Source organism: Gymnoscopelus microlampas, assembly GCF_963454915.1.
Source record: "Gymnoscopelus microlampas genome assembly, chromosome: 7".
NCBI lineage: Eukaryota > Metazoa > Chordata > Actinopteri > Myctophiformes > Myctophidae > Gymnoscopelus > Gymnoscopelus microlampas.
Window position 1 is genome coordinate 6,462,710 of NC_139944.1, and position 144,179 is coordinate 6,606,888.

The window sequence follows — 144,179 nt, forward strand, 5'->3', positions numbered from 1 at the left end:
GGGGGAGGATGATTATTTGGAAATTGTTTGGAAATTAGGAAGTACTCACACTTCTTACTTAACACATTACCTGCTAATCACGGATATGCCCATGATTAAAAAAAAAGAACGTTTTTTGGAATTTTTGTTTTTGTTGAAAAAATCATACTGTGGCGGCCAGATTTAAGGGGTGAACTGCTTAACCCTGCCTAACCCGCCACTGCTTAATGCATATAGGGCAAACACTGATATGTGTAGAACTGTCTTTTTATGTTCTCTTTGACGTGATTATTTAATGTTTGATTCACCCCCCCCCTCTCCCTAGTCCCTACCAACAAAAACGATGTAGCTCACGCAAAAACAAACAGATTTCAACCCACGTCGCTACGTCTGTAAACCATTGATGTGACAACGAAGTTGATTCTGATTCTACCTCCTCCTCCTCCTCAACCCTCAATGATGTCATTATGTTTAACCCATTGATACCTGGAACGCTTCTGTGTCACTTTAGATGTCTTTGGCTATTCAAAAATAGCAGATATACAAGCTCATAGCGCGGCACCGAGTGCCGCGCTATGAGCTTGTAGATCTGCTATTTTGAAAAACCGTGAAAATATTTTTTTAATATTTTTTTCTGAAAAATTGTTAGGATTTAGATTTTTTTTAGACACACCCTCAGGTATTAAAGGGTTAATGAACTTTACACAGCAAAGGGCCCCAGGGCTCCAATGTTTACTGTTGGATTAGCGGTAAGGTGCTTTAAGTCAGTTGGAGGGTTTGAATTGTGTGTTCGTGTGTGTGTGTGTGTGTGTGTGTGGGTTGTGCCTCTCTAGGTGCAGTTGCGGCATTCGTTACCACTCCCCTTGACGTGGCCAAGACCAGGATCATGCTAGCAAAGGTACACACACACACACACACACACACACACACACACACACACACACACACACACACACACACACACACAGACGCACGGAGCACACAAACTAGTCTGCCAGCAAGTGTTAAACAGTGCTGTCAGGTGATGCCTTGCAGACAGTAAGGCAGCATGGCTCCCAGCCTCAACAAAAGCTCAACAACGGGGGAACACACAGGAGAAGGGTGGGCTAAGGTTGCACAGGGACAGTGGTCTTAACACACACACACACACACACACACACACACACACACACACACACACACACACACACACACACACACACACGGACGAGCGTGTACACACATTTATCTTTTGCTTGTGGATTGGGGCGTTATGGACAGTGTCGGGCGGACATGTTTGTGTGCATGGCCAGTGTTAACCCATTCAGACCGGGAACGCATCTGTGTAACCACTTAACCGTTATCTTATACTTTCAAAATGCCATTCAAAAATAGCAGATCTACAAGCTCATAGTGCGAGTGCCACACTATGAGCTTGTAGATCTGCTATTTTTTGAAAAATATTGAACTTTTTTGAATGTATACATTTTTTAAAGCTAATATTAACATTAACTCAAATATTTGCTTCTGGGGGTCCCTGGAACAAAAATATTTTGAGATGGGGGGGGGGGTCCGCAGCCAAATACATATCATTTTGGGGCTCCTTGACATGAAAAGTTTGTGAAGCACTGATATTATCATTAGTGTTTCAGAAAAGGATTGTTAGGATTTAGAGGACATTTGTAGAATCCCCAGAAGCAAAGATTTGAGTTACAAATGTTTGCTCTAAATTGAACATATTTTCAAGATTTTTCAAAATAGCAGATATACAAGCTCGTAGCGCGGCACTCGGTGCCGCGCTACGAGCTTGTAGATCTGCTATTTTTGAACAGCCCAAATGCATCTAAAAAACATGACGCGGACGCGTTCCCGGTCTTAGTGGGTTAAGTGCCGGGGAACCGGGCTGACACTTTCCACCTCAACGCTTCTCGTCACACAGAGGAGAGGTGAACCAGAAGGCCTGGTGTCACCGCTGCACTCTCTCTGTCTGTCTCTCTGCTGGCCTTGCTCTTCGTTTGTCTACTCTGCTTCTCTTTCTCTTTCTTTCTCCCTGCTTCTCTCTCCCACTCTTTCTCTCTCACTCTCTCTCTTTGGGCCATCTCTCAGTCTTTCTTTCTCTCTTTTCTCTGGGCCATCTCTCTGTTTCTCTCTCTTTCTCACGGGGCTATCTCTTGACCTCCTTCGCCGGTCACTTTAACTCCTGTGTGTGTATGTCTTGCCTTCCTTCACTAAGCTTTGTTTGTGTGTGTGTGTGTGTGTGTGTGTGTGTGGTTGGGAGGTAAAGAGTTCAGAGCCACCCCCCCCCTTGCAGCCCCCACCCCACCCGGCCTTGGAGAAAAAACGTGGTGTTCCATTTTCTCATGACTCATAAAAAGAACTGAAATGAGCCCAAAGCAGCTTTTGGACAGGTTTGAGTCTCCGATGGCGGGAGTGGATCTCGGGGCCCATGTGCTGCGCGGTGTGTCACACGCTCACGACCCCCCCCCCCCCCCCCCGACCCCCCTCCTCCCGTGAACATCAGCCGGAAGGAAGAGCAGGTGCTGCTGTTTTTAACATGTTTTATTCGGAATGGCTGGCGAACCCCTTCACGTGAGGCTGAATTGTCTTTTCATTGACAAACTTTCAGGAACGGCTGATGATAACAGTGCAACGTACAGTTTAGGGGTGTAACAGTTAATCAAACTAATCATTTTAATAGAGTATGAAAATTAGCGATAATTGTATGAAATTCGGGATTGGTAATTGGTATTTTTGCACAACACCATTGTGTAAAATACTTTCCTGCCAAAGTCCAGAAAGGTTTTACCATCGAAAGGTTTTACTGTTGAGCTAATTATAGAGCCTGCCTGCTTGCTCAGGGGAGAAATTGAATCGTGACCATCAGGTCAAAATTCGTGTCAGATCCTGTGTCTAGGTGAGACATGACCTTTTGACCCGATCTAAATGTCTCAATAGAAGAGCAGGGCGACTAAACACAACCACCCCAATTGTATAAGTTATATTGTATTAACATACTCTACCATACAGATTGGACAAAATGACATTCGATTTTATTAACCCATTGATACCTGGAATGCATCTGTGTCACTGTAGATGTCTTTGGCTATTCAAAAATAGCAGATATACAAGCTCATAGCGCGGCACCGAGTGCCGCACTATGAGCTTGTAGATCTGCTATTTTTGAAAAATCGTGAAAAATATTTTTTTAGGATTTAGAAAATGTTTAGAATCGGCTTCAGGTCTCAATGGGTTAATAAAAAGATACATAGTGTGCCGCTTTAAGTCGTTAATTTATTTGTGTGTGTATATACACACGCTTCCCGATTATTCAATGAATCCCAAAAGTTAGCGATAGAATAATCGCCAAGAAAATGATGGATATTTGCAGCCCTACTACGGTTCGCACGTTGAGACGGGAGAAGGATGGTTGGGGTGGAGGTGGGTGGGTGGGTGGGAGGTGGGTGCTGGAACTTGTCACATTAGTTTCCTCCAGGAAGGGAGCCGGGGAGGAGAAGGGACTTTTTCTTTTCCGCGGTCGGCAGAATGAAAGAGTGGCGTTGTACAGTAGGCACTGTCTGGCAGGAGCCAGCGCCAAGGACGACTGGCAGTTGGCATGGAGGAGGGGAGGGGAGGGGAGAGGAGGGGAGAGGAGGGGAGGGCCACGACTGGCTCGAATCGGGCGGCTCTCCAAAGCACAGCTGGAGCCGTAAAGAAAAGCCTCCGGGGCAGGGGTCTTGCCACGCCACTCTGCCCACAGCCCTGGCACACGCGCACACACACACACACACACACACACACACACACACACACACACACACACACACAGACACACAGACACAGTGTGTGCGTGTCATACGCGGCTACTGTACAGCATGGGCATCGTTCCTGAGGCGGGGCGCATTAACCCATTGAGACCTGAAGCCGATTCTACATGTCTCCTAAATCTCAACAGCTATATCAGTGGTGCTCAATCTTTTTCATGTCAAGGACCCCCAAAATTATATGTATTTGGCCGCAGACCCCCATCAAAATATTTTGTTCCAGGGACCCCCCAGAAGCAAAGATTTGAGTTACAAATGTTTGCTTTAAAAATATATATATTCAAAGATTTGCACACATTTTCACGATTTTTCAAAAATAGCAGATCTACAAGCTCGTAGCGCGGCACTCGGTGCCGCGCTACGAGCTTGTATATCTGCTATTTTTGAATAGCCCAAAGTGTAAAATAATGATTTTTAGCTCAAATCTAAAAATGAGACAGTTCCAGGTCTTAATGGGTTAAGCAGCAGCACGCCAAAACCGCTGGCGTTAGCGGCGCGCTGCACCGCATTCCCTGCCCGCCCGCCCCGCTTGGGGAACGCTGGACGCAGCGAAACACACCGAGTTCACTGTTGATCTGTATAACCTGCTGCAACAGGCCTCCGGTAGTCAGAGGGGGGCTCTGCAGACCCCCCCCGGTACACACAGGACAGTAAACGGCACTCATTCATTCCTTTAACCTGCCCCCCAAAACCGCCTACACGGTACAGAACACAGAGGAGGGGAAATGGTCTCCAAATGTTTATTTGTTAAGTTGAGTCGTTGCAAAACACCATTGATACTGCCGGACCACACAGTCTCTCAACCACTTACTTACGCCCCGGTATGCTGTACTCAGCCAACATAGCCCATATACAAGCTCACTATGCGACGCGTCAGGAACTTGTAAATCAGCTATTTCTGCTGTTTTGGTGACACTCGTGTCACTATGACTCAGCCATAACCATATAAGGAGTTCCCAATGCAGCTACGCCCAAATATGGAGTGTTTTGTCCAGTGGCATAACAAGCGAACAGCGGGCCCCGACGTGAGCTGGTCCTTTGAAATAAAATGTATTTTGGCACAAAAAAAAAAAAACACTTAACGGTTATCGATTAATTAATCGGTAAGGCCTAACGGTAGGTAAACGGTTAATAAAATGTCTCCATTTGGCCATCCCTATTTGTGAAGTTTACATTTTCAGAATGTGCTTGTACTAACTAAGACTAAGTAAAGTAAACAAAGAAAACTATCTGAAGTTGTTGTTATTGTTATTATTAGTTATTATGCCATGATTTTACCGGTCCGGTACCGGTCCGGCCCTCTGGCCCTCTGGCCCTCCTCCATGTGGCCCCTGAGCTAAAATGAGTTTGACATCCCTGGGCTATACAGTAGTTGCCAGTGGTGTAAAGTAACTAAGTACATTTACTCAAGTACTGTACTTTTGAGGTATTTTCACTTTAGTGGAGTATTTCCAGTTTTCAGATCTTTTACTTCTACTCCACTACATCTCAGAGACAAACATTGTACTTTTACTCCACTACAATTATTTGAAAACTTTAGTTACTAGTTACTTTGTAGCTTTTGTTTATTATTACAAAACACACATTAACCACTTCAGCCCTATGTACATTTTGGCCATTTGAAAATGTGGCCATTTGAAAATGGCCAAAATTTTCGATCTACAAGCTCAAAGCGTCGCGATGCGACGCTTTGAGCTTGTAGATCTGCTATTTTCAAAAGATTCGTAGACCTTTTTACACATTTGAAAACTTGTGAAATGGGACATTCTGCATAATGACTATGTCAGCGATCTCCATGTATGGGAATAATGGGGACGAGAAAAAACGGTAGAGTCGTATCTCACCCACACACGTTTGTTACGGCAGAAAGAAACCAGGGAACAGAGGACGAGTTTTGTTCATCCTCTTGTTCTGCCCGGTTCGGTGCATATCACAATTTACAGCTATTTCCTACGCAAACTGAACTGTAGCAGCGCGCATACACACACACACACACACAAACACACAGCCATATACACGGGAGTGATTTACAGGCCGGACCACAGTTATGCTAACCCTGCACCCCCACCCAGCACTCCCTCCACTATGCCTCAGTCTCCTCTCCTCTCCTCTCCTCTCCTCTCCTCTCCACCTCGCTTAATCCATTGAGACCGGGAACGCAGCTGTGTGTCATTTTAAGATTTCTTTGGGCTATTCAAAAATAGCAGATCTACAAGCTCATAGCGCGGCACCGAGTGCCGCGCTATGAGCTTTTAGATCTGCTATTTTATTTTTAAATCGTGAACGTTTGTGCAAATCTTTTTAAATATATATATACTTTTTCAAAGCGATTGCTTCTGGGGGATTCTACAAAATGTCTTCTAAATCCTAACAGTTTTTCTTTAAACAAATACATGTATCAGCGGTGCTCAAACTTTTTCATGTCAAGGACACCAAAATGATATGTATTTGGCCATGGACCCCCCATCTCAATATATGTTGTTCCAGGGACCCCCAGAAGCAAAGATTTTAGTTAAACATTTATATATATTAAAAGATTTGCACGAATTGCATGATACAAAAAAAACTAAAAAAACACTATGAGCTTGTATATCTGCTGTTTTTGAATAGCCAAAGACATCTTTCCCGGTCTTAATGGGTTAACCCTGAGTCACCCTGCGCTGCTGTTGCTACCACCAGCCCCTGCTCCCTTCAGTGGAAATGAATGCACCCACAGAACAGCCCCAAGAAATCCCCTACTTTTGGTTTTTAGTGTTCGCTAAACCATTTTGTGTAAACAGAAGCACTTGACAGAGACTGAGAGAGAGAGAGAGAGGGAGAGACTGAGAGAGAGAATGAAGTGTGGGGGGCAACAGGTGGAGTGGGGTTGGAGGGGGGGTGTCACCTGCGCAAAAAAACAGCTGTCCCTGAAGTGGAATAGAGGGGAGAGAGAGAGAGAGAAGAATGGATGGATGGATGGAAGGAGAGAGAGGTGGGGGGTTAAGGAAGTGTGTGTGAGGAGGAAGACTAAACAAGGGTGTCTGTCCAGCGTTGGGCCGGAAGCGAGGGAGACGTCCCACATCTGTCATCACGCCTCCACTTCTCCGCGGTCAGCCAGAAACCTCTTATCTCCACATTTGAACTTTGTGTGTTTTTCCGCAAATTAACGCCCTACTTGATCATACTACAGTCTCACACAAAAGCATGAAAAGTAGCAGATCTACAAGCTTGAAACGCGTCGCCTCGCGACGCGTTTCGAGCTTGTAGATCTGCTACTTTTCATGCTTTTGAATTTGAATCGGTAAAAGTAACAGTTTTGGACATATGAGGTTTTTCCGATTTGCTCTCTGTCCCTTTCTCCCCTTCCCTCTCTCTCTCCTTTCTAGGGATGGCCAAATGGAGACATTTTATTAACCAGTTTACCGTTAGGCCTTACCGATTAATTAATCGATAACCGTTAAGGAAAAAAAATATATATATTTTTTTTAAGGGCCAAAATACATTTTATTTTGAAGGGCCAAGTCTACACATTTTGTTTTGTGTCTCCAGCAGAGTTTCTAGTGTCTCTATCTCTCTCTGGAAGAGGTTGCGCATAAACTCTGCAGCCGCACTGAGGCGCTCCAACACAAACAATACCAATACAAAGACGAGGAAGAAGAAGAATAAAGTGGAAGTCACGTGTGGTTGCAGGTGTAGACTTGGCCAAAAAACGATTAAAAAACATTTTGGCCCTTTTTTTTACGATTAATTTTAATCGTTAGTATTAACCGGTTGCCGATTTCTTAACGGTTAACGGTTATCGGTTGGCCATCCATACTCCTTTCTCTCTCTATAGCCACTTTTATACACATATATCCCGGAACAGGGACATACTGCAAAGAAGAGCCGTTATTAATGCGAGCTTTTCTCTTTTTTTTCAAACACAGAACCAAACAAAGCCGCCCCCTTTGTGTCTTTTTTTCATGGCATGCCGGCGTTCCCGGAATCAGAGACGCGACGTGCAATACGACAGTGTCTAGTGTTACGCTATGTTGTTTGACACCTGTTGTTGGCATGGTATAGATTCTATACATTTACAACCTATAGCCTGCGTATTTATTTCACACAATACCGAAGTAAAATGGACCGATGACGTGGAAGGACACGGTCACAGAAGCTTCCGGTAGCCTACGTACTGAAGCCTTTCTCCTTCACAGCGCGACATGAAGGGCGTCTTTCCAAAAATAAGAAGAGCCAGCTGAAGTAGTGACACCCACTAAATAAGAGCATTCTAAAGTTACCAAACTCACTTCATATCCTCATTTCTCTCTCATCCCCTTTTCTCTCGTTCGCTCGATCCTCTCTCTCTCCCTTTCTCACGCGTACGCACACACAACGATAAGACGGCCGACGTTAGACTAAACATTTACGATAGCCTACACATTCATTCAACATGATACGCACTCAAAAGACGTGTACATACTGTTTATTTGGACTATAAGCCTGTTAAATTAGGATAATTGAGTCTGTTCGAGATGGGGTGATCTTTACAGTGGCGGACTCGTGCAAGCGTCTTTGCGCGATCGGAAAAATACGTCGAAGGAGGCCCGGACCGGTGGCGTATAGCGGTCCGGGCACCCGAGGCTAAAATCTAGCCTGACATGCGCGTCTCGGGTTTGAGTCCCGATCCCGACGGAACCCCTGTTCTGTCCTAGCCCTGCCTGCTGTGCATACAGATGTGGATTGGGCTCTGCGACTGCACCCACACCTGGCACAACAGTGGAACAACAGTGTTACACGTGTGTGTCATTTCCAAAAAACAATTCTTCCTGGGAGACGCTCATTTTGCTTCAATCAATGTCGTCCTATGTATGTGCGTTTCTGCAATATTTTACAACCAACGCATGTGTATCGCGTGAATCATTCCCAGTGATGGGTTTTTGCGTTATTCCATGCCTGGAATAACAACATTCCCACCTTGAACAGGCTCTCTCTCCCTCTCTCTCTCACTCAACCTAGGCTGGGACGGCCACGGCTAGCGGCAACATCCCACTGGTGCTGTATGATGTATGGAAGAGCCGAGGACTTACAGGGTGAGTCTTAACGTTTTTATTTGTGTGTGTCCGAGAGAGAGAGAGAGAGACTTTTAACCTATCCAATCCTGGGAACGCATCTGTGTCACTTTAGATTTCTTTGGCTATTCAAAAATAGCAGATCTACAAGCTCGTAGCGCGGCACTTGGTGCCGCGCTATGAGCTTGTAGATCTGCTATTTAAAAAAAAATAATAATCGTGAAAATGTGTGCACATCTTTGAATATACCAATTTTGAACTCAAATCTTTGCTTCTGTGGGGTCCCTGGAACAAAATATTTTGAGATGGGGGTCCGCGGCCAATACATATCATTTTGGGGGGTCCTTGACATGAAAAAGTTTGAGAACCACTGATATTATAGCAGCATAAGTTTAAAAAAGCAAAACTGTTAGGATTTAGAAGACATTTTGTAGAATCTTGAGCTACAAGTGTTCGCTTTATAAAGTATATATGTATTCAAAGATTTGCACACATTTTCACGATTTTTCTCAAAAATAGCAGATCTGCAAGCTCATAGCGCGGCACTCGGTGCCGCGCTATGAGCTTGCAGATCTGCTATTTTTGAATTGCCCAAAGAAATCTAAAAATGACACGGACGCGTTCCCGGTTCGAATGGGCTAACGAGAGCCATCAATTCAGAGAAAAGTCCAGAGGTCACTCAAGCTGTTTAAAAAACTAACAGCTCTTAATACAAACATCTATATATTTTCTCCTTCTGTCTCCCTGCTTTGGAAAAAAAAAAATCCTCTTATTTTACGTGATTTGATGTAACTCGCCCTGATTCCGCGCATAATTGAGTATGATGACAGGGCCGCGACTCCGGGGACGGGGGATTTACGACCGCAGCTGAAAAACGAGCCGTGTAAAAGCTTTCTCTTTGCCTGCTTGGTGTACAGCTGTATTGATTAAGGTATTATACAGGGGGGGGGCAAGTGGAAGGGGTTTTATTTGAGCGTTTTTTTTTTATGTGTTTATGATGCGGGGGGCTAGGAGAAAAAAAGGGCCAAGTCTAATGGGACTAGCCGAGGCGCTGCCAGCGCTCAAACAAACCCGCGCCCCCCCCCCCCACCGTGGTTGAATAATGGGGCCCTTGCTTGTGTACAAGTCACCGTCATTTAGCTAAGATGCTACGCGCTTGATGCTCATAACAGACTAGGGTCTGGGACGGGGGCCAAACGCCAGTGGAACAAGAGAAATGCTCTCTCTGTCTCTCTTGTTCTCTCTCTGTCTTTTCCAACTTGTTCTCTCTCTCTCTCTCTCTCTGTGAACAAAATAAATGGCAGCATTTGTTGTGTAGGCTGCTGGCGCTGGAATCTAATCAAAGAGTAATTAGAATTCTATTTCCGCTTGGGGTTTTTCTGTGCTCAACGGGGGGGCGATTCCCTTAAGTACACATGGCTCGAGGGGGGGGGGGGTCGGGGTGAGGGGGAGGGTCTCGGTAGGGGAGGAGGAATGCATTACGGGGAGAAGATATCGCCGCTTGCATATTTAAAAAGTGAAAACCCGTGATCACCATACATGAGGTATAAAGAGCTATTAAAGCCCCCCAGCTGCAGTGCTAACCCGATGGTAATTTAAAGGGCTAGTCTTTGATGCCCCCCCCCCCCCATATCCCACCACCTCCACACCACCAAGTCCACCTTTGATACCCCCCCCCCCCCCCCCTCCCCTCCCTTCTCTCTTACTGATTATCTCCACGGGTTGGTTACCGTACAGCCAGCTGCAGCGCATAGAGGACAACGAGCGCAATGACCTCTGCTCTGACACATCGCACATACGCCATGGGGCCAGCGGTGGAAAAAAAAGTACTCAAACGTTTCACTTAAGTAAGAGTATCAATGCTGCAATGTGGAAGTACTCTGTTACAGGTAAAAGTCCCAAATTCAAAATTGACTTGAGTGAAAGTACAAAAGGTATTGGCTTCAAAATGTACTTCAAGTACCAAAAGTAAAAGTACTAAAATGTTTGAAAATAGCTGATCTACAAGCTCACAACGCGTCGCGATGCGACGCGTTGTGAGCTTGTAGAGCTGCTATTTTCAAATAGCCTAGTTATAAAATATGGCTAAAGTAGTTAATGTGTGTTTTATAACGTAATAATTTATATCTGCAAAGTAACTAGTAACTCAAGTTTTCAAATAATTGTAGTGGAGTAAAAGTACAATATTTGCCTCTGAGATGTAGTGGAGTAGAAGTAAAAGTATCCCTACAGTACTTGAGTAAATGTACTTTAGTTACTTTACACCACTGCCACATCGCTATACGCCAGGGGCATTCTGAGAGAAAAAGAAGCGAGACGTAGAGAAAGAAGAGGGGATTCGATAAGAGAGGACCCTCCAAAAAAAAAAAGGAGGAAGGAGCTTGTGTGAGAGACAACGGGGGAGAGAAGGGGAAAAGTGTTTTAGCCCTCTCCTCCTGTGTGTGTGTGTGTGTGTGTGTGTGTGTGTGTGTGTGTGTGTGTGTGTGTGTGTGCGCGCCGCAGGGCCAAAGGGCCCTTGTGGTTGTGCCGGTGCATGCCTGCTACAAATTGCTGGGCCTTTAAAGCTGTAATTATGGTAATAGGCCCAATTGCAGTGCAGCGAGGCTCCAAAGTGCTGCCATGTGTGTGTGTTGTGCCGTGCCCCAGAGGACCCTGGGTTATAGGAGAGAGAAGTGTCCCCCCCGCCCCCCAGAGCCACGGTTAACCCTTTAAGACCGGGGAACGCTATCTATCTGCGTGTCATTTTAAGATTTCTTTGGGGCTATTTAAAAATTGCAGATCTACAAGCTCATAGCGCGGCACCGAGTGCCGCGCTATGAGCTTGTAGATCTGAAATATATATATTTTTTAATCCTGACAATGTGTGCAAATCTTTTGAATATATATATATATATACATTTTTAACTCAAATCTTTGCTTCTGGGGGGGGGGGGTGGATGGGTCCCTGGAACAACATATTTTTAGATGGGGGTCCACGGTCAAATACATATAATTCTGGGGGCTCCTGAACCACTGATATTATAGCAACATGCATTTAAAAAAAACAAAAAAACTGTTAGCATTTAGAAGACATTTGTAGAATCCCCCCAGAAGCAAAGATTTGAGTTACAAATGTTCACTTTGAAAAATATATATACATTCAAACAATAAAACAATAAACAGCAGATCTACAAGCTCATAGCGCTGCACTCTATGAGCTCGTAGATCTGCTGTTTTTGAATAGCCAAAATAAATCCAAAAAACGCCACAGATTCTTTCCCGGGGTCTATATGGGTTAACCCCCAACAGGAAAAAACAATGAGCCCGACCAGACCCCAAAGTAACAAAGCAAGACTAACACAGGCACAGTTGTCCCTCCAGACTCTGGGTTTGTTTTTGTATCGTATTTCATTTAGACAGATGCTAGGGGTTGATGTCTACTGCTGTGGTTCTCAATTTTTATCATGTCAAGGACCCACAAATTGATATGTATTTGGCCACGGGACCCCCTCCATCTGAAAATGTTGCCAGGGACCTCCAGAGGCAAAGATTTGCAGTAAAACGTTTTTTTTTTTTCGGATTGTATTGGTTGAAAACGCTCCACACACCGACCCCGTTCGGTGATGAGCAACTCTCTCCTGCTGTGCCCCCGCAGGCTATATTTAACCCATTAAGACCGGGAAAGCATCTATTTTAACCACTTAACCATTATCTTATACTTTGTCTATTCAAAAATAGCAGATCTACAAGCTCGTAGCTCATAGTGCTACGAGCTTGTATATCTGCTATTTTGGAATAGCGCAAAGAAATCTAAAAAAATGACACAAAGATGCGTTCCCGGTCTTAATGGGTTAACTCCATCCGTCTTGTGAGCCGATTGGCCGACGATCGGGGCTGATGACTGATCTGTATGGCCGGGCCAGCCAGTGATGTCACGGTGAATCAGTCCCACCGGGGTGGGGGGGGGGGGGGGGGGGGGGGGGGGTTGTCTGGCTCTCTCTCTCTGTTCCACAGGTGGGCTTGATCTCAGACAGGAAAGTGACAGTCCAGGGGTCGATTTGTTGGACGCACACAAAAGACACACAGATTGTTATTTCATCGTTTTTACGTCCTCGCACTGGGTTTTAACATGGGAAGACCCAGTGCGAGGAACACTGCATTAAAGGGATATTTCACTTTAAAAAAAACTTTGGGTCATTTCATCGTCTACTCAGGCTTTTGTGAGCCCGCCAATCAGTTTTTAAGTTGCTCGATTCAGTATTTAGACATTTGATATTCATTTTATCAGACACGCCCCCTTCCTATACAAACCCATTATAACTTTAAACTCCATGTTAGATTCATCAAAAACACCCGTCCTTGGTTCTGGTGACTCACCCTAAATACTGAATCAAGCAACTTAAAAACGGTCTGGGGGGCTCACAAAAGCCTGAGTAGATGATAAAATCACCCAAAGTTTTTTAGGAAGTGAAATATCCCTCAGTGTTTTACCCGAACAATGAGTCGGGGAGTAAATATCCTCTCTTTTTTAAAGGTATGTTTCCTACAATTTTGTTTATTTCACTATTCACTATTGAATAGGGCTTAACTGGTCAGTTCACAATGTATTTTTGTGCGTTTGGGTTGACATTAAGCCACATTTAGACCTGAAAAAAACCCTGTCTAAATCCTGACCTAAGTTTTCTGAAAAAGATATTTATTCAAAAATTACCCAAAAAATGACGTTGCTATATACTGTACATATACTTACAAATAGGAGTTCCTGCCCAAAAATGGGTTACATTTATCTTTTGGGTCTCCAGCTAAAAACAAGTGTGGCAACCCACTGCATGAATTGTTTTATCCCATTAAGACCTGGAACGCATCCGTGTCACTTTAGATGTCTTTGGCTATTCAAAAATAGCAGATATACAAGCTCATAGCGCGGCACTCGGTGCCGCGCTATGAGCTTGTAGATCTGCTATTTTTGAAAAATCTTGAAAAAAAAATGTTTTAGATTTGAGAACCTGAGAATCGCCTCAGGGTCTTAATTGTTTTAATCTGTGCTCTGCTGCTGGCAGGACAAACATTGGTCAAGCGGTGTGTTGGCTGGCTAATGGTCCGGTATGTACAGTATATACATACATACAGGTTAACGCCATGCTTCTTCCCCCCCCTATCGGCTGTTTCCTTTCTGACCGCTTGGCCTCGGGCTGCATTGTGTCGTCATTGTGTGAGGACCAGCACCAGCAGGCCGTCAAGCAGACAGGAGGTGATAGATAGCATGTGGGAAAAACGACAGGCAAGACGACAGGCTCTGAGTAATGTCTCCCGTATTATTTAGACCAGCCTAAGCATTTACACTTGTACGTGCTTACATGAACCCAAGCACACTTGTTTGTGTGCGTGTGTGTGTTTGTGTGTGTGCGCACACAGTGTTGGAAGAAGTACTCAAATGTTGTACATAAGTAAAAGTATTAATACCACAAGGGTAGAAATACTTGAGTAAAAGTGTAAAATATACTTAAAGTACTAAGTGAGGCAGAATGTCCCATTTCACAAGTTTTCAAAATGTAAAGAGATTTTTTTGAAAATAGCAGATCTACAAGCTCGAGCTTGCAGATCTGCTATTTTCAAATAGCCGAAGTATATAAAGTGTTGAAGTGGTTAATGTACGTTTTGTAATAATAATCAACATCTGAAAGTAACTAGAGTTTTCATGTCATTTTAGTGGAGTCAAAAGTACAGTATTTGGTTCTGAGAAGTAGTGGAGTAGAAGTAAAAGTACTGAAAATTGGAAACGCGCCAGTAAAGTAAAAAAAAAAATACCTACAAATGTTACCGAAGTACGTAGTACTTGAGTAAATGTACCTAGTTACACCACTTTATGCACGCACTAACTCCTTTTTTTCTCCCTCGCTTTCACAATCATGCAAGCACACACATTCAACACACACACACATGCACACACGCGTGCACTCACCTACCTCGCCCCCTTCGCTGCCTGCCTTTCCCATTCCCAAAACAGCCGATCTAGGCCAGGGGGCATTGCATTCTGAAACGTGGAGAGTTGTGGGAATGGTTGAGATGGTTGGGAGATCCGCTGACATGCTTGGCACCTTGTACATAGCTTTAGCAGTTGACAAAATTGATGTATTAGCGAGGTAAGGCCGTTTGTGACCCCATTTTCTAAATGGAGAGCACCATAAAACTGTCTCTTCCCCCCCCCCCCCACCCCCACAGGTGGTACCATAAGATAAGATAACATAACGGCAAAACTGTACTGATCCCCCAGAGGGACATTCAGGTGTCACAGCAGCAACAGCTGCAATCCACAAAAAAAATCGAAATATACAGTGAATTTATGAATGAATATGATATAACGTTGTTGTCGGGCAGAAACCTCTTATCTCCTCTTATAACCTTTTTGAGTTTTTTTTGTTTTGTTAACCCATTAAGGCCGGGAAGGGAACGCATCTGTGTCCTTTTAAGATGTCTTTGGGCTATTCAAAAATAGCATATATACAAGCTCATAGCGCGGCACCGAGTGCCACGCTATGAGCTTGTATATCTTCTATTTTTTTAAATTATTTAAATCGTGCAATTTGTGCACATTTTTGAATATATATACATTTTTAACTCAAATCTTTGCTTCTGGGGGGTCCCTGGAACAACATATTTTGAGATGGGGGGTCCGTGGCCAAATAATATCATTTTGGGGGTCCTTGACATTTGACAAAGTTTGAGCACCACTGATATGGAAACATATGTTTTTTAAAAGAAAAACTGTTAGGATTTAGAAGACATTTTGTAGAATCCCCCAGAAGCAATCGCTTTAAAAAAGTATATATATATTCAAAAGATTTGCACAAACTTTCACGATTTAAAAAGAAAATAGCAGATCTACAAGCACTCGGTGCCGCACTATGAGCTTGTAGATCTGCTATTTTTGAATAGCCCAAAGACATTTTAAAATGACACACAGCTGCTAGTCAATCAACAATGGGTGTATACAGTACACTATTATTCCCAGTCTCTTAACAGTCTGACATCACTGAGTATATGAATACATTTGTGCAGACTATCAACAATTAATATTACTAGACCATACCCGTAGGGGAATATGAGCACCCAAAGTGTGCAGTTTGGCTTATGCGCTGAGAACAGATAGTTTATCAGGGATGGAAAGTGAGTTTGTACTGTGTTAGTACAGTGGTTCTCAAACGTTTTTATGTCAAGGACCCCCAAATTGACACTTGATAGCCCGCGGACCCCCATTTGAAAAGATATGCCAGGGACCCCATAAGAGAGTTTTTTTTTACGGCTCTAGCAGTGAATCTCAACCATTTTAATTTGAAGGACCCCCAGTTTGACATGCATTAGGGCTATGGACCCCCATTTAATGGTATTTCTATGTCTTGGACCCCAATTTATATCGTAAAGTCTATGTTTATTTAACTCTGAGAGTGTACGAATGGAACCAAATGGACCCCTTAGAGTCCATTTGGTTCCATTTGTACACTCTCAGAGTTACAGACCCATAAGGGTCCATTTGGTGCCTAATCTATCATTTAGCTGGGTACCCCCTGGAACTCCCTCAAGGACCCCTGGGGGTCCCCGGACCCCACTTTGAGAACCAATGGTGTAGTCGTGTCCCGCACATCCCGTCGTGGAGGCACAGAACAAACACCCGCGCATATAACAGGCGGAGGCATCCCCCGTCGCGAGCGCGCACAAACACACACACACACACACACACACACACACACACACACACCACGGTACATCCATGCGGCCCGTGGCCCGTCGGGAACACACACGGGCGTCGCGCAAACACAAATAATGTACATTGTGACACTGCCAGTGCCTCCCCAACGTGCATGCACACGTGTGTGTCGACGCATACACGGCCGCGGACCCAAATTGTGGGGCGATCATCTCCCCCACCCACACACACACACACACACACACCACGGAGGCACGATGCTACTCGTCCCCCCCCCCCCCCCCCCCCCCCGGGTCCCGTCGGAAACACACACACACACACCAGACTTTTTTCGCACACACGCCCACTTTTAGATCCAGTCCTATTTTAAAAGTCTGCGCATGGGGGACTCGCGTATCCGCACGCCTGGTGTAGCCGCTATCATTGATAATTAATTGGATCTAAACAAACGCGCTGTACGCACCACGCATACGCTCGCTTTGAAAAGTGTGGTGTAGATGGGCCGTAAGAATGCACTGAAAGACTGGACGGGGTCTATGGTGTGGTATCAGGCTAAGCTCACTGGCAGCGTGGATGTTGTTGCCATGTCGGCCTACTGTAAGCGGTTTAGGGCCAATATTGGTGGTAGTGTGTTTTGGCGTTGGTTGTGAAAGTGCAGGTGGGTGTGGGGACGTGTTGTGAGCTTGTAGATCGGCTGTTTTCCAAGAGGCAAGGTATATGTGTGAAGGCGCTTCGTTTGGCCTTCTTTTCATAGACCTTGTTGCTTATAGGGTTCGTTTCGTTTGGCCTTGTTTTCATAGACCTTGCTGCTTGTTTCTCTCGCGAAACCTGGCAACGACGCATGCGCAGTTTGATCAAGAGTCGACCCAAGACACCACCGTCCGTGAGGGTACTAGAATTATAGTAGGATGAATTCATATATACAGTATTTACAGTCTGTCAACAATGAATGATACAGTATGTTAACTAGAACGCTGCGCTCAGCAGAGCTTATGGGGGGATACCACTCGTTTTCAACATTGAACTATGTCTTTAATTTGTTTAATTGCCTAGAACTGGAGAATTGATTGAGGTCATGTGATCAGTGACATGCGCAAGGTGCACTTTTGGCTCCGCCCCCTCAGCCAAAAGTGCACCCTGCGCATGTCACTGATCACATGACCTCAATCAATTCTCCAGTTCTAGGCAACATAGATGGGGGGGGGGGGGGGGGCTTTTATTCAGTTCAATGTTGAAAATGAGTGGTATTCTCCTTTAAAGCGCACCCTACCTCCCTCCATCGTTGTGTCTGTGTGGGGCATGTGATGAAAATGTTTTGGTGTTTACTGGAGTATTTCCAATTGTTTATACTTTCACTTCTACTCCACTACATCTCGGAGGATAATATTGTACCTTTACTCCACTACAATTATTTGAAATCTTTAGTTACTAGTTACTTTGCAGATATAAATTATTACATTATGAAACATACATTAACCACTTTAGCCCTATTTTATACCTACAATATCTACAAGCTCACAACGCGTCGCATCGCCAATACTTTTGTACTTTTACTCAAGTAAATTTTGAATTCCGGACTTTTACTTGTAACAGAGTACTTATTGATACTTTTACTTTAGTAAAACATTAGAATACTTTTTTCCACCACTAGAGTGTGTGCGTGTGCGTGTGCGTGTGCGTGTGCGCGTGCGCGTGCGCTTGTGTGTGTATGTGTGTGTGTGTGTGTGTCTGTGTGTGTGTGTGTGTGTGTGTGTGTGTGTGTGTGTGTGTGTGTGTGTGTGTGTGTGTGTGAGAGAGAAAGACACAGGGCAATGGGGGAAATGCTAGGATAAACGATGCTGATTGTTAAGGCCTTGTGACAATTACGTCTGAACGGGGCGGATTGGGAACACAAATCAACCCTGGAATTTCAATGACAGCGGCCCCCCTCATATCTGTCCACAATGACATGAAAATAATAAAGTCATTAGAGCGTCGCAGCCGAAGTGTGTCGACCGTCTGATCAATCAGTCTTCTACGCCACTGTTTCCCAAACAGTGGCTCAGGACCCATATGTGGGTCGCATTTTCATGGGTCGCGAGGAAATACCCCTTTATTCTTTGTTTCCTACATTTTGTTTTTGATTCTTATTATTTCAAACGATTTTCCAACAATTCACAGTTAACTCATTGACTGCCATGGACGAGTTAACTCGTTAACTGCCGTTGCCCACACTGCCAGCGACGAGTTGTGAGTTTTTTCACACAGAACCAGGAGTTTACGTGATCAGAAGATGTACTGCTCGATTCACTTTCTGGTTAACTTATTACTGAAAAAGGCTGCTGTGTATTTTCTTTTTTTCACTATGTATTTTTGGCCGAGACATGCTATTTTCAAAGCCGTATAACAAGCGAACTGGAGGTCGCGATGACATGTTTTCTTTTTCTTCACGGAAGCACAGTGAAACCCTCCTTGATTAGCAACCATCAGGGGATCGATCATACTGGAGATAAATATTCTGTGACTACTTGAAAAGGTAAGCAAATCCTGGCAGTGGGTGAGTGTTTCAATGTATATACTCTGGCAGTTAACACATCGCCATAGACGCAGATCTGCGTTCTATTTGATTAATCACTTGCCTGCCAGAACGCAGATCTGCGTTCTATTAAAAAGAAGTTGAAAATTCCACAAGGGGCGCCCTAACACAGCTTTGGAATGATCGATCGTCACTCAGAGAAGAAGTATGTGGATGTGACGTCATTCCAAAAAACGTCACATCCATCCACCCTGACTATGTTATTTTTAGAAAAACACTCCTATCTCAGTTGTTTTGCATTGAAAACCACCCATTTTCAACGTGCCATAGCCCCAAAATGGCCGATCGCGGGTGGAATGTTATTATTCCAGCGTACACACAGATGCCTCCGCCTCCTCAGAGGGACTTTTTTTGTTTTTGTTTTTTGTACACAATGTGGCTTCCACAGCGTTTCAAAGATCGTCGGCTTAAGGTAATTACGCTGGCAAGGGGATAAACAACGATGTTTGATATCTTGCCAGGAGATGTGTTAAAGAGTTACAAACGTCTCTCAAAAGAATTCCATAACAAAAATAGCCGATCGTGTTTGTGAGCTTGTAGATCGGCTATTTTCACTTTAGTTTGCCTCCCGGGGGGGAGACCTCGCATTTCTCTTTCAGGGTCTCGAGCTAAAACATTTCGGAAACGCCGCTCTACACCCCATGCTCCATGTAGGCTTATATGAAATACAGTCATATTTTGACAGCGCTGGAAACCCGAGGACAAAAAGAAGACGGTAGCAGTCAAATCGTATTACCGTCTTCATGCGTTGTTGGGTTTTATGTGTGGGAAAGAGTACGTGCACCATATGCCCAGTTGTCTAGTTCAGCTCCATAGCCTCGCGTACGTGTGTCGTCCACCCCCAGCCTGGAGGGACGGTGGCTCTGAGATTTTGAAAAATATTTAGGAATTGAGTTCCTTGGCACTGCTAGCAATGCTGTATGACACTGATCCGCCTAGTAGTTAGGGAGATTAGCCGCAAACGCGCGCACACACGGACACACACACACACACACACACACACACACACACACACACACACACACACACACACACACATTATGTTAACCCATTAAGACCTGGAACTGTGTCATTTTTAGATTTGAGTTAAAAAGCATTATTTTACACTTTGGGCTATTAAAAAATAGCAGATCTACAAGCTTGTAGATCTGCTATTTTTTGAAAAATCGTGAAAACGTGTGCAAATCTTTGAATATATATATTTTTTAAAGCGAACATTTTTAACTCAAATCTTTGCTTCTGGGGGTCCCTGGAACAAAAATATTTTGATGGGGGTCCGCGGCCAAATACATATCATTTTGGGGGTTCTTGACATGAAAAAAGATTGAGCACCGCTGATATAGAAACATACGTTTTTCAGAATACTGTTGGGATTTAGGAGACATGTAGAATCGGCTTCAGGTCTTAATGGGTTAAGGCTATCAACAACGAACATAAGCATGTTTATGTGTACTGTCTTATCGACAGTGAATCTGAGAATGAATATATAGACGGTCTGTCAACAGACCTTTGACATTATGTACAATCTATCAACACTATGAATGAAAATCAGTACAGTCTTGCTTTAACCCATTAATGGGTTAACCCATTAAGACCGTCTGTGTCATTTAAAGATATCTTTGGCTATTCAAAAAAATAGCAGATATACAAGCTCATTGTAGATCTGCTATTCTAGTTATTTTTTGTGAAGATTTGTGCAAATATTTGAATATTTATGTATTTTAAAGCGAATGTCTTCTAAAACGTTCTAAAATAGCAGATATACAAGCTCATAGCGCTATGAGCTTGTATATCTGAATAGCCAAATAGCCAAAGAAATCTTAAAATGACACAGATATGTTTCTGGTATTAAAGGGTTAACAGGCATCCCAGCTCGCTCGGAAACAAACACACTCACACCAACATTGTACTGTACGCAGGCACACACACACACTTTTTCTCCATTACATCTGGCTTGGACAGCAACACCACCAGATGAGTGTGGGGGCGTATTGGCAGACAGGGGGTCTTAGTAAGCGAATCGCAGTCCAACAAGTTAGAATGGTTGTCCAGCTGACAGGGGGAGAGAGAGAGAGGGAGAGAGAGAGAGAGATGGATGGAGATCAGGAGACGAACAGACGGGAAAGAGCGAGCATGTGTTAAAGGAGTGATATCAGACGACATGGCAAGAACGAGGCGGAGACAGAGAGCGAGAGAAATGCCAGACGATTCGTGCCAGCTGAAGGGGGGGCACGGGGAGAGAGAGAGAGAGGGGTGGAGAAATGGACAGTAGTAGTGGACAAAGTAGTGCACTTCGTAGTCCGAGTCAAAGTATATAGATATTCTTGGTTAAATACTGCAAGTATGCAAAAGTACACATTACAAAGTGCATTTTCTTTAAAAAAAAAAAATCTTTTTCACGATTTTTCAAAAATAGCAGATCTACAAGCTCATAGCGCGGCACTCGGTGCCGCGCTATGAGCTTGTAGATCTGCTATTTTTGAATAGCCGAAGAAATCTAAAGTAACACAGATGCGTTCCAGGTCTTAATGGGTTAATATCAACGCATTGCCGTTTTGACATTTTTAGACACAGCAGCATAATCAAAGAAAAAAACATATTGCGAAGGTAGCAGATCTGCAAGCTCGCAACGTCATGACCTTGTAGATCTGCTATTCTCGCCGCTGATATTTGAAATGGGGGGCTGAAGGAGAAATGCAGTGGGAGTCATCAGAAAGTACAATATTTGCCGGAGTGAAAGTCATAAGCAAAAAGAAAAAAAAATGTCCTCCACCGCTGTGAAATATACGGAGGGGAAGAATGGACAGCGCAGGGACGTGTGTGGATGTCATCTGGCCATCCGTCACGCACAGAGAGAGAGAGAGAGAGAGAGAGAGAGAGAGAAGGTCCAGGGAGAGACCCTTGGGGAGGTGGGGTTGGGGGGGGGGCTTGAGGCCTAATCCCCAAAACAGCTGTGGGGACGGGGGGCGGCTCTCTCATGGCCCCGTCATCGCATCCTCTGACCCTTGCAACGTCAACAGCTTCTTGCCCCCCCCCCCTTGAAGGGTGCAGTGCGGCCCTTGAAGGCCGCACTGCACCCCTCTAAAACAGATCTGCCAGATCTGCTTTTTATAATTTCCACGCTATGTTTTATTTGAAAATAGCCGATCTACATGCGACGCGTTTTGAGCTTGTAGATCTGCTCTTTTCAAACAGCTGATGTATATGTTAAAGTGCTCACGTGGCCCATAGTCGCTTCTTTTGGGCTGGTTTTCCTTAGGCCTGGTTGCTTGTTTCTCTCACAGAATCTGGCAACACTGCTCTAAAAGTGCCTCATAGGCCTCATCGTGGCCCTGATGTTAGATTGGTTCCCAGAGACCCCCGTCTCTCTCTCTTTCTCTCTCTCTCTCCACACCCCCGAAAGCACTTTGCCGCACATCACCAGTCCATAAAGCCATTAGGCCATAATGAACACGCTTGCGGTGTTATTGTTATTATACGAGTTACTTTGACAACTGTAGCGGTGGTGTAATCTGATGAATATTACGACCCTCATTACGTATTATTGCTTTTTTTTATAACCCATTAAGACCTGGAACGCATCCGCGTCATTTTTAGATGCGTTTGGCTATTCAAAAATAGCAGATCTACAAGCTCATAGCGCGGCACTGAGTGCCGCGCTATGAGCTTGTAGATCTGCTATTTTTGAAAATTAGTTAAAATGTGTGCAAATCTTTGAATATATATATATTTATATTTGTAAAATATTTTGTTTCAGGGACCTCCAGAAGCAAAGATTTGAGTTAGAAAATGTTGTTTCAAAAAATACATGTATTCAAAGATTTGCACAAAATGTTCAAGATTTTTCTAAAATAGCAGATCTACAAGCTGGGAGCACGGCACTTGGTGCCGCGCTATGAGCTTGCAGATTTTGGCTATTTTTGAGTAGCCAAAGTGTAGTATAATGGTTATTGCTCAAATCTAAAATGACACAGATGTGTTCCCGGTCTTACTGGATTAACAGGGTTGTCAGCAGTTAGCAACAAGATTTACCCACGACTTTAGCCAAAAAAGCTCAACATTGCTACAAATTTGACCGTGTTGTAACATTCCAGAGATGTTTCCATTTTCCCTTCCCGGGACTGATACCCGCAACTTGCCTATCGGTCGATACCGAGCACCAACCTGATGCCAAAGGCATAATAAATACAAAAAAAGACATGGAATAAATAACAATTCCATTAACACATTGACCGGATCGGCAAAACCGCATCCCGAATAAGTCCGTTTCCGGTGGTGTTACAATGAAATGTGCCGTATCGAAAATGGAAAAAAGTTTTTTTTTTCGAAAAAAAGGAAAAAGCACCAGTTGGCGCATAGCCCGTAGGCTACGGGATCGGCGCTTTACGGTTGGATTTATCGGCCCCTAGGCTACGGGCCTGGCGGTCAATGTGTTAATAATTGTTGTAAATAGTGCAGTAAAACAGTAGTGCAACATCAACTGGTAACACCCACCTATAGAACAAACATGGGTAAATTCTCCTTCAACAGCACTGCCACCCTAAGTGTGGAAGGCCCTTACAAAATGTGGTTCACTGGCATCCTTCAAAACAGCCCTGAAAATGTACCTTTCGGGAGGCGAAAGGGGGAGGCAGTTATAAAAGGGGGGAGGCGACCCCCCCCCCCTTTTTTTTTCTCTTTACCCCCCCCCCCCCCCCCCCCCCCACATATAGTGTTTTTACCCCCCCCCCCCCCCCCCCCACATATAGTGTTTTTACATTTGTGACGGTATCGAATGTTTGGTGCTATCTTTTGTTGATGAGTTGAATACCTAGGACCCCAATGGAAACAAGACCGCAAGGACTTTGTGGGTGTTCTCCTTTTAGACAAAGTCTAACTGTTACGCGTGCTCTTTTATAGTTCTGTCCAATAAAATATTCAATATTCAATCAACTGAAGCATTCAGACACACAAATCATCGTTCACTATAAATGTAACATCTGCGTGATAAATTGCGTGCCATGACTGGTATCGGACTGGCGTATACACTGGCATACTCGCCGATACCGACACCAGCATTTTTAGGCAATATCGGCAGCTTTTCCCGATACTGGTTGTAGGTATGGGAACAACTCTAAACATTACAGTTTATTAGAGTTGATGATGTGTACATCATAAAGGACAACGGTGTCACTATCTTGTGTCTCTTCTCTGCAGGCTGTTTGCTGGCGGCCTGCCCAGGATGACCTTCATCAGCGTGGGCGGCTTCATCTTCCTGGGAGCCTACGAGAAAGTCCGCCACAGCCTCCTCCTATAGCACGCCGGTTTCCCAAAGTCTGGTCCGGAGGCCCCACCAGGGGTCCAAAAGGACCCTTAAGGGTCTGTAACTCTGAGATTGTACAAATGGAACCTTTTTTTCTCCCTTCTTTTTAATCATCTTTGGGAACCCCCGATCTACACTGTAAAATTGTGCGTTAATTTAACTCTGAGAGTGCAACAAATGGAACCAAATGGTTACTAATGTTATAGTCCCTTTCAACACAGTCTCACTGCCCCGAAGTCACATATTGACTTTTTTGCAGAACGCCTTCTAGTCACATTGTGACTGCCCAACGTCATAATGTGACTTCCCAGCAGTCATAATGTGACTTTAGGGTAGCTCCATTGAGATACATAGCTGAATAGACAACATGCGTTAAAAGCTGTGGTTTAAATGCAACATAACACACGTCACCACCCAAACAAACCTGGAAATATTCTGTGCATTTTCATATTTTGTTGATCATTTTTCGATAAGTGCTTGTTGAGAACGATAGATTTGTTTAACTTTTCCAACCCCCTGACGTCACGTCAGATTACTTCCTGCATTCTGCGACGTCTTTTTCAGTGTCAATAAAGATCTGACAAAAAGAGGACCAAAAAAATGTTTTATGATCTATCTATCTATCTACATAAACGTTCAAAAGTGCTGACCCTATGGCCACAAATGTTGCAATTATGTACGGGTCCTTAAAAGTACCCGTATCTTCCGTATTTTTTAATGAAAAGTATTTTAATCTGATTGGTGGCCATTTTATCAGAGAGTTGTAATGTTGCGTGAGTGCAGTACACCTCTCAACCCATAGGGTCACGTGAAAACATATGGCAGAAATGGCCAGCAATTGGATTAAAAGGTTTTTTATTGAACATTAAAAAAAATACGGGTACTTTTGAGAAACCATATATAATTATAACATCCGTGGTCATAAGTTAGTATCTTTTTATTTGAAATGTGAACGTTTATGTAGATGTACGGGCTGTAAATGTAGAAGTGCAAACACCAGGTTAAAGTTTCGCCATGCCTGCCATAATTTATTCTACATCTACATAAACGTTCAAAGTCACAAACATTATTATCATTCTTAAGTTAATTAAAATAATGTTAATTATTGTCTGAGCCCGGAACTGTTATTTCTGATCGTCCATTTAAATAATCGTTCATTATTTAAATGGATTATTATTGGTTATTAAACCATTTCACTCGCAATATTTATGTTAAAACGTATTTTACATCGATTGTATGCGTGATTACGGTGGATATAACTGCAAACGAACTATATTTACTATATATATATATATATATATATATATATATATATATATACACACACACGATTCATCATTATTATTTGTATTTATTATTATTGTTATTTATTAATATTATTTATTTATTGGCCTTATGTTATTAATAATTATTATTATTAACATAAGGCCAATACATGAATCGAATACATCAAGTCAGGAGGGCACTAGAGACATCTGGGCACCATATTGTTGGGACGACTGGACACCTGGACATCTGGGCACTAGGGACATCTGGGCACTATGGTACAACTGGGCACCTTGACAACTGGCACTAGGTACATGTGGGCACTTGGCCAACTGGGCACTAGGTACATGTGGGCACCTGGACAACTGGGCACTAGGGACATCTGGGCACCTTATTTTGGACGACTGGGCACCTGGACATCTGGGCACTATGGTACATGTGGGCACCTGTACAACTGGGCTCTAGGTACATGTGGGCACCTGGAAAACTGGGCACTGGGGACATGTGGGCACCTGGACAACTGGGCACTATGGACACGTGGGCACCTGTACAACTGGGCACTAGGGACATGTGGGCACTTGGAGAGATGGGCACCAAAACCATCTGGGCACTAGGGACATGTGGGCACCTGGACGAGTGGGCAATTAGGGGTGGAGACATCTGGGCACTAGAGACATGTGGGCACCTGGACACCTGGGCACTAGGGACATCTGGGCACCTTATTTTGGACGACTGGGCACCTGGACATCTGGGCACTATGGTACATGTGGGCACCTGTACAACTGGGCTCTAGGTACATGTGGGCACCTGGAAAACTGGGCACTGGGGACATGTGGGCACCTGTACAACTGGGCACTAGGGACATGTGGGCACTTGGAGAGATGGGCACCAAAACCATCTGGGCACTAGGGACATGTGGGCACCTGGACGAGTGGGCAATTAGGGGTGGAGACATCTGGGCACTAGAGACATGTGGGCACCTGGACACCTGGGCACTAGGGACATCTGGGCACCTTATTTTGGACGACTGGGCACCTGGACATCTGGGCACTATGGTACATGTGGGCACCTGTACAACTGGGCTCTAGGTACATGTGGGCACCTGGAAAACTGGGCACTGGGGACATGTGGGCACCTGGACAACTGGGCACTATGGACACGTGGGCACCTGTACAACTGGGCACTAGGGACATGTGGGCACTTGGAGAGATGGGCACCAAAACCATCTGGGCACTAGGGACATGTGGGCACCTGGACGAGTGGGCAATTAGGGGTGGAGACATCTGGGCACTAGAGACATGTGGGCACCTGGACACCTGGGCACTAGGGACATGTGGGCACCTGGAGAGGTGGGCACCAAAACCATCTGGGCACTAGGGACATGTGGGCACCTGGACAAGTGGGCAATTAGGGGTGGAGACATCTGGGCACTAGGGACATGTGGGGCACTGTAAAACCTCACTGTAGACCTTACTTAAAAGAAAGAGTACTCTTTACTCATTTCGGCTTAATTTGTTGACTCTACTAGATGAAATCTAGTAGAGTCAACTTTCTGGTGAGGAAAGTAATTAAACTTCGTCTTTTCAGTAACCCTTACTTAACATTATAAAGTGAGGAGGATTTGTAAGTAAACTAATGTCTTTTCAGTAATCTTTACTTAACATTATAAGTGAGGATGACTTTTAGTGTTTTATTAAACTTATGTCTTTTCAGTAATCCTTACTAAACATTATAAGTGAGGAGGATTTGTATTAAACTAATGTCTTTTCAGTAACCCTTACTTAACATTATAAGTGAGGAGGATTTGGTATTAAACTAATGTTTTTTCAGTAATCCTTACTTAACATTATAAGTGAGGATAATTTTGGTGTTTGTATTTATCTATTTATATGCATAATATAACATATACGTATATGTATATGTACATGTGACACTGATAAAGCTCAAAGGTCAGCAAAAAGACTGCAAAGGTCAACCCTGGTTATGTCGAATGGTGGGTTACATCAATAGTCTACAACTTTTCAATAAGAAGTTATAGATTTTTGAAATAGTTCAAAGTTAAGCTTTTTTCACATTTTTCAAAAATATTTTTTTTAAATTAAAAAACACGTTTTCAGACTCAGAAGAGGACGCTGAATCGAATGGGCTAGGTCTCGATTTTGTATGACTCTTAGAAAGTGGTTTAAACAAGCGTTAAAGTTTAGTAAACTTGAAGCTTTTTTCACAAACATATTATTATTTTATTTTGACCCTTCCACCCTCTTATTTATATGATATTGAGTCGAATGGTAGGTTACATCAATAGTCTAGAATTGTTTAATAAGAAGTTTAAGATTTTTGAAATAGTTCAAAGTTTAGCTTTTCTCACATTTTTTAAAAATATTTTATTTTTAAATTAAAAAAAACCTTTTCAGACTCAAAAAAAGACGCTGAATTGAATGGGATAGGTCTCGATTTTCTAGGACCTTGGGAAATACAAACGGTCACCAAAAAGATTGGACGTTGACTTTTGTATAAAAAACTGATTTTGTTGAGCACAAAATCTGTAACTAATCGCTCCAGATATTTTTTTAAAATCCGAAACTTCTCTCAATCCATATTGAGAGTAAGCCGGATTTTTGGCACCGGCCCTGATTTTTTTTGACACTGATAAAGCTCAAAGGTCAGCGAAAAGACTGCAAAGGTCAACCCTCGTTAAATTTTTAGAAATTGTATTTTTCTTCGAGACTCTGGCTTTAGACTAATGTGATGGCGCTGATTCCAAATATGCAAGTTTCTTTTTTCTCGGACAACAGGAAGTGCCTCAAAAGGCCACTTCCTGGTTGGTTTTAGGGTGTTCCAAGCCTGTGATTACTCTGATATATTTTTTTCCCAAATCTACACGTAAAATGATGCTAAAATTTGAAATAATCAAAGCCTAATATCAAATCATGATTTAATTATCCGTTAATTGGCTATGGTTACGGCTTCGCTATCTCGCTCAATATCTCGGATACGATAAGGACTTAGGGTCCACTTTTTGGATATGTTGTAGAGCTGGCTGAGACGCACATGTGGATGTCTTGTTTGTCCCGTTACGACACATTTCTATTTCTGACTTTGTCCTTTGATATGGTCTTAAGATATAAGACTCTATGTGCCTTCTGAAAGTGTAGGAGGTCAACTTAGGAGTGTCGTACCGGGACAAACAAGACATCCACACGTGCGCCTTGGCAAGCTGTACAACATATCCGAAAGGTGGATTCTAAAAATGCATCGATTTCGAGATATATCGCTTTATTGCGCGTAATAACTTGACATTTGACCCTAGCCAATTAAGGAGAATGGTAAGGCCGTGTGCGAGGAGAGTTATATGGGCGCGTTCGGGGCGACGCGCTGACCCAGAAACAGGTGTCCAATTTTGTTTTTACTCCTTTCAAACAGTTTTTCACTATTATATCGGCCCCTAGGGGGCGCTGAAACAATCGGACAACGTATTATTGATCAGCTCTTCACCCCGGACGCGTCCATATAACTTTCCTCACACACAAACATGTGGTTCTGAAAATTAGGGTTATTGGGCTTCTTGAATAATTTGGCCACTAGGGGGCGCTGACACAATTGGACAACAGATTATTATTTTTATTTTTTTCCAGGCGAGGGACCCTCGCCAGGTGCCCACATGTACCTAGTGCCCAGTTGTACAGGTGCCCACATGTACCATAGTGCCCAGATGTCCATATTGCCCAGTTGTCCAGGTGCCCACATGTCCCTAGTGCCCTCATGTCTCCACCCCTAATTGCCCACTTGTCCAGGTGCCCACATGTCCCTAGTGCCCAGATGGTTTTGGTGCCCACCTCTCCAGGTGCACACATGTCCCTAGTGCCCAGTTTCCCAGGTTCCCACATGTCCCTAGTGCCCAGTTATCGAGATGCCTACATGTACCTAGTGCCCAGTTGTACAGGTTCCCACAAGTACCCTAGTGCCCAGATGTCCCTAGTGCCCAGATGTCCATGTGCCCAGATGTCCAGGTGCCCAGTTGTCCCAAACACATGGTGCCCAGATGTCCCTAGTGCCCAGTTGTCCAAGTGCCCAGTCGTCCCAAAAACATGGTGCCCAGATGTCACTAATGCCCAGTTTTCCAGGTGCCCACCACATGTCACATGTACCATAGTGCCCAGATGTCCAGGTGCCCAGTCGTCCCAAAAATATGGTGCCCAGATGTCAATAATGCCCAGTTTTCCAGGTGCCCACCACATGTACCATAGTGCCCAGATGTCCCTAGTGCCCAGTTGTCCAGGTGCCCACATGTCCATAGTGCCCAGTTGTCCAGGTGCCCACATGTCCATAGTGCCCAGTTGTCCAGGTGCCCACATGTCCCCAGTGCCCATTTGTCCAGGTGCCCATATGTACCTAGTGCCCAGTTGTACAGGTGCCCACATGTACCATAGTGCCCAGATGTCCATATTGCCCAGTTGTCCAGGTGCCCACATGTCCCTAGTGCCCTCATGTCTCCACCCCTAATTGCCCACTTGTCCAGGTGCCCACATGTCCCTAGTGCCCAGATGGTTTTAGTGCCCACCTCTCCAGTTGCCCACATGTCCCTAGTGCCCAGATGGTTTTGGTGCCCATCTCTCCAAGTGCCCACATGTCCCTAGTGCCCAGTTGTACAGCTGCCCACGTGTCCATAGTGCCCAGTTGTCCAGGTGCCCACATGTCCCCAGTGCCCAGTTTTCCAGGTGCCCACATGTACCTAGAGCCCAGTTGTACAGGTGCCCACATGTACCATAGTGCCCAGATGTCCAGGTGCCCAGTCGTCCAAAATAAGGTGCCCAGATGTCCCTAGTGCCCAGGTGTCCAGGTGCCCACATGTCTCTAGTGCCCAGATGTCTCCACCCCTAATTGCCCACTCGTCCAGGTGCCCACATGTCCCTAGTGCCCAGATGGTTTTGGTGCCCATCTCTCCAAGTGCCCACATGTCCCTAGTGCCCAGTTGTACAGGTGCCCACATGTCCCCAGTGCCCAGTTTTCCAGGTGCCCACATGTACCTAGAGCCCAGTTGTACAGGTGCCCACATGTACCATAGTGCCCAGATGTCCAGGTGCCCAGTCGTCCAAAATAAGGTGCCCAGATGTCCCTAGTGCCCAGGTGTCCAGGTGCCCACATGTCTCTAGTGCCCAGATGTCTCCACCCCTAATTGCCCACTCGTCCAGGTGCCCACATGTCCCTAGTGCCCAGATGGTTTTGGTGCCCATCTCTCCAAGTGCCCACATGTCCCTAGTGCCCAGTTGTACAGGTGCCCACGTGTCCATAGTGCCCAGTTGTCCAGGTGCCCACATGTCCCCAGTGCCCAGTTTTCCAGGTGCCCACATGTACCTAGAGCCCAGTTGTACAGGTGCCCACATGTACCATAGTGCCCAGATGTCCAGGTGCCCAGTCGTCCAAAATAAGGTGCCCAGATGTCCCTAGTGCCCAGGTGTCCAGGTGCCCACATGTCTCTAGTGCCCAGATGTCTCCACCCCTAATTGCCCACTCGTCCAGGTGCCCACATGTCCCTAGTGCCCAGATGGTTTTGGTGCCCATCTCTCCAAGTGCCCACATGTCCCTAGTGCCCAGTTGTACAGGTGCCCACATGTCCCCAGTGCCCAGTTTTCCAGGTGCCCACATGTACCTAGAGCCCAGTTGTACAGGTGCCCACATGTACCATAGTGCCCAGATGTCCAGGTGCCCAGTCGTCCAAAATAAGGTGCCCAGATGTCCCTAGTGCCCAGGTGTCCAGGTGCCCACATGTCTCTAGTGCCCAGATGTCTCCACCCCTAATTGCCCACTCGTCCAGGTGCCCACATGTCCCTAGTGCCCAGATGGTTTTGGTGCCCATCTCTCCAAGTGCCCACATGTCCCTAGTGCCCAGTTGTACAGGTGCCCACGTGTCCATAGTGCCCAGTTGTCCAGGTGCCCACATGTCCCCAGTGCCCAGTTTTCCAGGTGCCCACATGTACCTAGAGCCCAGTTGTACAGGTGCCCACATGTACCATAGTGCCCAGATGTCCAGGTGCCCAGTCGTCCAAAATAAGGTGCCCAGATGTCCCTAGTGCCCAGTTGTCCAGGTGCCCACATGTACCTAGTGCCCAGTTGGCCAAGTGCCCACATGTACCTAGTGCCAGTTGTCAAGGTGCCCAGTTGTACCATAGTGCCCAGATGTCCCTAGTGCCCAGATGTCCAGGTGTCCAGTCGTCCCAACAATATGGTGCCCAGATGTCTCTAGTGCCCTCCTGACTTGATGTATTCGATTCATGTATTGGCCTTATGTTAATAATAATAATTATTAATAACATAAGGCCAATAAATAAATAATATTAATAAATAACAATAATAATAAATACAAATAATAATGATGAATCGTGTGTGTGTATATATATATATATATATATATATATATATATATAGTAAATATAGTTCGTTTGCAGTTATATCCACCGTAATCACGCATACAATCGATGTAAAATACGTTTTAACATAAATATTGCGAGTGAAATGGTTTAATAACCAATAATAATCCATTTAAATAATGAACGATTATTTAAATGGACGATCAGAAATAACAGTTCCGGGCTCAGACAATAATTAACATTATTTTAATTAACTTAAGAATGATAATAATGTTTGTGACTTTGAACGTTTATGTAGATGTAGAATAAATTATGGCAGGCATGGCGAAACTTTAACCTGGTGTTTGCACTTCTACATTTACAGCCCGTACATCTACATAAACGTTCACATTTCAAATAAAAAGATACTAACTTATGACCACGGATGTTATAATTATATATGGTTTCTCAAAAGTACCCGTATTTTTTTTAATGTTCAATAAAAAACCTTTTAATCCAATTGCTGGCCATTTCTGCCATATGTTTTCACGTGACCCTATGGGTTGAGAGGTGTACTGCACTCACGCAACATTACAACTCTCTGATAAAATGGCCACCAATCAGATTAAAATACTTTTCATTAAAAAATACGGAAGATACGGGTACTTTTAAGGACCCGTACATAATTGCAACATTTGTGGCCATAGGGTCAGCACTTTTGAACGTTTATGTAGATAGATAGATAGATCATAAAACATTTTTTTGGTCCTCTTTTTGTCAGATCTTTATTGACACTGAAAAAGACGTCGCAGAATGCAGGAAGTAATCTGACGTGACGTCAGGGGGTTGGAAAAGTTAAACAAATCTATCGTTCTCAACAAGCACTTATCGAAAAATGATCAACAAAATATGAAAATGCACAGAATATTTCCAGGTTTGTTTGGGTGGTGACGTGTGTTATGTTGCATTTAAACCACAGCTTTTAACGCATGTTGTCTATTCAGCTATGTATCTCAATGGAGCTACCCTAAAGTCACATTATGACTGCTGGGAAGTCACATTATGACGTTGGGCAGTCACAATGTGACTAGAAGGCGTTCTGCAAAAAAGTCAATATGTGACTTCGGGGCAGTGAGACTGTGTTGTCCCTTTCCATGGTCCCCAGACCCAACGTTGAGCAGTGGTGGCCATTTCGTGATTCCACAGATAGAAAGCCCATTCATTTTCCCCATAGAGATTTCCGAAATATTCATATAAATAGTTTTAAGCCTGGAACCAAGCCATCCATTGTCCTGGTGAATCATGACCATAAAACATTTGATTTTGTGTCAAAAAAAGAAAAAAAAACTTTTTCTTGCGGTTTTCAAATATTTTTGACACAAAAAAAAATGCATGGAATTGTTATCTGTGGAACCACAAAATGTCCGCCACTGCTATAACCTATAGGCATGCCACGCCACGCCACCCAGCCCCCGCCGTCCGTCCGTCGGTCCCCCAGGTCTAGCCTGGGCAGAGAGAAGGGACACTTCTAAGGAAGCAGAAGGGTCCCTGAGGACCGAACCCAAAACACGGCCCTCCGTGCTCGGCCCCAAAAGTCGCAGGCCAGGGGACACCTGGCGCTCAAGAGGAGGAACCATTCGTCCGTCTCCCTTGAGCTCTGCATTCCTGCACCGCGGCTTCAGTTTAACAGCACTTATTTCCACTTACTTAATGGCTTGATGTTTTTTTGTTTTTTTTTACTTTTTCCCCAAATGAAACCCGCACCCTGTCCCACCGGACTGCCTATGAAACCCATCTTGTACTGTAGGACGCATGTGTGCGCGCGAATGAGTGAATTACAGCATTAAAGACTGTCTTTTCTTTTTTTATTACACTGTACCTGTGTGTGTGCTTTGCTGATCATGTTGTTTCCCTGTGGGCTACTTAATATTGTTGCTGTCAGGGCGGAAACCTTATGTTCGAAACTTTCCAGGAAATGGGAAAATAACCTGTGTTCCAAATAGATCCAGTTTAAGTTATTATTTAGTCGCAAAGTCTTGTTAATACTTTTGGATGATATTTATAAAACCCAAAGACAGACTTGGGAACACCTAGTGTCTCTTATTTTGGTCATGTCATTATAATTAACGACTTTTCCAAAATTGACAAAAATAGCGGAAAATAACATGAGCTACAAGCTTGAAGGGAAAAAAAATCATAAAAAGTTGAGCTTTTTAAGGCTCCGACTAGAACGGTTCGTCCTGTGGAGATGTTTGACGTTTAGTGTCCTTGCCATATTTTTCCCAGCAACGTGCGCGTTGAATGGAGCCACCTGTGCTTAAGAGGCACCAGGGAGAGAGACACAGTCATGTCTCAGTGTTGTAGTTGTCCCCTCGGAGCCCCGCTGAGCTCATCCGCCACCTGACAACATCTGTAATGGCCGGCGTTGCCAGATTTCGTGCGAGAAACAGCGACCAGGCCACGTGAGCACTTAACCTATGCGTCGGCTATTTTCTAAACAAATCTTGAAAAAAAAGTAAAAGATTTGGAATATTTTTGAAACATTTAACAACACAAAGCTTGTATGGGGAGTCACCGACATCAAATATCGTCAGATGGGGGTCCATGGACAAATATATTAATTCGGGGGGGGGGGGCTCTCATGGCCCCGTCATCGCATCCTCTGACCTCTGCAACGTCAACAGCTTCTTGTCACAACATCAAGAAAGAAGCCCAAATAAGCAACTACACTTTAGAAACGGGCCCAAAAACAAAACGCAACTACCAATATTTACAAGCAACTTTACAGAAAAACAAGGCCAAAGTCGCTTATAATAAGCAGACATGGCAACACTGATAATAGCACTGTATAGCAGGGACGTGCAGACAATGTTGGAGGGGCAGGGCTGACACTTCTAAAGGGCACTTTTGGACAGAATTTGTTTTTGACAGTCTACAGTATAAGCTCGGCTATTTTCGGTGTGCAACACCGCGCTCAACTAAGTATAATCAAGCCTTTACTGGAGATGCGGCGTACGCCATGGATTTCTACGCCGAGCTGGCAATGCTTTCAACATAAAATGCTGCGTTCAAGTTCGGGAGAGTTTAGAATTTTGTCCTAGAATAGCGATAATGGACGATTTACAATGTGTCGCGTTGCATTGTGAGCTTGTAGATCTGCTATTTTCAATGTATATTATATATAGGGCTGAAGTGGTCTGTGTTTTGTAATAATAATCAAAATCTACAAAGTAACTAGTAACTAAAGTTTTCATAATAATTGTCGTGGAGTAAAAACTATTTTCCTCTGAGATGTAGAAGTGAAAGCATTGAAAATACTGAAGAAAGTAAAACATACCTCAAAATTGTACTTAAGTGCAGTACTTGAGTACATGTACTTAGTTACTTTACACCACACGCATATATTTCAGTAGGTAGATTATAGATAGATAGATATTAGATATCGCAGTGCAGATTTGCTTCCCCCTGGTTTGTTGTTGAGTGGATTAGCCCGGTGCTGCCCTCCGTGGTGTTAACATATGGTAAGTAAGCTGCGGCTTTAGTCGGCGGTGCCGAGGGCCCAGAGAGACGTATGGTCTCGCAGGTGGAAATGTTTGTCACGCTCTCTGTCACCGGGCTGTTGGAAAACAATGGCTGGCATGTGATTGGTGGAGCCTGGGGGCCAGGGGCACGTCAATCTCCTTTTGACAAACATCCATCTGGAATGCGCATTCTGGGCCCACTCGGCCCTGCGCTCCATAGCAAATAATTTAACCCATTAAGACCGGGAACGCATCTGTGTGTCATTTTTTGATTTCTTTGGGCTATTCAAAAATAGCAGATCTACAAGATCTGCTATATACTTGTAGATCTGCTATTTTAGAAAAATCGTGAAAATGTGTGCAAATATTTGAATATATATATTTTTTAAAGGGAACATTTTAACTCAAATCTTTGCTTCTTGGGGTCCCTGGAACAGAATATTTTGAGATGGGGGTCCGTGGCAAAATACATCATTTCGGGGGTCCTTGACATGAAAAACTTTGAGAACAACTGATATAGAAACATACGTTTTTCAAAAAACTGCTAGGATTTAGAAGACATTTGTAGAATCCCCCAGAAGCAAAGATTTGAGTTAAAAATGTCCACTTTAAAAAAATATCTATATTCAAAGATTTGCACAAACTTTCATTTTGAAAAAAAAATAGCAGATCTACAAGCTCATAGCGCGGCGCTCGGTGCCGCGCTATGAGCTTGTAGATCTGCTATTTTTGAATAGCCAAAGAAATCTAAAAATGACACACAGATGCGTTCCCGGTCTAAATGGGTTAAGCATAAGTAGAAAAATATGTTTGCTGTCTGTAGCAGCTTAGGGGGGTGACGAGGCAAGCCCGGCTGGGAGATAAGTTTTATGTGTTTGTGGTGCGTGTAGTGTCTACTTTAATTCTTTTAAGCTCAAGGTCTTTGGATTGTGTCTTTGAGAATTCCCCTGTTTGGAACGGATTGCTTTTCCATAACCACTGTGACCGGCCATATGTAGCGGTAAATGCTTAGTCAGCTGCTGCCCGAGTGGCTTTTGTTAGGAAACATTCATAACCCTTTACCGGTTGGTCATGATGCATTCTGAGACATCACAGAGTCACCATATCATTAAGGCTTACTGTATGTAGGAGTACATACCATAAGTGCATCATAGGACACACATGAGAACTGTAAACACACTGTACAGCATTATGAATCTGACATGATCATGTTATGATGAGATAAGTTATACATGTACCTAATATGTTTCTTTTGCTATTAACAAAATATCCTTTATACAACAGGCAGCACCAGCCGAGCAATCTGATTTAATCCGGGATTCGCAAGCACAGTGCTCCACATGCCTCCAAGACCCGCAACAGAGTGTTGATCAGAGCTATGACTATGATGTAGGCATCTTACCCCACCTCGATCAGTGATCAGACTCTCTGCTTGATTGATTCTCTGATTTGCCTATCAGACCCTCAGCCTGATCTGGCAGGTTGCCATAGCAACCAGATACAGGACGTCTGACCTCTTTATCACATGGGAATTCCAATACCAAAAGTTACGCCGTGACCCAGGGGTAGTGAGAACGACGACAGGTACTCTATATTACCCAGGGGACTTATTGCTTTGTGCACAGAACTTTCAGAATGGACACTAGATGTAACTGTCGTTGGGCCTGTACCGACACTCCAAAGACGAGCTCTCAAGGACTTCGGGGGTCATTGACATGAAAGTTTGAGAACCACCAGTGGTGGAAAGTAACTAAGTACATTTACTTAAGTACTGTACCTAAGTACAATTTTGAGGTATTTGTCTTTACTTTAGTATTTCCAATTTCCAATACTTTTACTTCTACTCCACTACAGTACATCTCAGAGGCAAATATTGTACTTTTACTCCACTACAATTATTTGAAAACTTTAGTTACTAGTTACTTTTCAGATATAAACTATGATATTATGAAACAAACATTAACCACTTTAGCCTTATTTTATACCTAGGCTATTTGAAAATAGCAGATCTACAAGCTCACGACGCGTTGTGAGCTTGTAGATCGGCTATTTTCAAATAGTTAGTACTTTTACTTTTGGTACTTTAAGTACATTTTGATGCCAATACTTTTGTACTTTTACTCAAGTACATTTTTAATTCTGGACTTTTACTTGTAACAGAGTATTTTTATATTGCAGTATTGGTACTTTTACTTAAGTAAAGAATTTGAGTACTTTTTCCACCACTGAGAACCACTGATATCATAGCAACATATGGTTTTCAGAAAACTGTTAGTGATCCTGTACCTGGCCTGTAGACCTGTTCGCAATTTGGTGTTAGGGGAATTTCTCACCTGAACTGAGTCAGTGGGTCCCTAGACATGAAAAATCACGGAGGTGCTTGTCCGCCAGAGTGGCACGAATGGCGCAATGGCCAAATCAAAAATGGCCGCCATCGACTATGATGAAAATCCAACTTTTTTGTTTCTGAATGTATATACAAATGTAATACCTCCATTTTGACTAATTGTTGTGTGTGGAATTCATTTCTGATATTGTTATGACCATTCTGGGTGATTTTGACCTTGGAAGGTCATGGTCAAGGTCATTTTGTTATTCTGAAGACCTTGGCCATAACTTGGCCATTGTTAGGAGTAAAACAGGTGCAATGAGTCTTATCCAACTAATTCTGACATTTAGAATTCATTTCTGATATTGTTTTGACCATTAAGGATCATCTGGTCATTGAAATATCAATGTCAATGTCATGTTTCAATAATTAAATTACGATTTTGTACTTTACTGTGCCTTTTATTGTATTCTGGCCTATAGCTTCTCTATAGGCCAGTGGGTTGTTCAGGATCGACCAGGCTGGTTCTGCGCTGTAGGAGGTGACATGAAGGTCGAGCAGACCATTCAGCGAGTGTCGAAGGGTCCAGGAGGTCACTATGTAGTAGGAGCCACACACAATGCGAATTATGTGGCAGAGTTCGAGCTCTTGTTCCACAAGATTGGGTCAATCACCAATGTCCTCAACCTTCTCACCAAAAACCACACCATGAAACACACAGAATGCCATCTCCAGCATGCATTGAGTACCACTCGGCGCCTAACATTCAACCGGAATGTGTCGAAGCTGCTGGACTTTGTGCTAGAGCGTCAGAATCCATACTCAATAATGGTCAGTGTGCCTGTGCCACTGCACAATCTGCTCACAAAGCAAGCTGTTGACCGAGGGGTCGCTCCACGCTTGCTCAACTGTCTCACAAATGGGGAGCGTGTCTACAGCTCATACAGACAGGAGAGGTTAGTTGAGAAGACCAAGAAAATGAGCACAACCATACCAAAGCGGAAGCTACCGCAGTTCAACGAGCAACCGAAGAAGACACCAACAACCATTCTGAAGGAGCAGAAGTTAGTCTCATCCAAAGACATGGCCTAGGCACATATGGACATTGCTATTAAGGAGCGGGGCATGAACATCCGGCAGGTCCTTACTCATGATGTGCTCTCAGCATCTCCCCTGTTTGAAGGTGACCTTCCAGCTCATGTCAACAAGTCAAAACTTGTCAGTGAAATTGAGCCTGACCTTGACCTCACCCAATGGAGTCCAAAGTCTACTCTTGCCACTCATGTTGTGGTAGACTTCATGTCGAAAATACGGCAGATGCCACTAGCACGATTCCCTACTTTCGGTGCTGTCATCAACACCATCATCGGCTCAACATTATCCCTCTGCGAAGAGCCAGAGTTCATCCATCTCATTCTTGATTCCTACATTGAGATGTCTCTAAAGGAATGGGAGCGCATGCGGCGCACAGACTCAAGAACAGGAATCGACATCATTGGCATGAACAGAGACACACCTATCCCTCAGCAACTTGACAAGTTCTGGGCATCTGAGGAGAACAAGCGTAATCTCCAGCTGCTAGTTCGGGATATGGTGTGCAGTCGAGCCTGTGGCAATACTACCATCATTGTCAGCTCTGTTGTCTCTGAAGATGAGGTGCTCCCAGCAAAGGCAGCTGGTGGTGAAGAGATCCCAGACCTCTTGAACTGGATTGAGGAGGCTGATACCAGATTGGTGGTGCATGTGGACTGGGCTGTTCGTGTGAAACAGAGCAAGAGAGTTATCATAGTCTCCAATGATACAGACACCTTTGCATTACTGCTGTACTATACCCCATACTTCCAAGCACTGGGGATGAAGGAAATCTGGCAGCAGTATGGCACTGGTGAGAAGTGGCGCATGCTTCCACTGCATCAAGCAGTCTCTCATCTTGGAGCACCACTTGCCAAGACAGTGATCAAGGCGCATATCCTGACTGGGGAAGACTGCATGAGCAAGGTGGGGACCAAACATGCATGCTATGACTTCTGACCCAGTACAATATTTAACAAACTTTGGAGAGGCAGACACCTTGACAGAACAAGACACAGCATTGGCAGAGAAGTACTTGGTACGTGTCTGGGCAGGGGCTAGGTCAAGTACAACTGCTGAGACGTTTGATGACCTCAGGGTAGAAAGCTATACGAGCCAGTGCTGGAATTGATGCTCTCCCTCCCACAAGTAGTGTGATCAGAGGTCACATAAAACGAGGTGCTTTTCTGGTGCATAGGGCTTGCCACCTGCTTGTGACGGGCGGCCAAGGAACCTGAGGCAAGACTAGAGGCAATGGAACATGTAATGGATGGGAGGAGCACTTTGGTACACTCCTGCCATCCAAATGTCTGAAGCCTTTACCACCGAGTCTGCTCACAGTATGCAAGTGTGCAGGCAAGTGTGACACTCGGCGATGTGGCTGCCGTGCTGCTGGAGTTCCGTGCATTATATTCTGCCATGGAAAACAGGAAAATCCTTCATGTAAAAACCCATCACACTAACCTGTATGCACACATATATGCTGCACTGTAAGAGAAATTATACAAAAAAATAAATTTGATTTTGTCTTATGATTTTATTTGTATATCACTTTTATTTTCATGTCTTATTTTCTAATTAAAGCACCCAATTCAAATAAAAGTCAAAGGGGGATATTTAGAATTGGAACATTTTTCATGTTCATGTCTTCTGTTAAAAAGAAAGAGAAAAAAAAGAAAAAAGTGTAAAAAAAAAAATCGAGTTATTGAATAATGATATTGATATTGATATTTCAATGACAAGATGATCCTTAATGGTCAAAACAATATCAGAAAGGAATTCTAAATGTCAGAATTAGTTGGATAAGACTTATTGCACCTGTCTTTACTCCTAACAATGGCCAGGTTATGGCCAAGGTCTTCAGAATAACAAAATGACCTTGACCAAATGATCATAACAATATCAGAAATGAATTCCACACACCACAATTAGTCAAAATGGAGGTATTACATGTGTTTAAATACTCAAAAACAAAAAAGTTGGATTTTCATCATAGTCGATGGCGGCCATTTTTGATTTGGCCATTGCGCCATTCGTGCCACTCTGGCGGACAAGCACCTCCGTGATTTTTCATGTCTAGGGACCCACTGACTCAGTTCAGGTGAGAAATTCCCCTAACACCAAATTGCGAACAGGTCTACAGGCCAGGTACTGGACTATAGGATTTAGAAGACATTTGTAGATGGATTGAATCAATCCATCAATATGATGGATTGAATCAATCCATCAATATGATGGATTGATTCAATCCAATATACATGTTGGTAAAAGAAGAAGAAAAACACTTGTTTTTCAACAACTAATCTAGTTTGTAAAATGAATGTGTCTGTTAGAATGTCTCTGGCAGTGAGGTTGTCCAGTTGGTGTTGACCTTTTGGAAGTAATGTTTGCATTCTTGTTGCGTTGTGGGAGGGAGGGAAGTGTACCCACTGAGCTGGGGAGATATTCATTCTGCAACCACAGTTCTTATGGTATGTTTCGCTACTGATTTGTACACAATTTGTTGTCTTTTACTACTGTATGCAATAAATATAGTTTGCTACACAGAAACAAAAAACAGCAGATCTCCACTTCCGGGATGGCTGTGTGAGTTTGGAGCTTTGCAAAAAATGTTTTGCATTTAATGGTGTTGCCATTATAATGTTGTTTTCCCTCCTTTACTGGATCTATGGATATTTCCAAAAGAACCAACGACTTGATGGAGCCTGCATCCCCATCTCCTCCATCAAATGAAGAAGATAAGAAATCCAAATCTCTCTCTGATTGTGACCACGCCAACACTGCAGAGCAACGCCCCATCAACCGAACACAGCCGGCATGTGGTAAATGCGCTCGGCGCTCCTGAGGTAACGTCTCTTCTGATCGGGCTATCTAGCTCTGTGCACATTGGTTCTCAAAGTGGGGTCCCTGGTGGGGCTCCAGGGGTTTCCCAGCTAAATGAGTTGCTGCACCATCACAATCACTTGAAGCACTTTATCCAGGGTTCCTACGCAAGTATGGAAATGTATGGAATTTGATTTGGGTATTGGGTCATTTCCAGGTCTGGACAAGTATGCAAAAAAGAAAGGAGAGCGTAGAAATAAATGTATGTTTCCAGACTATTGCTCCACTTCTGGGAGCGCAGGTCAAAGTCAGCTTGATCTCGTCAAAAGAAAGGCAAGAAGTATTGTGTGACAGCCTGCAAAACAGCTCGGTCCTAAGTGCCTTATAACTGTACCAATCCACACATCCACCACCAAATGTGTTTGAAAGAAAATACTGCAACATTTGAATTGCATATATACTGTACATAGCATCACAAATAACCAAATCTCAAGCTCGTTTGACCATTTATGAGTTAGACAGGGAAAGGAAACTGTATGGTTGATGCCATGAAGGCATCTTTAGTTCTCTTTTAGGGCTTTAGTTCTCTTAACAAGTTCCTACATGTAGGTAAATTGTTCATAGGTAACAGGTGTAGACATATTTTCAACATGTCTTGTTCCCATTGGGTTTGCAACGTCAAAATGGCATAGGAAAAAGATGTCTACCGTGTATGTATTGTAAAAGCGCTTTGGATGAAGGCACCTTATATAAATGCACAATTTACCATTTTTTTCTTGGCACTCAAAATGTATTTACTCTAGTGGGAGCATTTGATGCTAGATTTGTGTTCTGTTTGAGCTTCTCACATTTTGACTTCGAAACTTGATGCTGTAGATAAGTGTTTATCAACCTTTTTTGCGCCGGTGTCCCCTAATATGCAGGTCCCTTACTGCCGCCCCCACCCCCCCCAACACCCAATTAAAATGTAATCTTTATATTCATTGTGTATTGTGTTGCTAAATTAAATACTTTAGAAAACATCTAATTGATTTCCAAATATCAGATTTCACATTAAACTGGACTTTTAGTATGTATTTATTATGCAATTATTAGCCTACTGATGATACTGACCATTATACTGACATGATACTGTCAATATCATAGTCATCATGGCCAAGAGCACCTCAGCGCCTTCCTTTAAAAAACATTGTGTAAGTGGGACTTAACCAAGCAATTTTATATTTATTACATTTTATTTATTTATTAAAATATCTGCCCAATACTGGACTGGTGCCCAAAGGACAATACTAGAAATGTAGTTGAGTCAAAAGTACAATATTTCTATTTGAAATGTAGCGGAGTGAAACTCATGAGCATGCAACAAATAATCCAATTACTCTGAAAATGTACAATACTCAAGTAAATGTACTTAGTTACTGTCCACCACTGTATTAGACTGAGAGAACGAGAGCAATCCATGGTCTCGAAGGGCGGATCCAAACCCAGGCGCCCGGAGCAGGCGCGTCCTCCGATTGCTTCACCAATCTATGTCCCCGCCTCCCCCCCCCTCCCCCCCTCCCCCCCCCGGTCTGTGCACGGAGCAGGCTGACGTCACCAAATTTAGAGCGACGCCCCTCTGCACTCTGAATGGTTAGGAGATAACAAGCTCCAAAGACCATCGTTCCTGCATCGTTCCCCCAGACTTTTTTCTTTTGTAACAAAAAAAATGGCTGGGTTTCCGAGGCTACCACTGTATAAATAAGATTATAAAAATTAGAGTTCAACCCAGGTTTCCACCTAGTACTACACAGTCGCCATGTTACTAAACAGGGCTCCCTCGCCAAATAGATCGTGCATCTCAATGGCACTTGACATGTATAAATAAAGGTCAAATAAATACATTTTTGTTGATGGTAAATGCAGTAAGCAAGGTAAACACATAAATCACTATAGGCAATATAATATTTAAAAAAAATGTAATCTGTATATTGAAACTACAGTATACGCTACCAGATAAATAAATGAACTTAGCATCTGTCTAAATTACACACTATCTACATTACATTGTAACCTTTGCATATAATACTGCATGGTCGTCAAGGGTGAGGCATAACCTCCGCTGTGATTCAATTCTGACGTCCACAATGTGTTACGTTAACGGTGATTGTTTCAAGACTAGCGTTAAAAGTAGTAAAACTCATTTACGCTCTCGCCAAATCCATACATTGTCATATCAAAGCACAAACACGCCACATGTAATAGCAAAAATGTGATCCTTTTTTATTAGACACTTCAATGCCATGTTAGACACCTCAATGTTTTTTTTTTTAGCTTTGACAATGGTACAATGGTTTCATTTCAATAAATTACTCAGAACATGAACACACTTCACCCCTGCTTGCCCCTCCAGGCCCCTGGACACACTGGCACCGTTATCCTACCGAGGACCGCTGATTGGCCCAACCCTCCGATAGGTGCGTTCACATGTAACGAGAGGAACGGGTCCTCCAAATGACCTCAGGTGAGGCCACTAAGCTACCGTTACTACGCCATCGATTCTCAACCGTTTTCATTTCAAGGACCCCCAGTTTGATATACATTAGGCCACGGACCCCCATTTATTTGATCTGTATTTCGATTTTTAATCTCTGGGTCCCAAATCGACATGTAAAATCCTCAAAACTATTGAGTGTACGAATGAAACCTAAAACGGTAGGTTCCATTCGAACACTCTCAGAGTTACAGATCTGTAAGGGTCCATTTGGTTCCTAACTATCAATAATTATTTTGCTGGGGACCCCTTGGAACACCCCTGGTTGAGAGAACGTTGAGAATCAGTGGCGTACACAATACAGACGAGCGGACATCAGACGACGCTAACTAGCTTGAACGTTAACTGCGTCGTCGTGAAGCCCGCCCCCAGTGCGTCCGGGGGGGGGGGAGGGGGGTCCGCAGCCAGGGGGGAATTTCACTGCATTTATATCCCCCAGGTTTGGTTAGAAGCACGTTTCACAAGCTTCCCAACAGGTTCACAGAATGAAGTTGCATCAGTAGCTCCCTAAAGGTATGCAATGGATCGTACCGTAGTGACAATGTTATTTTTTTTACAGTATTGTTACCGTGTGGTGATCTGACAGAAGGCGTTAATTGCTGGCCACGTTCCTGTTTGTGGACACACGAGTTGTTTTGTGTTGAGGCACATGACAGCAGTAACACGATAGGACACAACAAAGAGTTCACCCTCCCCCCGCGATTCTTCCGTCTTAAGCCTAATTTATGATCCGCCGCGCGCCGAGGATTGCAGACCTGCGACGCGTTACGAGCTCGTTGTAGGTTATTCTCGTCACGCGGCGAAGAATGAATCATGGCTTTATACAGAACTAAACGGTTTTAGGCCAATTAAATCCTTATCTTGGTATTGAAGTGCATATTAAAATGTTTATTGTGGAGAACTAGCATGGCCTGCCAAGTATCCTGCTGCATTGTGGGAGACGATCCTGTTTCCATTTGACAGTCTGGTAGAGGTACCGGTAGGACAGGTGGGTCTTAAGGGCCGCTCACACCCGAGTACTATAACTATAACGTTCACCATTGTAGGTTTTTTTTTAATAGTTGCCGTGAACTCTGCCATCCACTTGACTTAAACAATTTCTATCGTTACAGTGCTCAGTGTGAATGGCCCTTTAGAGCTAACCACACCGGGTTAACAAACGTGTACTTAGTAGTTCACCCCCTAAAAAATTATATCAATTACACACCCCGTGAAGCCTTGCATTCATGGTGATTTTTTTAGTATTTGCCGCATTCCTAAGCCAACAATTGGATGACCGGCGGAGTCTCATCGGCATCTTTCCACTGGTCAAGTTATTGGCTCAGGAATGCGACAAAAACTAAAGAAAAAGCCATGAATTCAATGCTTCATGGGGTGTGTAATGGATAGAAAATAAGTACTACTCCTTAAAGTCAGTGTCTCGGCCAAATAAAGGAAAACCTAAATCCCTTTGTTCTGATGCGATGAGATCAATATTATAGTGTGTTATTTCTTCGCCAAATGTTGACATGGAAAGTGTTTTGCGTCACTTCGCCGGGGCATACGTTCCATTATGCTCGATCAGAACAAGGGGTTTTAGGCTGCGTTTCCCTCTTTAAGAAACTCAAGAACAGGAGGACCACATTGTTCAACCAAAAGAGTATCACAGCAGCTTTGCAGTAAACGTTTTTGAGTACCTAGAGACAAGTGGATGAGCCTAGAGTCGGGGAGGGGAGGGGGGGGGGGCGGGTTACATACTGTCGATGTGAATAATATCAAGATACGTGGCAAAACTTCCCCCCCCGCGTAGAGGGAGGGAACAAAGGTTCCTGCATTTACTGTCGACAAACACCATGGACATAATCTGCATTCCTAGAACTCCATTCACAAAGGAATACATCAAAGTGCTTTAAAAATGTCCCTGGTTTTATCTCTCCCCACCCCCCCTTGTCTTGTACCATGTGACATACCAAAATAAATTACATCGAACCTCTTCCTTCATACGATAGCAGTGTGAGCGCGAGTCGCGGTTCTGAAAGGCAGTGGTTCTCAAAATGGGGTCCAGGGACCCCTCAGGGTCTATAACTCATGAACTATTCAAATGTTTTCGATATTTCATTTTTTTTAATTGTTTGTCCAGTTTGTCGAGTGTTGAATGTTTAATGGACCACAAATGGAAACAAGCCTTTGGCTTTTGTCTCTCACCCATTAGCCGTTAGCCGTCATTAGCCGTTAGCCGTCATTAGCCGTCATTAACTCATTTTACTGCTGTACTTTCAAAAGAAAATTCAATCAAATCAAATAAGAGGATCCATTTTGAGAACCACTGCTGTAAGGCCATGGTTGACAGCGTTTTTTTTTCTTTTTTGTCAAAACATTCAAGTGCAATAAAGTGTATCTGTTGTATGATAAAAGAGTGTACCGGTAGCTCTCTCACAAAAAGAAAAACTGAAACAAAACAAATCTCTTGATAACAGACTATTATTATAAGTCAGGTTTCTTGTGTTTTCTTTGATCATGCAATAAGGCACCGCAGTTGAAGCTGGTAAAAGCTGAAAAAGACTGAGCTTGTTTTTTTCTGAGAAAGAAAAAAAAAAGCGAACAAAAATACCATCACTCCTTTCTTTGTCATGCACAGAATAAATTCAAATACTCTTCTGTAAAAGTTTATATAATATATAATATATAAGAAAACTCTTATGTACACTCAAAATGTCCAAAGGTATATTTCTCTGTTTTGTCTCTCTTTTTTCTTGTCTTTTCTACCCCCTTTGCACACGGACACATAACTGTACAATATTCCCTACATTTGCATGCTTCAAATGCAAGTCACATTATTTGGAGCTAGGATTTCGATTGGTCACCTCCCAGGGGAAGGTTTTTTAACTATGTACAGCTGATAACGCTCAGATGGGACGCCACCCACACAAGCTCCGCCTTCAAACTCCGGATGCTACCCCCCCACCCCTTTTACCCCCCGTCTCCCCTTTACCCCCCCACCCCTCGGCTCCCTCGTTCAGTCCAACAAAAAAAAACCCAGGGAGGGTCGAGGGGACATTCAGCCTCAGTTTGAGGTAGCAGTTCAAGTTCCCAGTGCAAAAAAAAAAGAACAAACCAAAAGTTCCGGCTCAGCAATCGTGAGTCCATATTTTTTGGGGGGGGCTTTGTGAATCAGGGTTGGGTGGATGGATGGATAGGGGGGGGGTCGGGGTGCTGCTAGTCGCTGGCTCTCCTAAGGGGGCCGCTCTCGTTCTGAGAGGCTCTAAGCGCGTGTCCGTTGGACAGCAGAGTCTGCGTGAGCTCGGCCTCACAGTCAGTGTGGGGGGGGCCGTGGCCCAGGTGATGGTGGTGCTGCGGCCCCCCGGCCAGTTTCACCGGCTTGTGGAAGGACTCCTCTTGTTGCAGCGGGGGGCACAGCGTCGTCTGTCCCGCTCTGTTCACTGACGAACCTGGGAGGGAAGACACATTCAAAGACGTGAGACACGTGTGATTGGTTTCATGAATATCGGTGGTTGTCGGGCAGAAACTTATCTCTGTATTTTAACCCATTAATACCTGGAACTGTGTCATTTTTAGATTTGAGCTAAAAAGCATTATTTTACACTTGCGCTATGAGCTTGTAGATCTGCTATTTTTGAAAAATCATGAAAATGTGTGAAAATCTTTGAACATAATGTATTTTTAAAGCAAACATTTTTAACTCAAATCTTTGCTTCTGGGGGGTCCCTGGAACAAAATATTTTGATGGGGGTCCGTGGCCAAATACATATCATTTTGGGGGTCCTTGACATGAAAAAGATTGAGCACCACTGATATAGAAACATACGTTTTTCAGAAAACTGTTGGGATTTAGGAGACATGTAGAATCGGCTTCAGGTCTCAATGGGTTAACTTTGTGTTTTGACGTTGATTAATGCCCTACTTGATCATACTACTGCGCCACAAAAAAAGCATCACAAATTGCAGATCTGCAAGCTCGAAGCGCGTCGCGTTTTTGAGCAGAGCTTGTGGTAGCCTGGGACCAGACGAATCTGCGAGTGCAAAAAAAAATTGCACACTCTGCCATTTGGGTCTGGCACCGCTCCATAGAGAACCCATTTCCTGTTCCAGAAGACGCGTGTAACCAATCAGGGCCCAGTATTCGAATATGGGCGACTGTAATTGGTAGTTGGTTGTAGGTCTAACCAATTGCGTCGAGGGCCATTGTTTTGATCCCGCCCCTTGGGAAACAAAACGTCCTCATGGAAGCACCAGACTCATATCCACGCAGTGATATAGTCTAGCTACGCCAGGCTAAGCTTGTGGATCTGCTAGTTTTTGAACATATGAGGTTTCCACGCGACAGAGACGATATGATCATTAGGACCGACTCTACACTGTTATTTTGCAAAAGATCAGATCGGATTTGGCTATCGAGACATCTTCAAGAACGGGGCTTATCTACAAGCTCATGCCGAGTCATGTGACCTTGTAGATCAGCTTTTTTTCATGTGTCATACGCCAAATTATAAATGGAGTATCCAAAACTGAGACACCCAATTTGGAAATCAGATTTGAATCGCATTTTAACTCATTCACTGCCTAGAACGACTAAAACGACTTTTGTCCCATAAGCCCTGCCTGCCTAGAACGACTAAAAAGACTTCTTTTTTTGTTTTGTTTTTACCCAAAGACCAAGGATATATGATTTCTCGAAGATCTAGACTCCCATCCACTTCCTTGTTAACTTAAAACTTAAAAATGCTGTATCTCGGCTCCTGAGTACTTTTTTTTTCAATGAAAAATCTCTGGCAGTGGGCAAACGTGGCCAGAAATAATTCAGGCAGTGAATGAGTTAAGAAAGAATGTGGTTCAAATTTGATTCGTAAAAATCTGTTTCCATGTATATACATTTTTTTTTGCGGCTGAGACTTTATAAAAAACAATTCTAATTCCAATCTGTATAGGCCAAAACTTTATTTCGGGCTGCCTGTCTGAACCTAGCCTAAGAAGACGGACAGGGGTGTTGGGTTGGGGAGGGTTGGGGAGATGAAATATTGCATGTCAACGACACCGCATGCATTCATAAAGACATCTCTCTCTGCATGTGGCTTTGGGCTATGGAGGCGATGGAATGTGTGCGCGCTGCGATGTTGACATCTGAAGGTGAGAATCAGCATTCTGAGGGACGATTCCATTTCTGGGATCATTCTTTTTGCCAAAGGAGCTGAGTCCCAGAGCAGGCCCTGACGTGCTGTCCCCCCCCCCCCCCTCCAAGAGTCTGGCAGCACCAGGAACTCAATGCACCTTTTCATTTTTTTTTTGGGGGGGGGGGGGGGGGCTGGGAGATGTCTTCAGGGGCTTTCGGGCTTGCAACGACGATAACGCTGTCAAGTCAACTGGTAGTGTAGAGAGCCAGTCCATCAGCGACTCTTTACAAATCAGCTCAAACCCCTGTGGTTTCCTTAAACAGCACCCCTATCGTTTTCCCATGGTATCAATTGATGGAAATGGCACAACATGGTTATTAAGGGGTTTTTAAACAAACGCTGATCCATATCAATCGCGAAAAGCCCTCGTCTCATCGTTGTGGTTTGTGAGATAATTGGAGGTAAACAGTAATGTTAAGTTTGCAATCCTGATAACATGGCAGTGAGCCTGGAGCCTCTTGAGAAATATTGTACATTCCAAACTGTTTCGCAACATAGTTTACTATATAGTAATAGTAGGCCTTAACCCATTAAGACCTGAGGCCGATTCAAAAAACTGTTTTTTGAAAAAAAACAAAAAATATATTTTTTCACGATTTAACAAAAATGGCAGATCTACAAGCTCATAGTGTCGCACTATGAGCTTGTATATCTGCTATTTTTGAATAGCCAAATAAATCTAAAGTGACACAGATGCGTTCCAGGTCTTAATGGGTTAAGTAAGCAAAAACAATGCTACTAGCTCCTACCTCCAATATCTCGATACCTAAAAATAAAATAGACTCCCAGTTTAGGAAGATGGGTTGAAAATTAACCGAATCTACCGCAGAGTCTAGGGGTTCGATTCCGCCGCGGTGCTTCGGACTTTGTCGAGCGTTTATACCGAACACAATTGGCCCGTGTTCAGGGGAGGGAAGCCGGGGGCGGGGAGGGTGATATTTGTCACTACACATACTCTTAACTGGCTGGGGCGGAACTAGTCAGCAGGGAGTGTTGCGCAGGAAGAGTAGGACAGAGAGGCTCTATATCCTCGCGGTGGAGGCTCCTCATTGGCAGGTGTGCCAGTAGGATACAACAGCAGTGAGAACAACACACAGAAATGCGTGTGGGGAGGAATCAATTGGCAAAACGACTACATTGGAGAAAAAGGGGGGAAATAAATACAAAAACTCACCATTTCTATCATTATGATTCCATTGTGGCGTGTCGTGGTTGTTGGGGAGCGTGGACCCTTGAAAGTCCCTCCGGATGCCGTTGGGCGTGCCGTTGCAGAGGGGGGCCGCGTGCGGCGGGGGTCCCGCGTCCCGGTGGTGGTGGTGGTGGTGGTGGTGGTGGTTGTTCCCCGGGTGAGGGAGCGAGTGCTGCTGGTACTCGAAGCTCACAGCGGGGCCATAGCCGTGCGTCAGGTAGTCGGGGTCTTTGGAGTAGCTGTTGCCGTTCTCCAGGCAGTCCGTGCACACTACCGCGCCGTCAAAACCTGGAGGGAGAGAGAGGGAGGGAGGGAGGGCCGGAAAGAAGTTTTTTTTTAGCTTGTCTGCTCTAATTAGTCCTGATGTTGTGCAGTCTTTCGCTGACAGCCGCACTCTCGTTTAAAAAAAAATAAGAGGTATCATTATGCAAATCGTCACTTTTGGGGCGGAAACCGTGTATGTCCAAAAATGTTACTTTTCAGGAAATGGACAAAAAAAAAGCGAACCCGTGTTCCAATGCAGTTATTATTATTGGTCACGAGCTCTTAATACTTTTCAGTGGTTCAATATTTATACAAAACCCCACAGGCACACTTAGCCACTTCCACGTCAAAAGTAGCAGATCTACAAGCTCACACAACGCATTGTGAGGTTTGGTCAATTTTTTGCTACTTTTGCAGCAACAAGCAGGGCATTCATTCATGACAAGTTGAAATAACGGAGATAGGAGGTTTCTGTGTAGACACCGAGAGAGAGGAAAGTATATACCTGTGTTGTCTATGTGTCCGTTGGGCTGGTTCCCACCGCCAGCCTCCACCCGGATGCACACGTCCTGTCTCTCGGAGAGCGTGCCCTGGGAGGACAGGTAGCTGGGGACGTCTGGAGGGACGATGGTCTCATCTGGGACAGATGGAAGGAGACGGACACACAGTTAGAATCAGATTCAGGACCATACATTCTTACCCCCCCCCCCCCAATGTTAAATGAATGGGTATTTTTTTTCAACTGTGCAGGGTTACTGCTCAACATAATAGCTAACAAAAACAGTCACATTGACACAACTGGGAAAACTCCCATTAAACCAAGCTATCGTCTACTACTTTTGATACTTTTGTGTCACACAGTAGTATGATCAAGCACCGGCTTCGAATGCGTTTTTTGAATGGGACATTATCATCTTTTATCAGACCATTGAATGGGCGGAGTAGGCGACATACTGACCTACCCGCGATTTATCAGACCATTCATTGGGTGTAATCAGGAGATACTGACCTACTCGGAAGCGGAGCAGTCCCCACAACATGATTTACTATTCTGTGCCTATCGGTACACAACTCGGACGGCGCTGAGTAGGCTCAAGCGAACCTCGCAACGTTCAGCACGGCAACTCGCCCTGCTATAGCTCGCTCGGTGGTGCTTCACGTGGCTCAAGTTCTCTTGAGACTGCGCGCCTCCGTCATGGTCCGAAACCGAAACTTAACTTATATAAGTCATCTCGGTCGGTAGGTCAGTATGTCCTGATAACACCCAATGAACGGTAGATCGTGGGTAGGTCAGCATGTCGCCTACTTCGCCCATTCAATGGTCTGATAAAAGGTGATAATGTCCCATTCAATGCATCGATAGCATCCGAATGGGGTGGATCAAGTAGAACATTCATTCACGAAAAAACCTTGGAGACGAGAGGTTTCTAGCCTCTTTAGTCTCATGAACTCCCCAGAACTCACCCGTGTTGGTGACGCTGCACTCCTCGCTCTTCTTCCGCGTCTGGTAGATGATGCACACCCACACCAGCGAGGTCACCACGATGCTGGTCACCACGGCGATGACGATGATGCCTATGGTGACCGTGCTGGGGCCGCCGCCCCCCGCGCCGCCGCCGCCCCCCGCCGCCCCCGCGCCGCACGCCCCGCCCTGGTGGCTCGGGGTGACCACCAGCTGGCTGTGGGCGCGCTCCGTGCCCAGCGGGTTCTTCATCTCGCAGGTGTAGCGGCCGGCGTCCTCCAGCGCCGCCGAGCCGATGACCAGCAGCCGGTTGCCCGGCGTGAAGTGGTGGCGGTCGGAGGGGCGCAGCGGCTGGTCGTTGCGGAACCAGGTGATGCGCGGCGGCGGGCTGCCCAGGGCCTTGCACTGGAGCGCCACCGTGTCGCCCACCGCCACGTTGCGGTCCTCCAGGTCCTGGGCCAGGTGGGGGGTCTCTGTTGTTGGGGAGGAGAGAGAGAGAGAGGACAACGACGACGAGTCAGTGAGGATAGTGGGCTCTCAAGACTTTCATCACGGCGGACTCCCATGAACTCTTAAGAGTTACAGACAGACCTGTAAGCAGTGGCGGAAAAAGTACTCACATTTTTTACTTAACCCATTGAGACCTGAAGCCGATTCTACATGTCTCCTAAATCTCAACAGTATTCTGAAAAACTTATGTTTCTATATCAGTGGTGCTCAATCTTTTTCATGTCAAGGACCCCCAACATTATATGTATTTGGCCGCGGACCCCCATCAAAATATTTTGTTCCAGGGACCCCCCAGAAGCAAAGATTTGAGTTAAAAATGTTCGCTTTAAAAATATATATATATTCAAAGATTTGCACACATTTTCACAAATTTTCAAAAATAGCAGATCTACAAGCTCATAGCGTGGCACTCGGTGCCGCGCTATGAGCTTGTAGATCTGCTATTTTTGAATAGCCTAAAGTGTAAAATAATGCTTTTTAGCTCAAATCTAAAAATGACACAGTTCCAGGTCTTAATGTGTTAAGTAAAAGTATCAATACTGCAATGTAGAACTCTGTTACAAGTAAAAGTCTGTAATTCAAAATGTACTTGAGTAAAAGTGCAAAAGTATTGGTATCAAGTAATAAAATGCTTGTTGAAAATAGCAGATCTACAAGCTCATCCCTGGCCTCACTGTTTTGGGCATGTTCATTATTATATAGGCAAAACATTTCTGAACTTTAAAAGAAAATACTATATTTGCCTAGATTTCTCAAATATAGCAGATCTCCAAGCTCACATGCTGTAGCGTGGCCATACGATGTGTGGTGCGCTTGTAGATCGGCTATTTTCCTAATAGCTGATGTATAAATGAGGGCCTCAGTGGTTAATGATGGTATTTAGGTCAGTGCTAAACAGGACACCTCGACGGTTTTGACTCGTTCACAAATCGCACAGGGCTCGTTTCAAGTTCACATGCTCAGTACTGGACAAACTCATAATGGGAACGTGGAACTCGACTAGATTCATGTTCTGCTCCCAAGTCCAAATAAATACGTCGCTCCCTCCTTCACCAACCTGTAGGCAGAAATCGCCCTCCATTAATGGCTCTCCAACCCACGGATAATTATCATTTCTAGATTTTAAAGTGGACTTTGAGATTCAAAAGAAGTTCTTTTGTTGCTGTCGGACAGAAACCTCTTATATTGATATTTTAACTTTTTAGTTTTTTTGGATATTAATACCCTACTTGATCATGCTATAGTGTCACAAACAAGTATAACAAATAGCAGTTTTGGACATGAGGTTTCCACTCGACAGAGATGTTTCGTCTGACATGACGGCGTCTCTCACACACAACAGGTCAATTCCCGCCGTCCGTCCATCCGTCCAGCCAACGGGTGACAGATCAATCATGAAATGAACAAAGTAGCTTACGATCACACTGTTCTCGTTTTCACACAAAAACAAAACTGTCTGCGAAAACAAATTTTGACCGTGTCATAACGTCTCAATCGTGTGTTTAGCGCTTTGACAGAAACTTGTTTTCACAAGTAATCAGGAGGACAAGAATCCTCTTCAGAACGCACAATGTTTTCAGTGTTTTGCCCCGGCAACTTTGGATACTCAATGGGGCACATTGAAGTCTCCCTCTCTGTGTGTGTGTGTGCGTGCGCGCGCGTGTGTGTGTGTCTGGACTGAGGTAGGCCCCTGCTCTCAGACAGGGCATTTCCCTTCACAGTGGGACATGCACCAGATTAAGAGATCTCACTTAACCCGCTTCACTCTATTCCTTCTACTCGTCCCTCCCTTCCTTTTCCCACCCCCTCCACTACCCTCCCCCCTTTGCTACCTCTGCCCCCCCCCCCCCGAATTTCTGCTGTTCCAGACAGGGGGCCTCTCTCAGCTACATGACCCCCCCCCCCGCCCTCCCATCCACCTCTACAAACCCAAACATCAGCCAATTGGCCCCGAGACACGGCGACCTCGTCCATGTTTTTACATTGTAGAGGGGATTAGTGCTTCTTTTCTTCCTTCTTTTTTTTTTAACCAGCTACTGCTGTTTTAACTCCATCTCCCTTTTTAGTTCCCTATTATTATTTATGCTACGCTCACGGATTAACCCATTCAATCCCCGGGAACGCATCTCTTGTCATTTTAGATTTCTTCGGGCTATTCAAAAATAGCAGATCTACAAGCTCGCAGCACGGGACAGCGATTGCCGCGCTGTGAGCTTGTAGATCTGCTATTTATATCTTTTGTCGTCTCTGTCCAAAACTGTGACTTTTCAAGATTCAAATTCAAAAGCATCAAAAGTGGCAGATCTGCAAGCTCGAAACGCGGCGCGAACGAGCTTGTAGATCTGCTACTTTTGATGCTTTTGCTTGACGCTGTAGTGGATAGGGTGTTCTTTACGAAAAAACACAAACAGTTAGAATATGGAGATGAGAGGTTTATGCTCAGACAGCAACGATATCAAACCGGGGGGTCCTTGGAAAGGGGAAAGACTTTGAGAATCACTGGATACACGTGTTTGTGAGCGATCAGCAACGACACCACACCAGCCACCGGTGTTATAAACCTCATGGCGGCTCCGAAAAAAAAAAAGCAAAAGTCCTTCTTCAGCGTGGCGTGACAACAAGCGACGTGAAATAACCAATAAACCAGAAGCACTGAGGCTTGCAGTTGAAGCAGGCATGACTGTCCCTCCCACAGAGAGAGAGAGAAGGGCTGGCTGGGTGGGTGGGGGGGTTAGAACGCCTAACAAACACCCTTCTGTGAGTCCCCCCCCCCCCCCCCTCACCATCCCCCCGTTGACCCCAGCCATGACCTTTAACCCCCTCCCCTGACCCCCACAGCAAGGCCACAGCTGCTGAGAAAAAGAGAAAAAAATATAAAGCGTTTCATTCTCGAGGCCTCCAGGCTGACCAATTCCCAACAGAGCACCAGAGATATTTAACTGGCCGCCATCTTTTTTGGAAATGTTGGGGGGAAATTATCGACACCGTGTTTAAAAAACTCCAATCACAACACAGCATAGAGTTAGAATATATCTAGAGGGTGGACTGCGTCGGCCCCAGCTGTTCATTTCAATGAAAATTTGCTCTGCGGCGTTTGAAGCACCGGAAGTCTGCCATAATAAGTGCCACAATATCGGAGCCAATAGAGCAGACCATAGAGTTATGAGCAGCCGCACTAGGGTTTCAAACGGTATAGGCGCACGCGCAGTAGCATTTTTAAATGCGGAAGTGTTGCTATCCCTAGTTTGACCACCAGGCGACGGCCGCTTCACTGTTCTAACGTGGTTCTGGGGGCTTGCAAAACAGGCCAGTTACTGCCCATTGTATAAAATTGCGTTGCAGACTATTTCCATAGAGTTCATAGACTTTATAGACTTGCTTGACAGCACAGTGTTGTGAATTAATATGTATGATGTATAATATGTATGTATATATATATTTTTTTTTTTTTTGCACGTCTTTTCTATTAACCCCTTTAGACATGGAACGCATCTGTGTCATTTTAGATTTCTTTGGCTATTCAAAAATAGCAGATATACAAGCTCATAGCGCGGCACTCGGTGCCGCGCTATGAGCTTGTAGATCTGCTATTTTTGAAAAATATGAAACATTTTTTTTAGATTTTTTTCAATAAACTGTAAGGATTTAGAAAACATTTTTAAGAATCGCCTCAGGTCTTAATGGGTTAATACATTGGATTTATAAACCCTCAATACTTTGTAAACTTGACCTTTTGGCTCCGGTTCCGTACTTGGTCTGCTCTTTGTCCCCCCTCTACACCCAACCTTTTTTGCCCGGAAATGTTTCAAATAACAAATACAAGTCTTGTCCTCAACAGCGACAAAGAGCAAAACATCGGGGCTTACCCAGCACGGTGAGGGTGGCGTTGGCAGAGACGGTGCCGGCCGTGTTCCGGGCGGTGCAGCTGTACACGCCCATGTCCTCCAGCTTGACGTCGGTGATGAAGAAGACGTCGTCGTCGGGCATGACGAGCATGCGGCGCTCGCGGGCGGCGGGGAAGTCCGTGCCGCCGTCCTTCTGCCAGGCGATCTGCGGCGTCGGGTGGCCCTCGGCGGCGCACTCCAGCCGCGCCGTCTGACCCGTGCGGATGGTGCTGTCGCTGGGCGTCTTGACGAACGACGGCAGGACTGCAAGGAGAGGAAGGTGCGTTTTTTAGTTGAAGTCGGACGCAATCGGCGCCGATAGTTACGACAGCGGAATGTGTCAACTCTTGTCTTTCTCACACACACACACACACACACACACACACACACACACACACACACACACACACACACACACACACACACACACACACACACACACACACACACACACACAGGGGAAAAAACATATTGTTGCTGTCTGGCAGAAAACTCTTATCTTCATATTTTAACTTTTTGTGTTATTTCGTAAATTAACGGCGTACATTTACTTGCTCATACTACAGCGTCACAAAAGCATCAAAAGTAGCAGATCTACAAGCTGGAAACGCGGCGCGAAGCGACGCGTTTCCAGCTTGTAGATCTGCTACTTTTGATCGTAAGTAGCAGATCTCGTCTCTCGACAGAGACGACATGAAAAGTGACGCATTAAAACAAAGTGTGGTCTCGTCACTGGTGCGCTAGACTGAGAGAACGAGAGCAATCCATGGTCTCGAAGGGCGGATCCAAACCCAGGCGCCCGGAGCAGCCGCGTCCTCCGATTGCTTCACCAATCTATGTCCCCGCCTTCCAGGAGTGAGTCTGGCATGATCACCCATTCTGCAATATTGGCTGTGGGCTGGAGTTGGGCGGGAGTAATACCGTTGACTGACAACCCCTTCAGCCAATGACCGTTGTTCCCCTTCAGCCAATTGCAGTGCATTTTTACCACCTCCGTCACTAATGTGACGCAACGGGACTTTTGAGATGGCCATGCCCAAAATAGGTTGCCTTATTCGGATACATGCGTGTCACTGCCCGCCCCTGCCGGTTCTCTGATTTTTTTTTTTTAAATAGGCTCTGTCAATTAATTAATTAATTAATTAATTAATTAATTAATTAATTAATTGACCACATATATGAAGTTAAACAACTAAATTCTATCCAAACGATATCTTATAAGTAAATTCCGTGCCTCAAAAAAGAAGTTTGAGAGCGTTTTAAAATCGAAAGTAAGAAGTGAAGACAACGCACAACAACAATGGCTGCCGTTCGTCTTTTGTCGGCTGCACTCAGGCTGCAATCGGCTTCATTCGGGCTCACTTGAACTCGCCACATGATTGGCCAACGTAAGCTGTCAATCACAGAACAATGAGCGACGACGCTGATAGGCTCGTCCATTTGGTGTACGGGCTAGAAACGCCCAGAGAAGCCTTCAGGCCAGACTCACTCCTGAAATCAAATGGAAATGAGATTTCCGGAGGGAGGGTTTACCAGGCTACATCAAGCTGCCTTACACTACAGAAACAGGAGATAGCCTCCTGCCCTATGGGCCACATGGCTCGGCAAGGCTTACAACCAGTGTGCTATCAACAGCTCGTTCTTTTTGGCACCTAACAACCTTCGCTCGAGTCTGTCTTACAAGCTAACAGCGTGTAACGGTGCAACCGTGTTGTTAGCTTGTAGATCTATTATTTTTGTCACGTGACGTCCTGTGTTAGGCTACACTCGCTACACTGTGTTAGGCTACACTCGCGCAGCTCGTGCGGCATGTTACATATTTCACGTAATGTTAGACAAAAACGATGTACTGTATATCCAAACATTTAAAAAAAAACATTTGTTTAATTCCAAACCTTTTTCCAGGCCTGGAAAACAGTTTTTCAAATTTCAAAATATTTCCAGGAATTTCATGACCGTGGGAACCCTGGAATTTAACCGATTGGTTGATTTAGTCAAGAAACCTGTACAATCGTTTTGTTTTCTTTTTCTGTATACTGTACAATCATGTACAGACCAGCGCTTTTAAAAGGTGGTGAGGTTGAGAACTGAACATGTTTATATTTCACAATGGTTAACTGGCTATGGTTATAAACCGGCAGAATTAAGAGTTTACAACACACAGACACACAGTAGAGTAGAGATATGCATGCTCTGAATCCAGTGTTGATGACTAGTTAGCCACATCCCATGTGTTAGCATTGCCACAAAATGCGAACTACGCTACCAGTGGATATTTCTCCGCAACGGTAGTACCGATTTAAGAACCGTTTTCAACTATCTGACCCAGAACCTTGGTGTGTGGTATCAAATTCAGAGATAAGAGTAAGTAGCTAAAGTAGCTGGTCTACAAGCTCAAACGAGCGTGTGGATCTGCGGCTATCGATGCTTTTGCGTGACTCTGTAGTGTGATCAAGTGTAGGGAGTTAATTCACGATAAAACACAAAAAGTTAACCGATTGAGACGTGGAACGCATCTGTGTCACTTTAGATTTCTTTGGCTATTCAAAAATAGCAGATCTACAAGCTCATAGCGCGGCACTCGGTGCCGCGCTATGAGCTTGTAGATCTGCTATTTTTATTATTTTTGAAAAATTGTGAAAAAACGTTTTAGATTTTTTTTTCAAAAACTGTTAGGAATCGCCTCAGGTCTAACGCTCTGAAAAACGTCTCGGCAGGAAGAGGCTGTGACCCTACCGTTGACAGTGAGGCGGGCCTTGGTGGAGTAGGAGGAGCCAAAGTGGTTGGTGATGATGCACTGGTAGCGTCCCTCGTGGGCGAAGGTGACGTGGCGCAGGTGCAGGATGGTGGTGTACTCCATCACGCTGCCGGCGCCGCCGCCGCCGCCGCTCGGAGCGTCCGACGCGCCCCCGCCGCCGTGGTGGATCATGTGGTGGTGGGCGCGCACGTGGGCGTAGTTCTCCGTGTCGGCGTGGCGCAGCAGCTCCTGGTCCTTGCGCCAGGCGAAGGTCATGGGGGAGGAGCTGCTGCTGGCGGCCGTGCACGTGAGGTGCACGTCGCTGCCCAGCACGGTCACCGTGGTCTCCGGCTGCACCGTGATCTGAGGCTTGGGGAGGTCGTCTGCAGGGAGGGAGAGGAGGAGGGAGGGAGGGGAGGGGAGGGAGCGCAGAGGTACAACAGTTCAATCAAACTAATCGACGATAAGAAATAATCGAGTCATCTATCGCTATTTTGGGCATGTCATTATGGGTGAAAAGTAAAAAAAATCCCTCTACACCACCTCTGCCAAAAATAGCTGATCTCAAAGTTCTCAGCGCGTCGCAATGTTGGCACATTGTGAGCTTGTAGATCGGTTATTTTCACAGCTATTTTCGGCTATTTTCAAACGACACTGTTGTGAAACAACACTTAACACATGGGGTGCCAAAACCGTATTTATACGGTTTTGCAAAAGGTGCAAAAACGTACTCGGAGTGCCAAAACCATATTAAAACGGTTTTCGTGTCTTTTTGTTTTTTTCGTTTTTTTCCGCACGGGAGGGGCTAGAGCAGCTCTGGGGAGTACCCATTGTGATCCTGAGAAGGATAGGCCAGATAGATCACCGGAAACCGGCTCCCCATCCGCTTCCTGTCTATTTCCTTCTTTAAAACGCCTATATCTCCGAATCTTTTTTCCGGTGGGGAAAACCGGTCATGTGCGATGCGCGATCCCCCCCCCCCCCCCCCCCCCCCCCCCGTTGTAACTCGCGAGTGAAATGTTATCGTTGCAGGATGTAGCCAGGGTCATGGCGCTACATGAATGGATGCTTTTTCTTTCACGTGGATTTGCTTGTCGTGGAGTCTAGAGCTTTAAACAGCAAAGCGCAGTCAATGGGGAGAATGCTGGCACCCACGGTAAGTTGTTATGAAAAAATCCAGGCACCCAAATGTGTTAAGTACAGAAAAAAAAGTAACATATTTGCTTTGAAATTCGCTTCTCGAAAGTAGTAATCCACAGAATAACAATTAAGAGAACAATTGACAGTTGCAGCCCTGAGTGAGCGAGGGAGGGCAGAACAGGGCATAATGTGCAAAGAGAATAAAAGTGGAAGTTTACAAAGTGAGTTTATAAATGGTCGCAAATGACTTGAACTACTTGAGCCCCTATTACAGAAAACAGCAAAAATATTCTTATCAACAAGCTGAAATGTTCACCTATAATGACATAGCTCAAAATAGGGACGCCAGGTATAAGTGGTGAACCCATTCAATCCGTGAACGCTTCTACGGATGTCTTCTAAATCCTAACAGTTTTCTGAAAAACGTATGTTGAGATGTTGTTAAGATGAACGGTTCGAGATATGTGAAGGACAGACAGACAGACAGACACAGACATTCCTGGAATATATAGATGAGTGTCTAATCTATAAAAAAAAATGGTTAAATGTTCTAAACGGAAGAAATAGGCCGCAAATAAAACAAACAGCCCCGCATGCAGGACCATTAGCGAGTCAGCGCCGCGACCCGCGAGCACGGAGCCAAGACATAAACGAAACACGTGCAAAATATGTAAACAACCACAGAGGACAGCTGACAATATGGGTCTTGTGTTCCACTAGCTACACACACACACACACACACACACACACACACACACACACACACACACACACACACACACACACACACACACACACACACACACACACACACACACACACACACACACACACACACACACACACACACACACACACACAGTACTGTACTTAAGTAAAATGTTGATGTGTTTTTACTTTACTGGAGTATTTCCAATTTTCAGTGCTTTTACTTCTACTCCACTACATCTCAGAGGCAAATTTTGTACTTTTACTCCATTACAATTATTCAAAAACTTTAGTTACTAGTTACTTTGCAGATATAAATTATTATATTATAAAACATACATTAACCACTTTAGCCCTATTTTATAGGCTACCTAGGCTACTTTCAAACATTTTAGTACTTTTACTTTTGGTACTTTAAGTACATTTTGATACCAACACTTCCGTACTTGAACTCGAGTAACATTTTTAATTCCGGACTTTTACTTGTAACAGAGTACTTCCACATTGCAGTATTGATACTTTTACTTAAGTAAAACACTTTTTCCACCACTGCACCCGCACACACACACACACACACACGGGCGCGCGCGTATAACTCACCACACACGAAGCTCCTGGATGGGGCCTGGAAGATGCTGGTGCCTTTCAGGCTCTCGGGGTGGGCACAGGCGGCGGTGACACTGGCCTGCAGGTTCCGCGCCACCAGCCACTCGGGGAGCCAGTGGAGCTGGCAGTCGCACAGGAAGCTGTCGCTCTGGATGAGGCTGCCGAGGAGGAAGAGAAGAAGATGAAGAAGAAGAAGAAGAGGAGAAGGTGGAGGAGCGGGGCGGGTGAGAAGGACCCCGAGATTAACCCATTAAGACCGGGAACGCATCTGTGTCATTTTTAAGATTTCTTTGGCTATTTCTTTGGCACTCGCTTTGTAGAGCTGCTATTTTTTGGGAAAAATCGTGGGTCTTTGAATATGTATTTTTAAGGTGAACATTTGTATCTCAAATCTTTGCTTCTGGGCATTCTACAAATGTCTTCTAAATCAGTTTTTTTTTTTTAAACGTATGTTGCTGTAATCAGTGGTTCTCATGTATTTGGCCGTGGACCCCCACCTCAAAATATTTAGTTCCAGGGACCCCCATAAGTTGTAACAGAGTTAAAAAAAAAGTTTGCTTTAAAAAACACATATTCAAAGATTTGCACACATTTTCCCGATTTTTCTAAAAAATAGCAGATCTACAAGCTCGTAGCGCGGCACCGAGTGCCGCGCTACGAGCTTGTAGATCTGCTATTTTTGAATAGCCCCAAAGAAATCTTAAAATGACACACAGATGCGTTCCCGGTCTAAATGGGTTAGGTTCGCCGTTGTGTTTCCTTTTGCACAGAATACTGTATGTTGCTGCGGCGTGTGTATATCGCATGTCACAATATCCTGCACGGAATCACAATTTCCACTGAGCCAATGTGAGAGTGTAACGGGATACGTGCGCGTTTCCTCCTCTAGGAGGAGGAGAGGAGGGGAAAAAAAAGAAAGCGAGGGGTGACTGCAGCGTGTCACGGATGCCAAAACAACCGAGGGAGAATGTGTTTCGATCTCTGAAGGCGCGCGCGCATGTGTGTGCGCGCAGCAAAACCCGGAGTGTTAATTGAATTTGCGGGGTCCATTATCGCACTATTTCAGAGTTAGATTAACACTCCGGTTTTTTTTCCCGTGCACGTAATATGCTGCTGACTCCATGTGCTGTACATTTATAGTGTATGTCGTTTGCTGTCGGGCAGAAACCCCTCATCTCCATTCTTTTGTAAATTAACACCCTACTTGATCGTACCACAAGTGTCACACAAAAGCTTGACGCTTGTGTGTGACGTAGCAGATCTACAGGCTCGAAACGCGGCGCGAAGCGACGCGTTTCGAGCCTGTAGATCTGCTACTTTTGATGTTTTTGAATGTGTGTGTGTGTGTGCGCGCGCGTGTGCGTGTGTGTGTGTGTGTGCGTGCGAGACTTACAGTGACTTGATGTTTCTCATCTTGCTGAAGGCATCGGGCTGAATGGTACGTATGGCGTTCTCTCCCAGGTTCCTGGCGGGGGGGGGGAAGGGGGGGGGGGGGGCATAAAATGTCGTTATAGCTTGAGAGACATCCCCCCCCGCCGCCCCAAACACCCATGTACGGGACAGCAAGGTGCACGCAAACAAGCTCACACACATACCACCCCCCCCGCCCCTTTTCATTACGAGGGGGGGGGGGGGGGGGGTTTGGGGTGCTTACGGGTCTGTGTCGGGGAGGGGAGAAAGGGCAAAGTTGAGGCTGCTGCGCTAGCTAGGCTAACGAGAGGGGAAGCAGCTGTGGGCCCTTTTGCAAAAAAAAAAAGCCCCGCTCTTCTCCTTTTACAAAGACGCTATTAAATTGCGGAGCAGCCCCCCCCCCTCCTCTCTGCACCAGCTACTTTTGGCAGACCCTCTGCCTCTCTCTCTCCCCCTCTCTCTCTCTCTCTCTCTCTCTCTTCCACTGGGAGCAGGGTTGCCAGATCTGCTCATTATAATTTCCCCGCAAGATTTTATTTGAAAATAGCCGATCTACAAGCTCACAACGCGTCGCACCGCGACGCGTTGTGAGCTTGTAGACCTGCTATTTTCAAATAGCTGATGTATTATGTTAAAGTGCTCAAGTGGCCTGTAGTCGCTTCTTTTGGGCTGTTTTTTCCTAGACCTGGTTGCTTGTTTCTCTCACAGAATCTGGCAACACCGACTGGGAGTGGGGGCTGTGTGTGTGTGTGTGTGTGTGTGTGTGTGTGTGTGTGTGTGTGTGTGTGTGTGTGTGTGTGGGGGGGGGCATACTCACAGGTGCTCCAGGGTCTCCAGGCCCGAGAAGGCTTTCTTGGCCACCGACTTGATCTTGTTTCCAAACAGAGTCCTGCCGTTGACCCCCAAACAAGAAAAGGGGGTTAGGGGGAGGGGGAGGGGGAGGATTAGGATGGAAGTGAAAGCGGAGGAAGAGAAAGAGAGAAGGAACGAGGGAGGAGGAGGAGGAGGGGACAAGGAGAGAAGTTCAATTAGCAAAGCTGAATCTGATAAGAGTGTGTGTGTGCGCGCGTGTGTGTGTGTGTGTGTGTGCGTGTGTGTGTGTGTGTGTGTGTGTGTGTGTCTGGAGAGGGTATTGGAAATCCGAACTGTGCGGAGATTAGCTCGGAGGAAGGTTCAGTCGAGGCTGGGGTTGGGGGAGGGGGGTGGGGGGGTGTTCGGGGGGTAGGGGTCAGATGGGTCCTGCGCCGCTCTTCAAAGAGTACTTTTATCTTTATTAGAATGCAATAGTGATGACAGGGCGGGGCTAAGTGTGTGTGTGTGTGTGTGTGTGTGTGTGTGTGTGTGTGTGTGGGGCGGGGGGGTTGGGGGTTGACATAAGAATGGGCAGGTTGTCTCTCACCGATAGGGACAACACAGCTTGTAAGGGCCTGTGTAACAAGGGGTGTGTGTGTGTGTGTGTGTGTGTGTGTGTGTGTGTGTGTGTGTGTGTGTGTGTGTGTGTGTGTGAGGCGGGCTGGGTTCTAATCCCCACTATGATCAGCCTTCCTCTCCTCTCTGCTGGCCTTCAACAGGAAGGGGAGACACGGCTGACTAGCTCACCGTGTCTGTGAACTCCCAGTCCCTTGTATGCACACACGCACAGACACACACACGCACAGACACACACACGCACAGACGCACACACATACAGACACACACGCGCGCACGCGCGCAGGTCTCGTCGCTGCCGCTTTCTATTCTTTCCAATACATCACAGAAACATTTCATTAAAGGAGTAGTTCACCCAAAAAAACAAAATCGTATTTTCTATCAATAATTACACCCCATGAAGCCTTGAATTCATGGAGATGTTTTGGTTTTCGTCGCGTTCGTAAACCAATAATTTGATGACTGGCGGAATCGAATAGTCTCCTATTGGCCGACGAGCCAGTCATCAAATTATTGGCTCAAGAATGCAACAAAAACAAAAAAAAGAAATCTCCATTTATTCAAGGCTTCATTTGGGTGAACTACTCCTTTAAGCCATTGAGACCTGGAACGCATCTGTGTCATTTTTAGATTTCAGCTAAAAAGCATTATTTTACACTTTGGCTATTCAAAAATAGCAGATCTACAAGCTCATAGCGCGCCACCGAGTGCCGCGCTATGAGCTTGTAGATCTGCTATTTTTGAAAAATCGTGTGCAAATCTTTGAATATATATATTTTTAAAGCGAAAATGGGAACGGCTCTGTGTCACTTTAGATGTCTTTGGCTATTCAAAAATAGCAGATCTACAAGCTCATATGTGAGCTGGTAGTTCAGCTATTTTAGAAATGTGTGCAAATATTTGAATATATATTTTAAAAAAATAAAGCGAACATTTGTAACTCAAATCTTTGCTTCTGGGGGGTCCCTGGAACAAAACATTTTGAGATGGGGGGTCCGCGGTCAAATACATATCTAAAAATGGTTTTCTAAATCCTAACAGTATCCTGCTTTATCAGTGGTGCTCCAACTTTTCCATGTCAAGGACCCCAAAAATGACAAGTAGGCTATTTGGCCGCGGACCCCCCCCCCCCCCCCCATCTCAAAATATGTTGTTCCAGGGACCCCCAGAAGATCGGAGTTAAAAATGTTCGCTGTAAAACGTATACATATATTCAAAGATTTGCACAAATGTTCCATTTTTCCCCCCAAAAAAATAGCAGATCTACAAGCTCTCTGTGCCACGCTATGAGCTTGTAGAACTGCAAATTTTGAATAGCCAATGAAATCTTAAAATGACACAGATGCGTTCCCAGTCTTAATGGATTAACCCTTTGAGACCTGAAACGCATCTGTGTCACTTTAGATTTCCGTGGCTCTGTCGCCGTCAGCGCAGTGGCAGTGGACCGGCTTCATGCTTCATTTAGAATGGACGCCAACGCAACACCAAAGCTCACAATGCGTTGCAGAGCGACGTCTGCCATTTGTCTATGGATTTTCAATTTCAACAGGGTGCATCCCTAGTTTTGGAATAACCCATTAAGACCTGAAGCGATTCTTAAAAATGTTTTCTAAATCCTAAGAAGTTTTTGAAAAAAAAAATCCCCAAAAAATGATCTACAAGCTCATAGCGCGGCACTCGGTGCCGCGCAATGAGCTTGTAGATCTGCTAGTTTTGAATAGCCAAAGACATCTAAAGTGACACAGATGCGCTCCAGGTCTCAATGGGATAAAGAGGCAGTGCTTTTTCAAATTCCGTGTTTATATGCCTTTTTCAGATAAACGTGTTTTTATACAGATATTCAACATCTGTAAATATCGGTTATCGACCCTAACAGCAATGTTGACATTGGTCATCGGTTATCGGCCAGACATGTCACATCTCCCTCCATTAGTAATGCATCCCTACTCATTTTGCCTGCACATCCAAGTATAAAATCATGCTTTTTAGAGCGTTGGTTCTCAAAGTGGGGTCCGGGGACCCCCAGGGGTCCTTGAGGGAGTTCCAGGGGGTCCCCAGCTAAGTGATAGATAGTTAGGACCCTTATGTGTCTGTAACTCTTGAGAGTGTACAAATGGAACCAAATGGACCCTAACGGGTCCATTTGGTTCCATTTGTACACTCTCAGAGTTAAAATAACATTGATTGTACAATATAAACTGGGGTCCCAGAGATAGAAATGCCATTTAATGGGGGTCCGTAGCCCTAATGCATGTCAAACTGGGCGTCCTTGAAATTAAAATGGTTGAAAATCACTGCGTGAGCCGTAAAAAAAAACGTCTCTTATGGGGGTCCTTGGCAATATATTTTCAAATGGGGGTCCGCGGGCTAATAAGTGTCAATTTGGGGGTCCTTGACATGTAAAAGTTTGAGAACCACTGCTTTAGAGCAACAACAGTTACTTCCCTCCCATGAAATGTCAGTGGTGGACACTTTGATGTCTCACCCCCCCCCTCTCTCTCTCTTTCCCATGTATTTTTTCCCATGGGGTTGGCTTGTGTGTGTGTGTGTGTGTGTGTGTGTGTGTGTGTGTGTGTGTGTGTGTGTGTGTGTGTGTGTGTGTGTGTGTGTGTGTGTGTGTGTGTGTGTGTGTGTGTGTGTGTGTGTGTGTGTGTGTGTGTGTGTGTGTGTGTGTGTGTGTGCGTAGAGTGCCAGCGCTGAGGATGCAAGCGGGTTGCTTCCGCCAAACACTGTGGGGACAAAAGGCGGGCAGGGGGCGGGGCTACGAGGTTGTTTGATGTTGACGAGCGTCAACGACCCGCCCCCTCCAAAGTCCACCCCCTCTCTCGCTTCCTACCAACCGGGGACGAGGGAGGAGAGAGAGAGCGTGGATCATTGATACCTGGAACGCATCTGTGTCACTTTAGATGTCTTTGGCTATTCAAAAATAGCAGATATACAAGCTCATAGCGCGGCACCGAGTGCCGCGCTATGAGCTTGTAGATCTGCTATTTTTGAAAAAATCTTGAAAAAGTTTTAGATTTTTTTTCATTTTTTTTCAAAACTTTCAAAAAACCTCAGGTCTTAATGGGTTAAATGAATATCACCATTATTTAATTGCTGTCGGGGCAAAAAACATATTCTAACGTTTTGTCCTACTTGATCATTATACTACATCGTCACACGAAAGCATTAAAAGCAGCAGATCTAACAGTTTTCAAAAACAGCCAATCTGCACACTCACGTGTCGCAGTGCAAAGCTTGTAGATCGGCTATTATTACATTTTAGATTTTTTGGGGGGAAAAACGTCATCAAATCCATGCACTTTTCGGACAAAATATCAGTCAAAACATTGGTAATCGGTGGGCTCCTAGGACTCTCCCAAATCGGGATCGGCATTGGACCAAAAACACATGCCATCTTCTCTTCCTGTCTCACACCGGGAGCCATCTTGGACGGATATCATATTTTATCTTGGGGCCGTCGAGAGAGAGCCACGGGACATCTATTCCGGTCTTTCATTTTTTTTCCCACTATTTTAATTTTATTCGACCTGATGAGAAGGTTAACATGACATGGCACGGTTGTAAATAAGCGATTAAAAATATGATTTGGGGGGGTTTGTCGCTCCGTCGCCAAATTTGATCCGACTTGGCCGTAATTGCAACGAGAAGATGAAGTAACAAGATGAAAAGCAGATTGTGGATGTGGGGTGGGGTGGGGGATGTGGGGTGGGTGGTGTTTGCTGGCGGTTCCGCACACTGGCTCAAGTGAAAATCTAAAACCTGGATGTTTTGTGGAGAAAAAAAAAGACTCGTAAATAAAGAAATGAAAGGTAGAGAGGGACTCTTTAAGTCATCACTCAGCCCGGTGGACTCTGTTGCCCCCTCGTTTTTTGGACCGGAGCCCCCGCGCAAACAGACAAGCGGAGCGCGAGCGAGTCGAGTCGGGGTCCGGAAACTTTTCCCTTTTTGTGGCGATCCAAGGGAACCCGAATAGAAAAAAGCCCCGCTCCCCCGCTTTCTGATTGTCTGTGTCCAAAGAAACAGCCGAGTCGATCCCAGAACCAGCGGCAGGCCAGGAAAGGGGATGAGGAGGGGGTGTGTGTGTGTGTGTGTGTGTGTGTGTGTGTGTGTGTGTGTGTGTGTGTGGGTGAGAGACGGAAAGATACAAAAACATAGGAGGGGGGGGCGGGGCACTCACAACTTGTTGAGGTTGTCCAGTCCAGAGAAGGCTCCATTGGTGTCCTCTATTGTGCCCGAGATGTCATTATGGTCCAGCTCCCTGCGGAGAGAGAGAGAGAGAGAAAAGAGGGGGGAATAAGAGAGAGATGAAGGGAGCGGGGGGGGGGGGGTAGGCGAAGGAGGGAGGGAGGGGAGGGGAGGGGACAGGGTCTTCCAGCACTGAAGTGTTTCATAGCCCCTTTGGCAGAGGCTGGTCTGGTGGGAAGTCACGGGATGTGTGTGTGTGTGTGTGTGTGTGTGTGTGTGTGTGTGTGTGTGTGTGTGTGTGTGTGTGTGTGTGTGTGTGTGTGTGTGTGTGTGTGTGTGTGTGTGTGTGTGTGTGTGTGTGTGTGTGTGTGTGTGTGTGTGTGTGTGTGTGTGTGTGTGTGTGTGTGTGTGTGTCGCACCTGGCCTTAAGAGCAGCCCCTCTCTCTGCCAACCAAGCGCATTCTTTCCCCTTTTGAGGGGTGGAGGAAGAGAGTGTGTGTGTGTGTGTGTGTGTGTGTGTGTGTGTGTGTGTGTGTGTGTGTGTGTGTGTGTGTGTGTGTGTGTGTGTGTGTGTGTGTGTGTGTGTGTGTGTGTGTGTGTGCATGGGCATGCAAAGGCAAAAAAAACAAAAATCCATGTATAATTCATGACAGCATGGAGGGTTTGGCGGGCACACAATGCGTTGTGGGGAGCCAGACAGTTGGGTCTGTGCATCTGATGGTGGCAGGTACGACCACAGCCAAAAAAACACCACCCACCCACTCACCCACCCACCCCTTAACCCATTGAGACCTGGAACGCATCTGTGTCATTTTAGGAATTCTTTAGCTATTCAAAAAATAGCAGATATACAAGCTCATAGCGCGGCACCGAGCCGCGCTATGAGCTTGTAGATCTGCTATTTTTGAAAAATCGTGATTTTTTTTTTTTTTTTTTTTTACATTATTTTCAAAACATTTTTTAGGATTTAGATTTTTTTTCGGCCTCGGGCCTTAATGGGTTAATGAGGTCTATGGACAGAGCTCAGAGCCCCGGCCAGGCCGAACAGGCAGAACAGAGCCTCAATAAACAAAGAGGAAGAAGGAGAAGAAATAAAGCCCTCTTTGGAGCGCATTCGGAGGTTTTCTCCGAACACTGGTTGAATGCGATTTCGTTGTTTTTTTTTCGCCTTGCCGCCATCGCAGGGCCTCGTTATACCTCCGAGGGTGAAGTCATCGCGACGCATGGGACCATTGTGCCATTTTAACCACTTATTAACCACATTTTATACTTTGGCTTTTGAAAAATAGCAGATATACAAGCTCATAGCTCGGCACTACGTGCTGCGCTACGAGCTTGTAGATCTGCTCTTTTTGAAAAACCTTGACATTTTTTTGCAAATCTTTGTATATATGTTTGTTTGTTTGTTTTTTTGAAAGCATTTTTTTTTACTCAAATCTTTGCTTCTGGGGGTCCCTGGCAAAAAAACATTTTCAGATGGGGATCTGAAATAGGGAAATACATATCAATTTGGGGGTCCTTGACATGAAAAAGTTTGAGAACCACAATACATCACAGAAAGATTTCATTATGCTGTGTGTTTATTGCCCGCCCCCCCCCCCCCCTGCCCCCATCCCTCCAAATGGTAATGGAGGAAAAAAACAAAAACACAGGGGTGGGGGGGGGGGGGGGGGGGGGGCTCAGTGAGTTGCCGCTCTAGCGCACGCTTTGTCTCCGGGGCAGTTAAAAGACTTTCTTTCAAACTCGGGGAAGGGTCTTTGAGGCTGATGGTCACTCACACCAGCTCCAGAATTACGCCCTCTCCTACTACGCCAATGGTTCACGTCAAAGAACCCCCACCAAATTGATATACGTTTGGCCGTGGACCCCCCCCCCCCCCCCCCACAAGAGAAGATTTGCGTTCAAAAGAAATCTAAGTTTATTAAAAATGTAACTTTCAAAATCAAAAAGAAATGTTCTCCTGTGCTAGTGGTTAATGATTGCGATGCTATATAAACACGTTTAGCTGGGGACCCCCCCCCCCTTCCCAGGACCCCTGGGGGTCCCCACTTTGAGAACCACTGCTCCGCTCCCTCCTCCATTCCCCTTTTTTTCTCCTCCATCCTTTCTTCATCGCCCCCCTCCCACCCCCACCCCCCCCCCCCACCCCCTTCTCTGGTTCCTTTCAGCCATATCCAGTCTTATAAGCTGGACTGAACTAGGGGGGGGGGGGGGGGGGGGCTGCCAATTTCCTACTCTTTCTGGCTGGGTGGACGTGAATGGCCCACTGCCTTGTTAAAGGAGGGGTTTGGGGAGGTGTGTGTGTGTGTGGGGGGGGGGGGGACCGGCAAGGGGGCCCCCGACGATGAGCCCCGCGGCCCCCGTGGCTGAATTAGCGGGCAGGCTGGCCAGCTCAGAGCTTTCACACCCCGGCTGCAGGGCTAGCAGCCCCCCCCCCCCCCACACACACCAAGCGGGCCAGCGGCGCAGGCCCAATTAAAGCTGCCCCCGGCTCCCTTTCAGAGCTCGGCCTCATGCGCCTGTCCTCCACTCCATTGATTAGATTAGGGCCTGCCTAAAAAACATGCAGAGAGACTGAGATGCACAGAGAGACAGAGAGAGAGGCAGAAGAACAGAATGACAGAAACGAGGGTAAAGACAAAAATAAACAAAAGCAGAGAAGGACAAGAAGGAAAAAGAGATGGACTGTTTTTTTCCCTTCCATAATGCTTGAGTGCTAATTAGTGCTAGTGCTAGCTAGCGCTAGTTAGCCCCATAACTCTTGAGAGTGGACAAATGGAACCAAATGAACCCGTCTCAGAGTTACAGACCTGTAAAGGGTCAATTAGGACCCCTCAGAGGGTCCCTCCCTGGACCCCACGTTGACAACCCCCCCCCCTGACACCCATAGCATCCCATGTGGCCAAAAAAGAGAAAAGGCCTGCATGCATGTGTGCGTCTTGGCTCGTCAGCGCTGTGTAGCGCGCTGTGAGAAAAGAGCTCGTCTTAGCGAGCTCAGGCATGAACTCTTTCTTTCTAACCCTGGCTCTTTTCACGGTGAAGAGACACAGCCCCCCCCCCCACCACAAGAGCCTTTCTACTTTGTACCTCGCACACTTTCTTTCCTTCTTTGCCTTAGTTTTTCTTTCTCAAGGCCTGTTCATGCTTTATGTTTCTGTGTGTGGGCACGGTGGAACAAGGGGTGGTGGTGAGGGACGACAGAAATGTCCCCGTCTTGTTTTTTACTGCTCAAAAATAAGTAAAAGAGGGGGGAGGGGGGGTTAATGATCTCCAGGGAGGTGAGCGGCACCACACACACAACACATGGGGGCATCCAAATTCGCTGGGAACCCCCGACGGCCCGAAAACAAAACAAGAGAGAGAAAGAGAGAGAGAGAGAGAGAACAAAAAAAGGAAAGACGACATAAAAGTTCTCACAGGAACCCCCGACAATGGTGATCCATGCCCAGAAAAGAAAAAAAAAATCAACAACAACACACAGTCATGAATAAACATGAATGCAAATGAGGCCGAGATCCTCCCCCCCGCCCCCCCAACCCTTGCCTCGGACAGGGTTGCCAGATCTGCTTATCATAATTTCCCGCAAGATTTGATTTGAAAATAGCCGATCTACAAGCTCACAACGCGTCGCATCGTGAGCTTGTAGATCTGCTATTTTCAAATAGCTGATGTATAATGTTAAAGTGCTCATGTCGCCCATAGTCGCTTCTTTTGGGCTGGTTTTCCTAGACCTGGTTGCTTGTTTCTCTCACAGAATCTGGCAACACTGGCCTCGGAGAGCGAGCGAGCGAAGCAAACCCCCACATCTCTCAGATCAGAGCAGACCGGAGGGAGGGAGGGGGGGGGGGGGGATCCATAAGCCCAGCTGGATCAAATATCACATCAGTGAAACCAATATTAAAAGGTCTCCACTTTCACTGCTCCCATGTGGGACGTTTCGAGGCTTATTTGTCAGTTATTTGTGTGGGTTTTGTAGGGCATTTGGGTGGAGGTAGCTCTGTGTGTGTGTGTGTGTGTGTGTGTGTGTGTGTGTGTGTGTGTGTGTGTGTGTGTGTGTGTGTGTGTGGTTTTGTGGGAGCCAGACTCACAGGACTCGCAGGGCCTTGAGGCCCCTGAAGGCCCCCTCGGTGACGTGGCTGATGGAGTTGTGTCCCAGACGGAGGCTGTGGAGCTCCCCCAGCATGGCTAGACTGCCCTCGTCTAGACGAGTCAAGTTGTTGTACGACAGATTCCTGGAGAGAGAGAGAGAGAGAGAGAGCGAACGGGGAGAGTCAAAGAGAGACACAGAGAGAGAGAGAGAGAATGACAGAGAAAAGAGGGCAGAGACGGAGTTGTTAAGGCAGGCGGAGAGAGAGAGAAAAGAGAAATATGCTGTGTGAGGTCTGGGGCTGGAGATGACAGTTTGGCAGAACACTGGAGGTAACTTGAGACATCATTATGCTGAATTTCATGGCTGATTCCATGTCTATTTGCCACTTGGTGATGTGTTTTTCCATGGCGCTTTTCTTTTTTTTTTTGTTCTCCCCTCCTCGCTCCTGCACCACAAGACATTAACCCATTAAGACCTGAGGCCGCTTCTAAACATTTTCTAAATCCTAACAGTTTTTTGGAAAAAAATATAAAAAAAAAAAATTTTCACGATTTTTCAAAAATAGCAGATCTACAAGCTCGTAGCGCGGCACTCGGTGCCGCGCTATGAGCTTGTATATCTGCTATTTTTGAATAGCCAAAGACATCTAAAGTGACACAGATGCGTTCCAGGTATCAATGGGTTAACGGGGAATGTGCTTAGCAGGCCTCGCGGAGCTAAGCGCCCCGACGGTTGAGGAAAAACGATTCTCGCTCGCTAACGTGCGTCACATAGCTGACAGCCCTCAGTTTATAAGGGCACTTGAGCGTGTGGTAAACCCTCGGAGAACCTCGCTTGCCGCTCTTCCAATTACACGCGCGCCGCGGCCATGTACCGGCTATAACACGTAACAACGCTCTAATGCGTTTCCGATTGCGGATGATAATGAATCCCACAGTCGAGATCGGGGTGGACGCCGGTGTTCAAAAAAGGCGGTGTTTTTATTGCCCTCTCGGTGGCCCTGCCGGCCCTGTCTCCCCGGGCCGAGGATCGGGTCTGCTTGACCGGTCATGTGTGGAGAGATTCTCCCTGATGGCGAGGCTCAGGCCTGGCCTATTTGGAATGCAATAACTGCTGGCTGCTCATAAAGACAGGCCCTCTCTCTCTCTCCTCTATCCCTCCCCTGTTTCTCTCTGCGCTATCTGGAAGGGAGAGAGTCATCACGACCCGAGATAATAAAAATCATAGAACCGTTCACCATGATGATGCAACGGTGCCAGACATGGGGAAGCCGTCAGCGATTCTGTCATGCACAAAAACGGAAAACATTCACAGGAAACGAGCTAAGAGATAATATTGCAGAGTAAACTAATGGCGCTTTACCCAGGCTAAAGCCAGAACTGTTCAGAAGCTGAAACCTTCCAAAACCTTTGTAAGTTCTGTGATTTTTTTTTTTTTTTAGGTTTACGTTATAAACGCAACCATCCCTGAAGGAGGAGGTACGCCATGAAACGAAACTCATGAGAAAAGCAAAAATAGCCGATCGACAAGCTCACAATGTTGCTATTTTCTCTATTTTCGACAACATTTGAACGTATAAGTTCTGAGTTCTGGAGTCAGGTTCCGAGAACCATATCGTCTCTGTCGGGTGGAAACCTCATATGTCCAAAGCTGTAACTTTTCAAGATTCAAGTTCAAAAGCAGCAAAAGTAGCAGATCTACAAGCTCGCGCCGCGTTTCGAGCTTGTAGATCTGCTACTTTTGATGGTTTTGTGTGACGCAGTAGTATGATCAGGTGGCATGTTAATTTACGAACAAAAAAGTTAAGAGGTTTATCCCCGCGACGATATCTAAAACAGAGTCGTAGTGTAAATGGAAGCACATCCAGAACCTGTGAAATACGCTTCACGGCACGGTTCGCTTCAGTTCTTATCGTCAAAAAGAGCTATAAGTCTGGACGCGAGTGGACTAAGAGGGGAGCGCAAGCTCTCTCTCTCTCTCTCTCTCATACAGTATCTCTGTCTCGCTTTACGGTTGAGCTGAAACGCGGTGCGGGAGCAAAACTGATACCCCTGATGGGGGCAGGCGCTGCGGTTAGCGATGCCTCACCTGAGCACGTTGCTGCTGCCGCTGCCGCTGCTGCTAGCTACGGTGACAAGTCACGTCAATAGCTTCTGAAAGGCTTCTGGATAATAGCTCCTCCTTGGTTAGACAAAGAGCAAGGAGGGTTTACCCACGGCGTAATTACCACAACACAAACCAGCAGGGGGATTATGTGCTGGTTTGCCAAACCCCCGCGTCTCAGACCTGAATACAAAAACGCTTGTCGAAAGGCTTAAGTACTGTCAAAGCCCAGCTCTAATTATGGGATAAACAGGCTTATCCTCGAGAATAGCGTGGCATATTGGGTGTTAAAGGCACGGCGTTCCTTAGCCCCGGTTAGGGTAGTATAGGGATGATATGGGGGCGGGGAAGGAGGAAGGGTACGGTTCTCAGGCTATAGTTCAAGGACACGGCCTGCGGTTTTAGAGTGAAGAGCGAGCGAGCGAGCGAAAAAAGAGGAAGAAATGCTAGAATTTAACCCATTTAGACCTGGAACGCATCTGTGTCACTTTAGGTTTCTTTGGCTATTCAAAAATAGCAGATATACAAGCTCAAAGCGCGGCACCGAGTGCCGCGCTATGAGCATGTAGATCTGCTATTTCTGAAAAATCGTAAAAAAAATATATATATATTTTTTTTTTCAAAAACATTTTAAGAATCGGACTCAGGTCTAAATGGGTTAAGAATGCGTTAATCTGATCCTGCAAATAGTGTACGTGGTTTTCCTCTTTTAGGTTTAAATTAGCCGGGGGAACCATTTTTTTAAAATTCTGCACGACAGGTAGCTAAAATAACTTTTTAAAAGAATGTCTTAAAATCATACATAACTACCCCTGAATTCCTTTCCACAACAATTATCTCATGTTTAGCATATTATTTAACCACGGTCTGCTGACAGATATGTGCGTGTCAATAATTGCTACGTGTTTGGGGAGTTAATGGAGGGGTTGCCGCTGTTGCTCACAGTTCTCGTAGCTTCTGGCAGAACTTCCAGCCGTCGGGGTTGATGCGGGCGATGGAGTTGTTGTTGAGGAAAAGCTGCTGCAGTGAGCTCAGGCCATACAGCGAGCCGCCGTTCACCTCCGTCAGGCTGTTGTAGTCCAAATGACTGTAAGGGACGCCAGGAGGACATATTTAGATACAGTCATATAGACATTATACAGATAGACCAGTGGTTTTCAACCTTTTTCATGCCAAGGACCCCTAAATTGATATACATTTGGCCGCAGACCCCCATGGGAAAATGTTGTGCCAGGGACCCCCCAGAAGTACAGATTTGAGTTAAAAATGTTCGCTTAAAAAAAAAAATATATATATTCAAGGCTGTGCACACATTTTCGAGAGCTTGTAGATCTGCTATTTTTGAATAGCCAAAGCTAAGTGGATAAAATGAGTGTGACACTATGTTAACACATTTTGCTGGGGACCCCCTGGTACCCCCTCAAGGACCACTGGTGGTCCCCGGAGCACTGGTTGAGAACCACCGATATAGACTGATATGGTTCTCAAACTGGGGGTCCCCAAAATAGTTTTGGCGGGGTCCACAGATGATTTGCTCAATGTGCAACATTGCTTTCTCACTCGACAGTAAACAGACCAACATACAGTGTAAGTGTATACAGGGTATCTGCACATTTCTAAAGTGACAATTTAAGGACTTTTAAAACCTCTTCAATACATCTAAAATGAAAAAACAAGACCATTACTGCATCCAGTAAGTAAGTAATCAACAAACTATACTATAGAAATAGCCGATTCAGTCAGAACCACCGTGGTTCAGAGAATTTGGGAGGATTATATTGGACAGGAATCGAGACCTGTTCTCTGTACAAACCACTGGTTCACAAAGTGGGGTACGGATAACGCCAGGGTTCCGTGACGAGGTTCCAGCTTAATTTGCGTAACCAGTTTAACCATATTTTCCACTTCTATTCAAAAATAGCCAATCTTGGAGCCATTTTTGGAGTGTGAAAAAAAATCAATCAATCATTTAGAAATCTCTTTTAACACAAATCTCAGAACGAACGTACAGGACTTTCATCTTGGACAGGTCCCAGAAGGCTCCGTCCGTCAGCTTGCTGACGTTGTTCCTCTGCAGCTTGAGCACCTCCAGACTGGACAGACCCTGGAAGGTGAGACCCTCCACCTGACGGATCCGGTTCCTGTTCAGCTCGCTGAGGGCGGAGAGACAGAGAGAAGACACACGACGACAACAACGGAGAACGGTTAAGTCACTGATACTGAGAAGAAGAGGTCGTTGAGGACATTTTTATTTATACCCATTAAGACCCGAGGCCCGATCCTACAAACGCCCTCTAAAAGCTGTAGTTCGCACACTTTAAGATTTTTCAAAATTGTTCCAAAATAGCGTAGACGTACAAGCTCTCAGCGCGGCACGAAGTGACGCGATGTGAGCTTGTATATCTGCTATTTTTGAATAGCCAACGCTAAACACACATGCTTTCCCGGTTTTAATGGGTCAACCTGTTTCTATCCTGTGTTCTTTTTTTTCCCTCATCTCCGACTCTATCCTCTTCTCTTCTCGCGGAAACTACAAAATGCACGATCAAATAATTTCACCTGCCTCTTTAACACCTGTAAACCCCGTGACGTGACAATAAGAATCCTGATTGCTATTTGCTATTCCTGAAGGTTAATATTGGGGTGATGAAAAACATCCTATCCGTAACATTTCCCATGTGTCTTTAATTTATTTGACCGAGTAATGCTATGCCCTTCATGCGCCACACGTGAATCCATCGCACCTATAAGTCAAACCCTCGGAATCGGGTTAGCTTAATGTGCTTTGGTTACAACTAACCACTGGCTCGACAGGCATTCCACTGTGGTATCTGTTCCACCTGCGGTATGGGGCCTGTGCGTGTGTGCGTGCGCGCGCTGTGCGTGCCGTGTGCGCGCGCACGCGCGCGTGTGTACCCGCGGGGTTTGAAGCCGAGCGCTCGGCTTACAAACAAGGGTCAAGCTCTGACCCGGCCATCCCTTTTGCACCGACCCACGGCTCCATAAATCGAAGTCACCTGGAGGAGCAAAACCAACTTAACAAGGAAGCGGGCCATATTCCCCTGGAATCTGTCTCCACTCAGATAAGTATCACCTAAGGAAAACACAGCTTGTTGCAGGTCTTCGGTTTAGGTTCCTGTATTTTCCGTGTGTGGGGGGGGGGGGGCACGGCAAATTGCGTGAGATGTGAAAACCACAGGTCGCTCTCTTCTCTCTTCTCTAGCCTTATCAAAAGGCCGGGAGCCTGTTTTGCATGTAACGATGAAGCCGCACACCTGGCGTGTGCGTGTGTGTGTGTGTGTGTGTGTGTGTGAGGGGTGGTGTGATGGCCCCCAGCCCCTGCGAGCGTAAACATCCACACAGGACTCTTTTGTGTTCGGGGTGTGTTTTCGCCACCAGCGTTCAGTGCAGATACAGTGTCACCGGGGCCACCTGCCCGACAATGGGCACCTGGGGGAAACCGCTGGAGCCACAATGGACGAGATTCCCATTACATGTGTCCCTCCCCCGTCCCCCCCTCAGAATGGAGGTGTTGAGCTATGGATAGCTCTAACCGCCTCTCTATGCTGGAGGGAGGGGGGGGGGGGGGGACTGAGAAGGTGGATAATGGAGCAAATGTTTGCAGGGAATACACACGCCAGCACCACTTTGGAGCTCAGGGACTGTGTGGGTAAGAAGGCAGTAAATCAAGCTAGGGTGGAACCCGCTTGTCTGGTGGACCGGGGGCTCAAACCTAGCGTTAAACACACACACACACACACACAAACTAAACCAACATTAACGTTGTTGTTGTTGTCGGGCACAAACCTCTTATCTCCATATTTAAACTTGTTCGTAAATTAACGCCCCTACTTGATCGTATACTACAGCGTCGCACCAAAAGCATCAAAAGTAGCAGATTCCGCAAGCAGAATCCTGGCGCGCACACCTGTGTGTGTGTGTGTGTGTGTGTGTGTGTGTGTGTATTACTATACTTGTGAGGACCAAACGTCCCCACAAGTATTGTAGAATATGAGAAATAGATGTTGCGAGGACCATTTTCTTGGTCCTCACAAGAGAAATTGTTATTTTATGGTTGAAAAAAGATTTTTAGAGATACGTTTACAAAAAGATTCAGGTTGGGGTTAGGTTTAGGGGCTTGGGGTTCGAATTTCCCCTATTTTATACTTAGTTGTGCAGCGATGTCTAACACCGGAAAATAGCCGATCTACAAGCTCACAACGTGTCGCAGCGCGACACGTTGTGAGCTTGTAGATCTGCTATTTGTCGGCTTTAGACTTGCGGTTAGAAATGCCCCCAAAATATCATAAATCAATCATAAAATCGGCTTCCTAAAATGTTGATGTCCTCACAAGTATAGTAATACAAACTTGCGTGTGTGTGTGTAGCTCCTGAACTGTTTTTTTTTCTTTTCTTTTTTTTCTTAGTGCTGTACTCACAGCTGTATGAGCCTGGGCAGCCGGAAGGCCTTGACAGGGACCTGGCTGATGCGGTTCCGGCTCAGCCTGAGGACCTGCAGGGTCGAGCCCAGATGGTCCAGGGCTCCCAGCTCCAACGTGCTGATCTTGTTGTTGCTCAGGTACCTGGAAAACAGAGACACGGCACGTCTTAAAACACACACACACACACACAGCTCTTGGTTTGGAATGGGCCGCAGCCGTGTGGTCGAAACCGACCGTGAGAGAGTGAAAGGAAGACAAGTAAATGAAAAAAGGATGGCACGGGGAACAGACATTAATAATAATAATGTTATAATACAATCAGGCTTATGTAGCGCCTTTCTTTTTTATCTATTTACATTTTTATCCCACGATTTTGTAACCCATGTTTTCACCCAGTGCCAATTGTCTATGTAATCCTGGGCGCTGCTCTCCCTCTGCCAACCTGGGGAGAGCCCAGAACTGAGCTCATAGCGCCTTTCTAAGCACTCAAAAGACGCTTTACAGAAAAACAAAACGAACTGTATTAACCACATGAGCCCCGGCCTCCATATTCTGGACGTGTATTAGAAGGCGACCATTTGGTGAAAATAGGCGATTTAACAAGCTCGTCAAGAGATGTGATGTAGAGGGTAAAGAAGGAGGGGGCCCCCAAGTACAGACCCCTGGGGGACCCCGGTCAGCGGAGTATTATAAGGTTTAACCCATTAAGACCGGGAACGCATCTGTGTCACTTTTAGATTTCTTTAGGCTATTCAAAAATAGCAGACATACAAGTTCATAGCACGGCACCGAGTGCCGCGCTATGAACTTAGATCTGCTATTTTTTTTTCAAAAAACATTTTTTGAATTGGCCTCAGGTCTTAATGGGTTAAGAGCTAAAAGCAAAGAATAAAAAAAGGGGAGACAAAATCAAGACGAAGACACAGAGCTCTCTCTCTTAACTCACAGGTCTTTGATTTGAAGGCCCGCCGGGAAGCCGTGGCCTCGCAGCTCCGTGATGTCATTGTTACTCAGATCCAGCGTCTCCAGGGAAGCCATGTCTCCGAGCCGCATGCCGTCCACGCTGCGGATCTTATTGTGATGTCTGAGAAAGGAAAAAACAAATAAAAAACACAGAAATAAACAAATGACACGTTCAAAGGGGCCGGTGTTTGGAGCAGCGTTTCGGCAAACTCTTGGCACTCAGAAAAAGTTGACCTCTCCCCAAAAAATGTTCCCACACTCACTTTAACCCATTGAGACCTGAAGCCGATTCTACATGTCTCCTAAATCTCAACAGTTTTCTGAAAAACGTATGTTTCTATATCAGTGGTGTTCAAACTTTTTCATATCAAGGACCCCCAAAATTACATGTATTTGGCCACAGACCCCCATCAAAATATGTTGTTCCAGGGACCCCCAGAAGCAAATATTTGAGTTAAAAATGTTCAATTTAAAACAATATATATTCAAAGATTTGCACACATTTTCACAATTTTTCAAAAATAGCAGATCTACAAGCTCATAGCGCGGCACTCGGTGCCGCGCTATGAGCTTGTATATCTGCTATTTTTGAATAGCCCAAAGTGTAAAATAAAGCTTTTTAGCTCAAATCTAAAAATGACACAGTTCCAGGTCTTAATGGGTTAAGCACCCACTCCCATACTCCCCAACCTCCACCCCCCACCACCCCCCCTAGCTTCCCTAAGCCCCTCTCAGGAGGCAAAGACGAGAGTACACAGAACAAAGTGGTCCGCCACAGCAAACAACTACTTTAGGAGGCTGGTCCTTCACCAAACAATCCCATGGACACCTGTAGCAATTTTTTCCACAGAGCTTACTGTCACCCAAATCATCCAGACATCGGGCATCACTTAATTGATCACCAAGAGCCACCCAAGCCATCTAGGGATTTTAGAGCACTTAACACTGTGATGGATGGGAGAGGTGGCTTCTCAAGGACTGGGACATGCTGTTATGCCTGATTTGTACTCGGTGACGCACCGGGGTGTCTCGCACGGAATTTTGCCCGCGCGAGACACCCCGTTTCGCCGTTGTTTTTCCTTTTGCAGAGAATACTGTATGTTGCTACTGTATGTTGAATAGTCAAAGTTTAAAATAATGCTTTTTTTAGTTCAAATCTAAAAATGACACAGATGCGTCCCAGGTCTTAAAGGGTTAAAATAAGTTCTGTATTGCAGCTTTAATATTGATATTTTTGACTGTGTACTTGGGGCATTATATATGCCACGTATAGACTTAACTGCAACTTAAACAGGGTAGTATGCCAGGGTCAACAACATTACTTTACATTACATTACATTACAGTCATTTAGCAGACGCTTTTATCCAAAGCGACTTACAATAAGTGCAATCAACTAAGGTAGGGAACGAAAGCTACTAATCACCAGAGGTTATAAGTGCATTTTCTGCAATAACAAGCAACCAAGAGCATACCTAGCGCTAAGGTAAAAGTGCAATATATCAGCTACCTATTTCCTTAAACAGATGAGACAAAGTAGTCAAATGAGCAGGAGCTAAAAACAAATAATTGTATTGACTAAACAAGATCCAATAAACAATTCAACAATAAAACAAGCATTCGTACAACTAGTTAACAACAAGTAGGCCAGGCAAAGAGGAAGGGTAGTGTTTCCTGAAGAGGTGGGTTTTCAGCCACTAGCCTTTCTGGTGAAAATGCTAAAATATAGCCCCTGCTGTCATTTAAGACAGGATGAGAGCCCAGAATAGCCGCCCCCATCATCTCAGAATATGTCCTCCCGATGGGGACGCGTTCATATAAATGCCCAAAAGTGAGCATGCAGTACTAGAAAACACACAACCGTTCCCTTTTAGACACGAGAAGCAACATGGCAAGGTTATTTCAAGGCATCATTTGACAGGGCTCGTTAGCTTTGGGGGCAAACAGCAGGCCTGAGAAAAGAATGAGGATCATTTATTTAGGACACAAAAAAAAAAGCCTCACGCCCCCCCCCCCCCCCCCCCCCCACCCCCAACCCCGTTTTTATTTTATTTTGGCCCTGCTCTAAGGCGTGTGGAATGGAGGGTCACAGTCCAACCACCCCCCCCTCAACATCTGTGCTGGGCTATTTTGGGGTATATGGACGGTCGGGACCCATTCCACATAGGAGACAAGAAAAGAGAGAGAGAGAGAGAGAGAGAGAATCTCAGTCACTTCGCTCTGTTTACCTTGGAGGAGCAAGAGACACACAGTGGGACAGCCAGGGGGACACAAACACACACACACACACACACACACACACACACACACACACACACACACACGAGGAGGGAGAAATATGTAACCCGGACCCCCAACCAACACACACACACACACACACGAGGAGAGAGAAATATGTAAGCCGGACCCCCAACCCACACACACACACGCAACCCGCACACGCACACACACACACACACACACACACACGCCTCAAAATAGGCCTGTGGAGATATGATTATCATTGATGTACTTTCTGAGCATTTGCCCAGTCCTACCTCAAACACACAGACAGGACTGAGACAGTAGCACACATGCGCACACCACACACACACACACACACACACACACACGCTGGTCATATGGTTCTGTCCTCTGTGTGTGTGTGTGTGTGTGTGTGTGTGCACAGAGGCAGTGTTATCTGAGCGCACATGAAAGCCCCCGGTTGGATGACACATATGACACATGCCAGGGCACTGGCAGCGCTGTCCTGACACTCCGGCTAAAGTTACTGACCTCACGTGCACACGCCTGCCCACGTGCACACGCACGATAGCCTATACTCCTTACTGGTTCTCAACCTGTGGGCCGGGGGGCCCCACTGGTGGCCCGCGAGGGTATCACAAGTCTTTGGCCCCCCCCAAAAAATTAGCAAAGCACTAAATATTTTACCCATTTAGGAGAATTAAAGGAGTAGTTCACCCCAAAAATGTCTTATTTTCTATCAATTACTGCTGATTATTGCTTTTCGTTTTTTTTGTTGCATTCCTGAACCAATAATTTAATGACCGGGTCGTCGATCAATAGGAGACACCGGTCATCAAATGATTGGCTCTACTCGGGAATGCGACAAAAACTTCCATGAATTCAAGGCTTCTTGGGGTGTGTAATTGATAGAAAATAAGTATTTTTTGGGGGGGGAACTACTCCTTTAATGTTAACAGGGCTGAAGTGGTTAATGTATGTTTTAAAATGTAATGATTTATATCTGCAAAGTAACTAGTAACTAAAGTTTTCAAATAATTGTAGTGGAGTAAAAAGTACAACATTTGCCTCTGAGATGTAGTGGAGTAGAAGTAAAAGTATAGACAATTGGAAATACTCCAGTAAAGTAAAAGTACCTCAAAATTGTACTTCAGTACAGTACTTGAGTAAATGTACTTAGTTACTTTCCACCACTGGTTCCATTTGATCCAAGGTTGATTGATTTTTAAATAAACAACCTCTGAAAATGCCCTTATCCAGAAAGAGTTGAGAACCACTGTCCCACTCCAAGTTCCCTGCCGTAGCTAAAAGACGCGAGAGAGACTTGGACACGAGTCCACGTCTCTATGCTTTAAGTCAACATACGCTGAACTGATGTGGAGCCAACAGTTTAATGTTGAGCCACAAACTACTCAACAAAGAACTTTAAATCTTAGTTCGGCTCACTGATTGTCAAATTTCCCAGAATGCTCTATCTTTTTCTGTGTGTGTGTGTGTGTGTGTGTGTGTGTGTGTGTGTGTGTGTGTGTGTGTGTGTGTGTGTGTGTGTGTGTGTGTGTGTGTGTGTGTGTGTGTGTGTGTGTGTGTGTGTGTGTGTGTGTGTGTGTGTATGGGCAGGTGTTCCGCCAGTCAATCTTCATCAAAACAAGGTCAATCCCCCTCTCCTTTCCAGCCGTAACACACACACGCACACGCACACGCACACGCGCGCACACACACACACACACACACACACACACAGTCAACCATTTACTTAGTCTGGAAGGAGGAGGGGTCACATCACAGCAGCCCACCTGAATAAACAGTGGCGGAAATAGTTAAAGATGAGTCGCAGACTCTCTCTCTCTCACACACACACACACACACACACACACACACACACACACACACACACACACACACACACAGGCTCTGGTGCGGGTGAGGTGGGGTCAACAGCTGGTGACCTTCGCTGGGAAAAACAGATCAGTCTCAAACTGGTGGGAGATGTTGGCCTCTCGCCCCTTTTCTCTCTCTCTCTTTCTCTGTGACCAGCCAAGTTCTGTCTTTCTTTCTTTCTCTATCTCTCATTCTCGCCACATCCCTCTTTTCCATCCCACACTTATAAGAGCCCAGCTGTGCGCGCGCAAGAGAGAGAGAGAGAGATAGAAAGAGAGAGAGAGAGAGCTAGAGAGAGAAAGAGACTGTTCACAGCACGTTTGAAGTCACCACACATACACAATAGAGCCGTTTATAAAAGAAAGGAAAAAAATGTGATTATCACACGGCCGGTGACATTTGTGCAAAAGGCGAGCTTCCATTCGCTCTACCCGCTCTTTGATGTGTGTGAAGGTCTTTATTTGGGCCCGATCCCACTTAACCCATTAAAGCCGGGAAAGCAGCGGTGTCATTTTAGATTTTAGCTATATACTCTGTGTGTGTGTGTGTGTGTGTGTGTGTACATATATATATAGCAACATACGTTTTTTCAGAAAACATTGGTTTAGAAAGGTGGTAATCAAAATAGCAGATCTACAAGCTCACATCGTGTCAGCTTGTACATCTGCTATTTTGGACCATTTTTGAAAAATCTTGCTCGAATTTTTTATTATTGTTTTTGACTTTTTTAACACAAATCTTCTCTTCTGGGGTACCTGGCACAAAACATTTTCAGACGGGGGTCCGTGGCCATATATATATATATATATACACAGTATATCAATTTGGGGGTCCTTGGTACGAATACGTTTGAGAAGCACTGATTCAGAAGGTATTTGTAGAATCGGCCTCAGGTCTTAATGGGTTAATTCCAAATCTCATTATCCCACTCCCCCCCCCCCCTACTGACCGTCTTAGGGCGACGGCCATGAGGGAAGCTCATTCTGACACCTCGCCTTTTGATGTACACGGAGGGGCTAGTTTACGCAAAGCCAGCCCCGTTTCTCCACACTTTCCAGTGTGATCTTTGGGCGCAGATTTTGTCCGCCCACGTTTGAAGCCGGGGCCGTCCCGGACAAAAGAGGAATTATTTCCAAATCAGATCATCCCCGTCCCGCAGGACACGTGATTTCCATCGCCCGCCCGCCCGCCCGCCTGCACTTTTCGTCTTTGATGTTTCGACAGGAAGGGACCGGACCGCTCGACGGGGGGACATGTGTGCGCCGCTGCCCTCGCGGACAGTTTTTGACGCCATGTTTTTTTTTTTCTTCTCCAAACTTGTTGTTCAATTCATTCAATCTTGGTGGGCGGGGGGGGGGGGGGGGGGGCGGAAAAGTGTAAGGTGGGTCGGCGGGCGCTTGTCTCATTTAGGCAGGTATGGTACTTTCCAATTATCTTGCCACAAACCATTGGTTCTCAAACTTTTTATTTTATTTCAAGGACCCTGTCGTTGGGCTGTCACGATTACACATTTAAGTTGTCTCACAAAAATTGCGATTAGCAATTTAATTGTGTTTTCGGCATTGAACATTGGAAGATAATACAATTGAAATTTCTGTTCGGTTTTTAATTTGCTTCATAATCACAAATTGCACAGGGCAGATATTACAAATAACTTGAATATACAAATACTTACATTACTAACACATTTAATAATTGTCTCCGCCAGGCCGAAAGGCTTGGTGAGAGAGTATGTTTTACCCCCTGTCTGTCTGTCTGTCCGTCCATCCGTCCGTCCGTCCGTCCGTCCGTGTGTGTGTGTGTGTGTGTGTGTGTGTGTGTGTGTGTGTGTGTGTGTCCGTCAGTCCGTGTGTCATTCTGTCATTTTGTGTACAGCTAATCTCCGGCACCGTTGGCTTGATCGCAGCCAAACTGTGCATACACACTCCCTGGATGCCAGAGAAGAACCTCTGCCCCAAATTTTTCACATAGGCCTGTTATAGCGCCAACAGGAGGCCGCTTTGTGCAAAACATATTTTTTGACAGTACTCCTACAGATTTTGCCCAAAAATCATGCAAATCGGTACACAGTATCTCTATAGTCATTAAACAAAACAAGCCTTTCAGATTTTTCATATTCCATCTTGATTGACTAAAAATGGCTTCCAAAGTTTGTAGGAGTGCTCTGTTTTGAACAAAATGCCTCAAATCATGAACACAGCATGCAATTTCCATGACATTTTGCACGCACATTCCCATTAGGCCGAGGAAGAAATGCCACTAGAACATTTTCAAATCAGCCTCATGGTGGCGCTATAACATGCCCATTTGTGTTTTTACCTATAACTGCACCGATTTGTGTAAAACTCTGTATGCGCACTCCCTAGAGGTCAAGGAAAAACCTTTGCCCTGCATTTTTCACTTCTGCCTTTTATATAAATAACTGCGATTATCTCAAATAATTGCGATTAGACCATTATGTAACAATTGTGACAGGCCTACCCTGTCGTGTAATTATGGATCTAAATCAGTAATTGCCGAGGCAAGCGGAGTCGGAGACGCTTGTATGAAAGTGGCGGTGCTTATATTCTAATTACATGAATTACGAGAAGCACGTTAAGACACACAGGTCGGTCGGTGGTACGGTAGTTCCGCCAACGCCCCCAGCGATCAGACCATAGTTAATACTATACAAGCTGAACCATAACAAGACTGTACCAAAACATCAGCTAGTAACATCTCCACTCAAAAAACAGAAAAGGGTACAACATACCTCTACCCCCATAACTCTGAGAGTGTACAAATGGAACCAAATGGACCCGTGAGGGTCCATTTGGTTCCATTTGTACGCTCTCAAGAGGGGGGGGGGGGGGAGGACAAGCCCCCCGATTGGTTTGTTGGCCAATCCGATCAAAGAGCGCCGAGTGGCTGCCAAAAGGACCCCAGCTTGACGCGCAGCGCCCGCGACACTGTCCACACGGATTAATAGGATGAAGTGCTCACTGCGGGCCGACTGCTCATTGGCTTATCACTGCCTTGATGAACTCCACAAGGGGAGATCAAAAGGAAAGCGCGGACGGACGACAGGGAGCGAGAGGGAGGTGAGAAAGAGCCTGGCGGGGGAGCGGAAGGAGGAGGTGAAAGAAGAGAGAAAGAGTTTAGGTCACCGTTTCAAACCGGGCGGGGACGGAGGAGGGGACGGAGGAGGGGGGACGGGGCAGAAAAAGGGCGTAATAGTGGAGAAACTAAAATAATAATAATAATCGTGTTCATTTCCTTCTGAGAGTGTAGTTATTAGGAGACATTTTGGCTGATATCTGATTAATGATCTGGTGGCATTCTGCAGGATATGACGCGATATGACGCGATAGTGAAAGATGGCGGATTTGAAATCGATGAACGATCGGCTTCATTTTCGGTCTGTAGAAAGCAGAGGTGTGGCTTTGTCCATCTCTTTTATACAGTGTATGGTTTTATCCAACCGATACCGGTGCTAAACCGGCATTTTGCCGGTGCCTAAATGGTGCCAGAACAGATCTTTTTTTTTTTTAACTGTCAATGACATTAATAGCATTTTTTAGTAGTACACTTTTGTTTAATTCTGAGAACCTTCTGCCAGTGCTGCCTTGTGCTGATTCCAGATTAGCCGAAATCATCTTACCCGTTACTTACACAGCAGTACAAAACACTAGCTAGTATTCGGTACTATTCTACTATACGGTATCGGATGTGGTGGTACCGGTTCTAGTATGGTACCGGTTCTAGAATGGTACCGGTTCTCGATGCTCAACCCTACGTTTAGCCTCGATCTCCAGGCTTGTATTTTTTAGTTTTGCTGAAAAAGAAAAGCCTGGACCAACGAGTCGATGTTCCGGGCACAGGAAGTGGGAGTCATCCTCAACCAACCAGAGTGCCGTGGGCGTCGCTCCAAATGTTATGCCGAGCGGGGCGGGGGTGGCGGACAGATCGGCGAACCAATGGGATCCCACGCATTCTCTCTCTCCGGAGAGTTCAAACCCGCCCCTCTGTGCCAGATATCAGACACGCTAGGGCAGTCTACCCTTTGTTAGACAGCGCTACTCTACAGCATTGGTTCTCAAAGTGGGGTCCGGGGACCCCCAGGGGTACTTGAGGGGGTTCCAGGGGGTCCCCAGCTAAATGATGGACAGGAACCAAATGGACCCTTATGTGTCTGTAACTCTGAGAGTGTACAAATGGAACCAAATGGACCCTAACGGGTCCATTTGGTTCCATTTGTACACTCTCAGAGTTAAATTAACATTGATTCTACAATATGAATTGGGGTCCCAGAGGTATAATTGCCATTAAATGGGGGTCCGTAGCCTAATGCATGTTAAACTGGGTGTCCTTGAAATTAAAATGGTTGAGAATCACTGCTAGAGAGCCGTAAAAACCTTCTTTTATGGGGGTCCCTGGCTTATCTTTTCAAATGGGGGTCCGCCGGGTAATAAGTGTCAATTTGGGGGTCCTTGACATGAAAAAAGTTTGAGAACCACTGCGCTAGGGCAGTCTACCCTACGTTAGACAGCGCTACTCTACAGTGCATCTCACATCCACCATCTTGTTAGCGGTTGTCGGTTAGCGACGACGCTAGTCGACAGCCAAGCCTAGTGAGTGACACGTGGCGGCGACGGCGGCGGAAGGCACAAGGCTCCCGAGGTGGCATCCTCTGTCAAAGACACTCGGTAGCATTCAGCGCTCCAATGCCCCGGCACATTCTGGAAGGAAGGACTACACACAAGTCAGGACTGGATCTGGTCGGAGGCCCCCGAAGAAAGACTCTCTCTGTGTGTCTGTCTGTCGGTCCGTGTGTGTCTGTTTGTCTGTGTGGAACCACTGTCTCACACAGACCTGCAGTCAGACGACATTCCAGCGGGCTCTCCGACCAACGGCGCAGGAATTCCGCACGCACTGCACTGCCTCTGCCAAGGCGCGCGTGCGCACACACACACACACACACACACACACGCAAACACGCGCACACACAAGGAAAGGGAGGGCTTGGGGATAGTGGAGGTTAGCGAGGAGGGGGCGTTCGCATGAACCTGAGCTGGAGTCCAACTCCCCCCCCCCCCCCTCCCTCACCTCTTCTTCATGCCGCAGGCCCCCCCTCCCCCCCCCTCTTCCTACAGTAACCGAGGTGATGTCACTCATGTCACTGTGACCCACCCAGCCTCGCTCACCCCCTGATCTGATCCCCCCTCCCTCCCTCCCTCCCTCCCTCCCTCGCCCCCCCGGTTTACAGTAAAGCCGCATGACCGACAGCCGCAGCTGCAAGGGTTGTTCCGAGGGGCATTTCAGCTGTGTAGCTTTGTAAAGATAGGACCCTCCCCCTCTATCCCCACCTCCTCTCTCTCGCTCTCTTCCCATCAGGTCTACGGGTCTTCCCATAGCAACAGGCCAAAAAAAGACCCCCCCGATCCCGTTTAGCAGGACAGGAGAGAGGAGAACAGAGAGCAAGTGCAGATGATCCCTGCGAGCGAAAGGTGAACCTCGCTCTGGGTGGGTTTCACGTGAACGAGTCCCCCCCCCCCCCCCCCAGACGGAACAAAACAAAACCAAAAAAGCAACAACATTTTCTGAACTCTCACTCGATCGATCCGCGTTTTGACAGGCGGACGCGAGTTCAGCTTCAGACAGAGGGAGCCCGCGACGCGTTGCTCAATCGAAACCTCGATTTCCCAACAGACAATAAGTGCTGAGAGGGCAGCATTCCGACTGAATCTTGGCCCCGCGGGCGGCCCGATGATAAATCCTGCGTATCGGGCAGATGACACACAGGGAGAGGCCGGGGCATGACCATTACTAAGCCCATCGCTGAAAGTGATACGCCGGGCGATGAGGCACTTCACAGGAAGCCGGCAGCTGCATGCTTTAATATCGGGGGGAGTCGGTCGGTTGTGCTAGCAAGGCGTGAAAGAAAATACACACAGACTGTTTCGGGAGTGTTCACACTAGCCCAGCTATGGCGGGGGGAGGCGGGGGGAGGGGGGGGGGGGGCTTTAACGCAACGCGTTTTCTGGTTGAGTGAGAAGCTAGAATGTTCCGTCGCTACACATGACAAGGCAAAACAACGTCTCAGACCCCCACAACAATGAGACCTCACAGACAGATTAGACGGGCAGGCCGTGGTCATAGTGTGTGTGTGTGTGTGTGTGTGTGTGTGTGTGTGTGTGTGTGTGTGTGTGTGTGTGTGTGTGTGTGCATGAAAGAGAGAATGTCAATAGGCCACTGCGCTTATAGTTGTGATACACACAAGATGATAAGCAGTGATGCATGCACGCACACACACCAGCACACAAACTCACATGCGTGCGGCGCGCACACATATATATACACACACACACATTCACACACACCAGCCGTTCCCAAATAGGGCAGTAAATCTCCAGTGAAATGCCAGCGCACGCAGGCCCTGCAGGCAGAATTTCACAACTGGAAGCAACTAGCAAAAGAGCTGTATGGGACCTGACACTTCAGCTAGCTAGCGCCGCGCGGCTGGCTAACAAGACTAGTCAAGCTGGTCGAGAGTGTGTACCGATCTCTCCCAACGGCTCTCCAATAAAGTCAGAGCGGACAAACAATGTTGATCCGAGTTTAGCCGGTCGAACAGGAACATCAAGTCCCTAAGTTCCTAATAGCACTCGTGATGGCTATCATCGACTAATTGCAATCGTGCTGGACAGATGTAAAAGTAGATGTGACCTAAAGTCGAGGGACTATTTCAAGAGCCCGTCCGAGATGCCACGGTTCACAACCCAACCCCAGCCCCAGATGGATATGGTGACAGAATGTGGGGGAGTTAAGTGGGCCGATGTACTCACAGGTAGAGGGATACGATCTTGGAGGCGGCCTGTCCTAAATCCGGCACGGAGGTCAGCTCGTTGTGGTCCAGCCGTCTGTATAGAGGGACAAACATCAAAACAGTTAGTGAGAGAACGAATCCTCAAGTGTTCCAATTCAATGCTGCAATTCCAGAAAAACTTATTTGAATGCATGAAATGTTATCAGAATCAGGAGACAGAGAGAGAGGAAGAGCGAGGAGAAAAAACGAAGATCTATTCCGGTGGTTCTCAAAGTGGGGGTCCCCAGCTAAATGTGTTTTGTGTGGGAGACGCAGGTTTGAATCCGGGACGTTGCAGTTGCCTCTCTCTCTCTCTCTCTCCCTCTCTCTCTCTCTCATAACAATGGACACTCAGTTGAGAAACCACAGTGGACCTTATCACATTGGGTGCATTCAAAAGGCTCTATTCACAGCAGCCATATTATGAAGACATTCACAGGTGTTACCAATGATACTAATGAAGGCTCTGTTCCATTTAGTCTAGCACAGTGGTTTCCACGACCCCCATAACCCTGAGAGTGTACAAATACGGGTCCATTTGGTTCCATTTGTACACTCTCAGAGTTACACACCTGTAAGGGGCCATTTGGAAGCCCATGATGGTCCCTGGACCCCAACTGTAGACCCACTGGTGTTTCCAGTGGGCCAACATGCACAATATCAGCACCCTGACTCTGTTTGACCAGAATGGAACAGAGCCTTCATTAGTATCATTGGTAACATCTGTGAATGTCTTCGCCGGGCCGGAAGTTCTGTGAGCACTGAGCAGCCAAATCTCACGCACCGCTTTGACCAATCGGCGTGAAACTTCGCACGCACACTCGCAGTAGGCCAAGGAAGAACCTGCCACCCCCCGAAAAAAAAATCTTATCTGCAATGGTGGACTATAACATGTTATAGGCCAGTATTTTCGCCTATAACTCTTGAACCGTAGGTCTGTACAATCACATTTTCCCCTTCCATTGGATTCCTTTGGCATCGTGAAGCAACTTGAGGGGCCTCTAAAACAACGCCGAGCCTAAACATTAGGCACAAATGATCTCATGAGTCATGTGACAATGGCCGTCAGACAGGGTCCATACCGTTTGCCTGTAATTGCCTTCAAACCTAAATTGGACTCGCATGTTGAGGGAACTCTGCAGACTAGAGCACACCTCCAAAAAAACGCTTTCGCTTGCGGGCACCACAAACGCGAACAGTTGCAGTGTGTGTTGTACAAACTACTAGTCCCCCCACCCTGCAGCTTCCTCGTATCCTGAGGCTGCACGGTGCACCCCATACGATTGACACACATCCCTGGGGTAGGCCGGGAGGGCCTGGCGAAGGGAGATCTGCGCTTTTCTAGTATTTTAAAAATAACACCGGAGTAAAACAAATGTAGACATAAGCGTATGACCGGTTGGGCCCTGCCTGCCAGAGATGTCACCAGTGTGTGTATCACCCGCTCGGCTCGTGTGTGTGTGTGTGTGTGTGTGTGTGTGTGTACGTGCCCCCGTGTGCCAGTGCTGAGTGACAGCGAGCCAGGCCCTCTCCTCACCGTATAAAATATTTACAAGGCCAGTGTTGCCCACAGTATCGGGTGGTGGAGCGCAGGCTTAATATAGAAAACCACCACTTTATTCTCAATTGGACCCGGTTCAAGGCGATACATGCGGAAGATTGCTGTGCTAGGGCTGTGGGGCGGGTCCGGGCCTTCAGATGGACGTTTCTAATTAAGATGTCAGACTGTCTTGGAGTTTGTCCATAAAATTGTGTCCGTCATCGTGCTCAAAAGCTTGTTTGCCCTGTCATGATGTGATCGTGATGATGTATTCATATTGTTAACATTGCAGACGTGCGCACACTCCCGACGCCACTAGGACGGACACCAACACCGCGTGCAGAGGCACAGAGGGAGGCCTTTCTGTTAAGAAATTGACGGGGCAGTGCGTGGTGTTCATGGATTTGCTGTCTGACTGCCAGATCGATGCTGCTGAGCTCTACTGAAAGGGACTGGTGTAAAATGGGAGCCCGGCCAACACGTACGTGCACGCACACACACACACACACACACACACACACACACACACAAACTCTTTAACACTGGAGTGGTTTGAGTGGCTGGATAACTTCAGTGCAGGCACATGGACGGACACACACACACACAACACACACACACAACCCTAGTGTGTTTGGACACCCAAATCGTCCAGTTAAGTGTTCCTTGTCATGCTTTCCCCTCAAGTGTGATGTCCCAGGCACTGCTCTCTAAGCCAGCGGTTCTCAAAGTGAGGTCCACGGACCGCCAGGAGACCTTGAGAGGGGTTACAGGGAGGTCCCCAGCAAAATCATGAACAGTTTAACCACTTCAACCCTATTATTATACTCATATAGCCAACACAAATCTTGGGGTAAATAGATATTTTGAAACACAACATAAATCTTCTCTTATGGAGATCCCTGGCACAAACTATGGTTCTTAAAAAATGTTTAAGAACCACTGCCCTAGGCGTACGACTGCTGGGTGGGCTACTATCCAAGTATGCACATCTGTGCATGGACAGTGCAACAGTATGTGTAATCCCCTTAGTGACTGCACTGGATACATAGACCCCTTAACAGACGACGTCACACTGATAAGAACCAGTATGCGTGCAACCAGTATGCGCTAAATGAAACCCATTCTATCAGGTCTCGCCAGGACGTGCCACACTAGCCAACACACAAGAGGGGGTTGGGGTGTGCTGAAACTAGCGCACCCCGAAACAACAGCTTGGAAATTGATTGCGTCAAACAATCACCTGCGCATCCAGTCTCAATGTTAGTAAACAATTAATTGGTCTATAGACTACTACTTACAGCTCTCGTAAGTTGGGGAGATTGGCGAAGACTTCTTCGCTGATGTTCGTCAACTTGTTGCCGCCAAGATTTCTGAAAGAGAGGGGGGGGGGCATACGTTTACAATTTATATCACTAACATAGTACATTTAATAGTATAGATGACGGATGAAAACGCAAAATTACAATTTTGGCAACCATCTGTGACTTTTCAAAATCGTATGTTATGTTTTTCCTTACAACAATTTGTTTTACTCATCAACAGCGAGTCAGCAACCATGTTTGACAATCGGACGAACTTCGCTTTCTTTTTTTTTCTCCCTCCAACTTGACAAATTGCCTCGTTCAGTGTGCGTTAAGTGTTTCTGCAGTACATCCATTCAAGCTAACCTTCCAGTGTGCGGGCCGGATCAATACTATTGATACAGACTGTGTCTCTCTCTCCTGGCTCACTTACCTAAGCCTGCCCACAGGCCATTCATCTGCACAGCAGTCAATTTGCACTTTAGGGCTAATAGCGTATTTAATAGCTGGCACTTTACTTGTACAGCGGCTTATTAGAAAGTGATTTGTCCAGTGATATAGCGTTACCGCTGCCAAGTGTGTGTGTGTGTGTGTGATATTACAGTATGCCACCTGCATTTCAGATAAAGGTTCCCACGCTATGTGACAAATTGAGTCATATGTGCAAACAAATGCCCTCTTTTGTTCATTAGTGTGACACACACAGGCGCACAGATTTCTCTTCAGCCCGCTGGGCAGACAGGAGGTCGTACTGAGAACGGTGTTGGTGTGTGAGTGGTGTTGGTGTGTGTGTGTGTGTGTGTGTGTGTGTGTGTGTGCGTGCGTGCACGCGTAGGGCTCAGGCAGACAGAAACAAAGGGAGCCCACAGCTCTGAGCGGGCGGCCTGCCTCCCGTCCCGGTGTCCCTCGCCCCAGACGTTCAGAGACAGCCCAGGAATGTTTCACAGGCCTGCCGAGAGATGGCCGCTTGTTCCCAGAGAACCGGGGGACACATTTACCTGACGCACCACCCACATTCCTCGTCCTGTTGTCCCATTAGCCCATTAAGACCTGAGGCCGCGTCTAAAAAAATCGAAATCCTAACAATTTTTCGGAAATAAATATTTTAAGAATAATTTTCACGATTTTGCAAAAATAGCAGATCTACAAGCTCGTAGCGCGGCACTCGGTGCCGCGCTATGAGCTTGTAGATCTGCTATTTTTGAATAGCCAAAGAAATCTAAAGTGACACAGATGCGTTCCAGGTCTCAATGGGTTAGGAGAGGCAGGCAGCTTCTCAGAGATCAGGCCACTGTGTAATAGCGGAAAATCGATGGCACTTAGATATCGCAAATGAATCTTACAATACTGAATGAATCCTCAAGCATGATTTTTTTACCTCACCTTTTATGATTATTCTACTCGATTATTTTTGTCAAAGATTACAATATAATGTAATATAAATGGGATCAAATGTATCGTGAGGTGCTGGAGTGAACAGGAGGAGACCCTGCAATGATCTTGAGCACCATTTGAACCACTTTCAACCTGGAATGCCCATTTTTGACATTCAAAATGATGCAAAAATTGAAGATTTTTGCATCAACCGCTACTTGCGAAAGATTTTCGAAAGTAGCGATAATAGCGATCTACAAGCAGACAACAAGCTTATAGCTCTGCCGTTTTCACGTCACATCGCAACACGCTGTGAACTTGTAGATCTGCCAATATCGATGGTCAAATCGACGGTCAAATGGGATTTTTAGACATTTGCTAAAAATCGTAACAAGAAACAACGCTGAAAGCCACGGATTACCCTATTACGGATCAACTGGAGGACAAGTCAACCTTGAGGGGGAAAATAATTGGACGTTTTTTTATAGAGCACAGCTTAATATGGTCGTGAGCTCCCATCCTTGTACGCCTCTCCTTCCCTTTCGGATTCTCGCTCTCCTTCAGTCTGCTTGATTGCAGATAATGACAGTCTCCCTTTCCTAACTCCTTCTCTCTTCGTGTGCGTTTGTGTGACGAGATAATAGCGGAGCGTGTGTCAGGCCTCCGGGCACAACTCTGACAGCGGTGTGTGTGTGTGTGTGTGTTGTGATTGCTCACTGGGGCACCTCCCCGCCATTGTGACCCAGAATGCTAAATTGCCATCCCCTGCAACAGGAGGCAATTACCTCGTTATGGGCGAAGCTAAGTGAAAAATCACATGGTTTTCCTGCATGCCGCGGCAGCCGGGAGGTATGTATATTCAGAAGACACACGCGTGCACGCACACACACACACACACACACACACACACACAGAGGCATGTAGAGGAGGGACCGACGGAGGGAGAAGGCTGTCGTCTGTTAGGGCAATCATTGGTTTTAACAAGCGAGCAGATCGCCGCACAGATTGGCCCGCGAGAACTTTTACCTGCAAGACCCCCTTGTAGAGGACTCGCGCGCTAAGTCGCCACAGATGTCACTTCCAAAGGTTCCCTTTTAAATGCTTTTTTTAGAGAACATGACAAGAGGGTTAAAAGAGGAGCCGTATGCATGTAGCCTGAACGTACGGAACATGAAAGGTAAAAGTTTGAAGCGGAGGCCGGAGGAGGAGGAGGAGGAGGAGGAGGAGGGGAAACATTTACAAACGTATGACTGGACGAGGAAGAAGAAAAAAAAAGTCACAATCGAGAGCAAAACCTGCCGTACTGGTGCTAAAGGCCACGCACGGTAACAAACAAAAGCTGGTCCTCTGTGTGTTTATGCAAGGCACACATGTGGCGGTTTTCCCAGTCACCTCTGACAAGCCGAAAGGGAAGGGAAGGTGTTTACACAACGGCCTCTTTTTTCCTCCCGGACCTCATTCAGCCAGATTCATTTTCCTGCCTATCAGATGAGATAAGTTTCACGGCGTTTTAACACCTACTGTATGAGGTGGCGCTGATAACAGCCGTTTCCCTCTCGCCTCCCAGTCTCCCTTTCTCTCTCCCTACCTCCCTCTCTCTCTCTCTCTCACGGCCTCTCTCTCTTCCCTGTGGAAGTGGGGTGGGGGGGTGTGTGACCGTGTCACCACTAACTGTGGGTTAATGCTTCAAGCAACCTAAAGTCAGATGTATACTTGCGACGGTGTCACGCGCGGCAGTGGGTGTTTTGTTGTTGTTTTTTTCCAACACCTGTGTCTCTCCGTTTAGTCCTCTGAGTGTTTACAGGTGAAACCAGTTTTCACTGGATCAGATGACTCTTACATCATTTTATGTGACTCGGAGTATATACATTAACTTACGAACAGTCTATGTATGCCATAAACAGTCGTGCTGCTGCAACAAAATGTCGTAGCTCACTTGTTGCAAACTAACTAGTAGCTAGTACTAAGCCTCTAGTAGGGATTTTACACCCCATCTCTGCCGGAAAAGTTCTATTGTTATTACGTTTCAATGACACGAAATGGCAAGAGTCGGGCCATGATTAAATATGGCAAACACTACAAAGAACTTCGATGCCAGAAAAAAAAGGCCTGGGATATTTCAAACGGTGCATTCCATCACATGGTACAGCTAGAATGCCCGTGTTTATCCACACGGGCAGGACTGTTTGACATTAGTCAGCGGGATCAAAAATCGGCACTCTCCAGCTAGTGCTTGACCAAAAAAAGCATTAAGAGGGCAATAATTTAAGTCTATGAGTCGGGCCAACTTTCCACACTGAACCAATTGTAAGGGGTCCCCGTCACGCATTTTTCTCACCGGGCAAACGACCAGCGCAAGCGCAATGGTTTTCTTTGGAAATTCAAGTCCTCTGGACAATTGTGCTTGAGTACAAGGTTGAGGTGTTGGCACTGCAAACATTCGAATACATAAGACAGGGGAGACTAAATTTAGCCCGCCGAATCCTATTCTGAACTGTGACCACAAAACGTGTCACATTGAACACTCCTGCTGTGTTGAAGGTGGAACAGCTAGTCATCAGCGACCACGAAGGTCGGCATAACCTCTGGTCTGTCCATAGTGGAGAGAAACGTAACATGAGGGCAGTTGAGGTGAGGAGGGTGGGGGGTTGGGAGAGAGAGAGAGAGAGAAGGCACGGTTACACTCCCACCTCCAACCCACCGAGACCCTACTTGACCCTCTGCAGTCTCCCTGCCGAACACAAGCCCCCCCCCCCCGACCCTCCCTCCCTCCCTCCCTCCCCGAGACCTCCCCGCATATTATAAACGGTGGCCACAGGGGTCAAGACGAGAGACCGGATCATCTGTCTTGGCAAAAGTGTCCCAGACAACCCTTATACTCCCGAGCAAAGATCAGCAAAACAGAACCATCACGCACTCAATAAATAAATCACCAATTAAACAATGTGAAAATTCACCAGTATCCTTAAATTAAAAAAGTAAGAAAAAGTGATAGGCATGCTACATGTTGGGCAAGTAGCAAAATGCACCACCTGTTGCCCTGAAGCACACAGCCCCCTATTCTCCACGTCGTTTTTAGGTCAAGTGACAACAGCACTAGGTCAGCAATTCAGAGTTCTGGGTGGCTTGGAGTCACCTGAAACAATATTAGCTTTTGCATTAGCCCGTCAGCCAGACAGGGCTCCACAAGACACTGTGATAAACCCATAAACGGCCTGTCTGAGCAAACTGTCCTAGCGGGAAAGAGGGCTCGCCGCCCAACACTGCAATTAGCCCATCTTGGCATAGACACAGACAGCTGCCCGGGCTCTCCACTCGGTGAAGGGCCAGTACACTCGCACCTCAGCACCTGTCCCTTCTCACAAAATATACTCGTATATTTATTGTCTAAAAATCACCGCTTCTCAACGTCTAGTTCCGGGGCCCGCCAGGGCAGGGTCCAAATGGACTCTAACCTGTAACTTTCGACAGTGTTCATTTAGATCTAAGAGTGTGCAAATGGAACCAAACAGACCGGCCCATTTGGTTCCATTTGTACATTCCCAGGGTTACAGAGGGGTCTCATGCTCATAGACAGACAAGCAAGCAATTTGGTACCTAGATTAACACGCAGAGTGTCAATTAACAAGTTGCGAGACATTCCCCAACAGTTCTCTCCATGGTTGTTGTGACAGATGAATCACAGGCACCAGTAATATAATGGCATAAAACACTTATTTGGTCTCCTGAATAATCTATCCTCCCTTTCTGCACAAGAACTACATGCAACTGCTGCTATGTCTCCCGAAGACATATTCTGGAGAGACAAGAGTTACATTTTGTGGAGGAGATGGCTCAATTAAAAGATTTCATCAACATCTGCAAGAGCTACGTTCCTATCTGGTTACTACAAGCCGGTACAACATGTTGATGGCTTGGCGGATTTATGTCACAATGCAAGTGTTGTGCTCGCTCGCTCTCTCTCTCTCTCTCTCTCTCTCTCTCGAAGTTGGCTCTGATCAAAGATCCACAATGGCTCAAGAGAGGCTTAATCTTCTCACCTAGATGTCCATTGAGCATGACGTGCTGCAGAAAGTGTTTTTCACTGACCTGGTCAAGGACTTTGCTGTAGAGAAGTAAAGAAGACGCCGCTTAAAGGTTTAACCTGGAACGCATCTGTGTCACTTTAGATGTATTTGGCTATTCAAAAATAGCAGATCTACAAGCTCATAGCGCGGCACTCGGTGCCGCGCTATAAGCTTGTATATCTGCTATTAAAATCTTGAAAAAAAATGTTTTGGATATTTTTTCAAAAAACTGTTAGGATTTAGAAAACATTTTTAAGAATAGGTCTTAATGGGTTAAAGCACTGCTCTATGACATTGTTATATGCTGCACATAACGCAGTGCATACTTAGACAATAAAGGGTATTTATTGACCAAAATGTTGGGTGGCAATGAACTATGTTCAGTGTGAATGTATAAGGCTGATGTGAGTCTATGGCTTTAGTGTTGTGACAGGCCAGTCACGTGATTGGCTAGGTGGCAACACCTGCACCCTTTTCACACAAAAAGCAACCAACCGTTTGCAAATTCCCAGCTGTTGGTGGGAAAAGCCATCCACTTAGCCTAGGACCACCACCATGCCCAATGACCAAGGAATATTCCTAGGATTTCCCCCCCCCGAACAGCTTGTGTGAAACGGGGGCGGGGGGCACAACGGGGGTCTCGATCAAGGACCCTCAGTGGTTACGACTGGAGGCACGCTAGTATGGTCGTAGGGTTAGGTGCTTCTAGCTCTCTCAGCCATGAATGCTACTCTTCTGGTAAAGATACTTGAACATGATTGCCGAGTGTAAGCAGACCCGCATTAAGCTTTCATAAAGACAGGAAATCCTACAGTCTAGGATTGCCTGACCGAACAGCAGGCTGTCCACACCATGTTGAATCTCCACTGTAAACAACTTTGATAGATACTACACACCAAGCCATGAACACATTGTTAGTGTATCGCCAGAATGGCCAAAAATTCTACATATGAGTCATACGACATGACAATAATAATACCAATATGTGTATTCTTTTTAAATGTTCATACTATGAATCATTCGTGGCACAAATGTGATGGCACATTGAAAAGTGTGTGTGTGCACGCGCGGGGGGGGGGGGGTGTCACCCAGGCCACCGACATTTCCAAGACCGCCAGCGCCCGTTTGTTTGACATATAAAACTCATTGAAATGCTTAAAACGTTGCTGCATTGTGGGTGTTGTGGGAGGAGACGAACGCTGGGGACTGTGGGGCTGATATCACAGCTTGTGACACCGCGCTCGTAACTCAACGCGCAGTTATCCATGTGGGTGGGAGGGAGAGAGAGAGAGAGAGAGAGAGAGAGCTGACACAAAGAGAGAGAAAGTAAAGAAGAAAGAGAGAGAGAGCAACGACCGTTATCTTCACCATCAACGTCGGTGAAACAGGCAGCGTGAACCTCGGTCGCTCGCTGCAAGTGTGGAGTGATGTCAGTGATGAGGCCAGAGTATATCGGCCCAGAGACAAAGAACCTTTAATGTGGTCGACGTCGAAGGATCATAAACTAGTCAAATAATAACCTGCACCAGAGAAAAGCTAGACACGCAATCTCACACACACACACACACACACACACATCTTCCTGCCATAAAGGGCCGCTTTATAGCCAGGCAACAGCAGCCAGAGTATACACAAAGGTAACACCAGCGCCAAGCCACCATTTTACACACCGAGCCAAACAGGAGGAGAGATACAGAGGAAAACCCCGGTATCTTATCAACCTCGAGGTGCAAAGATACCCAAAATCTGTAGCCATCCGTCACATCACATCATCTGCCATGGCTGAAGTAAATAACAAGGTGCAAAGAAATACTAGGATAGGATCAAGAAAGAGCGGCTGAGAACTGATAACACGTTTGAGAGATCAGACATAACGTGGGGGGCTGATGGGATCCGCATATTTCGCCGTTTGCATTGCAGATTGCCCCCCCCCCCCACCACGACCACCACCACTACCGACATTCCAGGCAACAAAGGAGTTTGCTCCAGCCTTTGAGATCAGTCGGAGCGGGGAGCGTGACTCAGTTTGTGAAGTTTTTCCGAGGCAGGCTATAGCAGGGCAGGAAAGAAGTACACATCTTGGGGCCATGTGCAGCGTGATCCTCCATGCCACTGTTTTTGGGGGCCGGGGCCGGGGCCGGGGGGGAGGTTGTTGGAGGCAGGCGGGTTGGAGGCAGGGCACTCCAAACAAACAGCGAGGGAGGTTAGAGGAAGGGTCTGCGCTAGCCCCGGGGCTAGCTAGGTGAACTCCGGGCCCAGGACCCAACGACGCCACAGCAGACACCGCAGATGTGAAGAAACACAATTAACACACGTGCAGCACACACTCTCCATGTGTGCGTGTGCGCGCACACACACCACACACAAACTTGCGTGCATTGAAGTACAACTTCCCTGAACTCTGCACACATAACACTGATTGACTCTCGTATGAACAAATCGCCAGACCGCTTGATTAGGCAAAAACGGGGAAACGCGTGTCTCCCAATTAATGAGAAAAAGAGAGACTGAAAGAACATAAATACATCCGTTTAGTGAGGCTATTGTTTTAGCGTTGTGCAGACAGACTTGCTGACCTGGCGGACCTGACTGCTGAAATGGCTGATTGTCAGACAGCGCATTTCCACCCCCACTTATCGTATATCATGATGGCACAAAGAAAAATCGGCAATAATTACACTATAGCCAGTAAAGGGGTCAAATATTGGCCGTTATTTATACTACACAACTACCATGGCAATGTGATGGCTGTCTTCTTTATAAGTGATATATCTTCCAACTCCTTCTGCAGTATCAGAGTATGGAGGCTACTCTCCTTCTGCTGCTCTCCCCCTGCCCTGTCTGTTTTTGGGGGTCTGGGGGAGGGGGGGGGGGTTTGGGGGTTGCTCCTCCACTTGCACAGTACCTCTCTCTCTTTCCGAGTCACTGTTTTTTTTTTCTAACATCTTCTCCAGATTTCCAAACTCTTACCAGATGTAGAGAATTCGCAGATGATTCATCGATCAAACCCACTTTGTAGACACCGGCTCGGGGTGTGTGTGTGGGGGGGGGGGGGGGGGGGGGGCGAGAGGGAGAAAGAAAAAGAAAGAACTTGGCAACTTTAAGTATCTTAACAAAAAGACCCGTCTATTCTGCTGACTGGATTCTTGAAGAGTGACTTGTGGCAGCAGCTGTTTGATTTGTCATTAAAGAGTCCATGAGCTCATTCCATAACTTCATGTTAATGTCAGCCTTTATCTGCTGTTATGAAGGCTGGGGCTCAACCGTAGTTATTCCTCACCAATTTGTTCACGCTGAGTGTTCGGCCCGGGGGTGAATTACCCCTTACGTTTTCTGTGATAAATATACATAAAGCCAACACATTACTTGTCAAGAGCTTCAATAGCCGCTGATAAACAAATGGCGTATGGCCCTGGGGAGCAAAGAAACGAGAAAAGTAGCTGATAAAAAAATAACAGTGGCAACGATAAATATCAAAACCCTTTAAAATTCTTGGAAACGCTCAAGATGCGGCTTTAAAGAAACTCTGCCCGCGGACACTTGAGTCACGAGGCTGAGGCAACTATGACAATAAACAAACTGGGTATAATCACTCCCAATACCACAAGATTACAAGGCTGCGTAGCGAGAAATGCCCCAGAAACCACAAGAGGCGAAGGCCCGCTGCGCACTGCTGCTGTTGCCGTGTCGTTTGGCTGCACAACAGTTGGCAGGTCCAACTCACTTGAAAGAGAGAACAAAACTATTTGTCGGTTCAGGGTTTGTAACAGCAATCGGTTCTTGCCTTTATGTCAAGCTCTACCTCACATAACTGGCAAATAGTAGCCTAATGGACACAAACAAGTGACAACAACCTCCACCACCTAGTATACACAGCAAAATCCGGCCTGTTTTACACTCTCAGAGTTAAATTAACACTCAGGATTTTACCACGTTAGTTTGATTGTAGTAAATGTCTTTGCATGCTTTCTGAGGATAAGCTGTCAAGTGACGCAGCAGCTTCTAAAAGAGACGTGACAGGAGCGTCAGTAAAGTTTCACTTCCTCTCTTGGAGTTGCCTCAGTGTGTTGTGACTCCGGCTGACGGTGGTTGAGGTTGAGGTTTCAACCACTGACAGAACTTTCGCCCGCTAGTGGAACCAGCCTGGAGGCAAAACGACTGCAACAGACCGTGACATTGACAAAACACTTCCAGGCAGTGGGCAGAAAACATCCCTCTCCCTACCCCCCCAGGCCAGGTGATTCGCAGCCCCACCCCCGCAAACCCCCCCTCCCGTGCCCCCTTCCCCGCCCCAAACCAGTCGAGCCACCAGGCCCCAACAGGAAACCACCAAAACAAACCCATTTCCTAAGGCCAGAAGCCAAAACCAATTGATGGGGGTGGTGTTAACCAGTGCCACCACTCTGCGGGGGTTTAAGGCTGAAGGCTCAGGATGGATTGGGAGCGAAAAGGCCTGCTCTGCCGCAGTGTGACTAGCGGAGGGCTAGATGAGAGAGTTATGGCCTGCCCTTTATACAGAAACCACTCAGGAAAACCTGGGCTCCACAAGGATCAGTTGAGAATCTTAGGCACCTCTTTGCATTTGACCAGAGAGCATGCGGCGAGGGATGTAAAGATTGTACAACAATAGCAGCAATAACAAAAACAACAAAAAGACACCCATGTCTGCACCAGAGCTTTCTGCAACCTTTACAGGGAAAAGGCGTAGATTTTAATATTACGGATGAGAAGTTGGCAAGCTTTCAGACAGACATCTGCCTTATCTCCATCTGACCACGGCAATCACAACCAACATTGGTAATGGTCATGCTCCTATTTACTTGCGAAACTCCATTAAGCGGATGGCACTGTGGGCAGAAAACGCTATTTATACACATTACCGGGACCACAAATAAGATAAGGCACCACTCCTGAGAGGGAATATGTGACCAAGCGAGAGGAAGTCCGTGTTGAATGTTATTTGGCTATTCATCGATCAAAAGCGGCCGACGTCTAAAGAGCACTGGGGAATTTGTTACGTCTTATAAGCAACCCTTTGTTTAATCAGCAAAAAAGGCTCATGTGTTTGACACAGAAAACTGCTACCCCCAAAAAACACATCACGCCTGTAATACTGTAAGTTCATGTTTAAGAAATGCTCAACTGATCCTTCATCCTTTAGTGTCTGCATGTTCTCCCTGCAGAGTGCATTCGGTTACATAACTTGCATTTGTACATTCTCAGAGCTAAATGAACAATCAGGACTTTTCTGTGTGCGTGATCTCTGTAGTCACTTTGCAAATCCTCTCATGTACGGCAAATTCCCTCGATCCCTCACCATCTCTTCTTGTTAGCTCAGTCTCCTGCGTGGTTTATGCCAACACGCGCTTGTTTCCTACCATTCTCATCAAGGCCACGCGCTCACAGGGGAGCGCTCAAAACAGGGCCCTGTAGGGGAACTATTTTGACAACTGGAAGGTATTAGGGTGTTTTTTTCCCCCCTTTTTTCTCATCCAGGGCCAGCGAGTGACTGGTACTGATGGATATACAGCAGACCAGTACCCAGACACCAGTCCCCTGTCAACCCCCGAGCTACTGCTGCTGTGGTGTCAGCGCTGCAACTCCCCAGATATACAAGCCCATGAAAAGATAACCCTTTTTCACAGGCACTTAGGGGCTATACGTCGGAGATATCTTCATTTGTTTTAAAAGCTGGATGCGAAGTCTCTGTGTGTTCGGCACAGAACAGTGCAGGACATTTCATTCCACAGAGAGGGCACAGGTGCGTATAACTAAATCGCTTGTTTTTGTTGCGCTATTGCTTAGCAGTCGTGCGATTTACTGTACGAGTAAAATGCTCAATTGCACGGAACGAGGGAAGTGCAATATAAAGCACCTCCATGACCTACAACATACAGTCTACACAGTGCACCCCCCTCTGTGTTGCACTAGGCAGTGTGTACTGTACACAACAGAGGTAGGACAGAGGTATATTGTTAGGATGTTAGCACAACATTTCGCTGCCTGCACTTGTATAAGTTAGTAACAAATAAAACCTTGATTCTTGATGCTTAAAATTCAATAAGCATGTCATTCTCAGAGTTCTGTGCTGGGAGTATCCTGTCCATATTGTCAATTCATTTCATAACGGTAACAATTTGGGAGCGTGATAAATTAGAGATGGCGTCGCTGAACGAGAGCGACTTAGCGCTGAGCATGAACCGAGTTTAGAAAAACACAGGTGTATAACTTAATGAAACGACGCAATTTCTCGTTGTGCCTCCAGTCATCATGGAGAGAGAGAGAGAGAGAGAGAGGCGGGGAGAGAGAGGGAGAGGACGATGGCTTGTTTTTATTGACACCCAACAGTAATGTCCGTGCTGGCCACCGCACCAATCCACCACGCCCGCGGCTTCCTTCCCGGGCTAAACATAACAAGGGACAGTTGAGTCCCCCCACCAGCATTCATTTCACTTGGCCCTGGGATCCGGAGGTGGAGAGATGGATAAAACCCATTCGGTGTAAAAGCCTGGTGTGGTGTGACTGTACAGTCGTGTTCGCTCAGTTAGCGGTTGACCACCTTATTATGGAGGGTTAAACGACGGACAGAGGGGTATAATTAGCAGCGTGCTGGCCTTGCATCCACGCCAGTCACACATCTACAATGCTGACTTTTTTTCTCCTCTGGCTTCACTTTGTGCTCATCTGGCTCACTGTGAGAATATTTCTGTTGTACTGGGATTCGGGTAAAAAGCATTACACATGCCAATACATATTTTTCATTCAAATAATCCCGTAATCACATATATGACCCCTGCGTTGCATGGGAAACCATTCCCCATCATATCACAGTGGTTCAACATTTTCATGTCAACAACCCCCAAATTGTAAAATGTACTTGCTCACGGTTCCCCCTTTGAAAAGGGACCCACCAGAAGACAAGATTTGTCACATTCACCGCCATTGACGGAGATCTCCGTCATTTAAAAAAATAAATATATATATATAATATCTATTTATTTGTTTTTATTTTGCACACAGAACCAGGAGATAACGCGATCCGAGGATTTACTGCTCTATTCACTTCCTGGTTAAAGTACTTGGGAAATATTCTGTATCTTGGCTCCTGTGTTTTTCATGTGTTTTTGGCGAGACATGCTATTTTCAACTGGGTATAACAAGCGAACGGGAGGTCACGATGACATTTTTTTTCACGGAAGCACAGGGAAACCCTCCGTGATTAGCAACCATCAGGGGATCGATCATACTGGAGATAAATAGTCTGTGGTTCTTGAAAGATTAGTCAGAATGCTTAAAAATGCCGGCAGAAGCTATACAGCCCGTTTTAGAAAACCCCTGGCAGTGAATGTGTTAAGACCAGAACGAGTCATGATGCGACACATTGGGAGCTTGGTAGACCAGCAATTTTGGAGTAGCTAAAAGATAGGACAGTGTTTAAACCCATTCCTCATTTTGCTGGGGACACACTTAAGAGAGAATGCGCTCAGTCTGTCATGCGTGAAGATGAATGAAAGATTACCGGATTATAACACAGGTAGCCCCAGACATGCAGTTAAGCAAGCCATAATGCCTGTCCGACTCAAGCTGGCCGATTACAACACACTTGGTGGACATTTGGAGCACGGTGATGCTTTGATGTGCCAAGAACAGAGACGTCTGTATGCTAATACATGAGCCGCGCTGTACACTTTGCGCCAGCAACTCACTCACAGGCCCCTCCAGCGGCACATGCATTTTCCTTGTGAGCAAGCAACACACACAAACTAAATAAAAAAGTAAACTTTACCCCCATAATATACAAACTATTTCATTTAGCCAAGTGGAAAGAACTTGGCTTGAGGTAGCTTTAAATGGGATCACATTAAGCTGCAAGTGAAAGCCTCTCTCCTTGTCTCTTCTGGTTTACAGTAATCATCTACTAATCTGGCTCTTTTACAGAGCCCAGAAGAAAAGGAGCTCTCTCCCTTTGTGTTTACCTGCCAACACAAAGGAACTATCTTAAGTGGTGAGGAAATATGCAACCTAGGTGTTTTAAAAGATAATTCGGGCACCATAAAACCATTCCCTTTGAAAAACAACAAGATTGCGGGTCCTTAAAACTTGACCGATAAGGCTGGCAAAGATAACGCGCTGCAGCAGTGAGCCCTGCTCCAATCCACACACGCAGGCCGCCGGGTGTTCAGCTGTTTCAGATGGGGACACTTGTCCTAGTTGCCATTGTCCATTCGGACAGGGGGACCTGTGTGTGCGTGTGTGTGTGTGTGTGTGTGTGTGTGTGTGTGTGTGTGTGTGTGTGTGTGTGTGTGTGTGTGTGTGTGTGTGTGTGTGTGTGTGTGTGTGTGTGTGTGTGTGTGTGTGTGTGTGTGTGTGTGTGTGTGCGTGTGTGTGCGTGTGTGTGTGTGTGTGCATGTGTGCGTGTGTGTGTTCAACAGGGCCTGCACTTGAACTTGGCCAAGTGGTGCTTACAGGCATTAAGGACTACCTGGACACAAGTGTCGTTATTCATGTTTTTAGAAGAGTTCGTTTTTTCCTTTTTCTTTCTGCATTCCTTACTTCCCAAGGGAAGACAAACTGCCTCACACAGGAACCTGGGAGCCAGAGAGGTCTGCAGGCCTTTGGTCTTTAACCCCCGCTCCCAACAACACACACACACACACACACACACACACACACACACACACACACACACACACACACACACACACACACACACACACACACACACACACACACACACACACACACACACACACACACTGGATGATTTAGGCCAGTGGTTCTCAAATATTTTCATGTCAAGAAGCCCCAAATTGATATGTGTTTGGCTGCAGAACCCCATCTGAAACGATAGTGCCAGGGACCCTCATACGAGAAGATCAGCTTTTAAAAAGTTCCAGCTTATTTTTTCAAGATTAAAAAAGTACATAATAATCAAAAATAGGTTGACATGCTGTAAGCTCGTAGATCGCTGTAGATCACTTTGGGAATCACTAGTTAGGCTTTCAAAAAACAAAAATCCCTGCTAAAAAAGCACAATTGTTCTTCAGGGCTTGCAATTTGTCCGTGAAAGTGCAGGCTATAATATACTGCAGTCAGTGGGAGCAGCCGGCATGTTGACTGGGAGAATACAGGGTGATATGTTGTCTTGTCAACAGATTGTGTCATTCAGCTTCATAAAGGCTGATGCTGCTGCAATTTTAGGGAGACATTCCATGAAAATGTTGACAAATCTGCTCTCTTTACCAAACCAAACCTGCACACAAGGTTTCTATTGTGGTCGGTGTTGTCTTGAGGAGATTATCCTTCATTTACGATAAATCTAATTTGCGAGTCAGGAACATATCCAGGCTTTCGGCGGAAGACTGAGCTGTCACACCATAAATCTCAGTGAATAAAGCCAATTTGGATGTTGTGACACTTTCGGAGGCATCCACTTACCGAGGGGTCAGTTACCAGTCCGGTGACTAGAACAGACATATAAATAATGTCTAACACGTACTTGGACAGATTTCTGTTTCACAAAGACGCTCACAGTAACGATTACAACCATAACTCAGCAAATAACATTATAAATAGCTACTTGTCACGCACTGACAAGTGACAAGCACATTATTTTGTGAAGAATTTGCATTCACTGTAGCTTTGACTCTAGCATTTGGGGAACACCACAAGCCGGAGCCACCTGAGGGTGGCAATAGCTCTAAATCCCCCAAGGGAGCTGAAAACTGTATTTTGGTGGGTTGTACGTGCAAGTCCCAACTCTTCTCTGCAACAACTACAGCAGAGCAAACGCGGCCATTGAGCAAGGCATTTTTAACACCCTTCGCCAGAATGCTGTGGTTGTGCTGGGAACGCGCCCAGGTGGTCGTGGGTGGTGGGTAAGCCTCCCTCCCTCCCTCCCTCCCTCCACTCTGACCAATGTTGTAAACAGGAATGTATTATAAAGTCACAGGAGCCTTAATAAGCAAGAAAAAACAACTGCCAAACTTAATTAAGCCATGGTTTTCTGCCACAATAACTCACGTTGCTGCAAGCATTGGGTCTTCTCTTCCAATCCAAAAAGAGCTGGTTGATGGTATAATTCAGTGGTTCTGAGTTATACCATTCTCAGTGGATTTCAGGGACTCTTTGGGTTCCTTTAGGGGGGGTCTAAATTGACCCTTACAAGTATGTAACTCAGACAGTGTGCAAACGGGTCCATTTGGTTCCATTTGCACACTGTCTGAGTTAAGGGGAGACCTGTGAAATGTAAAACTTTGAGAACCATTTGGTAGAACTGACCACTGGTCACGGCTGCAGCATGGTGCCCTGGTTGTGTGTACACTACAGCAGTGGTTCTCAAACTTAAAAAGTAGGGGTCCGAAGACCCCCAGGACCGGGTCCCCGGTGGTTATACACATCAAAATGTGTATAACCACTTAATAGCCTGTTAATAGCCAATAGGTCTGTTTTTTTTTTCCCTTTTTATTTGAATTGACACATTTGAAATGTTTTTGAAACATTGCAACAACACAGATCTTGTATGGGGGGGGGGGGTCCCTGCTTGGCACACAATATTTTCCAATTGGGGGGGGGGGGGGGTCCCTGAGATGAAAAAGTTTTGAGAGCCACTGGTGTGACACAGCCTGACACTGGTGGGACACAGCCTGACAGCCCTGGGACACAGCCTGACTGTGTGTGTAATAACATTGTTACCCCGTTACGGGATGGTCAATAAATAGGCGACGGGTCAGAAAACCAAACTGATCGCTTGCCTGTGTGTGTGCTATACTTACAAGGAGACCGTCCAAAGTGGAAGGTCCGGCGGTGGGACCACCAGGTCCCCGTGGCTACAGTCCACCGAGTCCTGACTGCTGCACGTACAGTTCTGGGGACACGACGGCAGTGTCACGTCGGGGACGCCCGACGACGCGGACGATCCGCGGCCGATTATTAACAGTTCAAGCGACAAAACTAAATAAAAAACATAGTGAGATCCGATTCGTCCCAGGGACGCCGCCATTTTGTATCCAGTGATCCACTGATCTCTCTCTCTCTCTCTCTCCCCCCGGATCCGCAAATTGGGGGGGAACTAATAATAATAATGCAGCGTTGGGGAGCGTATGCACTCGTTGTAGGACATTAATAGTCTTGTCGTAACAATATGGCTTATTGTTTCAAGCGATCGCTGCTTCCCAGTCATTTAGAATAGTTCCCACCGTCCCCAAGTTTTGCCTCTGGTGGTGTCCCCGATGCGGCTTGGAATCAAAAGTGGATCCAACGGTCTCCCCAGGAAGAAAAAAACACAGTAGCCGCACGAAACTTTTACACATTTAAAGTTTAACTTGTGGACGATCGTCCACAGAATATTAAAACCGACATTCTTCAACGATCGCCGGTGAAATCAACATGTTTAGGGCAACAACATGCGAGTTTTTTAGATGATAGTGGAGAAAAGAAACGCCAGTCCACCCGGCTAGATTGTGATGATCCAAATAACTTCAGAGATCAGTGGCTACAATGTGTCGTTAGAGGAGCCCGAGTGTTAGTATTGTCTCACAATGGAAACATTTCCACAGTCACGTCCACCGCGCGCAACTATAAAGTAACAAAGGTTACAATGTTCCTAATTAAAACGCAAGGTAAAATGTAACCACGGCAGTTGATCTCTTTCTAGAATGTAACCGTTGATCTCTCTCTCTCTGTGTGAGTGTGTCTTCAAAAAGCAACACCTCGATCATGTCCAATAATCCACAACTTTGCAAAGCGACACCAAAGCAGATCCCCGTCCCGATCTCGTCCCGGACAGCTTATGATCACATGTGGTCTGCGGTCACTAAATCTCCGCGATCCGATTAATAGCGACCCGTTCCGTCCGTCTATGAGGTTTTTTTTTTCCTTCTTCAGTTACTTTCCTTTTTTTTCCCCTTTCTTTTTTTCTTTTTTTTTAGTTTCAGGGGGGCGATCGTTCCATAGTCCCACGTTGGATCAGGGTTGCCCGATTGTGTGAGAGAAATAAGCGACCATTTCTAGGAAAACAAGCCCAAAAGAAGCAACATACATGACCACGTTATTTTTAAAATAGCAGATCTACAAGCCCACAACATTTATTTTTTTTTACAAATCTTGAAATAAAATGTGGAATATTAGGGAAACATTCTAACAACACACATCTGGTATGTGGGTCCCTGGCACAAAACATTTTCAGATGGGGATTATATAGGGACAAATACATATTGATTAGGGGGTCCATGGCATGACAAATGTTTGAGAAACAATGGTTTAAATAATAATAAAACCATTTTGGAAGCAAGCCCGAATAAGCAACTACACTTTAGAAACAAACAAGCCTAATATTATACAAGCAACTTTACAGAAAAACAAGCCCAAAGTCGCTTATAATAAGCGGACATGGCAACCCTGCACACAACAGTGCCTGTACCGCGGGGTCCCTCCCCCTCCCGACCCTCGCGACCCTCCCATTGGCCGCTCCGGGCTTGAGAAGCAAGGACAAGGCCTCCTCTGATTGGTCGCTGTGGGTTGGTTGTTCAAGGCGTTGCAGAGTTGGAAGGGGGAGGGTCCATGAGCAGCTGTCACTCACAGCCACTCGTTGGCCCCGCCCATGTTTCCCACCCCGGGTGTGAAACCGCACCCCCCTCCCCTTATTCACTCTCACTGCTTCTTAAAGGGCCACGACCCACTACGGGCCCACAGTGAAGCACTCTGATTTCTTACTATCAGTGGTGGTGGTAAAACAAAGTACTCACATTCTTACCTAAGTAAAAGTATCAATACTGCAATGTAGAAATGCTCTGTTAAAGTACACTTTTGAGAACAAAAGTATTGGTAAAAAGCTACTTAAAGTACCAAAAGTAGAGTACTCATTATGCAGAATGTCCCCATTTCACAAGTTTTCAAATGCATGAAATGTATACAAATCTTTTGAAAATAGCAGATCTACAAGCTATTAGATCGGCTATTTTCAAATGGCCAAAATGTAGCTGAAGTGGTTCATGTACGTTTTGTAATAATAATCAAAATCTACAAAGTAGCTAAAGTGTTCAAATAATTCTGGTGGCGTAAAAGTACAATATTTGCCTCTGAGATGAGTAGAAGTAAAAGTATTGAAACTTGGAAATACTCCAGTAAAGAACAAATACCTCAAAATTGTAGTTGTAATTGTTGTTGTACTTAGTGACTTTACACCACTGATTTAAAGTAGAAATACCACAGTGCAGAAATAATACAAATGCAACCAAATGGCCCCCGAATGGGTCCATTTGGTTGCATTTGTACACTCTCAGAGTTACAGACCCGTAAAGGGTCCATTTGGAACACCTCAAGGGTCCCTGGACTTTGTGAACCATTGCCATAAGTTACAGTGTTTTTACTTAGCCTACACATTGTAAGTAAAAGTAGAGAGTACAACAATTCAGAAATACGGTACTCTGTTATGAGTACGTGTAAATGTCCTGTATTCACAAATGTACTTATGTAAAAGTACAGAGGTATTGGCATCAACAGTATCACAGTATCACAGTAGGCTATATACTCCAGGCTGTTTCTGGAGCCTGGAGTAGAAGACAATTTCATCTTTTCAAATAGGTTACAAGACCCGCACGTTGACGTGTATTTGGCCGTGCCCCCCCCCCCCCATGTGAAAAGATGTTATGCAAGGGACCCCCCATAAGAGAAGATTTGTCAAGATTTTTCAAGCGATAAAAGATGTACAAGCTCATAGATCGGCTAATTTGGAAATAGGGCATACATTTTTAAACCACTGTTCCTCATTTAGCTGCGGACCCCCTGGAACCCCCCCCCCCCCCCCCCCCAATGACCCCTGTGGTTCCCCGGTCCCCACTGAGAACCAGTGACATAGCGTGGTGTGTGCGTGTGCGTGTGCGTGTGCGTGTGCGTGTGCGTGTGTGTGTGTGTGTGTGTGTGTGCGTGTGCGTGTGCGCGTGCGCGCCATGCTCACAAGTGATTGTCAGTGGGACACTGTGTGGGGGGGGGGGGCGTCAGAGACAGAGAAAGTGTGCGTGTGCGTGTGCGTGTGCGTGCGTGTGTGCGCGTGTGAGGCCGTGCACATGCATGCTTGTGTGTTTTCCGTGCATCCGCGCTGATCTTTACACCATTTGAGGGTGCCCTATAATGGTCTCACGATAGCACATAATTCTTCCCAAATGGTGAAGTCATGTCCGCCCGTTTTCTCAAAAATGCACATCTGCGATAAATCGGTGGGCTTGTCAGCCACTTGGCCCCGTGAACCGTTCCCCCCCCCGTCCCCCGCCCCCCCCCCCCCCCCCCCCGTCCGCCATCACATTCTTTTCCTGGCACTGACAGATCATATTGATTGACTCCGCGCGAGCTATTGTGATCGCTTCGAGTTGGGATGTCTCCCAGATCTCGATGCAATCAATCACGGCTGAGGGGACAGGAATACTCGCACCTGTAGCACTGCAGGCAGTTCCGTGGCACAGTTCCTCGTTCCTTTACTTTTTTTTTTGCAGTTAACACAGGCCAGGGTTTCACGTTGCATCACGGGTGCGGGTGAGTGAGCACAGGTAGCACCACAGGTGAGGCCTACAGCCCTGTGCATGCTGCACATGAAAATATCTGGGCCATGAGACCTCTGTTAAAACATGATTCCATCTGGTCGGCGGAAAAAACTGAGTTAGTGGAAAACACGGTTGTTTTTACAAGCCAAATCTGCGGTCTGTCCTGAAATGCCGTAATGTTGGGACTGTTGTGTTGGATTTATATGCGACAGCTGTTTTGTAATGTACAATTTTTTACTCTATCCATCTATCTATCTATCTATCTATCTATCTATCTATCTATCTATCTATCTATCTATCTATCTATCTATCTATCTATCTAATGTAATACAATAAAACAAATTGACCTCAAAATGTTTGTTTTGTTTCTTTCTATACTTTGTCATTCTCATGTCCCTTATATATCTTCACGTGACAGAAGGGCTATACAGCCACTGCCGTCCCAACAAGGCATGTGTACGGCTGAGTGTTTTGAAGTTCCTTCAACAGATATGGTATTTGGATCTGGTGCTTCGGTGGTCTATTTTTGAGAGGACTGTTGACACGTCTTTTCATGTGATTTATCTGTTCGCTGGCCTGCTGTGAACAACTTGGCACTCAAATAACTTTTTTGTGCGGCCAACACAGAGGTCAACGGAACGCACCACGTTAGAGCGGAGATCAATACACCAAGCTCGGTGTATGTATGAAATATGGGCCAACAATGCAGGAGTATTGATGTAGGGGTATGTGGTTGGCTGTCTCTGTATATTTACTGTGATGTAGGATGATAACTTACTGTAGAACCACAGTAGATTCGGCAAACGTACAGTAAGAAAAGGATTTGGTTTTGGTATGGAAAAATGCTTCCAAATCATTAGCTAACTGTAACTTAGTACAATTTAATGATTCTCTCTTAAATGCAGTGAAAAATGGCAACGCGTCCACATCTGCTAAGTGTGTCAGATAACATACGTGTCTTCCAAGAGCTAAGGAATGCTGGTCTAGATAGACAAGCCCACCTGACTGCAGGGATCTTATGCTAGCATATCACTCCCAATTCCGCTCTCAAATGAACCCTGCAGGAGCAAAAGAACGTTGTTTTCTCTGCACTTGCGTCCAAGTTTTTCTTAATGCAATAAATACCGTAAGGTCACAACTGTTCCTCCTGGCGTTGACATACAGTGCAGTAAAAGCAAAATTACACCATGATGGACGATAAAAAAGACTTGATGAAAGTTATGGCGCAAGCTGTGTGTTATATACATATATTCAGGGGCCGAGGTGTAATACTCTTGTCTTTTGATGTTTTACTGTTAACGTTTGACACAACTCTGTGGCACACAGGACAGTGCAAGTGTCCATATCCCTCCCTCCTCCCTTTGGACTGAGACATTTCACATGGCACCATTGGAAGGGATTCCTACCCTCCGAGCTCCCCCCCCCGCCCCCCGCCCCCATCCTCGCCCCTCCAGGGCATGGGGGTTGATTTACGAGTGCGCTGTGAGAAACAGGGTGCCCTAAGAAGAATTCACAAAGTAAGGAAGGCATTAACAGCTATTGCTACCACAACGGGCCCTGTCCGGCCCCGGTGTGCATGTGCTCGCTGTGTGTGAAGTTTTGACTGATGAGAAGAGTGGACGAGGGTCTGTCATGAGGGCATGTAGTAAAGGGGATAATGACTGCACCAGATGAGCCCTCCTCCTCCTCCTCCTCCACCTCTCCTTTCTTTTTTCTTTTCTTCCTGCGTGGATTCCTTCTCTTTTTTTTTCTAACGCCAACCATATTCGCATGCTGGAATGCGATGAAAGTGCAGGCAGTTAAAGCGAAAAGGTGCAGCACCATGAAGACGTCGCACCTGATATGAGAAACGGGTGGTTTTTCAAGGTGTACTTCTTTAGTGCAAGAGGAATGCCTATTTTTGTCATATCTGACGTTATTCGCAGGTTGTTTTTTTTGTAAAAGCGATGATCGTCAGACCGGAAGCGGGTGGGAGTCAGCGGGTGTGTGAGGGCCCCAAGCTATGGCTCAGTTTGCTTGAATCCAGCTTTCGATATTTTTGGGCCCTTTTCGGCCTTTATTGATGGTATACAGGGTTGCCAGATCTGCTTACTATAATTTCCCCGCAATATATTATTTGAAAATAGCCGATCTACAAGCTCACAACGCGTCGCATCGCAACGCGTTGTGAGCTTGTAGATCTGCTATTTTCAAATAGCTGATGTATATGTTAAAGTGCTCATGTGGCCCATAAGTCGCTTCTTTTGGGCTGGTTTTCCTAGACCTGGTTGCTTGTTTCTCTCACAGAATCTGGCAACACTGATGGTATACGGAAAATAGACACGTAGTAAAGGTTGTCGGGATCGGGACTCCAACCCGCGGCACGCTGTCAGGCTGCAATGGAGCCCATAGGTGTCCGGGCCGCTACCCCAGCGTCATTTGTTTTTTTACTGCTGGTTATATGGTTATGGGCCCTATTTTCGCCGGTGCCTTACCCATTATCCCTAAACGTCTTTGCCATTTTTATTTTGACTATTTTTAAAAACATTTTCAAACAGTTCAAATAGCCAATCCACAAGCTCACACCGTGTCGATGAAGATCGGCTAGTTGAACTATTTGAACATGTTTTTAGAAATAGTCAAAAACGGCAAAGAAGTTTAGTAATAACGGGTTAGTATTTTAGTAAAATAGAGCCCTATATGTGAATTAAATACATGCACCTTTTCGGAGGCAGTAGTAGACTGTCTGATATGTTTTGTATTCATGTTTGTGAATAGGACATCTCGTTTTGTAAAGAACCTTCAAGATTTCTCAATTTTGCTTTTCAAAAATTGCAAAAAATAGCGTCTTAGACAAGCTCACAGTGCGACTCTTCAGATGGCGATGCTTTGCTCATTATCATATGACAAGGTGTATGAGTGTATAAGTGGTTAAGAAAATGTGGGGCCCTCTGTTTTTTTTATAAATTGAAGCCGGCTCGGAGCGATTCATCACGCTCGTCTTACTGGAATCTTCAAAGATAACAAGCCATCTGTTGCAGCCATTCATCAACAATAAAGAGGGGAGGCGTGAAACGCAGGCCAACTCCTCATACTGGGCCTGGATGGCTAACGGGTGTTTGGGCGAGCGTGGAGAAGATGCCTTGCTAATGGGAAGCAGAGACACTTTTGGGCATCTCTGCCTGTCAATAACAGACCTGGCCCTTGCTAAGTGGTGCGATCTGGGAGCTACAAGAACATGGAGGGCACACGCACGCACGCACGTACGCACGGCCTCATGCACGTTCACGTACGCACGCGTGCGTGTGTGGACGGACACACAAACACAGACACACATGCACACGCACACACGCACACACACACACAAACACACAAACACACAAACACACAAACACACACACAAACGCATTGTGCATCGTAGGTTCTGGTCAAAAACGTTGACAGTGAAAGTCAAGGCAGTTGTAGATTTGTCTGTGGGTATACATATTGACGAGAGCTTGTGACAGAATAATAACTGTATTGTATCCATTGAAAAACCTTTCTTTTAATTTCCTGGAAAGTAATGGTTTTGGACATACACGGTTTCCACCCGACAGTGACCATATGTAGGTAGATACGGAGAACAGGTAAAATATTCGAGGACGACACACACACACACACACCTCCGCTGAGGGAGTAATGTCCTTGTGGGCAACAGGCCAACCTCCACATGTACAGTACACACAGGCTCCTAGCCAACACACACTACTAATAAAAACTCTGAATTACACCTCCATATACTTAGAGAGAATCGACGACGTGAAGCCTTTTCAAGTGGGCCGAAGAAGCAGCTAGCCTCCTTGGCACAGTGTATTCAGCCTTTTTACACCACGAACAGGACAAGAAGAAAAAAGTTATTCCACCTAAAACCTGTTCAGGGAGGGAGGGAGGGAGGGAGGACAGGCATGTCACCCGGGTCACAAGCTTAAACACCTGTTAAAAGGAGGAGGAAGGGCGGGCTAAAAGAAGAGTCTGAATGAAGAGGGGTTTTTTTTTCTCTCCTTTGTGTGTGGTGTTGTCATTGGAGTTCAACACTGCCGAAATGCTCCACAGGTGTCCAAACACTAAGGCCTTCCCCTCCCCCCTCTCCACACACACACACACACACACACACACGCACACACACAATACCAAAGTGTGTACTAACATTTACATTTCTCACCACGGTTTGTTTAATGAAGAGAGTGAATCTCGACGAGCCGTGCCAAGTTCCTGTCAGGTAGGTATATAGGTCTTCAGCGGTGCTAACGGCGGGGCGATGACAGATTTCCGCCACCCCGACCTGTTCGGTCACAGGGTGGGCGTGGGCTCCACGTGCAGTTCCCCCCCCCCCCCCTCTGTTATGCCTGTACATCTTCAAGCCTGATTTATACTTAACGGTGAAAATAGCCGATCTACAAGCTCTTACAACGCGTTGCAGCACGGCGCGTTGTCGAGCTTGTAGACCGGCACATTTTTTTCCCGCGCGACACCGGCGCGGAAAGAAAACGAGTATAACTCAGGCTTAAGTCACAGTGTCAGCCTTGCAGTGCCGGTGTGAAGGCATGCATTGTGTTGAAACGGGGGGGGGGTTGGGGGAGGCTGAGGCGCGGGTTTTCCATTGCTTTTCAACAGGTGTTTACCTGTGTCCACAATCGCTCATGTCCGCGCCTTGCTCGGAGGAGGGAGGCAAAGTTGAAACCATAGATATCTTAGGTTGACTCAGCTCCCTTTGACAGACAGGGTGTGGGGAGAGAGAAGGGCATCTCTCTCTCGCTCTCTCTCGCTCTCTCTCTCTCTCTCTCTCTCTCTCTCTCTTGTTTATTTGGCTGCGGTTGTTTTAATAGGCCTTGTCAATAGAATATTTCATAAAAGAAGCGATGGCCTGGAACGGTTTTTGTTGGGTGCCAGGAGAGGAATGTGCAGTGTTCAGGCTCTTTGAGCCAAGCAGCTTTTTGTCCGCCAGCATTCTTTGTTTCTGTGTTTTTATTGTGAATGCAATGGGTGCCAAGGAGGGATCTCTCTCTCTCTCTCTCTCTCTCTCTCTCTCTCTCTCTCTCTCTCTCTCTCTCTCTCTCTCTCTCTCTAATTCTCTCTCTCTTGCTTTCTCTCTGGCTGCTTGTATGGAAGGGTCAAACACAGCTTTGACAGTGTATAATATGTAATTATGCTACAGTTTGCTACAGAATTATCCAACCAAGTTCCACCTCCCCCGACACGGCACGACCGCAGGTGTGCTTCAGTCCAGGAATTATCACCAGAAAGGACGTTGTCGGGGCCTTATATCCTTGGTGGCATCTAAACGTGGAGTTTTCAAACTGTGACACTATTGCTACCTATATAGACCCATGGAAAGTGAAAATAAACAGGCTTGTCTTTGACCTGCTTACACTTTCATGGTTGGTTAGACACATGGGCCCAGTGTTTGGGCATCCGCTCAATGGTTTAATTAGCCAGCTAAATCAGAATGACCCCTCTGTCTAAATTCAATTAGGCCTTCAAACACGGTTAGTGGCTCTACGGGCCAGAGGTGGAAAATTCAATTTATTTGAAGTAACTGGATCCGCCATTTACTGCACAGCGGACCATATGGCGAGCTCCCTGGGTGTGTGTTGTATATATTTACGAGCAGTTCATTCGAGATCATTACATTATCTTAAGTGTTCATTACAGTCACTGTGTGTGGAGACACGGCAATTATATGGCACGTTAACTGATGCTGTGGTCGTTTGTGTGTAAATACGTGTGTGTGCGCGCGGGTGTGGGTGTGTGCGTGCGTGCTTGCTTACAGGGTGTGTGTGTTTGTGTGTGTGTGTGTGTGTGTGTGTATTCGTTCCACTTTCCTCGAAGGTACAGGATGAAAGAAACAGGTTTAACCAAGCAATTCCAAAACTACTTGCATGCACAAATTGCTTTTTCATTCAACTCCACCACATGAATGACAGCAATGAGGTAATTATATAAATTAGCTGTTGTTCCCTGCAATCCTCTTTTGCTGGTCTTATTTTGCAGACTGTGATTGTACTGCGCATGCACAAGACCTTCTCTCTAAAATATTCAACCCAGGGCACAGCCTACCCCCACGCACAATTCCAACACACAGGCCTACAAAACAAGAAAACGAAGCAGCCTTAGCTCGTGCACGAAGGCCTAAAAAACATTCTATCGCCGAAGAGAATGAACGCAAATTAATCAAAACTTTCATTCATTCAAAACATGCCTCTCTCTGTCTTTCTGTCTCCCTCTCTGTCTTTCTCTCTCTCTCTCTCTCTGCCTTCCACACTATTGAAGCTCACTCATTAGTGGAGGCTTAGGGAGCGCTTGTATAGCCACTATGGACTACAAAGAGAGAAAAGGGCGATCCCTCCTTTTTCCCCTCTGCTTTCTCTTCTTTTCTCCTCACAAAAGTAGAGCCCGGGTTGAATAGGAGGGAGGCAGTGGCGAATGCTGAATAGGGTCTGAAGGACTGGGGCTCGCTCATGCAGAGAGCTCCCAGCCCTCTCTATACCTGCTCAGGAGAAAAGATCTGGGGCCAGCTGCTGCTGCCTGGCCTTTTTCCCTCGGCCTTCAATAGAGCCCACAGTGAAAGGAAGCCCCGGACAGCCAGGAGCTGAATACAGCCCCGAGGAGAGGTTGTGAGGGATGGAAGTTGAGGAGAGAGAGAGAGAGAGAGAGAGAGAGAGAGAGACACGGCGATTGAGAGGACAGGATCTGCTTAACCCATTTAGACCGGGAACGCATCCGATCCGTGTCATTTTTAGATTTCTTTGGCTAATAGAAAAAAAAAAAAAAGCAGATTTCTTTGGTTATTAGAAAAAAAGAAAAGAAAAAAGCAGATCTACAAGCTCATGGCGCGGCACTCGGTGCCGCGCTATGAGCTTGTAGATCTGCTTTTTTTTAAGTCTTTGAATATCTATATTTTTAAAGCAAAAAACTGTGCTTCTGGGGATTCTACAATTCAACAGTTTTTTGAAAAAAACGTATGTTGCTATAATCAGTGGTTCTCTTCTTTCCATGTCAAGACCCCCAAAATGATATATATTTGGCCGCGGACCCCCATCTCAAAATATGTTGTTCCAGGGACCCCCAGAAGCAAAGATGAGTTTAAAAATGTTCGCTTAAAACTCGGTGCCGCGCTATGAGCTTGTATATCTGCTATTTTTGAATAGCCAAAGTATAAGACAGATGCGTTCCCGGGTTTAATGGGTTAAGGGACCCCCACCACCCCCCCACCCCACCGACCCCTCCGGAACCCCCACCGAGGGCAGAACCCCCAAGGGTTGGGGGGGGGGGGCCCGGGACAGAGAAGAGGAGCGGCTATAGGTTTAATCAATCATAATGGAAATTAGCATGCTATAATGAAGCGCTCAGAGGAGTCCATTATTTGAGCGGTTCAAAGGGGAGAATGGCTTGGGGAGGAGCGCGGGGGCCCTGGCCTCTGCATCGTGGAATAAGATTGTGAAAGTCATAAAAAGACGAGAAAGTTCAAAAGCTTTTCCGATGAATGCCTCATACAGTACACAGCCAAATCCCATGTGCTGATTTAATTCTGGATTTGTAAAAAAAAAGAAAATGGACCCTAACGGTCTATTTAAATCAACACTTATTTTTTACTGCGTAGTGTCGTTGCTGTCCGGCAGAAACCAGCTAACTCCATTTTTCCGCTTTTGCATTTTTTTTCCCCATAAATCATTGCTATTGAACACCCTTTACGTCTCTGTGTTGATAAAAAAAATATTGAACCAATGGAAAGTATTAAAAAGTGCTTTTGACAAAACCAGCTAACTCCATTGGATCCACCAAAGGGAGGTGGAGTTAGCTGGTTTTGCTGACTCCAGGCTCCACCCCCTTTTGACCAACCAAGCTTGGAGGTCCATTCAGCTCAGTTCTTATCAATGATGAACAAAACCTCCTAACTCCACTTTTTGTTTTGTTTTAGTCATTTCCTTAAAAATGAACATTTTGGAGTTAGCCTTTTTCTGCCGGACAGCAGAGATATGAACGTCCATAATTATAAGTCATTGCAATCTTCCGTTGCATTCATGGATACCTGCTGTGTAGTTATACTCGGGTCCACTGGAAATGACCCATGATTACTTGACTTAAGGATGCTCTCCACCACCGATTTAGTCCCGACTCGGCGGCGGGAAGCGTTGGAAAGCGTCTGCTGCCGACAACTTGTTGTCGGATCCGTCGTTCCGCCGAGTCGGGACCACTATTGACGCGACGACGAGAAACCGAGCATGTTCAGTCTTTGGGCCGACTGGTAGAACCGTGGGGTGGTGCAGAAGGGGGGAGAGAGGGAGGTAAAGGTTTGGTCCAAGCTGGCTTTGGTGTTGCCAGATTCTGTGAGTGAAACAAGCGACCAGGTCTATGAAAACAAGCCCAAAAGAAGCTACCAGTTTCACCACTTGAGCCCTTTTATATCATCTATTTTCAAAAATAATCTTGAAAAACAAACCCAAATAAGCAACTGCACTTCAGAAACAAGCCCAAAGAAAAGCAACCAGCAACTATGAATATTAACAAGCGACTTTACAGGAAAACAAGCCCAAAGTCGCTATAATAAGCAGACCTGGCAACACTGGCCAGCCTGCCAGCTCGACGCATTAGCACGACAAGGTGCGCATCGGCCGACTGCTTTTGCTAAACTAAATGACAACTTTTGCCAACAGACTACCAGACTGTTGCAGTCTGTTGTTGTAGTTTGAGGTTGTCTGAAGTCGTCTGTTTGGTGGAGAGTCACCTTTACTCTCACTAGGCCACAGTTTTGGAAAGTAACTAGTACATTTACTTAAGTACTGTACTTAAGTACAATTTTGAGGTATTTGTACTTTACTTGATTTCCAATTTCCAATACTTTTACTTCTACTCCACTACATCTCAAAGGCAAATATTGTACTTTTACTCCACTACAATTATTTGAAAACTTTAGTTACTAGTTACTTTTCAGATTTAAATTATTATATTATAAAACATACGTTAACCACTTTAGCCCTATTTTATACATAGGCTATTTGAAAATAGCCGATGTACAAGCTCACAACGCGTCGCCATGCGACGCGTTGTGAGCTTGTAGATCGGCCATTTTCAAATATTTTTGTACTTTTACTTTTGATACTTTAAGTACATTTTGATTTGCGGCCCACCCATCTGACCACATAACACAGCAGCCATGTTTATTTTAACTAGACCATACCCGGTCGACGCATCCGTGGGGGGATATGCGCACATGATCTGGCAACCCGGGAGGCAGTTCGTCCCATAGCTCGCGGGGCCATCCCACAGCTGGGCAGCCCCATAACCATGGCGACATTCTTTGACACTAAAACGCTAATAAGAAGCTGAGATTTGATGAAATTGAAGTTCAGATGGTAATGGTCAATGGCTGTGTGCAAAATCAGAGCAATTGCTCCAGCCACTGAGGAGAACCGGGTAGCTTCACCTACTCCCACTACAGACAGAGGTTACTAGAATTATAGTAGGATAATCAATCAACCCAATGTGTTCCAGCTTGGATCAATTAAACTAAGGTACAGTTGTATACTCAAAATTTCTATTTACCGGTATCACAGTCGTATAGTTTTTGTTCATCATTGACGGTGCCATTTTGCGATGTACCTCACAGTACTTATCTTACCCCCCCCCCCCCCCCCCCTTTCTCTGTCTCCTCTTGCCTGCCCCCAGGCCTTGGCTGCTGCTAATAGGATAATGGCTGCCATGTTATGGACACTTAAGACCCATACAGCAGCACTGGTGTGTGTGTGTGTGTGTGTGTGTGTGTGTGTGTGTGTGTGTGTGTGTGTGTGTGTGTGTGTGTGTGTGTGTGTGTGTGTGTGTGTGTGTGTGTGTGTGTGTGTGTGTATTTGGCAGTGGGGAATGCAGGGGGTGACTTGTCCCTTCTATAGGGTTTGTATAGCTAATTCTAAATAACACTGGAACGGGGCGCTCCATGAGGCGAATATCTCTGCCAGTCTAGGTTGCCAAACCATGGCTGTGTAAAGCCTGGTTCGTACTTCTTCGTACAACAGTGTTGCGAGCCAAAAATAACCGATCTAAGCCCGCCTTGTAAATAGGCACTTTTTCAGCGTGCAGCACCGTTGTACGACATATTGTGGTGGAAAAAGTACTCACATTTTTTACTTAGGTAAAAGTATCAGTAGCCTACTGCAATGTTGAAATACTCTGTTACAAGTAAAAGTCCTGAATTCAAAATGTTACTCGAATAGAAGTACAAAGGTATTGGTATCAAAATGTAGTTAAAGTACCAAAAGTAGAAAGTACTCGTCATGCCGGATCTTCCATTTCACAAGTTTTCAAATGTATAAAACTAGAGGTTTTATACATTTGCGCGGCCCCCTAGCCGCGCACGGGGCTCTAGTAGCCAAACGACCTCGGGTTGAAGGGCTCGCTTATTTTGGGGTTGTTTTGATTAACCTGGTTGCTTGTTTCTCTCGCTAAACCTGGCATCTGTATGTAAAGAATTGTTATTAACGTGGTTGAAATACATCGCGGACCCCCTGGGGGTCTTGGGACCCCCGCGAAACATCGCAGACCCCTTCGGACCCCCGCAAAACATCGCGGACCCCTTGGGGGTCCCGTGAAACATCACGGACCCCTTGCAGACCACAGAAAATCCACTGACTGTTCAAAGTTCAGTTTTTTTGGGTGTAATTGAGGTCATAAAAACCCCCAAAAAACATAAACAATAAAAAAAAAGTGAAAATGAATGTCATAGAACCTTTAAGCATCCTTGAGCTCTGGAAACTCAACAAATAAAACGTATCATTATTCTCCTTCTTCAAACAGTACAGTTTAATGGTCAATTTCTGAATGAAGTCATTGATTGGCAAGATTCTGACTCATTTACAGTCTGCATCAGGCCTTTGAAAGCAAACACAAAACAAAAGCCCCAGTTTTTTTTTAATGATGAACTTCTGGAAATACTGATTTTGTATGTATTGGAAAGTGAACTCTTCATTTGCAAGTGGAAGAAAATCACAAAAGGCCTCACGGAATGGCCATTTGGTTGGTTCTCGCCCTGAGCTTCAAGCCAGATTGTGTGAAAGGGCCGTGTAAACTGCCCAGCAGATGTTCCTATCCCTCTGATCCACGCCGAGTTCCTTTACGGCAGAGAGAAGAAGAAGCATGCAGCAACCGTCTCGACACGCTTCTTAGCATCGTTGCCTGCAAAGTCACTTCTGTGTCTTCCTCCCTTTCCCCACTGTGGAGGTAAAACTTCAAGACAGCAGTGTGAAATGGAGAGAGAGAGAGAGAGAGAGAGAGAGAGAGAGAGAGAGAGAGAGAGAGAGAGAGAGAGAGAGAGAGAGAGAGAGAGAGAGAGAGAGAGAGAGAGAGAGAGAGAGAGAGAGAGAGAGAGAGAGAGAGGGAGAGATGAGCGCTGGTGGAATCTTCAAAGTGGAGTAAAAAGTACAATATTTGCCTCTGAGATGTGGTGGAGTAAAAGTACAAAGCAGGGGTCTTCAACGTTTTCAGGCCAAGGACCCCTTGGCTGAGAGTACGCAGGAACCCTATGAGATATTTATTTTTTTCATAGATTTCATAGGCAGCTTTCATAGACTTTGTTTCACAGCACTATCATGTTGGATTCATGTTAATGTGTATTTCCAAACATTTAACCATGCACTTAAACAATGCTTAGTAAACCTGACCTTTCACTCTGTACTTAGTCTGCTCTTTTTTCCACCTCTACCAAACCACTTTGCCGAAAATAGCAGATCTACAAGCTTACAGCTGCGAGGAGTTGTGAGCTTGTAGATCTGCTATTTTCGGCTAAAGTTCTCCTCAGAATAGGGGTGCTTGGTTGAAGTGGTTAATGTAAACATCACAAAGATTTGGCGGACCCCTTGTAGTAGAACTCTGAGGACCCCCTAGGGGTCCCGGACCCCCTGTTGAAGACCTCTGGTATAAAGTATCGAAAAAGGGAAAATTAAAGTCAAGTTAAAGTACCTCAAAATTGTACTTATAGGTACAGTACTTCAGTAAATATCTACCGATAGAGCCAGGGGAGCGGATTCATGGGGAGAGAGTATAAGACAGGACTCAGGAGAGGTAAAAGCATGAATATTTTCCTCTGTTAATATTCATGCTCTTCTCCTCTATAAAGTTTGAGCAGAGATAAACTGGAGTGTAAGCAGAGGCAGAAATGCGGTTAGGTCTTTTTCTTTTTTTCTTTTCCATTAATGCAGCTGTAAAGATTCAAGATGGACTCTCATAAACTTTTAGAATGCACCTCGACTTTGTTCTTTGTAGGTGGGGATGGAGGTGCAACGGAGATCCAGAAATAAAACACTAGTGCAACTCAAGCTCGCTCTGAGAGCAGTGGTGGAAAAAGTACCTTAAGTAAAAGTATCAATACTGCAATGTAGAAGTACTCTGTTACAAGTAAAAGTCTGGTGTTCAAATTTTACTTGGGTAAAAGTACAAAAGTATTGGTATCAAAATGTACGTAAAGTACCAAAAGTAAAAGTAATGAAATGTTTGAAAATAGTCGATCTACAAGCTCACAATGCGTCGTGATGCGACGCGTTGTGAGCTTATAAAATAGGGCTAAAGTGGTTAAAGGGTTATTTCACTTTCAAAAAAACTTTGGGTCATTTTATCGTCTACTCAGGCTTTCGTGAGCCCCCCAGACCATTTTTAAGTTGCTTGATTTAGTATTTAGATATTTGATAATCATTTTATCAGACACGCCCCCTTCCTTTACAAACCCATTATAACTTCAAACTCCATTTTTACCATGTTAGATCCATCAAAAACACCCGTCCTTGGTTCTGCTGACTCACCTTGCCCTCCTAATACGTGAGGGGGCCGTGTTTTTTTGATTACTTTTTTCATTTTTTTTTTTTTTTATTGTATTTAATTTTTATAATTTTCCCAAAAAAATATTAAAAATAAATGCAAAAAGTTATCGAAAAAACACGGGCCCCTCACGTATTAGCAGTATTGATACTTTTACTCAAGTAAAACATTTGAGTACTTTTTTCCACCACTGAACAACACTATACATGAGTGTGCGTGGATAAACGGCCGTGGCGTGCACTGTGCACGAGCACACACACGCATGCACATAATGTGCAGTACAAACATCCACCTTTGAACATGTCAAACTCAAGGGCAGGGGAAACAGGGAACTGAATTATGAGGCCATCAAACAAACCCAAAGAATCACGCATGGCACGCGGTTCGTATTAACCATTTAAGACCTGAGCTGGCAATTCTTAAAAATGTTTTCTAAATCCTAACAATTTTTTGAAAAAAATACAAAAAAATATTTTCTACGATTTTTCAAAAATAGCAGATCTACAAGCTCATAGCGCGGCACTCGGTGCCGCGCTATGAGCTTGTATATCTGCTATTTTTGAATAGCCAAAGAAGTCTGAAGTGACACAGATGCGTTCCAGGTCTTCAAGGGTTAACATTCCAAATTTGACATCTGTCACAAAATAGCTTGTAAAATTAATTTAGACAAACCATCAAATATGCTAATTTACCACCTACGGCACGCAAGACCTTGACAATGACTTCCATCTGCCTGATTTGAATACACAAAGGCAGCAGGATTCTCCCGCACCATCTGTGTGGCAGTGTAGCGCTTGTCGCGACCGAAGAAATACTCACATTTTTGTAAAAGTGCCAATACCACAATGCAGAAATACTCTGTTACACATGAAAGTCCGCTATTCAAAATTGACTTGAGTAAAAGTACAAAAGTATTCACATTAAAATATACTTAAGTGCGGAAAGTAAAAGTACTAACTTTGCAGAAACAAATGTTTGAAAATAGCAGATCTACAAGCTCACAAACGCGTCAAATAGCCTAAGTATGCGTAGGGCCGAGGTGGCTATAATGTGTGTTTTGTAATCATCAAAATCTACAAAGTAATAGTAACTTAAGTTGTCAAATAATTGTAGTGGAGTAAAAGTACAATACTCTCCTCTGAGTCTGAGATGCAGTGGAGTAGAAGTAAAAGAACTGAACATTGGAAACACTCCAGTAAAGCAAAGCATCCTCAAAAGTACAGTACTTGAGTAAATGTACTTTAGTTTACACCACTGGTCATGACTCGCGACCGGAAGAAGCCAGCGGCTGGCCGCGTTCTCCAATGAGAGCAGTGGTTCTCAACCTGTGGGGCTGGGGCCCACTGTTGAGGCCGTGAGGCTATTGCAGGTGGGCCCCCAAATAATTGACAAAACACTAAGACTTTGATAAATTAAATGATGTCTAAGGCGCTCGGGTGGTAAAGTGCCTTCCCGCCACCGCCATTGGTCCACCACCATTGGTCCTATTCTTACTTCCTTCACAGGTGTTACCAATGATACTAATGAAGACTCTGTTCAATTCTGGTCAGGGTGCTGATATCGTGCATGTTGGCTCACTAGAAACACTCCGTTTCGGTTCCCAAATGGCCCCTTATGGTGGGTGTGTAACTCTGACGGGTCCATTTGGTTCCATTTGTACACTCTCATAGTTATGGGGGTCCTTGAAAATAAGACGACCACTATCTGCCACACTAAATGGAACACAGCCTTAATTAGTATCATTGGTAACACCTGGGAAGGAAGTAAGGAAGGGGCCCAATTCATTCCCTATAGTCCATATTCACACGGCGGCCATTTTGGAATTTAACATTGCGTCGCTGTGGCAACTGGGGTGACAACTAGGGTGGCATTTCATTGACTTAATGGCAATATGGCCGCCGTGTGAATATGGTCTATATGGCTGCTGTGATAGAGCCTATATTGACTTGTGTTCAGGGGAGGGCAGCCGGGCGAGGGGGAGGGTGATAATAGTCACTGCACGTACACCTACGGCCTGGGGTGACACCTGTCAGCAGGGAGTGTTGGGCGGGAGGAGCAGGACGAAGGCTCTATACGTCCTCCCGGTGGGGGCTCCTCAATGGGAGGCGAGTCAGTAGGATACAACAGGGGTAAACCCCCCCCCCCCCCCCAAACAATAAAAAAAAAAAAGTGTAATGGTATTTGTTTCTTTAAAACCTGGTGGAAAAAAATAGTTTTCATTGTGATGCTGATAAAACAAAGTATACCTACTACATTAGTTCCACTGACTCAAGCCAGAACACAAACAATTGGTTGATCATTAAAATAAACATGCTCCGAAAATGCGCACGGCCCACTCGGACATATGGGTGGGCCGCAAACACTTTCCAGATTTTCAAGTAGGCCCAGATTCTCCGAATTAGAGGTTATAGTACATGGTTTTATTCAGACAATTACACCATCATTTGTAAGGGCAAAGGCATAGCAGATGTTTGGGCTCGTCGAGCAGAGAGACGCTTTGAACCGAACGTAAAGCTGCGATCCGTATAGCTTCCATGTCTTAGCCAGGGTCTCCCGGACGCCTACCGCTCATCTGCCCAGCGGAGGTAATGTGCTTATCAGCTTCAGACAGCACTACTTAGAAGGGGTCCAAGCTGACACCAGGGTTTAAATGTCTCTAGTTCAGGGGTCTTCAACAGGGGGTCCGGGGGGTCTTTGTGTGATATGATTTTTTTTTTTTTACATGAACCACTTCAACCCTAGCATTCCTTTTCTGAGGAGAACGTATGCCAAAAATAGCAGATCTACAAGCTCACAACGCCTCACACTGTGAGGCATTGTGAGCTTGTAGATCGGCTATTTTCGGCAAAGAGTTATAGGTGTAGAGGGAAAAAAGAGCAGCAAAGGTTTATCTGAAACACAATTTTATACAATATAGAGGCGGTCCCTGCTTCATCTCTCTCTCAGCTAGGGGGTCCTTGGCCTGAAAACATTGAAGACCCCTGCATTAACATGTAACAAATTCCAATGCACATCAAGAGGAGAAGAGATGGCAGAGTATAACCTACATTTCTGAACACTGAAATAATTTCCAAAATATATCCTGTTGAAACAAAGTCACAGCTATCTAACTTATAAGGTAATAGCAGACCTACTGTTCCATTGACTTGCCTATTATAGTGTGATGGCTTATTTTCTCTTATTTCACTTTGACTATAGGCTATTCTCTTTGTTTGGTACGATTGAATAAACATTATAAATTTCAAACAAAGTATTTCTCTTAGTTGTTATTTATTCATTTATAAAAGCATTCTTGCTTAACATCTGGGGGCAACATCCAAAAGGGCAAATATACAAAACAAAAATGCAAAACAGCGAATATAGACACAAAATAAGGTGTTATTGTCAGATACTCCCTAGAAAGTAGACACAGGGCTGTGTGAATGCATGTTATTGGTTGACACTCCATAAGCAGGCTGCAGAGCCATAAAGAGAGCTATGACACTAGCGTTGACGCCCATTGTAAGAATGGAATGCGGAAGTGCTCTGTCTATGTCAATAAGATAGTTCCAATGTTTAGAACTATAGCCCATAGAGGCCCGCTTTGCGGCGAGATCAAAGCGTGACGTTACTCTCTCTTCTACACTCTGGCAGGCTTCAGGCGCGCGCGGCTCTTTGAAGTCCTCAGGTTGCCCCGCCCCCCTCCTCCACAAACAGGGTGTTTAACTCAAGCTCTGTTGTATTTGGTAAGAAAAACAGTGACATAAACAACTTATAACGTAACGTTTACACCTCATGGACGTTGGGGGAGAGGTGTCAGTGTTGTCAGAGAGTGGAAACTGCTCAATGACATGATGTGACAGTTTGAAGGAGAAGTTAATTAATTAATTAGCAGCTGAGTGACAAACTGAGGGCATTATGCGGTGAGTTATCATAGCTACAGTAGCCTAGCGACCTATACCTATAGTTAACTGCTTTATTGATATTTAAGGTGAATTGTGTGTAATGTCGCTTCTATAATAATTCTTAATTGGTAAAACAAAAACCAGTCGGGATATATAGCACTGTTTGTGTGCTGTATTAGTGAATAATGTTGTGTTATATAGCTGTGTTTGTTTGCTGTCCTTTCAGGCAGAAACCTCCATATTTCAACTGTTTTTTTTCTTCTTCCTGCCCTGTAACTTAATCCCCTACTTGAGTGGTTCTCAACCAGTGGTCCGGGGACCACCAGTGGTCCTTGAGGGGGTTCCAGGGCCCCTGGAACCCCGTCGAGGCCTTCATTTGGCTGGGGAGTGGGGACCCCCTGGACCAGGGGGTCCCCAGCTAAATGATAGATATTTAGGAACCAAATGGACCCTTATGATAAGGGTCTTCATGTGTCTGTAACTCTCAGAGTGTACAAATGGAACCAAATGGACCCTAACGGGTCCGGGGACCACCAGTGGTTCTTGAGGGGGTTCCCAGCTAAATGATAGATATTCAGGAACCGAATGGACCCGAATGATAAGGGTCTTCATGTGTCTGTAACTCTGATAGTGTACAAATGGAACCTAACAGGTCCATTTGGGACCACCAGTGGTCCTTGAGGGGGTTCCAGGGGGTCCCCAGCTAAATGATAGATATTGAAGAACCGAATGGACCCAGTTTATGATAAGGGTCTTATGTGTCTGTTACTCTGAGAGTGTACAAATGGAACCAAATGGACCCTGACGGGTCCATTTGGTTCCATTTGTACACTCCCAGAGTTAAATTAACATTGATTTTACACTATAAATCAGGGTCCCAGATAGAAATGCCATTAAATAGGGGGTCCGTAGCCTAATGCATGACAAACTGGGGGGTCCTTGATATTAAAATGTTTGAGAATCACTGCTAGAGCCATAAAAGTCTTCTCTTATGGGAGTCCCTGGCATATCTTTTCAAATGGGGGTCTGCAGGCTAATAAGTGTCAATTTGGGGGTCCTTGACATGAAAAGGGTTGTCTCTTCATACAAGAGACACACAAAAGTAGAGAAAATAGCCGATCTACAAGCTCACAACGCGTTGCCATGCAAGCTTGTAGATCAGCTATTTTCATGTTTTTTTTAATTATAATTTGGACATTCAACGTTTCCACCCAACAGCAAAGACAAAGAGTCCGGAATACAACATTAACTTGAGTAAAAGTACCAAAATATTGGTATCAAAATGTACTTAAAGTAACAAAAGTAAAAGTACCAAAATGTTTGAAAATAGCAGATCTATAAGCTCACAACGCGTCGCGACGCGTTGTGAGCTTGTAGATCTGCTATTTTCAAATAGGTTAATGTATGTTTTATAATGTAATCATTTATATCTGCTAAGTAGCTAGTAACTAAAGTTTTCAAATAAGTGTAGTGGAGTAAAAGTACAATATTTTCCCCTGAGATGTAGTGGCGTAGAAGTAAAAATATAGACAATTGGAAATACTCCAGTAGTCAATATTGTACTTAAGTACAGTACTTGAGTAAATGCACTTAGTTACTTTACACTGCTTTCAAGGTCTGCAAGTGGAGAGCCAGCCAGATGTATGGAGGATGGAGATGACGGGAGACACCGCTGGAGGACTCATCTGAGGATGAACTAGAGAGAGGGGGGTCTATCTCTCTATCCATGGGTTCTAAAGTTTGACCCCGGCCATCACAACTGATGAAGTCAAGTAGAAGACGGCTTAAGGTAGGAACCTTTTTCTATTCTTTTCTGCTGCTGCTTGTGTTTTATACTGTGTATTTACTAATGCGATTCAAGCTGTTCTATTCTATTCCTGTCATTTTGGGAACAAATGACTGGGTGGCAATGAAACATGTTCAGTGACTGTTTCTGGCTCTGGAATTGAAGGTTGATGTGAATCTATACAGTTTGTATGTTGTGTTGTGTCTGTCGTTGACGGTAGTGAGTTGTAACAGGGAACAATATGTGTGTGTATGTAGATGTTGGTCACTTATCAATTTACGCAATTATCTTACGTGTGTGAGTTTAAGGTAGAGGTTTTGGGCTTTGACATAACGTCCATCAATTGCAAATATTCATTTGGTACAGTATTGGTACATGACTGGCTTGGTGGTAATGTCTATGTAGGCCTATTCCACATGGCCCATGGCCTTTCTTTCTTTCTTTCTTTCTTTCTTTCTTTCTTTCTTTCTTTCTTTCTTTCCTCAGTAATATTTGTGTGTTGTGACAGGGTGGATGTTTTGGTTCATATGATTGGCCTGGCATCACCTCTGTCAATGTAGGCCTTTTCCTAAGACCTGCCAGCCTCATCCATCTCTCTCTGTCTGTGACTCCGTGGTAGGTGGTCCCCGTAGAGGTCCACATTTCTGATGTGGTCCACCCATGTGACACCTGTAGTGCTGTGAGCGTCTCAGCCCCATACAGCACTGACTGCAGTATGGGAAGGACACTTCCTTTTTCTTGTATGTGTAGGACGTATAGTGATGCATGACATTGTGTTCAAGCACCCATTGGTGCAAGATCGTGTCCTTGTGGGAGAATGTGTGGTTACCTGAGGCATAAAAATAATAATATACAAAACGGCAGCTATGCAACAATATCAATAAATACAACTACACATCAGTCGAGCAGATAACGTTTCGAAAGACATTTAACCCCATGTCCTGCTTTCCCTCAGCCAGTCCTTTAAGGATGACTTCAAAGAAAATAACTTAACTGGGAAAGAATCTGTGTCATTTTAGACATGTGCTATTTTTGGCTTTTTTATGCCTTTATTGATAGGATAGTAGTCTGACAGGAAATGGGGAGAGAGAGAGATGGGGAATGACATGCAGCAAAGGTCGTCGGGATCGGGACTCGAACCCGTGACCCGCTGTCAGGCTACGCCAGTGGTCCAGGCCAAGTGTTTGCATTTTGTTTTATTAATTTTGAATTGCGAAAAAGTAATTCTAAAACTAAACCACTGACTAAACCACTGATTTAGAAGGCAGTTGTAGAATTGACCTCAGGTTTTAATGGGTTAAGGTCTGCAGGTAACTGCGACAGTTGCTGTGAATATTACCCAGGAAGCAGTTCAGTGGAACTCCTCCCCCTGGGTAGCGTGGTGGTCCTGAACATTATGGACTTTAGTAACTTAATTGCTAAGGTAGTTCGGAGCTATACGTAATATATACTACTAAAAATCCTGTGTACCATGTCATGCAAATAGCCGATCTACAAGCTCACAACGCGCCTCATCGTGAGCTTGTGGATCTGCTGTTTTTTTTTGCTTTTGTGTACGCTCGCTGTCCATCTGTAGAAGTTAGCCGTAACGTTTGAGATCCACACTGGAGCCACGTGGATCCCAAAATCCACACCATTCTTTTTTCTTTCATGTTTTAAATGTATTTCTGTGCTTTTTGTGCCTTTATTGATAGGATAGTAGTGATAGGATTGTAGTGATAGGATAGTAGTTTGACAGGAAATGGGGAGAGAGAGATGGGGAGTGACATGCGGCATAGGCCGTCGGGATCGAGACTCGAACCAGCGACGCGCTGTCAGGCTACTTTGGAGCCTATAGGTGCCCGGACCACTACGCCAGCGATCCGGGCCACGATTTTTTTTTTAATCTTCTTATTTTTGATGAACGTTTTGAAACATGTTTGTTGAAAGTAGTTATAGCCCTGCATATCTTTGAAGTGAACAACCACGGCCAATACCTGCCTGCCTGCATGCATGCATCTATGCATGCATGCATCTCTTTCTCTATGCAGCATGCATGGGGGGAATGTACTTGATCACAACGAGGCCACACTGTAATCGCCCTTCCTTCTCTCACATCCACTGCTATGAGGATTCAATCTGTCCCGGCACACTGCGAGGCCCCTCCTCACTGCTGTGGCCCCCTTGGCCCGTGTGGCCCCTCCAGCTCCCAGACACACACACACACACACACACACACACACACACACACACACACACACACACCCACACACACAGGAACCACAAGGACCTCAGGGTGCTGTGTTCTCTGAACCAGTGGTTCTCAATCTTTTTCAAGTCAAGGACTCCCCAAAATGACATGTATTTGGCTGCGGACCCCCATCTAGAAAAATATGTATATATTTAAAAAATAGCAGATCTACAAGCTCATGAGCTTGTATATCTGCTATTTTTTGAATAGCCAAAGTATAAAATATGGTTAAAGTGGTTAAAATGATTGTGACGCTATATTAATACTATATTACTATACTATATTAAATGCCAAGAAAACCGAGGTTATCACCTATAACTTACCGGAACACCCACCCCTGACAACAGCAGGAGGCACCGTGCTGAAGGAAGTGAATGACTTCAAGTACCTGGGCTCATGGGTCAACTCCACCGAGCAAGATCTTAAAGTGAGGAAGGCACTTGCATGGAAGGCCCTGAATGGCATGACTAGTGTATGGAACTCCATCCTCCCCCGACAAATCAAACTCAGCTTCTTCTTTGCAACGGTAGAGTCTGTTCTCCTGTATGGCAGTGAATGCTGGACCCTGAAGCCAACCCTACAGAAGTCTCTGGACGGGTGCTACACCAGAATGTTGCGTGCAGTACTTAACATCGACAGGAATGTACATGTCACCAACAAGACCCTATATGAGGGAATACCAAGGGTGAGCGATAAAGTAGCTGCCAGGAGAATGAGACTAGCAGGACACTGCCAAAGACACCAGGAGCTGCCAGCCAGCAAACTGGTGCTGTGGGAACCAACACATGGGCACCGGTCTCGAGGACGTCCCGCACTAACATATGTGGATGTACTCAAGAAAGACGCAGGAGCGCAAAGCACAGACGAGCTGGCCGGATGTATGGAGAACCGGGATGACTGGAAGCAACGATGGAGGGCTCGTCTGAGGACGACCTAGACAGAGCTATATTAACACATTTTTGCTGGGGACCCCCTGGTACCCCCCCCCCCCCCCAAAGGACCCCACTTTGAGAACCAATGCTCTGAACTATACATTCATAACAATGACCATGCCATATATTACCCCTATGGAAACCTCTTGTATGAGTTATAATATGTGGCCTATTATATGCCTCGTATATCCATATTTTAACCGTTTGTGTTTTTTTGGAAATTAATGCCCTACTTCAGGGGTCTTCTGTGATATGATTTCTTTTTTTTACCGTAACCACTTGAACTCTAGCATCCCTTTTTCTAAGGAGAACTTTTAGCCAAAAATATCAGATCTACAAGCTCACACCGCCTCACGCTGCGAGGCGTTGTGAGCTTGTAGATCGGCTATTTTTGGCAAAGAGGCATAGGTGTAGAGGGAAAAAAGACCAGACCAATTAAACAAAATTTCATCTGAAACAAAATGTTATATAATATAGAGGGGGTCCCTGCTTCATCTCTCTCTCAGCTAGGGGGGTCCTTGGCCTGAAAAGGTTGAAGACCCCTGCTCTACTTATATTGTATTAACATGCGTACTTACGTAGAGTATGTTAGTACAATATGTAAGGGCTAATATGTAAGGGGTTCAGCAAAAATAGTTCATATAGCATGGAAATCTGTTTTACCACTTGAACCCTATATTTCGGCTGAAAATAGCCGATAACCTCAAAAACGCATCACAATGTGTTGTGAGCTTGTAGATTAAATTCATTCATTTTTAACTTGAAAAAAAAAAGGGAATTATTTAATATTTTTTTGAAACAATTTAACAACACAAATCTTCTCAGGGGGTCCCTGGCACAAGCTCTTTTCATAAAGGGGGTCCGCAGCCAAATACACATCAATTTGGTCGTCCTAGCCATTTTAAAAGTTTGAGAACATCTGCTCTCCCATACGGATTGGTTAAAAAGAACATTTTATTCATTAAAATGAGTTCCGGGACAGCAGCTGTATAACGCGCACATCTGAGAACAATGTTGTGGAGAGACTTCGACGCGTTCCAGTTCGGAACGTAATTCGACGAGTTCCGCTCCTCGTTTCTCTCATCGTACAATAAAGAGTGACTGGGAAGAACTGGATAGTGACTCGTAGCAGCGATGCTGAGCGTAACCGCTCTTGACTTAACCTCTGCCGATCAGTTTGACCTTTCCAACCTCAGACACCATGAGCTGATTAGTTTTGCACTTTAGGTGCCGCTATGTGTCAAACCCCTGGCTGATGTTCTCCATTTCTGTTCATGCTCACACATGCACTCACTCACGGACGCACGCACACACACACACACACACACTGTGTGTGTGTGTGTTTGTATTGCTATACTTGCGAGGACCAAGTATAGTAGAATTTGAAGAAATATACATTGTGAGAACCGTTTTCCTGGTCCTCACAAGACAAATGGTTATTTCATAGTTAAAAAAGACTATTTTTAGAGATACGTTAACAATCAGAAAAAAAATCAGGTTAGGATTAGGCATTTAGAGGTTAGGTTTAGGGATTGGAATTAGAGTTAAACATGATTTATACTTAGTTGCGCGCCCCACAACGCGTCGCAGCGCGACGCGTTGTGGGCTTGTAGATCTGCTGTTTTTCGGCTTTAGGCTTACGGTTAAAAAAGGGGAAAAAATATATTTTTAAATGACGTTCATAAAATGGCTGTCCTAAAGCGTTGATGTCCTCACAAGTATAGTAATACAAACCTGTGTGTGTGTGCGCGCGTGCGTGTGCGCGCGCATCCGTGAGTATGAACAGGACGCCCGGGATCTCTAACCATTCAGCAATATGGCCACCCCTGCGAAATGAAAGAATTATCAGGGTCCGACATTTGTAGCGGGAACAACAATTGCTGTGTGTTGAAGTGATGACTGAGTGCTGTGGAACATTCCAGCTAAATGATTGTTTAGTTAGGAACCAAATGGACCCTTACAGGTCCGTAACTCTGAGAGTGTACAAATGGAACCAAATGGAGCCTTACAGGTCTGTAACTCTGAGAGTGTACAAATGGAACCAAATGGAGCCTTACAGGTCTGTAACTCTGAGAGTGTACAAATGGAACCAAATGGACCCGTGAACCCGCGTGTGTGCCATATAGGACCCACCCATGCATATACTCAAGTGTATTTAAAGAACGGAACTGACATGTGATCTTGCCTTTACTCAGCAGACTGGTTATACAGCAGCCTGCTGGACTACTGTAATAAACCGCCGCTGCTTTCCAAGTCTCTCAGATCTCACAACAATCTTAGGATGTCAACTTTGTGCACTCCATTATTTTATTTTTTTTAATCATTTTCAGCCCTATAACCCTAAAGCAGATAAAAGCTTATGTACAAGAACAGCGTGCGCGGAAGTATTAATCCGTGCCTAATTCCAACCCCAACCCCTAAAGCTAACCTCTAAATGTCTAATCCTAACCCTGACCCCAACCTCAATCACTTCCGAATTGTAAGCTTAACTAAAAAAAAACGGATGAAAACAACCATTTCTCGCAATGCCCAGGGGCAATAGTTGGGCCAATAGGCCGGTGGTTCTCAACCTTTGAAAATAGCCGAGCTTGTAGATCGGCTATTTTCAAAATGCTTGCCCCTTTCTTTTATTATTTGACAATTTGGCCAATGTTTGACCAGTTTTTATAGAATGGTTTGTTGATTACTTTTGATGCAGTAATGGTCTTTTTCTTTTCTTGCTTTTTTTTCACTGTCAATGCCCATTTCTCAAAATCTACTACACTTGTGGGGACATTTTGGCCCTAACAAGTGTAGTAATGCAGGCATGTGTGGTACGCACTCACACACGCACGCACACACGCACGCACGCGCGCACGCACGCGCGCACACACGCGCACACAGGCACGCGCACACAGGCACGCGCACACAGGCACGCACACACAGGCACGCACACGCACACGCACACGCACACGCACATGCACATACTGGATCGGTTGTGCGTGTGTAGCGTGGGCTTTGAGTCCAACAGCGTGACATCAGAGCAGATGCAGCACAGCTCTGCATGTCTAACCCCAACCAGATACCCTCACTGCTCTCTCTCTCTCTCTCTCTCTCTCTCTCTCTCTCTCTCTCTCTCTCTCTCTCTCTCTCTCTCTCTCTCTCTCTCTCTCTCTCTCCTTCCCCTCTCTCTCTCTTTAAAAAAAAATCACGATTTTTGGTCAACTAATAGTCAGAGGAATTTGTCGACTAATAGTTGATTTAATCAACAAACCTGCATACAATCGTGTAGAGCAGTGGTTCTCAAACTTTTTCATGTCAAGGACCCCCAAATTGACACTTATTAGCCCCCCCATTTGAAAAGATATGCCAGGAGCGCCCATAAGAGAAGACTTTTACGGCTCTAGCAGTGATTCTCAACCATTTTAATTTCAAGGACCCCCCGTTTGACATGCATTAAGGCTACGGACCCCCATTTAATGGCATTTCTATCTCCGGGACCCCAATTTAAATAGTAAAATCAATGTTAATTTAACTCTGAGAGTGTCCATTTGGTTCCATTTGTACACTCTCAGAGTTACAGACCCATAAGGGTCCATTTGGTTCATAAAATAATTTATCTGGGGACCCCCTGGAACTCCCGGGGGTCCCCAAACCCCACTTTGAGAACCAAGCAACCATTTGCAACGCAACTAGTTGCAACCTGCAACCATGTGCAACATTATCCCAAAACCACGCGCCGACCTGCAACTGGTCAATTCAGACCGTTGCAATGTCTTGTTGCTGGTTGCAAGTTGCGATAAGTTGCGAATCATTGGTGTGGACCGGGCCTTATGGACCACGGACCCCCATAGCTCTGAGACTGTACAAATGAAACCAAACGGACCCGTCGGTATACTCAAGTAAAGTGCAGATACTTTACGATAAGTTACGTAAGTGCAGTACTCAGTAAGTATGTACTTAATTGCCCAATACTGCAATTAATCAGCTATCTACTGTAAGTCCCCCCCCAAAAAGTCTATCTACGTGGACTTTCCTGTAACAAAAAAAAAACAAAACTCAATCATTCAGAAGAACAAAATATCAAAACAACGTTTCCCAGACAGGCGCCGTTTTGGACGTTATACATCTCTTGGGTGGGTGGGGGGGGGGGGGGTGCGTTTCCCCCACCCGGACAATCTGCTTCTTGACACCTGCGAGATGATCTCCAAAGCAAACACACAGAGGCTGATTAAAACACGACCATAACAGGAAATGTGCAGTTGGAAATCAAACTCCGAGGGGTCCGAGGTTGAGCCGCGGTGTGCTGAAGTCTGGCAGTCACCGAGGGGGGGGGGGGGGGGGGAGAAGATTGATCGTTTTGGCACGCCAGACGTGCCGAACGCCATCTCGGTTTTCATCTCTCGAGTTTGATAAAGGGCCGCCTCCAATTGAGATTCTTTTCGCTTTGTTTATTATTCCTCAGATTTTCTTTATTGATTATTTGCACAGCATATGCACGGGCATGCACATCCATTTTGTCCTGTTATAGTATCGAAGACAAGTATTTAGTTCCATAGGGCGGCGGATTTATATATGTATACAGAGTGATGTTTATCAGGTTTCTATGGATATGCATGTTTAGCAGATAGTGTTTCTTCCCCCTGCCCTCTGTGTGTGTGTGTGTGTGTGTGTGTGTGTGTGTGTGTGTGGGTGTGTGTGTGTGTGTGTGTGTGTGTGTGTGTGTGTGTGTGTGTGTGTGTGTGTGTGTGTGTGTGTGTGTGTGTGTGTGTGTGTGTGTGTGTGTGTACTTGTATTACAGTACTTGTGAGGGCCAACTGGCCAAACGTCCCCCGCAGTATAGCAGAATATGAGAAATAGAAATTGTGAGGATAATTTTCTTGGTTTTATGGTAAATTTCTTGCTGATTTTTAGAGTTCGGTTTTTGATTGGTATTTTGATACCAATACTTTTGTACTTTTACTCAAGTAAATCTTGAATTCCGGACTTTTACTTGTAACAGAATAATTCTATATTGCAGTATTGATACTTTTACTTAAGTAAAAAATGTGAGTACTTTTTCCACCACTGACTGTGTGTGGTGTGTGTGTGTGTGTGTGTGTGTGTGTGTGTGTGTGTGTGTGTGTGTGTGTGTGTGTGTGTGTGTGTGTGTGTGTGTGTGTGTGTGTGTGTGTGTGTGTGTGTGTGTGTGTGTGTGTGTGTGTGTGTGTGTGTGTGTGTGTGTGTGTGTGTGTGTGTGTGTGTGTGTGTGTGTGTGTGTGTGCGTTGCGTTGCGTTGCGTGTCAGCATGTTTGAATGCATATACATGCAGGCATGCGAGTGCACATTGGGTATGAGCGTCACAGAGCCATATGCAGGTGTGAATATGTGCCGCGGTGCCTGCAGGACGTGTGGGATGAAATACCACGCATGTTCTCTCACTATCAGCAGCATTTCATCTGTCTCTCTGACAGCACAACGGACAGGAAATGCCTGCCTAATTTGGAAGATTAGTGGCGCTTCTGCCAGCTGTTGAAAGATGTGCGTGTGGCGTATGCGTATGCATGCGCGTGTGTGTGTGTGTGTGTGTGTGTGCGTGTGCGTGTGTGTGCGTGCAGGAGGCAAGAAAGTTTGTGAGACACTCTCCCTGCTGTGCATATTAACAACCTTTTAGATTTGTAAAAGTCTCATGAAAATGCCATAGGAAACAACCTGCTGAGCATTGAGACTAGCCTAGTGAACACAGCAAGACATATGACTAGTTATGAATGAAATAAAACTGTGTAAATCATTACATTTAATCATTTTCAAATCATTTCTCGTTTTGATACTATCATTGTTTTTCTCATAGTTGGGTCAACCTTTCAAAATAGCAGATCTACAAGCTCACAACGCCTCACAACGCGAGGCGTTGTGAGCTTGTAGATCGGCTATTTTCAAAATGTTTGCCTCTCTCTTTTATTATTTGACAATTTGGCCAATGTTTGACCAGTTTTTATAGTTTGTCGTTTGATGCAGTAATGGCCTTTTTCTTTTCTTGCCTTTTCTGTTTGTTGAGGTATTAAAAAGGTCTTAAAAAGTCCCTAAATTGTCACTTCACTGTCATGTGGGCCGGACCCCCCCTGGGGTTCTCGACCCACAGGTTGAGAACCACGCAGTAGTCCATGAAGGCCCTGTATGTTCCAGTAATAAATGTAAGGATTATGGCAGTGTTTCTCAAACATTTTCACGTCAACGACCCCAAACTTGATATGTATTTGGCCGCCGGACCCCCACATTTGAAAGGATGTTGATTGTGCCAGGGCCCTCATGATGAGAGAATATTTGGAAATATAAACTAGAGCTTTAAAGTGTTTAAACGTTTCAGGGGACCCCCCCCCCCCCTGAAACCCCCATAGGATCTCCGACCCCCACTTTGAATGAAAAGCCACTACATTATGGAATATGGATTCACATATCAGTCGGTGTCTCCTGCTCTGAGCCAACTTTCTCTTTCCATCCAATTTCTCAGTAAAGTGGCACGGTAAAAAACCCACAGTGTCAGATTAACCCTGCGAGTGTAAAAAAAATGCACTATTGAAGCATCCATTTCCACACACTGAGGGTTAAACGAACACTCCGGTTTAGGCTGTGTACGGCTGTGTGAGTAGAGGCAGACATACCGTTGGGTTCTCACACTTCAGCTTTTCACTCCCTACTCGCATGTCAGACATGACAGAAAGCCAGCCAGGTCCTTCTCACTCACAGCCATCCTTTAACCCCGTAGCCTACTCCAGGATGAGCATAGCTGCATTGCGTGCCAGCCGGTAGTTAAAAAAAAAAAAAAGTAGCAATACCACAAGGTAGTGTGTAGCAATGCACTGTTACGTAGCTCGCTTGCATTCACAATTATGAGTGACAGAATTGCATAACGAAAATAGCCGATCTACAAGCTCACAACGCGTCGCGTTGCGACGCGTTGTGAGCTTGTAGATCGGCTATTTTCAAATGAAAATTTCTCACATAATAATAACTTGTGAACCGGAACATTCTGCACGATGAGTACATGTACTTTTGGTACTTTAGTACATTTCGATGCCAATACTTTTGTACTTTTACTCATACACCGGGCATTTACTTGTAACAGAGCGTTCTACATTGCAGCATTGATACTTTTACTTTGAGTACACTTTATTCCACCACTGGTGTAAGGGAATATGTTGTCACTACTTCTCTGGACAGGTTTACAGCCGGTTTAAATCCTATCACGCCATCTGCAAAAGTCTACTTATCATATCGCACAAAAACAAGAATTGTATCGAATGTTGATATGTCTTTGTGCGCCTGACGCCTCAGACAGCTGATATAAATCTGAAAGTGGATCGTGTTTGGGAATGTGGAAGAGCCCCACGTTTGCGCTTTGTCATAGCAGAAACATTTGATCCACACCTACAGGCTCTCTTGCACAACATTCACACCTGCATGCCCTGGACCTGTTTGCTCTCTGTGTGTGTGTGTGTGTGTGTGTGTGTGTGTGTGTGTGTGTGTGTGTGTGTGTGTGTGTGTGTGTGTGTGTGTGTGTGTGTGTGTGTGTGTGTGTGTGTGTGTGTGTGTGTGTGTGTGTGTGTGTGTGTGTGTGTGTGTGTGTGTGTGTGTGTGTGTGTGTGTGCGCGCGCGCCAGTGGTGGAACAAGTACTCACATTTGTTACTCAAGTAAAAGTATCAATACTGCAATGTAGAAGTACTCTGTTACAAGCAAAAGTCCGGAATTAAAAATGTACAAAAGTATTGGTATCAAAATGTACTTAAAGTACCAAAAGTAAAAGTAGGCTACTAATATGTTTGAAGATAGCAGATCTACAAGCTCACAACGCGATGCGACGCGTTGTGAGCTTGTAGATCGGCTATTTTCAAATAGCCTATATATAAAATAGGGCTAAAGTGGTTAATGTATGTTTTATAATAATGTATATCTGCAAAGTAAATAGTAGAACAGTATCTGCAAAGTGAATAGTAATAGCTTTCAAATAATTGTAGTGGAGTAAAAAGTACAATATTTGCCTCTGTGATGTAGTGGAGTCGAAGTAAAAGTATAGACAATTGGAAATACTCCAGTAAAGTAAAAGTAGCTCAAAATTGTACTTAAGTACAGTACTTGAGTAAATGTATTTTAATGGGTGCGTGCGTGCGTGCGTGCGTGCGTGCGTGCGTGCGTGCGTGCGTGCGTGCGTGAGTGAGTAATAGCCGATGAAG

At 45.5% G+C, this 144,179-nt stretch overlaps 1 protein-coding gene and 1 long non-coding RNA gene across 2 annotated transcripts; one reads left to right on the top strand and one right to left on the bottom strand.

Moving 5' to 3' along the window:
* The first annotated feature begins 793 nt into the window (after positions 1 to 793).
* Positions 794 to 24,841, top strand: LOC311049578. The gene is made up of 3 exons (XR_014601205.1): positions 794 to 877; positions 8,757 to 8,830; positions 24,265 to 24,841. It is a non-coding gene; the product is annotated as an uncharacterized lncRNA (long non-coding RNA).
* Positions 24,842 to 47,252: 22,411 nt separating this feature from the next.
* lrig1 (leucine-rich repeats and immunoglobulin-like domains 1) lies at positions 47,253 to 111,704 on the bottom strand. The gene is made up of 18 exons (XM_084063214.1): positions 110,577 to 111,704; positions 94,358 to 94,429; positions 91,500 to 91,574; positions 80,539 to 80,676; positions 79,590 to 79,733; positions 77,160 to 77,303; positions 76,094 to 76,237; positions 73,046 to 73,189; positions 68,950 to 69,030; positions 64,156 to 64,227; positions 63,322 to 63,393; positions 61,923 to 62,086; positions 59,474 to 59,857; positions 56,720 to 57,001; positions 52,346 to 52,816; positions 51,387 to 51,518; positions 50,603 to 50,905; positions 47,253 to 47,688 (listed from the first exon to the last, which is right to left on the bottom strand). Exons 1-18 carry the CDS (start codon positions 110,801 to 110,803, stop codon positions 47,456 to 47,458), a joined length of 3,282 nt encoding a protein of 1,093 aa, XP_083919340.1. The 5' UTR covers positions 110,804 to 111,704; the 3' UTR covers positions 47,253 to 47,455.
* Between the last annotated feature and the right edge of the window lie 32,475 nt (positions 111,705 to 144,179).

Bases quoted from the DNA above. Each gene is read 5' to 3' on its own strand.
- lrig1 (XM_084063214.1), bottom strand. From the start codon at position 110,803: ATGGCGGCGTCCCTGGGACGAATCGGATCTCACTATGTTTTTTATTTA. The intron at 94,430-110,576 runs GTAAGTATAGCA...CCTCTCTTTCAG, and splicing joins CCACTTTGGACGGTCTCCTT to AAATCTTGGCGGCAACAAGT. The intron at 57,002-59,473 runs GTAGGGTCACAG...CTCTCCTTGCAG, and splicing joins GGCCCGCCTCACTGTCAACG to TCCTGCCGTCGTTCGTCAAG.